Raw genomic sequence first — 144,179 nt, forward strand, 5'->3', positions numbered from 1 at the left:
ACATAATAAAGTTTTTCTAAAGTGTACCTGGTATAGTTCGGTAGGTAATGGACTTTTTTTTTTCCCCTCACATTTCTCCAGAAATGATAATACATTTTTCCTGGAGGACAATTACCATTAAATATGAAACAAGATGAGCAAAGGCATGGCAACCCACTCCAGTATTCTTGCCTGGAAAATCCCATGGACAGGTTACAAAGAGTTGGACATGACTGGAGCGACTTAGCACATAGTCCTACAAGGAAAACCAGGTCTCAACATGAAAGATGGATAACAACTACGTATCTTTAAGTACAGGTGAAAATTGGCTGAATAATACAGTCCTGTGTAAGCTCTTACCCACAAGAGGCTAATATTCTTATGCTATAATACAACATATTCATACTAGGAAGAAAACCATATTTTATTTTACCTATTTTCATAACATATCCTATCTGGCTTAAATGTGAGATTTTAAAGGTTTTACCTGTCTTCTGTTTAATGCAGATTTTCTACCTGTCAGGATACATTTATAGATTGAAAAGAAATGACTTTATCAATACTGCTTAAACTCAGTTTCATACCAGAATACTGCAGATCATTTTAAAAAATTCCACTGTCTGGCAGCAATTATTTATGACCTGTTTTTGATAAGCTGACATTATGACCTGTATATTGACTTAATAAATGGAAGAAATAGAACTTTAAAATATGTTAGGAGATTTTCGAGAGACTAATACAGAATGTATTGGAAGCACTATTGATTATAGTCATTTTTTTTAACACCACCTATTTTAGCCATTTAAATAAAAAACCTTGAAGAAGATGTCAATAGTTCAGATGAACTGACAAAAGATCCCTAGTAGACCTGGAGCTTTATTAGTTTCTATAGAGAACCACATGTATGCAGAGAAATACTTTCTTTTGAATCAGAAGAACAAGTGTCCTACATCCATTCTTTTTGTTATTGTTGTTTAGTCACTAAATCGTGTCTAATCCACCTGCGACCCCATGGACTGTAGCCCGCCAGGCTCCTCTGTCCATGGGATTCTCCAGGCAAGAATACTGGGGTGGGTTGCTGTGCCTTCCTCCAGGGCATCTTTCCGACCCACAGGTTGAACCATTGTCTTCTGCACTGGCAGATGGACTCTTTACCACTAAGCCACCATGGAAACCCCCAATTCTTTTTTAGGGTTTTAGAATTCCTTCTTATCATTCATTGTTATAGGGTGTACTGTTCAAAGGAAAACAATGACACTTTGATTGGGCTCAAAGGGCATTAATTCTGCCTTCTATCCTATAAGTAGTTTATATTTCAATGCTAACTTTGGAGAACTGTGATAAAGCTCCCTCTTTCTAGGACAGCACATTGAACTTGTCAAAGCTATCTGTTTATAAGCTTTCTCTTTCAAAATAATCATATCTTGAAATCTGGCCATGTGTGTGCAAAACCTTCCCTTGGAGAAGCTTAACTTTTCCCATATGCTGCTTTTTCTCACAAAGTAAAAAAATCATGGGTCCCCATCAGTGAGGTAGCATTACTCAGCAAGTGGTGGTTCATGACTCAAAAGGGAAAAGGCAGGTTGCCAAGCAAGCAAGTGGTGGATAGTTAACAGGACTTGTGCATGTCTGTGTGCAGAAAAATGAATGAAATCTTCAAGGGAAAAGTTGCAGCCATAACCTGGAAGAATTTAGGGGGTGGAGCAAAAAGCCTTAGCAGCTGCCTGACTCTCTCTTGGGGAGTGAAGAATGAAGAAAGGACCTGACTCATTGGAAAAGACCCTGATGCTGGGAAAGATCCAAAGCATGAGAAGGGGGCAGCAGAGGATGAGGTGGTTAGAGAGCATCACTGACTCAATGGACATGAATTTGAGTAAACTGTGAGATAGCGGAGGACAGAGGAGCCTGGTTTGCTACAGTCCATGGGTTTGCGGAGTTGAACACTACTGAGTGACTGAACAACAATGCTTCAGCCCCAGGCACAGCCCAGAAGGCAGGGGTACTCAGAGATCAAAGAGGCCCTTATTTCTGAGAATCTGATCCCAAAGACAGACATGCTGGCCAATAGGAGACTGGAGGAATTACCATGTGGACAAAAGGCTTGGGTGCCCCTCCTCTTTGCCCTCTGGCCTGGATACCCGCTTCCAATGCAAGGCCCACACACTGGTCTAGCAGTATTTCAGTGCCCCCATCCTTAGCTAAGTTACAAAAACCTGTGTCCTAGGAAAGCAAACTGGGGGTGGGGGTGGGGGTGGGGGGTTGTTAGACATATTTGAGTGGATGGATTTAGCAAAGACCAACTTTTCTTCTTCTTACCTTAAACTGCTGTTGAGAAATAGATTTCCCTTAAGAAAAATTTTAACGTTGCCACTGTTTCATTGAACGATTTTTTCCCCAAAAAAGTCACTTCCATAAATAATATTTTTGGATGCAAAAAATAATTACCATCCAATCTTTAATATGTCAACATTCTACTATCAACTTATACATCTTCGGCCGTTTTTAAATGGTCCTCCTTCACCCATAGATGACCTGTTCTCTTTGGCATCTATTCACCATCTACTAACTGCTCAAGTCTTCCTTGACTTCACTCCCATCCACTCAGCCCCCACCCCAACACACACATACACACATGCGCGCGCGCGCACACACACACACACACACACACACGCGCAAGCACACACCCTTCGCTGGCACAAGAACCGCATGCGGACCTGCTAACTATTTCCCACTTTGAACCTTTCCTTTTACGAGCAGAAACGTGGGCAGATACATACCAGTTTTCCGAGATACTTCTCCGGCTCTCCACCCATCGGCTCACCTTGGTTCATCTCTCCAGCTCACAGCTCCTTTCTCAGGCACGCCTTCTGATGGAGTTGGCCCTCGGCGGGCGCGCGGTCTCTCTGCCTCTGCGTTCTCTTATCTCTGCCTCCGGGTCTCTCTCTCTCTCCCTTCCCCCTTCCCTTTTCACCCAGTCTGGCGTTCACCTTCTATTGCTCTAGCTCTCCTTCCCACCCTGCCCCATCTACCCACTTTTCACTAAATGGACCGAAACACACACACACACACACACACACACACACACACACACACACACACACACACACACACACACACACACACACACACAGCCCTCTCTATGTCATCACTTTACCCCACCACGGTCGAGGACTTGCAGCTGCCCGGTATCAAAGAGCCAAAAGCTGGAAGGAAGGAGTCTTGGCGGTTGCTTCCGGGGCTGGGGGATCCTCTCGAGCCTCGGGGTCACCTCATTATCCCTCATCTCAGATTACTGGCAGGAAGACCTCCACCCTCTCGCCGCTGCTTTACTGGGAACCTGAGGGCAGGGCGGCTGCGAGCGTCCCGCGTCCCCCGCGCGCGCGCACGCCCGTGGGCGGCCCGGCGCTGCAGCAGCAGGTGCCAGGAGGGGGCGGCCCGGCCGCAGGTCCGCGCGCACGGCTCTTTCCTCTCTGCCTTTTAAGGTGACCTAGTCTCGGCGGCGCAGCGCCCCTCAGCTTTCTACCTCCTCGAATTCTTGCTACGCCTGCCTCCTCCCCGCCGTAATCCCCACCCCACCCCCGCCCAATTCCCAGTCCCAGCGGTGGAGTGGGGGGCTGCGGCTGGGCGCGCTGGGGTCTGGGGCCGCCGAGACGGGGACCGGGGGTCGACGGCGTCCGCGGGGCCCCGAGGTGCGGCCGGCGGCGGGTAGGCGCGGGCTGAGTGCGCAGAGCCCCGGGGGCGGGACGCAGCCTGGGGGTGGGGGGTTACCGCAGCGTCCAGGCAGGGACACCCCGCTCCACGCACTCCAGCTCTGCTCGGGCCACCTCGTGTTTACGGTTCTTCATATTCATTTATTCTCATTTTAGAAGCTGGATTTTTTTTTTTCTTTCGGGGTTGTTTCCCCAGCAACTCTTTTTTCCCTCCCCTCTCCGAGTTTAACGCGCTGCGCGAGAGTGCGTCTGTCCATTTTGGGGTAGGGTGGGAGGTGATCGGTGTTTGCCTTGGGGTTTTAAAAAATATCTTGGGGAGGGCGAAAGAAATGCGGTAGAAGCCCGTGCCTCTACCCGAGCGGTTTGTCTGGGGCGACCTCCGAGTCAGGCCAGGCGATAAAATGCGAAACTTTTAATGTTGCCTTCGCCTCCGGCGCGCCCCTGCCTGGTCTCCCAGCCTGAGCCCGGAGTATACGGCTAAGTCGTCACCCCTGAAGGGAGACGGGACCCGCTTCCTCTAGCCAGATGGACTGTGGGACGCGGGGGACAGCTCGATCGCAGTTTCTAGGCGTTTTTCAAAAGTGAACATGTGAACCCCGAGAGGGATTTTCACGTGCTGGCCCCTCCTCCTCCCTCGCCTTTTTAGCCGGCACGAGGCTCCAGCTCTGGATTTGCCCGGCGCCCTCTGGCCCCCTTTGCCCGGGCTGGCGGAGTGACGGCTCCCAGCCTGGCCCTCGCCCCTCTCCCCCTCGCCCCACCCCCAGGATCGGAGCGGGTGTGATGTCCTTGCAGCCGCCGCCGCCGCCCCTTTCGGCCTCGCACCAGCCCCGGGGGCGCCGGCCGAGAGGAGCTGCGCGGCTGCACGCGGGCCGCGGGCTTCCCGGAGGGTCACGCCGCCCCGGGCTATGACTCAGGCGCCCACTTGGTAACTCTGCCATCTTCCCGCTCCCTCCCCGCCCTGTTCCCGTCCCCGCCTCCCCCCCGCCCCCCGCCACCCCTGTCTCTCCGCCGCCACCCTGCAGCCCTCCTCCCAGACGCCCACCCACCCGCTCCTCTCTCCGCAAGATCGCAGAGGTGGCGCGGAGCCCGGCGAGCCGATGACGGACCCCTTCCTCCTCCTGTCTTCAATGCCTCAGCGGACGATCCCCAAGGGCTGGACGGAGGAGGGCTGCTCCGACCTGCTGCTCGTGGTGTATGAAACCGGGGACTGAGCGAGCCCCCCCCAGCCGCCGCCGCGCGCTCCGTCGCTGCCGTCGGTCCGGACCTGCCCCCGCCTCGCCGCGCCGCGCGGCCCCAGCCCCTGCCCGGCCCCGGCTGGAGCGCCCCAGGGCTCGCCCCGCGCCCGCCGCCGCCCGCGCGCCCTCCTGCCAGCCGCGGCAGCGGCGGCGGTGATGCAGAGGGGGCGGGAGCAGCCGCCGGCGGCGCGGATGGAGGCGCCCGGCGCCCGGGCGTGAGGCGAGCGTCACGGCCAGGATGCTGCCGGCTTCGCGGCGGTGAGAGGGCGAGCGGGTGCGAGCGCGAGCCCGGGGCGGAGGACGCGCGGACTCGGATCTTGCTGCTGTGTGGGCTCGGATCGCTGGCTTTCTCCCCGCCTCGCTCTCCCCCCGCTCTTCATCTGTTCCCGGTTTGCACCTCTCAACCCTCTCTCGACTCCGTCCTCTCCCTGACCACTGGAAGTCTTCCCGTCTCTAAATGGAATTAGTGGAGCCTGGAGCCTCTGGTGTAAGGAACAGACATGATCTATGGACGCAGTTTGTTTCACAGTGAGTACCTCTTCCCGCCACGCCGGGCCGCCTGGGGGACCCTCCTCCCCGCCTTCCTCCCCTCGGGGCCGAGCGCGCGGACAGCCTGGCCCCCGCCGCGCCCTCGCCGGACCCCGCAGTCCCCGCGAGTCTGGGGCAGATGTAAACTTTCTGTATTGCAGCATCCTCGACCCGGCGTGGGGGCGGCGCGCGGCGGTGGTCCCTGGAGCTGAGTGTCGGCCGAGGAAAACAGCCTCGCCGTGCGCCGGGGCGTCGGGCGGTGGAGGGTGCCGAGTGCCCGGTGGGGACGCGCACGTGCGGCAGAGGACGGGGAGCGGGTCCCAGGGAGGTCTCAGGTGGAAGGTGGGGAGAGAGCCGGTTCGACAGCTCCGGGGAGGAGAAGGAACCGTCCTTTCAGGGGCTTCTGGAGCCCAGCGGGCCCGTGTCGCCCCTCCGGTGGGTCGTGTGTGAGCCACCTGAACGCCACGCTCGAGGGTAGCGCGAGTGCCAGCCTCGACTCTTCCGGAGAGTGTAGCTAGACCTCGAGTGTCGCTTCACGAGTGTGCGGTTCGCGTGCGGTTGAGGGGAGGGCGGGGGACTGGAGGCAAATAGCGTCAGAAGTCATCGAGTAAAAGGCAGGCTAAGATCTGTGATGGGACTCTCACAGGAGAGAGGGAGGGTAAGGCTGCCAGCGCCGCCGGCGTTGCTGCTGTGTTCATCACAGGACACAGTCCACAGTGCGGTTCCATCCGAGTAGAAACCCCAAACCAGCAGCTTGGTATTGGTGGCTGTAAACGTGTGTGTGTGTGTAGACATGGTAAGTTAAGAGTAAGACTTTTTTTTTCTACCTGAACACAGACAATAACAACCTGTTTTAATCTAAAAGCAGAACAGGCTAGATAGAGTACGAGTGAAATAACTGACATCCTTTCTCAAACACTAATATCAGGGCTCACATATACTTTTCCTGGAACAGTCTTCATGGATGCATTTTTAAGATCCTGTCCTGAACTTTCGTTTAGGAAATCATTGTGGATTATACCTGCCCTTATCCAAAATCATTTTTAAGTGGACTTATAATTATAGACCTAATGAAACTGAGAGCTTTTAGATAATTGACAAGAAAATAAATGATAAAAGAGAAATACAGAAGGCAAAATCAGAAATTATGAAGACTAGATTACTTTAATACTTCTCTCAGTTTTAGACTTTGTGAAAATATTAAGTAAGTCAAGGATGTGGAAGTAAAACAGTAAGATGCGTTTTAATGGTCTTTGTAGATTTACTGTGAAGTTTTAGATCAGAGTCTTTTTCTGATACTGAAAATCTGCCTTAATAAAATGTTTATAGAAATAACCTTTCTTGAAATTATAAAATATTCCTGGATAATACAAAAGATTGCATCAAAGTTAAGATTAGGAGAGATTCATTTCCTAGCCTAAGCATGCTGAGGACTGGGGTTACTTGGTAGGTCAGTTTTGTAAAAGAAACATTTTTATTATGGTACTTAATGCCTTCAGTCCACATTAGGCTGTTCTTCCCTTGTTCCCCTCCCCCACCTGCCATAGGATTTGGTGAAATATTTGTTTCCTAAAATACAGTAACATTGTTGATGAAAACACGTTTCCTTTTCATCCTTTGCCCTGCTGACCCTCTGTCTTCTTTGCAAGAAGCTGGCAAAGTCATTTACAAAGGGCAGCCAGGCCACACTCCTGAAAGCCCACTGTGATGTGACATTAGTAGGTGACAGTGTTGACTCTTAGTCTCAAAGTCTGAATTTGCCTTAGGAGCTTGAGTCTCAATCATTCTTAACTGGCATTACTTCCTGAGGAGATTCCTAAATTGTCCTGATTTGTACATTTTGAATCAGTTTGTGCAAGTTCTTAGTTATCTGAGAAGGGTTGCCAATAATCTTTTATATCTTTTTATCTTTAAATCGTTATGTTGTTAATAGAATTTGGTCATTTCAGTGTACATTAATCTTCCCAATTTTTCTGTTCTGTTTCAGTTGTAGCAAGTTTAATCATCCTCCATTTGTCTGGAGCAGCCAAAAAAGGAACAGGTGTGTTTCTTTGGAAAAATTCAAGTGGGAGGCCTCTCCTCACTTGCATTTTCCTGTATTCTCCATATTCTTAATATTCCAGAATATCTGAGCATTTTATAGTGTGTATAATTGATTGGTTTTGACTAAGACAGCATTTAGAAGTTAATTTACTAATGGATATTGTAAGAATGTCCTATTTTTAGTTGTATAGAAAATTGGATAATGGGGCTTTAAAAATTTTTATTTTGCAGAAAAGCAAACCACCTCAGAAACACAGAAGTCTGTGCAGTGTGGAACTTGGACAAAACACGCAGAGGGAGGTATCTTCACTTCTCCGAACTATCCGAGCAAGTACCCCCCTGACCGGGAATGCATCTACATCATAGAAGGTGAGGGAGCCAAGTCCGGCCTGGCTGTCCCTGAGCTCGGAATGGGCAGTGTGCATATAGACATTGCAGAGATTGCTTCTGGAGACCGTACACGTAAATATCTCTGAGTGAAGCCGATAGCCATAAAATCTGGAATCGAGCTAATTATTGAAATGATTAGCAAAGTCTTTGTTGTTGTTGTTTAGTTGCTAAGTCGTGTCCAACTCTTTGCAACCCCATGGACTGCAGCCCACTAGGCCCCTCTGTCCATGGGATTTCCCAGGCAAGAATCCTGGGGTGGGTTGCCATTTCCTTCTCCAGGGGATCTTCCTTCGTCTCGGGATCTAACATGTGTCTCCTGCATTGGCAGGCAGGATTCTTTACCACTTAGCCACCGGGGAAGCCCAGTATACGTAGAGACATTACAAAAATTGATTCTGGACACCCTACACAAAAAATATCTCTGAGTGAATCCAGCAACTATAAAATGTGGGATCGAGCTAGTTATTGAAATGATTAGTGAGTGAATGTGGTTGCTCAGTCGTGTCCGACTCTTTGCGACCCCATGGGCTGTAGCCCACCAGGCTCCTCCATCCATGGAATTTTCTAGGCAAGAGTACTGGAGGGGGTTGCCATTTCCTTTTCCAGGAATCTCCCCCGAACCTGAGTCTCCCGCATTGAGGGCAGATGCTTAACCCTCTGAGCCACCAGGGAATCCCTGAGTGAAATGATTAGTAAAGACTTATAAACAGGTAAATTCTGGAAAGTAAAAAGAATTCAACAACTTAGTTTATTTTGCAGTTGATTTCACTGATATGAAATTCTTAATTCATGGAATGGATGTATGATTGGCATAATATTACCGAATGTGTAACAATTTTGGCAGCTCATCTTTTATTGGTTAAATAATTAGTAGAATAATCTATACTTTTGTTGTTTTCTCTCTTAAATAATATGAAGCACCCAAAACGTATTCATGTAGAAAGAAATGTAATCATGGAGGGTGGGAGGGAGGCTCAAGAAGGAGGAGATATATGTATACCTATGATCGATTTGCATTGTTGTAAGGCAGAACACAACATTGTAAAGCAATTATCCTCCAATTTAGTTTTTTTAATTCATAATCATATTTTCCAGATATCAATCTGAATATTATTCTGAGCCTCAGTCTGTGCTCAAAAGTGACATTTTCATCCTTTCAGGCCAAAGTCAGCATTCCAAATGATGATGTTTCTCCTCATCAGTTTTTTTCCCAGCCTGAAGGATAAAAAGTGCTGAAAAAGGGATTCGTTTCTCTTTGAACATTTTCCATTTCCATTACCCTTGTAGACACCTCTTTATTAAGGACAATTTTTTAAAATATATGAACATTACATCTAGTGGTAGAAGTTTTCAATATTATGTGTTAGCACCTAATGGCCCCAAACTTGCAACTTCCCAAACACCTGTGCTCCCCCTACCACACACACACACACACACACACACACACACACACACACACACACACACACACACACACACAGAGTTACCTTACCAGAGTTAACCATAAAAGGTATTTATGCTCACTATTTACTTACAAACAAGGCACATGTTAATTTGATAGGTCTTTCTTTCATGTCAAGGACAAAACTTAAATTTGGGAAATAAAGAGAACCTCCTATCACCGTGAACCCTTCTTGAAATACTTCATACTGGCCCCTTTGTCATTCATACATTTCACAAATATTTACTGAACCACTCTTGCTAGTACAGTTTAGAGAGTATTGAGCAAAACAGACATGGTACTTGCCTTATGGAACCTACAATGTGGCCTGGGTACTATGCTGTTTTTCAGTAAACAATCTAAAGTAGCTCTGAGATGAGCAGTGTTTGGAACAGGGAGAAAGACAAGGCTATAAGGAGAAAGAGATGCTTGCATTCGGTTTTAAAGACCATTCAGGACACTGCCATTCTCTGTGTAAAATAGCATGTGCAGAGGTTCAGAGATACAGTGTGGTTATTTAACCACATGTCGATTCAGAGGGCTTTTGCAGAGGGTAAGGAGAGGGACAAGTGAGGAGGCTGGAGTGCACATGGTCTTAGATAAGAGAGAATTTGGTATCCGTCTGTCACCCAGGCCAGTTTGGACTTGATATTGTAGACAGTGGGGTGCCACTGAAATAATCTCAGGAGAGAAATAGTAAGCTGAGATTTTGATGAAGTAACTGGAAGAAAAGAACCGAAGTGGAAACTATTGTGAAAGACCAGGTAAACCACAGGGAAACCCTGAACTACAGAAATGACATTGATGGGAAAACAATGAAGGGTATTTGTGAAATTGAACCTTGAGTGACTGGATGTAGGGAGGGGAGAGTAGGCCATCCTGGGACTGTTCTATAGGTTCTGGCTTGACGTGTTAGATGCGTTTGTTATGCCACCTAAGGAATAGGAGTGGAGAAAGGGGGGTTAAAGGGAAAGCCATGTGTTCAATTTCATGTTTATGGAGATGTCTCATGAAGAAATTGCATGTGTGGATCTTTAGTTCAGTGGATAGTCCTGGCATGAAAGTATATGTTTACAGGTGATAAATACAGAGATTGCTGTTGAGACTGTTAGTATGAGTACCATCATCCAAAGGGCATTTATAGCATTTTAACTCTTTTAAAAAAATACAGATGCCTGGGTCAGCCTCTAGATTTTCTCATTTAATTGGTCTTGGATGGAGCTGCAAATACTATTATATTATAATCTCCCTCCTTTGGGATGTCCATGGTGTCCAGTGCATTGGTCTGGAAAGAGAGGAGATAAATACATAGAATAGATTTTTGTAAACTAATACGTAAGGGAGGGCAGAATAAAGAGAAAGGCAATGTGGACTGTGAAGGAAAGGGCAGAGAGTTTCTGGGTTATAAAGTGAAGTCTCTAATTTTCTGGTGATTACATATCTCAATTCTATATACGTTTTGATACCCATGCATTCATTTTAAGTGCAAGCATATACCAAAGGCTTTAGTTTTAAAGCCACTCAAGTGTATGATATTCAATATATATTTAAGAACTGGTGTGGGGGGAACAGTAGCCATTCGGAATGATTGCTGATCACATGGGAAGCGGGCCCTCCTGTGCCGGGTCTTAACTTTCAAGTTTCTGGAGGGGTTGGTCTTGGAGAGGGTCAGGAGGTTGGAGAGCACTCAAAGGATTCGGGACAGCTGTTTGCTAACTAGGATAAAAGTGTGGATATCTCAACCGCTGTGATGGCTGTACTGGGGGTACCCTGACTGAGTAGCAGTCTAGAATGCCAGAATTTTGAGCTGTTGGCCATGACAAGGCAAGAATGGAAAGGCTTCAGCAAATGCCTCCATGTAGAGGTTTACAGAGCTGCACACCTAATCTCACTCTTCTGTGATGAGCTCTGTAAGCACACTTATAAAGATAAGCTCATTTACTGCAATTCACCCAACAGTGTGGTTGTGTGTGGTTTTTTTTTTTTTTTTGGACAAATCCTCAAGGACAAGTACTGTGCTTGAGTGCTGAAGGAAGAAGGTGGTTGGTGGTGGTTTAATCACTAAGTCGGGTCTGACTCTTGTGACCCCATGGTGTGTAGTCTGCCAGGCTCCTCTGCCCATGGGGATTCTCCAGGCAAGAATACTGGAGTGGGTTGCCATTTCCTTCTCCAGGGGATCCTACCGACCCAGGAATCAAACCTGGGTCTCCTGCACTGCCAACAGATTCTTTACCGACAGAGCTACGAGGGAAGCCGGAAGAAAGAAGGTAGACAGATACAGTTTGTGTATTTAGATTTAGAGAGGAGGTGTTTTCTTTGTGTGTGTGTGTGTATTGTTTTGTTGTTGTTGTCATGTGTTTGTTTTTTAAGCAAGATTTCCTCACGTAAACAGGAGTTGGTTTGGAAGTATACAGGTAGTCAAGGAAGTGGGAAAACACATGAAAACTTGAAAGGGTATACTGTCTTAGAAAACATGAAGGCCTGGAATGGCCTGAGCTTGGGCTGTTTGTGAGGTGGAAAGACCCTGCTGGGGCGAGCTGCAGGAGGTTTCAGAGAAACCGGTGTGTCCATTGTATTGATTGTTCCCTTATAGCTGATAGTTTCTGATTGAGTTTAAGCCTGAGAATGGCAGGATAAAACTTGTGTTCTGGAAGAGTTACTCTTCATATTCCTCCACACACATTTCACTCTAACCAAGACATCTGATTGGGACTACTTGAATGATTGTAGAACTCCATGCGAAGCAGATCTCAAGTGGTGTCTGACCTTAAAATTGGCTTCTCCTGAAGATACGGGAGAAGTAACAGAAAGGTTGGAAGAAGGCAATGGCACCCCACTCCAGTACTCTTGCCTGGAAAATCCATGGGTGGAGGAGCCTGGTAGGCTGCAGTCCATGGGGTCGCTAAGAAGGAAATGGCAACCCACTCCAGTGCTGTTGCCTGGAGAATCCCAGAGACGGGGGAGCCTGGTGGGCTGCCATCTATGGGGTCGCTAAGAGTCGGACACGACTAAGCGACTTCACTTTCACTTTTTATTTTTCATGCACTGGAGAAGGAAATGGCAACCCACTCCAGTGTTCTTGCCTGGAGAATCCCAGGGACGGGGGAGCCTGGTGGGCTGCCATCTATGGGGTCTCACAGAGTCGGACACGACTGAAGCAATACAGCAGCAGCAGCAGCAGCAGCAGCAACAGAAAGTTGCCTCTCCACTCTTTAAACCTGAGTTACAAGCCTCTCACAAAAATACCATGACTTGTTCACTGTGTCACACATTGAAATGGTCTTTTTATATCAGAATAATATTTTGGGCAACCTCATCAGTTTTAAGAATCATCCGTTAGACATTCTTACAGAAATATTATCCCTTAGAATACTAACTGAAACAAACTTCCTTAGTGTTTCTATGTATATCACAGTCAAAGTTGGATAGAAGTTATTATACAAGATGAAATCTTAAATAGAATCAGAAAAGTCAAACTACAAATTTAAAAAGGACCTTCTAGACATAATCTTTCTTTCTTTTTTTTTTTTTTTTTCTTTTTAGCTGCCCCAAGACAGTGCATTGAACTTTACTTTGATGAAAAGTACTCTATTGAACCATCTTGGGAGTGCAAATTTGATCATATTGAAGTTCGAGATGGACCTTTTGGATTTTCTCCAATAATTGGACGTTTTTGTGGACAACAAAATCCACCTGTAATAAAATCCAGTGGAAGATTTCTATGGATTAAATTTTTTGCTGATGGAGAGCTGGAATCTATGGGATTTTCAGCCCGGTACAATTTCACACCTGGTAAGTGGGGACTTGTTTTTTCCGTCTCTGTTTTCTTCCTTAGTTCTCTTTCTATCATAGTATAAGAACTTTTGTAAGACAACTTTATCATTTCCAAAGAGTTTCCCAGTTCTATTTGGAAGCAAATCTACAGTGCTCTCTCTTTTCATTTCGTAAATTCTGAAAGGGAAATTAGTTTTCCTTAAAATTTAGCCTACTTTAGAGGTAAAACGAAGTGACTCAGGGGTTTACATGGTCATCAGCAACACAGTTAATTAGTTGGACTTCCATTATGCTGAAACATGTAATTCAAGAGGCAGTCTGTAATAGAGAAACCAATTATACTTTGAATCCCAATAAACTTGAAAAGGCAGTTGCAATATTGCAAAATGTATCCATCAAAATGATCTTTGGAGAACTTGAATAAAATATTCATTTGTACTGAAAATTATCATTTTTAAAGCGAATGGATCTTAGGATAAAGCCGACTAATCTCTTTTTCAGAAATGCAAATCCCTAAGAGTTGTGATGAAAGGAAAAGTGAGCCCCCTAGCAGCCCAGTATTCATTTGCAAGGCCTGGCACACATTATCTGTTATTATATAATTATCCATTCTATGTCAATTTTCCTTTTAAACTGTAATATTAAAAAAGGCCTGTGATGTTGACTGGCTCACTTTATGATGAGCTATCATTTGTTATAATAAAAATTGTTATCACATTTTTAAACTTTGTGAACATCAGGCTGCAGCAATTTGAGATTTGATGAGGTCATTTTTTAAAATGGAAAGATGACTCAAATTACATAAAGCACATTATTTACTTATAATTACATATTTTTTTAAAGTTTGTGTGTATCATTTTACTCAGGTTGTAACAGGCAGTAGATTAAATTGAAGTGTACGTAAACTTTGTTCAAGTTTCCATCCCACATTGCAGAGGTAACATCAGAGCAGGGCTGTGATGCTCCATTCAAACACTAAAATATTTTAAATAATTAATATGAGATTAATGATGACTTTTATTATGATACTATAGACTAATAATATAATAATTAAAATAAGTGATATAAACTAGCATATGTGTTAGCCTTAAACATTACTAGATTGTGGTTTTTATTATGCTCTTCTAATATTGGGTTGTTAACAGAAGTCATGGATATTTTACATGTGGCAATCAAACTTGATGTGTTCTGAAAATGTATAAACATTGTGATTACTTAATTAGTGCTAGAGTTTTTAATGGAAATACGTATTTTCCTCTTGACCGCTAATTTAGAATATAGCCAGAACCTAAAGACAATGGCTTGTGTTATGATGTAGGCTTTCGTAAGTTCCATTTTCATCCTGAGATTAGTAATCATGGAAACAATGTGAGGATATAAAATTATAGTCTCGTTAGAGATGTAGCGTCAACTTCATCAACTTCAGCAATGTGATCCAGATTCTAGCTCTACTTGAGATGCATAAATGATGACGCTCAATCTGCTATCCTTGGGGTTCAAAATCTTCTTGGTTCTCAAACGCTGTTCTTTGCTCCTTGCTCCTTTAGAGCCATGCTAATTCATCTGTAGAAGGAGAAGATTTTATCACCCAGAGCTACTGAATCAGAAGGGAATGTAGGGAGGTGGTTCACGAAATGAAGACTACATTAAGGATAGACTTAAGCTTCTCCAGTCACTTGGACAAACTAAAGTGTACCAGGAAGCCTACACCTGGCATCTGAGGGAAATGTAGGACCATGAGAGATGTGTAAAAATCCCATGTCTGCGGAAGTTGACATTCCATGGCCCGAGGCCATTGTCTGAGTGGCACCATAATCCACAACTCATTCTGTAAAGAGACAATATTGAGGAGGCCACTTACTTGATGAAGGAGGCAGAGATTAGTGATAATTTGTCCGTGGACAGAGGAGCCTGGCGGGCTACAGTGCATGAGGTTGCAAAGAGTCAGCCATGACGGAGCGACCACGGAACACGTGGCATATAGAGAGCAGGGAGTCGCAGAGGCTTCACTTTAATTTGGGCTTTATTTTTATTTGGTAGTATGCTTCAAGTGGTGATTTGTGGAAGTTGAGCAGAGTTCTTCAAGTTCACTTTATCATTTAAGTTATAAAGCGGTGATGACATTCTGAGGGCCCCCAAGTGGGATGCCCACTGCAAGGGGATCTTCCCCACTGGGCTTCAGCATGGCCGTGAGGAACACTGGTTTTAGAAGCAGAGTAGGCTTCCAGTTCTGACTTTCTTATTCTTGCTTGCTATAAATTTTGGACATGATTCTTAACGTTTTATGCCTCAATATTTTAATTTGTAAAATAAAAATAGAAATAATACTGATTACCTCAAAAGATTTGTTGGAAGATTGTTTGATTACTGACCAATGCATATTTATGGATTTTTCACTTCCTATAAGATCTCAACTATTGATAGCTCTTATCTTATTAATTTGATCATGTGTTCTTTAGAAGTCAAGGGGGCTTGGCATACTTTATTGGGAGAGCAAGCATCCCACATTTTTTAAAAATTACAACTGCTGTTTCCCTGACTTTGAGGGGGTGGATGTGCAAAACTTAACCTTCCTGATGTCACTTTTCCTTATTAGGTTTGTTTAAGTGGGTCTAAGTCTCCACAGAAGGGTTATAGTTACTTCTGATAACAGTCATAAAATATGTTAGAGCAGACCAGGTGGTCTTCCATTATTTTTGAAAACTTATCACAATCTGGAATCTGGATCTTAATTTATAGTCTCGGAAGCTTGAGGTGGGCACGTGAGAATTTACCCACTCTTAGTAATGAGTTCCATTAACCAAGCTAAAAAGACTGAATATACACATATATGTGTAAACATCTATGCATATACATATATGCACACATATAAAAACATACATACATTTTCAGTTAAGTGTTCTTAGACTCACACAGCTCAGTGTTTCTTGTAAGCAACCATGCATAGACATCCAGATTATAATCAGAAGATTATACAGTGAGTGTGAAATCCAAATACTGAAGCTTAACTTTGTAACTTGCATCCAGCTGAGGTACATGATGATTCACCTCTATAACATGGATCATTTTTTCCCAGTGATGATTTAGTTTTAAGCTTTTTGTTGCTGTTTAGTCACTAAGTTGTGTCTAGCTTTTTGAGGCCCCATGGACTGTAGCACACCAGGCTCCTCTGTTTCTACCGTCTCCCAGAGTTTGCTCAGAATTGTGTCCATTGAGTTGATGATGCCATCCAACCATCTCATCCTCTGTTGCCCCCTTCTCCTCCTGCCCTAAATCTTTCCCAGCATCAGGGTTTTTCCAATGAATTGGCTCTCTGCATCAGGTGGCCAAAGTATTGGAGCTTTAGCTTCAGCATCAGTCTTTCCAATGAATATTCAGGGTTGATTTCCTTTAGGACTGACTGGTTTGATCTCCTTGCAGTCCAAGGGACTCTAAGAGTCTTCTCTAGCACCGCAATTTGAAAGCATCAGTTCTTTGGCACTCAGCCTCCTTTATTGTCCAACTCTCACATCTGCACATGACTATAGGTTTCAAACTTCCATGGGTCATTTCCTCTGTCCAGTCTTGAGCTGTGGTCCTGCCTGACCAGGACACTAATTTGTATCAACTCTTATCTCAAAATTTGTTTTTGTCTCTTAATATCTTCGACTTCTTTTCCTAATCACCTTTAAACATAGGCCTTTAATCCCTGGCTCCTGTGTTCCTGGGAACTACTTGTGATCTGGTGGTAGATAGTGGTGGATGGAGGTCACGTGTGGACTCGGAGGGTGAGAAGCAGAGCCAGAGAAGATGCCACCGACTCACTCTTACAGGGATTTCCCATCTTCTGACACATTCTGATGACTCTGCAGTTTTTATTTTATAGACTGTGACTATTTCTGGGTGCTTTAGCTTTACACAGTGCAATGATGAATCTCCTAGGATTACAGTCTAGCATGCACGAGAAGGATTGTGAGATTGAGCGACAGTCAGAGAAAACTCAGCCAGTCAGACTCTGAGGTCTGCAGAAATGAAGGACAGAGTGAGGTCTGAAAAAAAGGGCTGAGGACCCCAGAGCCCTGGGGGAGGTTCCGGGATGATCCCTCTTGGGAAAACCTCTCTGCTTCCGGTGTAAACACAGTTGTGTTGTGACGTACACTCTCCCGCTCCTGAGACAAGAGATGAATTCAGAGTTACTGAGAATGTTACAAGTTACATGATGGAAAATTTGATAACCCACAGATAACTGAAAAAGAAAACATATAAAAATTGCAATAGACTGACATTATTTTCTCATCTTAATAAGGTTTTCTCATCTTAATAACATTTATTGGGAAATATAAAATATTTTATAATAAAATTACTTTAATAATACTGGAATAATATTCACCAAACTCGTAACAATGATTACCTTAGATGATTTGGGGAGTAGGATGGTTGAGAAGGTATTGAAGAAACCAAGATAGACATATTGTGAAAATTTTCAGCATTATCAGTATTTTTTTTTTGAAAAGGATACTATATTATTTTTGATATCACTTATGTAAATAAAACTTGAGATGAATCAAAAAGAGAACATACCATAGTTGGTCATTTTAAGATGAACTTTATTCAAATTTAAAATTTATTTTTAAATAAAAATGAATTTTTAGAAGAGTGGATACCTCTTCTCCACAATCCACATTTTTTTTTACTTAAACAGAAAATGCCATTTAAGTAGAGAATGACTTCCCCCGCAGCCAGCTTCCCTAGGCCTCAATTTTCTTTGCCACTTGAAGATATAAACTAAAGAGAAAATATATAACCGTATGTGCTGTTCCACCAGTTCGGAGGCATTATCAGGGACTCTGTGTGATATTAGGAAAGAAGAACATACCAGATATTCTACTTGGGGAATGTAACCCTTTCAATCTCTTTAGGAACAAATATCTCTTCTTGTTGTTGTTTAGTCTCTAAATTGGCGTCCAAATCTTTTGCGACCTCATAGAATGTAACCAGCCGAGCTCTTCTGTTCATGGAATTCTCCAGGAAAGAATACTGGAATAGGAAGTCAATCCCTTCTCCAGGGGATCTTCCCATCCCAGAGATCAAACCCCAACTTCTGCATCAAAAGCGGATTATTTACCAGTTGAGCCACCAGGGAAGTCCAGTTAGCCTTGTGCTTTCTTTCCTAATGGGGAGACTTTCTCCTCTTTCAGTTCAGTTCAGTCACTCAGTCATGTCCGACTCTTTGCAGTCACATGGACTGCAGCACGCCAGGCTTCCCTGTCCATCACCAACTCCGGGAGCTTGGTCAGACTCATGTTTATCAAGTCATTGATGCCATCTGACCATCTCATCCTTTATCATCCCCTTCTCTCCCTGACTTCAGTCTTTTCCATCGTCAGGGTCTTTTCCAATGAGTCAGTTCTTCGCATCAAGTGGCCAAAATATTGGAGCTTCAGCTTCACCATCAGTCCTTCCAGTGAATATTTAGGACTGATTTCCTTTAGGATTGACTGGTTTGATCTTCTTGTTGTCCAAGGGACTCCCAAGAGGCTTCTCTAACACCACAATTCAGAAGCATCAATTCTTCACCATTTAGCCTTCTTTGTGGTTCAACTCTCACATCCATACACGGCTACTGGAAAAACCATAGCTTTGACTAGATGGACCTCTTGTTGGTAATGTCTCTGCTTTCTAATATGCTGTCTAGGTTGGTCATAGCTTTTCTTCCAAGGAGCAAGCATCTTAATTTCATGGCTGCAGTCACCACCTGCAGTGATTTTGGAGCCCAGGAACATAGTCTTTCACTGTTTCCACTGTTTCCCCATTTATTTGCCATGAAATGATGGGAACGGATGCCATGATCTTCTTGTTATGAATGTTGAGTTTTAAGCCAGCTTTTTAGTCTCATCTTTACAGACATAAAATATTATGTTTTTGAAATCTTCCTCTTTTGATGATATTTTCCTGAACTTGTTGTATATATCAAAGTTATAAACATCCTATTGGAGAAGTTTAGTTTAAGGATTATGCCTTGAAGTATCAAATAAGTCAGGTCGAGTTAGGTGTTGTCATGGGATGAGTGGCGTTGTCAACATTGAAATTATCAGGATACTTTGTACTTAAATAGCGCATTTCATCTGAGCAGTGCAAAGTGTTTCAGGAACATTCTGCACAATTCCTAGACTCCTTGGAAAACTCCATACTGATTCACTCCAAAGGTAATGGAAGGGATACACTGCAGTGCAGTGATTTAAATTGAATGTTTAAAAAAGATTTCTGTGTATATTAAATGATATATATTAATTAGGTAAAATACTGTCATAAACTCAATGTTACTTTAATTATCCATTGCAGTGCTTTTTCTATTTGAAATATGTGAATATTAAAACATGTTGAAAATTACTAATTTTCCTTGTCTAGATAATCAGAGTTTAGATATATGCTTTGGTGGTAAGAAAGAAAAGCTATATTTCATCTATCTGTACCAGTTTTTCAGTAACTAAACTTTAATTTGCATTTTATACCAAAAGATGAAAGAATAAAAGTTTATAGGTTAATGTTAAAACAAGGACAAGGACTTTATCTGATTATTTTTTTCACCTAGAAATAAAAGATTGAATAAGTTTTGGTCAGATAGCATTATGTTGTCTTTCTATTATCTTTACACTGTAGGCTCCCAGTATTCTAATTTCAACCCCAACAAATACTGTCAAATGGAAAATGTATGAAATGAAATTACATTTCTTCTTGAGGCTTTTATTTTTCAAGAAATGAAACTGAAAACTTGAGAGTCACAGTAGGGACATGTAATAATTACCAAAGATATTCATGTAAGGGCAGTTTCTCCATGCCTCAACTCTCATCCCCCCAGCCTGTGATTTGGTTGATCTGATGTGTATAGAAGAGGGCTCAAGGGGAAGGTTGAGGAATAAGTAAAGAGAGAGAGAGAGGGAGAGAGGCTGTTTGGTCTAGGTGGGTGTTCAGGAGAGAAGTTGAGAGTGGGAGAGAATTTCCAGGATTAGCTCCCATCTGTACAGAGAATATTGAAAGCTGTAGCAGAAGAGAAGAAGGATTTTTAACGAAGTTTCCTGTACAGACAGAATACCTTTCCTCATCTTACTTTTTCCTGGAAAGGTAGAGAAAAGTGTTTAGGTGTGTGTTTTGTCTGTTTGTTTAATGATTAATTGTTGGACTGCATGTTTTTGAATATGGTACGTTTGAGACCGGTCCATGTGGAGCCTCAGATATATTTACATTGTAGGCATGTGTTTTCTTTAGATCTGAAAGAGACCTTGAAGTTCATCTCATTCAGCCTTTTTATTTTAAAGATAAAGAAAGCAGTGATCTAGAGAAAAGGCGTTGCCCAGGTTCGTGAGCTCTGTGTAGAAGTTCAATGACTGCTTGTTTATCAGTTATACAACCACTGTGCTGATACACCTTTCACAAAGGTAGAGATCATGACTTTAATTACATCACATATTGTAAGTGCTTTCAGTTTAGTTATGTTAAGAAATTTAATTAAGGGACAAAACTGTATCACCCACATTTCACCATTACTGGTTATAGATTTTAAAATTCACCTTTCCCATATTGCCTGAAATGCCATTCAGTTGACAGTGATAAAAAAGGCAATGATTTATCTTCCTTCCCACTATCTCTGTTATAAACATCTGCCTTTTCAGCCCCGAGCCCCCAGCCAGAAGTGTGTGACTCCTTTCCTGTTCTTCTCAAATGTCTCCTGTTACTGACCTGGTCAGTTAGCTGTGTGTAAAGTGCTCTCATGACTTGGAACCTATGACTGATGTGCTAAATACTTAAGGAAAAACCTTGAATTTCTTTCTCCTGCAATGACTCCTTCTTCCTAACACATGTATCTCTGACTTTCTCCAGAGACCAGTTGCTTCCAATCCCCAACAGCTTCCCTCTCCCCAGGGCTGCTGTGTACAGCTGTGATGTTCAGGACACCAGGCTGAGGGAAGGAGAGCTGATTCTGCTCCCATTCAGGCGCCCCGAGCAGACCCATATCCGGAAATGGGTGCTGTTCACTAATTTCCCCAAAGGCGTCTTACGGACTACCTAGGATCATACGTTGCTCAATCACATCACCTCCGAAGCCATCACCTCCGGACCCATCACACCTTTGAATGTCCCAACATCCAAAGACCACCATCCACCCTCCACTAAAATTGTCCTAAAGAGAAATGGTATCATTTGAGTCAGAGAAGCATTCAAGAAATACAATAAAAGAACAACAACAACAACAACAACAAAAGCATCTGTTTTGTCTCCATTTTGCATTCTTATGTTTTTTTCTAAGTGTCCATAGTTACCAGGCTTTTTGGTAAAATCTCCTAGCAAACGCTAACATTTGACTTATAGCATATTCAAAAAGTATGCTTTTCAAATTATAACAATCTATATCTATATGTTTTGACAAGAAAACATTATAGTCTTAAGTTTTTTTATTTTCAAAACATTTTTACAACAATTTGCCCATAGTTGAATACTTCTTCTTATTTATTTATGTGCAGAATCAATCAAATAGTTATCAGGAAAACAGCCACACTATTATTTTGTTGACCAAAAATGTTTTTCTATTTTATAATTTGTCTTCCATTATAGCTATTTAAGTACAGCTCATGTAACTGTACTTAAAGTGAACTCACAGAATGACTTAATCTCCACTTGTATTTGCCACTTACGCTTATTCACAAATATTTATTGATTTACTGTGCTAATATTGTAAATATACACTGTGTAAAACATCCTGTCTTCCCTACGAGTCCATATTCTATGAGAAGAGTAAGATATTGTGTAGTAGAGTGATGCCCTTCACCCTTCAAAAAGATGATACTCTATATGTATGTATATATGTACCTATCTCTCTATATCATTTGATTTTATGTGAATGCCATCTTTATACATAAATATAAAATAGCAACTTGCAATCCTTTCCAGAGATGTGCATGGGATGGTGGCATTTTTGTTTGTGGCAATAATAGCTATTTGTAGAACCTGGCACTCTTTAAGCCTCTGCCTCTCCATGGCATATCTCCCTGATGCCTTTGCTTCAAAAGAGCTATGCTGTCTGTTGTTGCTTGCTCACTTGGCTAGCTTCCCACCATTCCACAGCTATGCTGACTTGCTTGAAATTCTGCTTCAGTACATCCTGATGGCATTTTCCCTCTCCAACTCATTTCAGACACCTCACTTCACCCAGACGACCACAAGGATTACAGAGTGATTATGATACAGAAGGACTATTCACAATCAGCAAGCCATGTGCCACAGAAGAGCTAAACTTGCCTTTTAAGCAGAAGGACATATTAGTCGTAGATACGTCACTTCTATTCTGTTGTCTATTGATCATAACCCAAATCAGAAAACTGTTCTATTCCCTTGGAATTTTCCTTCTGAAATTTGCACTTCAAAGCCCCAAGGAATTTCTCTAAGTGATTCAAAGAGAAATGAGATACAGAGATCCGTATTGCTACCTTAAAACATTCCCAGACTCTATTATGCTTGCTGGTGCAGTCTGAAAGTATATTACCTTTAGCAGATTTGGCGGGCAAACAAAGTCGAATTTGTAGACTGGTCAGTGGCGGTGCTGATGAGCTAGGAAAGCAGAGATGAGGGTTGTCATGGCAATGATAGGTGAAGTCTGACATAGAGAGTTCCCACAGCATGAAAATGAGTCAGATTTGAAGAGATCTGCTGTGGTAGATAATTGGTTAACTGGTGAGAAAATTATTCTTAGGTTTTTTGCATGGGCATATTACTTTCCTTTAATAAGTATTTTCAAATAATATTTACAATTTTGTTTTATTTAAATTTTCAAATAATACTTGGGATAAATAAGGTTTATCCCAAATTTAAATTCAAAGAAAATTATCATCAAAAAGTAATACAACCGTGCTTATGTTTTGTTGACCACTGTTTTTATCATTTGTATCATTTCTTCTGTCCATTCCATTCATTATCCCCTTGGTTCTTGCTCTTGCTTCTGCTTCTCCATTCCTTCTTTCATTTACCCTAGTAGTGGCCACATACCTCTTTCCTTGACAGCTATAGGCAGTGTGTCTTCCACTGGCTTCTATTAACTCCTTACCGCCTTCTACTCACACGTTGCTGGGTCCCTAGGCTCTTCATTATGCCTCCTCACTGTTCCAGCCCCATTGTTTGGTCTGAGCCCACATTTTCTAGAAGAAAATTCAGATATCGTGTCCCTCTTATTTATGAGCCCTGACACAGGAAAAACGTAATGATTCTATGAATAAATACGGTGTTTAGTTTCCTGTTCAAATGTCGTTGTTGGCATGCGTCTAGCTTGAGTTGTGTATCAGTTTTTCCTCCATTAACAATTTATATGTTCCATTCTAGATCATAAAGTAATCCACAGCAAAGCCCAGCTTTTTGTTAACTTAAGGCAAATTGCTTCTAAGGATGTGATTTGTTGTGCTTTCTCATTATCTATGGATGACATGTTCTTTGATGCCTAAGAGGTACCCTTGTTTTAGAAAAGTTCCTCAACAATTTCAAGTTATTTTCAGTGTAACGTCTCTGTCCTCATCAGGGAAAAATAAGTTGAGGCCGTAACTTATAGTACATCGTTAAGTTAAAAGAGCTGTTTAGGCATTTCCTTTGAAATGTGCAGGGGAACGCTCCGTTCCTCTCAGAGAATATCGGCGCTATGCTAGGTCTTTGTTGCAGTCTACTTGGATGAGTCTTCATTTTTTCATTTTGCATAAACCTATTTTTCTCAGTTTCACGGTTTTCCAATAATTTCATATTACATGTATGTGTACATATACATGTATACATATATATATAATATTTTGTTAAATGTGGTTAAATATGGGCCATAGTGCTAGACTGTTGGAGTTGTGACTTAGAAACTTTCTTATTATATGACTTTTGGCAACAGCAGTTTACTCAATCTCTAAAAGTTTCAGTTTCCTCATGAGACCAGTACTAGCCCCATTATCATTATAGATTTTGCTACTGACGATATAGCCAAAATATGAACATATTTTGTTGGATGTGACGTGATATTCCCTGAGATCACATCTAAACCTCCGATTATTTCTTAGAGTCATTCAGCAACACTAGAAGAGTTTTGACCCATAGTTGGTCCAAACTGCGCAGTAAATGCTGAGATGTGAACGTGACTAAGATGCAGGATCTCCTCTTGTGGAGCTGAGGGTGTGTTTGAGGACAGAATATTTATGCCTAATGTAGTGAGTGCCACGGCAAGTGCACAGAGCGATGGCCCCTAAAGGGTAAGTGGGGGCATCGCCTGATGGCAAGAGACACGTCGCTCAGTGACATTTCCCTGCACACCCCTCCCTGCAGCCTCAGGATGGACCCTGTGTCCTCCTGGGCTCCCCCAGCCACCTTCATCATGCCCTAGTGACGTGCATGACAAAAAACTTTCTTTCTCTCCATTGACACCAGACTTCTCGAAAGGAAGGAACATCGGTTTATATCTTTAAGTTTCTAGAGCCTCTTCAGTGTTTGGCATGAGCTGATAGTTACTGAAGTTTACATGAATGCACACCTACATGAGTTAAAAGAGAAATGAATGGAGTTAAGTACCCAAAGAAGGTAGAAAGAGTGAGATAGCAGCCATGGAAAAGTTGGTAAAATGTATAGCAGGAAGTCAAGACCATTTGGCATGTGGGAGCTTTAGTTGCCACATGTGGGATCTTTAGTTGCAGCATGTGGGATCTTGTTCCCTGACCAGGGATCGAACTTGAGGTCCCTGCTTCGGGAGCATGGAGTCTTAGTCATTGGGCCACCAAAGAAGTTCCAGTCAAGACCATTTGGAAAGCAGAGATTTGTGACTTTGAAAAAAGTTGAGATGAGACTGATTCTGATAAATAGTGTTTCAAAAGCTATGGTAGTGAAAGTCACTCAGTCGTGTCCAACTCTTGCGATCCCATGGACTGTAGCCCTCAAGGTACCTCTGTCCATAGGATTCTCCAGGCAAGAATACTGGAATGGGTTGCCATTTCCTTCTCTAAGCCATGGTTCAGTTCAGTTCAGTTCAGTTCAGTCATTCAGTCGTGTCTGACTCTGCAACCCCATGAATTGCAGCACTCCAGGCCTCCCTGTCCATCACCAACTCCCGGAGTTCACTCAAACTCACGTCCATCGAGTCAGTGATGCCATCCACCCATCTCATCCTCTGTCATCCCCTTTTCCTCTGCCCCCAATCCCTCCCAGCTTCTGAGCCTTTTCCAATGAGTCAACTCTTCGCATGAGGTGGCCAAAGTACTGGAGTTTCAGCTTTAGCATCATTCCTTCCAAAGAACTCCCAGGTCTGATCTCCTTTAGACTAAGCCATGATAATGATATATAATTTTAGGAGAAGTGGGAAATAGACTAGTATTTTAAATTGAATTGCAATATTTGAGACATTTATTGTAGTCCTGCCTGTGATTTATTAGAATGTGGAGGATGGATTGAGTAGAGAAAGAATAGAAATGCAGGAAACAAAGATAAACAATTAAAATCATGCAGGTAAAAAATTGTAAGAGCCAAAATGAGCATAGTGTGTGCAGCAATGTACTGAAAGAGCAAATTTGACATCAGTAAGATTTAGTGACACGTTAGGTGTACATGTCAAGAAAGAAGAGTAGAAACGACTGAAGTTTCCATCCTTAATGATTTGGTGATTATGTCATAACTTATGTTGGAGAATACAAGAATAGCAAGTGCTATGTTTGTTTTTAAAGATGTCCAAAGGGTGATAGCTTTTAAAGTGTGATAGCTCTGGGGGCACATTGCAAGCCTGTTAGCAGTTCAGAGCTGAAGCAGGAAGAGCAGCTAGGGAAGGTGAAGAAGTGAGCAAATTAGAGGGCTGAGCACAACTAATTATGACACCCACAAATTAGAATAGAATATTGTATGAGTTTGAGCCAATACTCTTCTAAGTAAATTAGAACACAAAATTGTATATTTCAGAATTTTACATTTTATTTGGTCTTGGCGTCTTCTTATTGAACAGTCTTAGTTGGTAAGAAATTGGCATCAGTTTTTCTTTGAGTGTAGGTGAACTTTAGGGGCTTTCCAGGTGGCTCAGTGGTAAAGAATCCACCTGCCAATGCTGGAGAGGCAGGAGACAAGGATTTGACATGGATTTGATCCCTGGGTCAGGAAGGTCCTCTGGAGGAGGAAATACCAACCCACTTCAGTATTTTTGCCTGAAAAATTCCATGAACAGAGGAGCCTGGCAGGGTATAGTCCATGGGGTTGCAGAGTCAGACACGACTGAGCTCACACACCAGGACATAGTCCCATGCTTGGAGGGTTCTAATGCTTACGGGCCTTTTCCTGAGTTATGGAGAGAACTACTTCCATGAAACAGGTTACAAAAGATGAGCTTCTCTGGGATGGTTTTGAAAGATTCAAGGGTAGACATGAGCACTACTGCATATTGAGTGACAGATCATTTAGTAATATTTTCATTTTCTTTCTGTATGGATTGCCATACTTCCTTTTAGTAATGATATCATTTATTTATGCTTGCTTTTAAATATATAGTATCTCAATTATCAGGATGATTTCAGGTGTCTTTGAAGATTTGAAGAAACACATTTGGTCTAATTTAATGAAGAAGTCAGGGGAGGGAGAAAAGAAGAGTTCCTTTTCTGTATTCATTATTTCCCTGTAATTCAGACAATATTTACTTTATTACTTTATCTGTTGCTTGATTGTCTCTATTGAATTTACACTGATGGCTGTTGCAAGTTGTAACACTATAAAAGAGCAATGGGTATTCACTGTTGGCTACAATTTAGATGGTAGGGATAAGAAAAGGGAAGTTAGTTTGGAAAATATTTTGATACACATATCCTACATATTTATAAAAAGCTGCTTTCTTATCAAAAGTATTTGGATTTGTTAGAGAAAATATCTCCTCCTCAAATTTCTCCATGTTATTGTCCAGCAGAACAATATGTGATAAATGTAGTCATTCAGAATTAATGTAGGCAGTGATTCTTGCCTTCCACTGTCTGATTATAAGATATTCATCTTAATAAAGCTAAAGAATTATTGAGTTCTTATTCTATGCCAGAGGTTGTTCTAAGCACGTTGCATACTCTATTTCATTTGATTTTTATAGCCCACCTGTGCGGTATTGTATCGTTGCCATTCTCATTTTAAATTCTTGAAAAAACAAATATTTAAAATTTTGCATATTGTGCTTAAGGTCATCTCCCTACCAAAGCTGAGATTTGAACATAAGAAATGTTTATATTTAGGTATTATGTCCTGCTGTTAACAGACATCTGTTTCCTTCAGGGCTAACCTTGACTTTTTTTCACCCTTTGTGATTTTTATTGTAGAGCATTGAGATGTTTTCATTCATCCTAGAGTTTATCCTTTCTGTATATTTTGCCATCTTTCAGATAACAGCAAGTTCTGTCTCTATGTCATAATTAAGCAAATAAATAAATTCCCCTGGATTTTTAAAACCTTAATTATAAGAAATTACTTTTATTATTGGATGAAGAATGATCCTAAAGCCAGTCTCTACTGATGAGAAATATTACCTGCTGTGGAATTTTATTCATCCCAGCCACGAAAATCTGCATTTTATTTTTTAAGTATTTTAAATTAATTATTCATTTATTTTTAAATGTTAATATTAATTTTTTGGCCGTGCTCGGTCGTAGTTGCGGTATGTGGGGTCTTTAGTTGAGGCATGAGGTATCTAGTTCTCTGACCAGGAATTGAACCCAGGCCCCCTGCACTGAAAGTGCAGAGTCATAGCTGCTGGACCACCAGGGCGGAAGTCCCCAGGGAGAATGCTTGGATGACCCGCAACTATTGGGTTTTGAGAAGCTGAAATATCAGAAAGTGAGTCTTAATGATCATAAGAAGAACTTTCTTAGAAATTAAAGAATCATAGAATCCGCTCAAGCTTTCATTCACTGACAGGGAAAGAAATTTCTATATCAGTCAAAGGCTATAGTTGGAAGTAAAATAAAGTAAGATTATTTCTCTTTGAACTCCATAGGAATAAACCTAGTAAATCCTAGTAAATAAGTCTATTAAGACTATTTTCCTTTATTAGAAAGAAAAAACGAAAACTTAGAAATGTTTAAAAACTTACCCAGCCTCACCCAGTTTACAAGTTAAACAGAAAAATTAAAATCCCTTGAAGTTTGACCCTAACTCTTGTTTTTAACTCCTATGCAGTACTTCCTAAGAAAGTTAAATTAATAAACTAACTGTGGTCCTAGATACCTTTACAGGTATCTTTACAGTAAGGAAGAACAATATTTTAACTCAATATTTTAACTCAATTTTTATTTTGCCGACCAATGCAGTGATTGTTTAATCTACAACCCACGCCATTGCTCTTCCTAAATTTATCTTGTTGTAGTTTCTCTGGAGTCAACTGGGGAGTCAGTTCTGCGGAAAGCTGCTTAATAGAGATCCCCTAGATGTCCACTGTTATATTTATGATGTTCAAGCTTGAGCTCATTAATTCTGCATGCCAAGTGAACACCACATGCTAAAAAATTCCCCCAGGCTTAAGTCTTCTCCTGTGTTCTATTTGTTGTTATTCAAGAGCACCATGGTTCATCCAGAAATTAAAATCCAAATAAGATGAACATATTTAATTAGAGAACCATATTTAATTTTCTCTCTCCTACTCCCTAAGTCCTCATCACTCACTGAGTTCTCCTGAATCTACATCCTGAAAGTTCTCCACTGCTTTTAATCTCCCCCATTCCTACTCACATTATGTTCATTCTGGCCCCCAGGATGCCTCATCTGGCCAAGTGTAATATCCTGTGTCCTTTTTTTCAGACACATTTTCCCATCTCTCTAACCCACTCCTACCAGAGTTATATGAGAGAAAAATCTAATTGTATTCACCCCCCTGGTTAAAACCATTCAGTGGCTGAGTATCCCATTTCTTAGGAGGACAGTCGTGGGCCTTAAGAATGTGACGTCGGTCTAGCCTTCCTCCACCATTCTACTTTTGACTCACGTCTTCCATTTATAAAAAGCTATTTGCAATTCCACTCTTCTCTGCTTCTGCACGTTTCTCCTGCCTAGAATGTCCTTCTACTCATTCATCTATGTAGGCTTTTTTTTTTAATTGGAGTGTAATTGCTTTACAATGTTGTGCTAGTTTCTGCTGTACAATGGAGAGGCTCAGCCATATGTATACACATGTCCCCCTCCTCCTCTCTCTCCTCCCACCCACCTAGGTCGCCCCAGAGCGCCGAGCTGAGCTTCTCACGCTATGCATCAGCTTCCCACTAGCTGTTTTACACGTGGTAGTGTGTCTACGTCAATCCCAGTCTCCCGGTTCATTCCGCCCTCTTTCCCCACCCGCCTCACCAGGCCCACGTGTCCATTCACTGTATCGGCATCTCTATTCCTGCATTTATTAATCAAGACTATATTGTGTACTTGTTCTGAGCATTGTGGGCATTGGGATCTACTGATGATCCTGACAAATATGTATCTTCGTCTTAAAGATCTTAAATATCTGGTTACAGATATTAAATAACATATTTTAAATGATTAATGAGTTACACTAAGTCCTGGAACCAATCCCTCATGGATCCTTAGGATGACTGTATTATATCCCTCTCTTATTGCTCTTCCGCATGGTGTTGTAATTAACTGTTTACATCATTTTCCTCCCACTAAACCATGAGATTCATAAGGAAGTAACTGTGAGTCATATTTGTGTTTCAAACATTAGCCATAGTATTAACATATAGAAGAATACGCTCCAAGTATTTCCTCCTTCTCATCTGTTTCTCAACCAACTCCTATTTTTACTTGCATGCCCACTTCAAATTCAAGAGTATCAATACTTCCTTCCCAGAAAATTATGTTTTCCTCCCATATTTCATGGTTTGAGTAGTGGCACCACCAAGTCCTTGGCCTTCAAACAAGCTGGGCATTATCCTTCACTCTTCCATCTCATTTAAACATCACGTTGTTCAGAAATGCTTTTTAATTATTTGTTGAATCTCTGCCGTACCTTCCTGCCTTGGCACTGATTTTGCGCCCTCCTTATTTCTTCACTGAGTTGCCAGAAAGGAGTTTTAATATATGTTCCTGCTTCAGGATTGTCCCTCCTGTAATACACAAACATCTACTGAAGTGATTTTCTAAAATTCACAGCAGGTCATGACACTGCCCTAATTGAATTCCTTTATTGGTGATTCTTTGCCCCAGGATAAGATCTAAAGTCTTCAGCAGGGCGCACAGGGCATTTTGTGATCTTCTTGCTTCTCCATTCTGATGCCTGGATGCTCCAGTGCTCAGAACTCTGATTTAAACGTCTTGAACCACACTCAGAGCACCCAAGGGATCACCGTTTGTGCCACTGGAAATGCTGTCCAGCTAGTTGCCTCTTCCACTTAGCAAATTCCAAGTTGCAGATTAATCTCAGATGAAGACCATTCTGCTCTGTGAGGTCCCTCTCCTGCATATGCCTACTGGCATTCATGGGATTCCTATTGCAATCTTAGCTGTGACGTAACCCTCTCCCACTAGAATACTGACCATTTTTCAGCTCAAATATTATGCCCTAGGACTTTAAAAATCACCAGTGACATATTCCTGGAAACTACTATATTTTTAACATATTTTAGCCCAAACAATGTTGTCAATAAAAACTCAAGATAGTAGTTTATTTCTCTAAACAGTGAGAGATTTGGAGATGACTTCAGGGCCAAAAATAAATGCATAAATGAATGAATAACAAAACATGAATTTTATTTGGCTCAGCTCATTATGCTTTGAAAAAAATATCATGAAGTTGACAACTAAATTATTTTCATTACTTCTGTTACTCAAAAAGAAATTAATATTGTTTAGAATATTTGATTAACTTTTAAAAATATCATGTAACTTAAAAGTGGAATTGGAGCTGGGGCACAGATAGTTTTTTCTGTGTTATATTGTCTGGTATAGACTCTATTTCTATGGAAATGGTTTGCATTAAATATCAGCAATCTAGCATAAAGTTACACATATTCAGATCCTTTTAACTGGTGTTCTAAAGATTTTGCTACAGCAAAATAGAACCTGTGGTTCAAAGGGAAGTAGCTCACTTTAAAGGAGTTCAGTTAAATCCTGCTCCATCTACTTTGCAGTCATGTGGCCTTTGATACCCTTCAAATCTCTCACCTAGAAAGTGGGAACAACAGCACCAAATTCATTGGGTTACTGAGACGTTTAAAATATAAGGCATGCAAAGGTTTTGGTACGTTGTATGGAATTATTGACTTAGAAAAATTCACAGCCTAAAAGTTGAGAGTTATGTTAGAACTTCAAGCCTGGGAGGCAGCATCTCAAGTAACCCAGAGAGAACTGCTCTCAGGAGGTTGGTAGGGGAGCCAGGTTATATGGAAGTCATGCAACAAAGGGCCGGTAGTCTGAACGTCAATTGATTATTGTTAAAGGGAAAGCAGGTACCTCGAGTTAAGGAATTTCGCGCTTTTCTATTAATATGTATGGAAAGATGCAAGAGTCTGGGCTCACTGAAATCCATCCTTTGATGTGCACCTCGGCCATCTGGGGCCAGCATCCTGTGTTTTCACTTCCCAAGTCCTCCCAGCCCCATGGGGGAGGGGCTGCAGTCTGGTGGCTGCCGGATGGCAGGTATTCTTTCCTTCCTGAGCCTCTCAAGGCTCATCAGCTCACCATTGGTGGTGCTGGCAGTCTCAGATGACTGTTACCTCCCTTGTTGATATGGCAGGAAATATTCCATTTCTCAGAATATATTGCTTAACAAGCATTTATTGCATTTATCACTTTTCTCTAGATTACACATACACGCTAGAATCTTCAGCGACTATTTGAGCAAGAAACATGGTTAAATCTGTCTCCAGGGTAGGAAAAAAATATTTCTAGTGGGTACTTTTAGTCATAAGCTAAATGCAACCTGTAGATTCTCTGTCTTGATTGTATGAGTTATTTAAGTAAATAGTTTTCATGCTTTTTTCCCCTCTTTTAATTTTTTTTAAAAATTTTTTATGTCAAAATCTACCTAATGTTGGTCAGAGTCATTGAAGAGACAAAACTAGGGAAGGGAAGTGATGATTGCCACTTTTTGTTTTCTCTGAAAAGTTGCTTACCACCTTTTGGTGTGCTCTTGTTAGATTCCTCACCACTAATTGTTTTAAGTAGAACTCTCTGGGCATTTTACCCTGTTGAGAAAAAAAATATTCTTCTTTCATAAAATGTTTTCCCCTTGAATATTCCTACCTTGGTGACTTTTCTTTGAATTCCTATAGCATGCCCTTTCTAGACTATATCCCCAGATTTGGCAGTAGTTATTTTTTACTGCTCTGTGTTATTCTGTAAGTTTCATGTTAATATGTTAAATTTTCCTAGGTAGGTTTTACTTTCCTTGGCCTGATTCTGTATATTACTCAGTATCTACTGAGGTTCTTTTAAAATCAGTATATAAGTAATGAGTACAGATTGATGACCAGAGAAAATAAAGTAGGATAAATACTTTTAAAATCTTTAAATTAATAAGACATTTCCATTGAACAGTGTTCAGACTACCCAAGAGTATTCCTAACTTTTGCTCATTATATTTTTCAAGTTATCCACATAACGAACCGCATATTGAAAAATTGAATAAGGTAGTATGAAAGAGTGTGTGTGGGGGGGGTGGGGGGTCGTCTAGCTGCTTGCCATTCAAAAGTCTATAAACAGGCCAGGTGGGTGAAAAGGAAAGTTTGCTTTATTTCAGATGCCTGCAACTAGAGGGGGGAGGGTGGCCAACATCTATTCAAAGGTCTACTCCCTTCACCCCTACTCCCCCTCCCCCTGATAAGCAGGGAGTGAGACCTTTTATAGACAGAGTGGGGCAGGGCAGGCTCCAGGCAGAAACAGCACAGTCAGCTCTGACAACCTTCAGATTGGTCATCAGTGGTCTGACCAGTGTCATCTTGATTGTTTTAGGTACAGTTGTTTCAGTTCCAGGGTCCATTGGTTCCCATTTCTTTGAGGCTGGTTCTCGGAATTGTGGCGGCTAATGTCCCGGGTACAGTCTGGTCATCATGTAGTTAACTTCTTCCACCTGGGTTTTCAGTATCTGTGAGACAGCTCACAGGATAAGGCTCAGAATATCATCTATAGTCCCTGAGAAGGAACTAAAAGTCCTTGACTGTGCTTAGTGACTACATTATTATTATTTGGTCTCCTTTGACTGTTTTCCTTTGTCTCAGCATTTCTTACTTCTCTGATTACACTTGTTCTTTGACTGAAATGTTCCCCCGACAGAAGGCAGGCTGAGGATGTGGAGGGGCAAGGACCATAGGGTCCTGCTCCATGTCAATATCACTTACTAATAAAAATAGATCATAATTATGAACAGCGTTTTATTACACTCCTATATAAGGAAAATGTACATATAAACACCAAAAACTGTAAAATTTTAAACAGAAAGCTGAATTATAATAAATGATACATTGGTCTGTTCATCCCTGTTAGTCTGTCTAAACATCAGGGCAGCCAGCAGAGTATATTAGGCTAGTCCAGTCACAGATCAGTCCCTTGGATCATCCTAATAAACCAGAAGATGTTGTAACAGGGATGATAAACATCAATTGCCCGATGCTACCTGTGAGCTCAGGAGACAGAATTATAAGCCTTGCAGTGTATGGGTTAATAAAAGCCTAAAGGAGATGACTTGGCTATTTCTTAATTCTTATGCAATATAATTCAGAAGTGGCTCTTCCTGAAGAGTAAATGTAACCAAATAAAACCTGAAGTGTTTATTTTTCCCTGAAAGAAATTTGATCTTTAAGAGAGTGATGCAAACTACCCAAATTTCAGATCTGAGACTTATCAACTCTTGCAAAAAATAATCATTGTCCGAAAACTATTTTGAGTCTTACTGAAATGTCTAGGGTGTTATGAAATATTTCTGCAAATAAAGTTCAGGGCCTACATTTTTGTATTATATTTTCTAAGAATTATAAAACATTTTACATTGCAGCAGAATTTAAGACTAAGCACATGGTAGACCTAACAGGAATTTTAAAGATTATCACCAAGTTTTCCTGTTAGTTATTTATTCATGTGATAAGAATTGGAGATGAATAAATAAAGCTTATATTGTTCATCTTCTACTTTAGGAGACAAAGGGTACAATATGTTACATGTCATAATAAAGGTAACATGTGATTTTAAGGAAGAAGATGCCTATAACTCACACAAGACTAAGCAACAGAAAAGCATTCTCAAGGGGTAAATCTAAATCTGACCTCAAAGTACTTAGAAGGAGGAAGGTATGAACAGACCTTGCACAACAATGCCCCAAAACAGAAATATTGCTATTGCTTTTCCATTTAAAAAAATATGCAGCAAGTGATTTGGCTTGGTTGGAATAAAGGCTATGCACAAAAATATAATAAATGATGTGTTTGGAAAAGGTATCTGAGATCAAAGTCAGTATTTATTATGCCGGTGTATTTGTTCAGTCTTTAAACAATGGAAACCACTACCAAAAGATTTCATGTATGGAGATGACCATTGTTGAAATAGAAATATCACTGGATTACAAGACAGAAAGTAATTTGGGAGAAGGTAGACTTGTTTATGAATTGGGAACCTGTACAATATGTCCAGGTGAATTAATATGAGTTCCAGTGGTAGCACTAGAGATGAACAGGAAGATGGTGATGTTAAAATTTATAGCATATGTTCTCTGATTATATGTGAGGGGAAAAGACAGTGAGTTACACTGAAACATGTTTGGTTTGAGGTGAAATACAGGAATAAAGCAACATAGTGTTTTTTATTATCTGAGGCGCCAGACTGTAATTCTGTGAAGTAGATCATTTTTAATTCATTGTTGTAGCTCCAGTTGTTGAATAGAATTTTAAATTATAGGAGAGATCTGATCAGTGAAATCAATTGTGTTAGTCATTGGCTTGGGGGTGGTAGTAGAAATCATGGGTGTAGATTGTATTGCTCAGCAAAGAAATACCAAGAAAGATAAAGACAACATTTGAGTAGGTGTATTAGCAAGAAAACAGAGAGGGTGCTGTTTGACACCTAAAATAAATGCTCTGATGGGTGGCTAACTAGTGTCAGAACTTCAAATGCTGGAGTGAGGATGTCAGAAACCAAGCGGAAGAAACTGTTTCAAGTAAGTTGGTTTCCAGTTTGTATAAGCTGAACTATAATTATCAATCTGACTTTTTTTATTTATCAAGTACAGTTTTCCTGAGTGGTTAAGGCAGAATTCAAACTGCAGATAAATAAGCAGTGAATAAATTTGGGCAACCAAGTAAGTAAAGAATAACCTTTCAAGGACCTAGTCAGTGAAAGAAATAATGGGATGGGAGGATGAAGAATGGGTTGGTGATTGAATCTGAGGGGCAATGCAGAGACAAGGGAGGGGGATGGTTAAAATCCATCTCTTGTCACTTCTTTATGCAAGACTTGGCTTCACTAAGAATTCGCTTTAACACAGGTTTTTCTTATGCCTTGCTTCTACCTGGTGAAATCCATCTCCTTCCTGCCTGTGCTATCCCCCAAATGAAGTCTGCTCTGCCAAATTCTGGCAAGCTTCTTCATTTACATCTGCTCAGTGAGGAATCACTAACCAAGTCACAGCGCCTAGACCTTTGTTATTTTTGCCATTTTTCTACTTCTTTCTTGGGGTCCTTGTTTAAATATTCCAGTCCCTTCCAGTGCCCAATATAAGTGATACGACAATGGTTTTCTGAAGACATATGTGGTGTTACCTACGTTGCTGAAGTTCACACTTCGATGCCAGCCTCAGTTTCCGGTGTCTGGATACTGTCCATGGTGCTGAACATGTGGATGCACATGCCACAGCTTTTGCCAATTCCAGCAGCACGGTTCCCACTCTCAAGCCCGAGCCAATACAGCACTGCTGTTCCTCTCTCATGTGGGGGCTGCTCCCTGCTTCCGTAATTCTGCAGATGACATATATGCCACACGATAGGATGACAAAGCAATAGATATTTTAGTACTTCCTCTTTGATTTCATCCACACGTGTAGCCCTGGGGACTGTACCGAGGCAAGCTCAGAGACATACACTATGAGTTCTTCCAAAGTGCCCTTCTTTATTTGCACAGCCAAGAGTTTCTCTTTTCTTGGGCTGAGTTTAATTCCACTCCCACCCCTGTGGATACACTCCCTATATATTCAGATGTGTCTTAACCTGCCTGGGTCAGTCCTGGGATACTGCATTTTATCCTCTAACTCTGCGGCAGTGCTCAGCCCTACACACGTGCATATTATCTTTATAGCTCCACTGATGTGGCAGAACTATACTGTCACTAGAAGTCCTAGCAGGACTAGCTTACGATCCTGACTAAAGAACAGTGGGTGTGCTGCATCGGTTTCAGAGAAGCTGGGCAAAGATTGTTTTGTTCCCAAGGGTTTCTATTCTGCTCTTATTATTCCATTTATTTTTTTCAATTTACTTTTTGGCAAAGGAGAAAATAATCTTCCTGGGTTCCAAAAAGTAAACATATGTTAGGGTAAAACAAACACAGATCTATTTTAACAGCTAAAGTAGATACTGGATGTTGAAATACACATTTAAATTTCTCAGGTTTGAATCATGTCAGGTGTGTCAGGAATGTGCTGAGACTAACTGTGAAAATTTAAAAATAATGACAATAAGTTGTATTATAATAAGATTTAATAACTAGTCATAGGGTCTTGAGTATTTCTGGATCTTTATTCTTCCATCAAAGAAGCGGAATCATCTTGTCATGACCAACTAAAGAAGACCACTGTTGGGGTTTTGGTTGGTCTGTAGATCAACTTGAGGAAAGCCAGCATTTTTAACATGTTGAGTCTTGTAAAACTTCATGATCACAGTGCACACTATAACCCTTGTCTTATTTAGGTCTTATCAAATCCCTTTCAGTGTCATTCAGCCCTGTGTCTTTCAAAATATCTTCTTTGACCCATTCTTTTGCTGCAGCAATTGTGGTTTTCAATTTCTGTATGAAGTTAATTTATTTTTGTTGCTAACTTCTAATTTAAGTTGTATTGTGATTAGAAAATGTAGGATGTTCCTTATCACCATTTTTTTCTTTATTTTCTGATCTTTCCTACATTTGAAACTGTTTGGAGATCATATTTCTTTGAGAATTACAGCCTCAGATTTTCCTTTAGAACCAGTCTCTTGGAGATAAAAATCTTCCCTTGTTTACTTACTGTCTAAATGTCTTTATTTCCCCTTCATCCTTGAAAGATCCTTTGGCTGGCTGACAATTTCTAGGTTGACAGGTATTTTCTCCCAGCTCTCAGTAGATATTATTTGACTGTCTCTAGGCTTGTGTTTTTGCTATTGAAATGTCTGCCATCACTCTGTCATTGCCCTTAATTGACATGGCCTTTCTTTCTGCTCCTTCAAGGTTTTATCTTCATCTTCTGTTTAGTGATTCTCCTGCCGCATGTCTACATGGATTTCCTTTTATTTATTTACTTTGTTGGAAGATACTGTACCCTCTAGATTGGTGGCTTCATATTTCCATCAGCTCTCCAAAATGTTTAGCTATTATATTTTAAAATATTGCCAATTTCAATTGTGTTCTTTAACAAATTTATATATGGAAATTCCATTTTCAGTCTTTTTTAAAAAATAATTTTTCTGTATACTTCTTTTTGCAAAGCCTCTTTCAAATCATTATATGTATATCTACAAAAAGTATATTCTGTATTTGATGATTTCACTCTCTAAAATCTACTGTATGTTATTTATGCTGGATGTCATGTGGAATGATGACCCTTCTCTTTTTGTGAACTTTTTATATTCTCTTTTAATCTATTGCCAAATGTGGACTAATCTGGGGAAACTTCCCTCTCAAGATGGCTTGTTCTGCTTCTGCTTTGTTTCTGCCCAACCAGTGCCACTTCAGCACCCTTGAAAGTGGTTTTCAAATTTCAAAACCCCCATAGAAATGTCCATATAGAAATCACATATCAGCAATACCCTCCTTTGCTGTCTTGTTGTTTAGTTGCTCAGTTGTGTCTGACTCTTTTAAGATGCCTTAGACTGTAGCCTGCCAGACTCCTCTGTCCATGGGGTTTCCCAGGCAAGAATACTGGAGTGGGTTGCCATTTCATCCTCCGGGGGATCTTCCCAACCCAGGGATCGAACTCACATGTGCTACACTGCAGGCAGATTCCTTACCACCGAGCCACTACTGGAGAAGCTCAATACCCTCCTTGATGTATGTTCAAACATCCAGACCAATTTGTGTTTGCATTTCTTTTCCCCACATTTTCTCCTCCTCTGGACCAGATCACTCAAGCCCAGCCTCTGTTGGTGCAGGAAGAGCTCAGTTCAGACTTGTAAGACTGTTTGAGTCTGAGAGTCATTTTGTGGTTGGTGAACCAGTGAGGTATCTATGAGTGTGCTTGTCATGGGACTGTCCTTGAGGAAGAGTGTGTACATGTGTGTGCATGTGTATGTGTGTGTGTTTAAGTGTAGTGCTTCTTAGAAGTTCTAATCAATTAATATGACAAGAAATCGAAGTCCTCAGAGTCATTTCCAAACAATTTGCTATGAATATATTAAACATCTATGTTAAAAAATAGACTAAATATAAAATTCTGCAAACCCAATTCTGAGCCTTTAAAATATTGGAAGGTTACCATATTAAACAAATAACTTACAAATTTGAGAAAAACTACTACGTGTATAGAAATACTGTCTAACTGCCTGTGTCTGTAGTTTCCAAGCCACCAAAGAGTTAGAAGGGAATTCAGAAAGCTTATAAATCAAATAGAAGGCAGAAAGACAGGAAAAAGGAAATGTGAAGAAAAAAGAGGTTTAAGAAAATTCAAAATTGGGTGGCAAAAACATCTTTGATTATATTTAATACTGCTGCTGCTGCTGCTGCTAAGTCGCTTCAGTTGTGTCCGACTCTGTGCAACCTCATAGATGGCAGCCCACCAGGCTCCGCCGTCCCTGGGATTCTCCAGGCAAGAACACTGGAGTGGGTTGCTATTTCCTTCTCCAATGCAGGAAAGTGAAAAGTGAAAGGGAAGTCGTTCAGTCTTGTCCAACTCTTTGCGACCCCATGGACTGCAGCCCACCAGGCTCCTCCGTCCATGGGATTCTCCAGGCAGGAGTACTGGAGTGGGTTGCCATTGCCTTCTCCTATTTTACACTGATCAATATAAAATATAAACAAAGTAAATTTACCAATTTAAAAAAAACCTGAGAAGTGGATTAGATTAAGGAAAAGAATCAGCTATATAATACTCACAAGAAACACATCTGAAATTAATTAAAGTATACATATACACATATAGGAATATAGAAAATTAAGGAATATAAAAAGATAGAGAGATATTAATTGAAAGAAAACCACCATTTCTTATCTCTTTCCATGTTTAGTATGGTTACCTGAACCATCCATGACTGGACATTTCTTATTGTATTAGAACTTTCACAAGAATATGTGACAACCCTTCTTGTTCTATCATTCTAAAAGCAATATGTAATTTTATATTTGGTCCAAATCTCTTTTATTGTAATTTAAGTAACTTTTCTAGTCTTGAGAAATGAATATTTGGAAACTGTTCTCATCCGATCATGTTCTCAGTAGTTAATGAATACTTCCCAGACCTTTTCTATTGTCCAAAGAAGACTCTTAATTCATCTATACCAAGTATTCAGAGTCAGATAACTGTAACTTCAATTTGATATCATAACTCTAAAACTGAGGCTCACAAAAACTTTATGAGAAGAGAAACATACGCATGGTAGAATGCCATGGAAATATAATTAGAAACAAAGTTCCCTTCAGGCAAGTCCTGTATGTGACTTGAGTCACAATATGACCGAGTCCCATTACTTCTTCAACAGTTATTTCATGAGTAGCCACTAAGTGTTAGAAATTTTGAGAACTGTGTTTACTGAGATGAAAACAAACCAAAAACCTCTGCCCACTCTCTAAAGTACTTGTCTGCTCCATTAAAAGTTTTGGATGAGTAAACATTATTGCCATAGAACAAAATGGTATAATACAGACATAAAATTGTATAATAAAGTCAAGTTCTATTCCCAACAGAATATTTTCCACATGGCAGTCAAAGTGTTCTTTTAAAAATACAGCCACAAAATCATCCCTCTATGCCACCGCCTACTATTTTTCTTTTCCATCCAGCTCCTTCCATTGCCAAGATCGCCTTCAGGAAAGGACCAGAAAGTAAATATTTTGGGGCCACACAACCTCTGTGAAATTCACTCAGTTCTGCCATTGTGGGGGGGAGAGCAGTCCCAGACAATGCATAAAAGAGTGGGCGTGGATGTGTTCCAATAAATCTTGTGGGTGAACAATAAGAATTTTTGAGTATCTTTTTTTAGAGGGAAGGAGGTTGGAGAATTTATCGCAGTAGCTTCTTTTGTTCTTGTGTTCCCAGAAGTTGGATTGTATATGCAGGTTTAATAATTTACTTTTTTTAAAAAGCTTAGAGAACAATGTCTGCCAAGAGTTAAGTCTTCAGCTTTTATCCCTATGACAACTCATGCTGTTTTGATAATAGTAGCACAATTATTATCTATTCTGTAGTTATAAGATGCATGAAACTCGGGCTTAGAAAAGTGTCACTCTGTTTCATCACCAAAATTATGTTCTTGACTCTGAGCTCGCAGATTTGCTTGGCAGTAAACAACTTCATCTTATGCAGTTTTTTCTTTTTCTTTTTAGTCATAGTCAAAATTCCCCTCAATTCTTTTGACGCCTCCTCTGCAAATGGCTCTATTCTCTGCTCTACTTCCCAAGTCCTGCCATGGGACACAAGAGCAGGGCAGCATTCCTCACTATCTTTCGTTGGTGGTGTCAGGAAACGGTAGCTACTACATTTGCAGTCTGATCTGTGGCTTGGGCTGTGCCCAGTGCCCACTGTCCATGGGGCCATTGGTCCGTCAGTAGCTTCCTGGCATCCTGAGCCCATGTGAGCTGACTCTCTTGAATGGTCCACTTGCCTGTTTGACAATCAGTTGTCTCTCTGGAGCCACCTCTCCCCACCTCCTCCAGCCTCAGGAGACTGGAATCCCAGTCAAGCTCCCACATGACTTCTAACATCCTCTCTGTACCTATGAATCACACACAGATCCCCCTCTATCTGTGAGGAGTCAGAGATACTACAAGACTTCTGCTGTTCTCCTCACAGGCTCTTTCCCGCTGAATCTGGTATTAGGAAAACTGTGGTCACAGACAGGTTCGATCCCTGGGTCAGGAAGATCACCTGGAAGAGGAAATAGCAACTCACTCTTGCCTGGAAATTCCAAGGACAGAGGAGCCTAGTGGGCTACAGTCCACACAGTTGCAAAGAGTTAGACATGACTGAGCACACACATGGGCACAGAGGTGTCTAGGGAACACCCTTCACTCATCAGAGCCCGGGAGGTCTTCAGATTCTCTCCTCTTCTGTTGAGAGGACACTGGGACAACCTAGAAGACGAACAGGAAACCAGCAGGTGAAGGTCAGCAGGTAACCTGGGTGACCGTGAGCACAATGTGTCATGGCAGCCTCACACCTTTCCCCTTGCAGCTCCTTTACATCATAGAATGACACTTTGGTCACGTAGCAGGTAAGAGTATGGGCTCTTGAGCAAGATTACCTGCCTTTAAATTCCACGTTTTCCACTTATTTGAAGCACGATCTTCACCATTTTTCTCAGTCACCTGAAGTCGTACTTCCTTCAGTTTTAAAAATTGGGATGATAACCATCTTGAGAGATAGATGTTACTGTGAGAATTCATTCAGGTCAGTTCAGTCACTCAGGTGTGTACGACTCTTTGTGACCCCGTGGACTGTAGCACGCCAGGCTTCCCTGTCCATCACCAAGTCCCGGAGCTTGCTCAAACTCATGTTCATAGAGACGGTGATGCCATCCAACCATCTCATCCTCTGTCATCCCCTTCTCCTGCCTTCAGTCTTTCCCGGCATCAGAATATTTTTCAATGAGTCAGTTCTTCACATCAGGTGGGCAGAGTATTGAAGATTCATCTTCAGCATCAGTCCCTCCAATGAATATTCAAAGGACTGATTTCCTTTAGGACTGACTTGTTTGATCTCCTTGCACTCCAAGGGACTCTCAAGAATCTTCTCCAACACCACAGTTGAAAAGTATCAATTTTTCTGCACTCAACGTTCTTTATAGTACAAATATCACATCCATACATGACTGCTGGAAAAACCATAGCTTTCACTAGATGGCATAGTTTTACTAGACAGCAAACCATAGTTTGACTAGATTTGTCAGCAAAGTAATGTCTCTGCTTTTTAATATGCTGCTTAGGTTGATCATAAGTTTTCTTCCATACATGACTGCTGGAAAAACCATAGCTTTCACTAGATGGCATAGTTTTACTAGACAGCAAACCATAGTTTGACTAGATTTGTCAGCAAAGTAATGTCTCTGCTTTTTAATATGCTGCTTAGGTTGATCATAAGTTTTCTTCCAAGGAGCAAGCATCTTTTGATTTCATGGCTGCAGTCACCATCTGCAGTGATTTTGGAGCCCCCCCCCCCACAATAAAGTTTCTCACTGTTTACATTGTTTCCCCATCTATTTGCCACGAGGTGATAGGATTGGATGCTGTGATCTTTGTTTTTTGAATGTTGAGTATTAAGCCAGCTTTTTCACTCTCCTCTTTCACTTTCATCAAGAGGCTATTTAGTTCTTCACTTTCTGTCATAAGGGTGGTGTCATCTGCATATCTGAGGTTATTGATATTTTTCCCGGCAATTTTGATTCCAGCTTGTGCTTTATCCAGCCTGACATTTCACATGATGTACTCTGCATAGACATTAAATAAGCAGGGTGACAATATACAGCCTTGATGTACTCCTTTCCTGATTTAGAACCAGTCTGTTGTTCCATGTCTGGTTCTAACTGTTGCTTCTTGACGTGCATACAGATTTCTCAGGAGGCAGGTAAGGTGGTCTGGTATTCTCATCGCTTTAAGAATTTTCCAGTTTTTTGTTATCCACATAGTCAAAGTCTTTGGCATAGTCTTTAAGCAGAAGTAGATGCTTTTCTGGAATTCTCTTGCTTTTTCAATGATCCAACGGATGTTGGCAACTTGATCTCTGGTTCTTCTGCCTTTTAAAAATACATCTTGAACATCTGTAAGTTCATGGTTCACATACTGTTAAAGCCTGGCTTGGAGAATTTTGAGCTTTACTCTGTTAGTGTGTGAGTTGAGAGCAATTGTGCATTAGTTCTTTGGCATTGCCTTTGTTTGGGTTTGGAATAAAGCTGCAGAGCATCAGTGTCTTTTCCAATCCTGTAGCCACTTTTCCAGTCCTGTGACCACTGCTGAGTTTTCCAAATATGCTGGCATATTGAGTACAGCACTTTCACAGCATCATCTTTTAGGATTTGAAATAGCTCAACTGGAATTTTGTCATCTCCACTAGCTTTGTTCGTAGGGGTGCTTCCTAAGTCCCACTTGACTTCACATTCCATGATGTCTGGCTCTAGGTGAGTTATCACACCATCCTGGTTATCTGGGTCATGAAGACCTTTTTTGTATAGTTCTTCTGTGCATTCTTGCCACCTCTTCTTAATATCTTCTGCTTCTTTTAGATCCATACCAATTCTGTTCTTTATTGTGCCCATCTTTGTGTGAAATGTTCCCTTGATATCTCTAATTTTCTTGAAGAGATCTCTAGTCTTTCCCATTCTATTGTTTTCCTCTATTTCTTTGCTTTGAACCCTGAGGAAGGCTTTTTTATCTCACCTTGCTATTCCTTGGAACTCTGCATTCAGATGGTATATCTTTTCTCCTTTGCCTTTAGCTTCTCTTCTTTTCTGAGCTTTTGTAAGGCATCCTCAGACAACCATTTTGCCTTTTTGCATTTCTTTTTCTTGGGGATGGTCTTGATCACTGTCCCCTGTACAATTAACTTTGAGGATTAATGAAGTCACCAGCGTTAAAGTGGCTGCAAATTGTGAGGGTTTGCTAAATGTTTCACGATTCTTATGACATATTCCCATAATTTTATTTATTTATATAAAGTGGAGTTCAGAAAGGGCAAGAAAGCTCAGCTCCAAGAATCAAAATATAGGCACTAAGACATTGATAATAAGTAGGGTGCTAGCCAGTTTTAGGGATGTTTCTAGGCAAGAGATGGGCAGGAGAGAAATGGGGGCCTGTGTGTCATCTGTATTGGTCAGGCTTCTTCAGAGAAATGGAATCGACTATGTAGGGAATCAATTATATCAATCATAAATATGAAATTTATTAAGTGGAATTGGCTCCATGATTATGAAGGCTTAGAAATACAAACATCAATAGGTGGGGACCAAAGAAAGCAGATGGTTTACTTCCAGTTAAAATCCAAAAGTCTGAGAACTAGGACGGCCAATACTGTTTAACTTATATTCAGGGGACATCATGAGAAATGCTGGGCTAGAAGAAGCACAAGCTGGAATCAAGATTGCTGGGAGAAATATTAGTAACCTCAGATATGCAGATGACACCACCCTTATGGCAGAAAGTGAAGAAGAACTAAAGAGGCTCTTGATGAAAGTGAAAAGAGAGAAAAAGTTGGCTTAAAGCTCAACATTCAGAAAACGAAGATCATGGCATCCAGTCCCATCACTTCATGGCAAATAGATGGAGAAACAGTGGCTGACTTTATTTTGGGGGGCTCCAAAATCACTGTAGATGGTGACTGCAGACATGAAATTAAAAGACGCTTACTCCTTGGAAGGAAAGTTATGACCAACCTAGACGGCATATTAAAAAGCAGAGACATTACTTTGCCAACAAAGGTCCATCTAGTCAAGACTATGGTTTTTCCAGTGGTCATGTATGGATGTGAGAGTTGGACTATAAAGAAAACTGAGAACCGAAGAATTGATGCTTTTGAACTGTGGTGTTGGGGATGACTCTTGAGAGTCCCTTGGACTGCAAGGAGATCCAACCCTTGTGGCTCAGACGGTAAAGCGTCTGTCTACAATGTGGGAGACCCGGGCTCGATCCCTGGGTCGGGAAGATCCTCTGGAGAAGGAAATGGCAACGCACTCCAGTACTCTTGCCTGGAAAATCCCACATATGGAGGAGCCTGGTAGGCTACAGTCCATGGGGTTGCAAAGAGTCGGACACGACTGAGCAACTTCACTTCACTTCATCCTAAAGGAGATTAGTTCTGAGTGTTCATTGGAAGAACTGATGTTAAAGCTGAAACTCCAATATTTTGGCCACCTGATGCAAAGAGCTAACTCACTGGAACAAAACCTGATGCTGTGAAAGATTGAAGACAGGAGGAGAAGGGCACGACGGAGGATGGGATGGTCAGATGGCATCACCGACTCAATGGACATGAGTTTGGGTAAAGTCCGGAAGTTGGTGATGAACAGGGAGGCCTGGTGTGCTGCGGTTCATGGTGTCGCAAAGAGTCAGACCCGACTGAGCGACTGAACTGAACTGAACAGTATCAGTGGAAAAGCTCCAGATCCAGATTTTAGTTTGAGTCCCAAGGCAGAAAAAACGGATGTCTTATTCAAGCGGGCAGGCAGGAGGTCTTTCCTCTTACTCCAGCTCCATTGTTGTTCTATCCCAGTCTTCAACTATTCCATGGATGAGGTCCATCCACATTAAGGAGGGGGCTTCCAGGCTGGCTCAGCGGCAGACTGCCTGCCAACTCAGGAGACACAGAAGACATGGGTGTGATCCCTAGGTGGGGAAGATCCCCTAGAGAAGGGAATGACAACCCATTCCAGGATTCTTGCCTGGAAAATCCTATGGACAGAGGAGCCTAGCAGGCTATATGGTCCATAGAGTCACAAAGAACTGGACATGAATAGGCTCTCATTGCCTACCTTATGCTAAGGAGGGCAACCTTCTTTACTCTCTACCAATTAAAAGGTTAATCTCATTCAGAAACACCCATACAGACACACAAGAACAATGTTTGGCCAAATGTCTGGCACCCCAGGGCCCAGTCAAGTTGACACTTAATTGTTGCATCATCCTGTGTGTTTCCCAAGGAGAGCAGATGTCTGCTGAACAAATGGTACCACCAATACAAGCAAGTGGGCTGCTGGGAAGAGGGACAGAGTTCTATTGCCTGGTTAGGTAAAGATGGCAAAGGATACTGAAACCAGCATAATCTGCCCTTGATTCTGCCCTCCAGTCTGGATGGTTCCAACACATTAATCTTGATGTTTAACTGCTCTACATGGAGGTGAATTGTGACGAGTTGAAACTTTAGAAATAGGAGCTTATAAAATCTATTTCTCACACATTTTTTGTCAGTCTTTCCTGAAACATAAAAAGTAAAAAATCATTTATCCGTCTCTCATTGTCTATATATAGACTAAATGAACGTCAAGGGACTGTCCATATATCAAAGACTTTTCTGAATTTTTTAGAGTAGTTTAGAAATTTGAATTTTCTCACTTATGTAGCTGTAATGTGAAACATATTCTTCACTTTCTTCTAGTACAAAAGCAGAAACAGAACCATTTTATTTTTTCTCATGCCAGAATAATGCTGTCTATATGTTTTAGTTTTTATAGTATGTATCTCATGCCAATAAGTACATTTTGAAATAGATTCTGGAAATGGTTTTGTTAAATATAATTAGCTGAAAAAATTAAGTCCTGATATATTAATAATATATAAATTTAATATCCTGAAATGACAGTCTTTTCATATCAAGTATAATTCAAAATTAATTTTATGTTTTTAAAGAAAAAGTAGGGGGGCAAGATAGGGGTATAAGATTAAGAGATAAAATAAATTAGCAACAAAGATATATTGTTCAGTACAGGGGAATATAGCCATTATCTTGTAATAACTTTAAATAGAGTATAATCTATAAAAATGTCAAATCATTACATTGTACAAATACACCAATTAAAAAATAAACTTTTTTATTTCTAAGATTTTATTTTGAAATTTCTCTACATTTAACATTGTTTTTTATGCTTAATATCATTATTATTTGTTTCCTTGTGAGGAAAGTTTCATGATAGTTGACAATAAGAAATTTCAATATTTGAGAAAATAAATTTTAAGGTAGACAAATTAAGAAGTGAAACTAAAGTTATATCAAATGTTTTAATGTTTTTAATATTTAAAGTCTTTTAAAATTCAGATTTATATATTTTAGTGTTGGCAGACTTAAGATTAATTAAAGGCTTTATTGTCAGAACAGAACTTAGGAATGTTATGAAAATATCTCATTTTGAAATAAACCCTATATTCATGTTAAATATGTTTGTAATCATAGCATTACTTAATTGTGAAGTGTTAATCAATTCTCAAAATTTCAGCAATTATACAGTTTTTTAGAAGTTTATAATTTTCTGTAAAGAAAACAGTATCAAATATATCAATAAGCTAAGATTTCTTAGAAGAATATATACACTGTTGGAATGAAAAGTGTCACAATTTTCCCAGCATCATTTGTTGAAAAGAAGGTCCTTTTGCCATTGAATGTTTTGGAACCCTTTTCAAAAATCATTTGACCGCATATGGGAGGACAACTTTTGCTTTTTATGTCTATTCAGCTAAAACATTATATACAAAGTACTAAAGAAAAGGGGGACCAAGGCAAAGAGATGGGTTAGAATTCTGATGCCCTAAGGTGAGAAGGTGGGACTAAGATCTTAGCAGACTGGAAAAGGAGGTTGGTAGTGAGAGGTTTTACAAAAATAATTGAAAGCTTTTGGTATCTTGCTGATGAAAGAACCGTGCAAAGTTAATTTTGTTTTTGAAGTTTTCAGCTCAGGGAGTCACGAGAAGGCTAATGATTGATAAAATGAAAAGTCTAAGGGAATAAAATTAATGGGATCTCATCAATCTTACTCTCTGACTAAACAGGAGGGACCTCATTTTCTCCTTCCAACCTAAAATTTATGATGTTGATTTATACTGCTATAGACAATTACTTTGGGGAAACTATGGATTATTTTTACACCTCTCAATGAAATAACCTGAAGTGCAGTTATATTTGAAAGACAGAAAAATAAGCAACGGGAATGCAGATTTAACAAATGTCTCAATAAATAACTGGGTCTTAAACTAGTGTTGTCTAAGGGCAAATGAACAATTTCAGAGTTTTTGTAATGCATTAGTGTTTTCAGAGTTACACAATTATTTTTTACATACCAGTGGAAAGAAATGTCAGTTATAGTGCTATTTAAAATTCTAAGACATATTCCAATGAACATTTCAAATTGTTTTTGATGTAGGTTGAAAATGAGCTTGATTCTTTAAATCTTTAGGAAATGATAGATTTGGAGGTCAAATGGATCATTCTCCCCAAGATGGAGGTTCCACTTTTGAGAGTTAACTCTTTTTCAGAGTTGGATGGGTTTTGGGAGCTTTAGTCTGATATGGCTAATATGTGGTTCAAAACTAGGTTCCCGATTTCGATCACTTGTATTCTCAAGTGAAACACTCATGAAAAATACTGTTTTATACACTCATTCAAACCTGCAGAATCACTGTGATCTGGGGGACCTGAGGAGAGGGGGATGGAAATCGCTGTGAAGTGTGTAAATGGAAAGGTGATAATTTTTTTTTGTAATTATTTAATTCCCCTAGTTTTAAAATGGATCAAGATTACTTGCTAGTGGAGAATACAAAAAAGTGATGATCTTTTCAGTTTTCAGATAGTTTCGTAACCTAGGAGAAGACCTCTAAAATTGCCAACTGCGATGTTAGACACAGTGCTTTCTTACATGGCTTCATACATATTTAGATTAGCTCTGTTTTACTCTAAAATTTGGATATAATTTTTGAGCTAAATGACATAAAAGGTCCTTTTGTACCTAGTCTATGTTGTTAAACACTAAGGGAAAAACGGATATCTGGAAATTTACCAGGTTTCTAGCTTACATTTGGATATTTATAAACATTCAGTAAGAATTATGTTATGACTTTTATGCAGGAATTCTCCAACTCATCTCAGGCATTTGAGGAAGTGAGATGCACTTCCCCAAACTGAAGGCTTTCTAATAGAAATAATTGCAGTGTGAAGAAGATAATGAGGCTACAGCAGTTGTGTTTAACTTGTCATTTTAAAACCACAAATAATATTTTAGGTATGTAAAATAATATTTCAGGTATTTTTCATCCATTTTTCACCCAAGAGTGAAAATTCTAAATTTTACATGGATATAATTTGTTTTTAGGTGTCGCTTTATACATCAGGAAATATGTATCCTATCTATGATCTATCAGTAGTTGATATTGGCAAGTCTTCTGCTTTGTACCAAGCCCAGCTGATATTTTTATCCTAATCTTTTAGAAAGAAGCCTTATTGTTGTTACATAATACAAGTTCAACATCATTAAAGCTTTCTGGTGGATTCTTCTTGATGAAATTAATTTTAATTCACTTTTTAATGATATATTTTGGCTTTTCTTTCAGGTCCATTTTGTTTAATAGAATACATTGCCATTTTTTCATTTATCATTGTTATTAACACTATTTAACTGGCATATCATTTTGCCTTTCTAATCTCAATCCTTCCGCATCTCCATGCATTGCTTGTGGCTGTGATAAAGGGCTGCTCATGGCCAAGTCTGGGGATTTGCAGAGCAGAAGACTAGCTAGAACTCAAAGATTCTGTTTTTGGTGAAAGGAGGTAGAAATTGTGACTTAAAAGTAAGATCACATTTACATATATAGACAGAACAAAGTCTTGTCTAGCCTGGGAAGCCACTCCATGGACTTCAGAGGATTTTTCAGCCAGAGCATCCCGCGTGCTTCCACAGAAATCAATTGCTAGTGCCAGAGCTTGGCTTGTTGAATTTGCTCTTTTATCTGGTCCCGTTGTGGCTGTTTTTGCCCATGTGCACTGCTAGTGCCTGGCATACACATTCTAGTATCCTAGCCAAGGGTACCAACAGAGAACATTCCCCATGTTTCCAATTAGAGGCTGTTCCAGTTCTATTTAGAAGGGGCTAAGCTCATCAAATTGACAGGAAGTTCAAAAAAATCTTGCCTTAAAAAAAATAATCTTGCACTGAAGCTAAATTTGCTTGGCTTGTACAACTTTGCTATTATTGTTGTTGTTCAGTCACTAAGCCGTGTCTGACTCTTTGTGACCCCACAGACTGCAGCACACCAGACTTCCCTGTCCTTCACTATCTCCCGGAGTTTGCTGAAACTCATGTGCATTGAGCTGATGATGCCATCCAACCATCTCATCCTCTGTCACCCCCTTCACCTCCTGTCCTCAATCATCAGGGTCTTTTCCAATGAATCAGCTTTGCGCATCAGCTATAACTTATAAGGCTTCTTCAGGATACTTGCATTTATATTTTTAAGTGAAATGAAAAACATAGCCTTTTAGTAAAATATGTCATTTTCTTAGTTGTCAGTGATGTGATTTATTTAGCGTGAAGTGACCTAAATGGGATGAAAGATGCTGATGTGAGGATGAGCCATTCCTCACCACCCCCCCATACACATACCTTGTGGAGCCACCCCTGCTTTCGGATCCTGCCATGTTCAGAGCCAGGAGGATTCTATTCCTCAGCAGCCATGTGCACACGTGCTGGGCAGATTCCAAAGCAATTAGTTCTTCCCCGACTCTCACTTGATCTCAAGAAGTCATTTCCTGTTCTGACTCGTCTAGGCATAAAACCTCAGATCCAGTCTCTACTACTTGCCATGGTCTATGCACTGGCTGTAAAAGAATTTCCAGACATGAGGCTGAATGAGAGCAGTATAGAGTTTATTAGAATCAGAGATGACATTAGAACAGTGGGTTGGCTCAAGAGAGAGTCAAGCCCTTTTGTGGACTAGTAGCCAATGGTTCTGGGCTTCGCTGGTGGCCCAGCTGGTAAGAATCCGCCTGCAATGCAGGAGACCTCCGTTCCATTCCTGCGTCAGAAAGATCCCCTGGAGAAGGGATAAGCTACCCACTCCAGTATTCTTGGGCTTACCTGGTGACTCAGATGGTAAAGAATCTGCCTGCAATGCGGAAGACCTGGGTTCAATCCCTGGGTTGGGAAGATTCCCCTGGAGGAGGGCATGGCAACCCACTCCATTATTCTTGCCTGGAGAATCCCATGGACAGAGGAGCCTGGCAGGCTACAGTCCACAGGGTCACAAAGAGTCAGACACGACTGACCGACTAAGCACAGCCAATATTTATAGCCTGAAGACAGAAAATCCCTACTGGAAGGGTGGCTTTAGGTGACTGGATAGAGTGCTATAGAGCGGGTAATAAAATGAGTATTTTACCAAATATGGGGCCTGGGAACTGGCTGGTTAGGATCAGGAGACTCATGGCAACAATTGCTATGTGTGTGTGCTAAGTCGCTTCAGTTATGTCTAACTCTGTGCGACCCCTTGGACTGTAGCCCACCAGGCTCCTCTGTGCATGGGATTCTCCAGGCAAGGACACTGGGGCAAGTTGCCATGCCCTTCTCCAGGGGATCTTTCTAGCCCAGGGATTGAACCTTTGTCTCTTAGTCTCCCGCATTGGCAGGTGGGTTCTTTACCACTGGCACCACCTGGGAAGCCTTTTGGGCTTGGTTAATCCTGGAAATTTTTACCCTCTGACCTTGGTACAAGGTTCTACACCAGGGACCTTGAAATAGGCCTCCACACTACCTGCCAAAATATTTACTCTAAACTCTCCTGTGGTCAACCTTCCAATCTTCCTCCTGATATCTAAACAATACTCGCAGTGTATGTCAAAAGACATGAATAGGTATTGGGAAGGGAGTGATGAGAAGTAATGGATCAAGAGAGGAGGGCATTAGAGGAATTGTAATCACTGACAGTGCTGACACCACAGTTGTGCCAGCAAGAAATGTCCTACTAAACCAGTTCTAGTGGAAAAAGATGGTTCGGAAGATGGATTCAGTTATTTGTGGTTTCATGTGATTTGGGACCTACTTAAGAAGCCAAATCCAGCCTCTGTGCCCCGACACTGAATTAATTCTAGGAGGCAGAGTTCTGGATCACATAGAAAAGATTAAAGCTAATCTTTGTTGCTTTGCTGGGCGAAGGGGGCTGCAGTGGGCTGATGTCCTCAAAACTGTGTGTCCCAACCTGGAGGTGGTAGTGAGTTGTTTTGTATTAGTGGTCCAAAGAGGGCTTGATCAGCTCGTGGACATTCTCCTGATTGGTTGGTGGTGAACTAATCTGGAGTCAGTCATCGGCCTTGTGGTTCCAATGGGTCTGGGGTCTGTGTGTTTGTGGGCAGCATACTCTTAACCTCTCCACCTGGTGGGGGTTTCAGCGTCTGCAAAACAGTTCAAAGATACTGTGCTGTATGGGCTTCCCCGGTGGCTTAGCAGGAAGGAATCTACCTGCAGGAGACTCAGGTTCGACCCCTGGGTCAGGAAGATCCCCTGGAGAAGGAAATGGCAGCCCACTTCAGTATTCTTGCTGGAGAATCCTATGGACAGAGGGGCCTGGTGGGCTACAGTCCATGGGATGGCAAAGAGCTATTGACTGACTAACAGCACCATGATGTGTATCCCTTGAGGGGAAACCAGGACTCTGGGCCAGGCCTGCACTGTTGTTTCTTGACTGCTCCTCTTTATCTCTGCATCTCCCCCGTTCCCTGCTTAGCCGTTATTTGGACCTGGTTGTTACAACTCAGGGAGGGTCCTGGAGGCTGAATGAAGACTGTTTCCGGTAATCCAGAAATGGGGGACACAGGAAGCTTTCTGTGCCAAGGAGCCCCACAAGGTCTGGCTTGACACCGTGATCATCCACTTACTGGATGAGTGAATGAGGGAATTCTGAGAGAAACTTGACAGGGGAGTGGTTTGCCAATAATCAATCAAGAGTTTTCCTGGTTTCCCTTGGATAGAAAATTTAATACGTTCTATAATATCTGATTCCAATACCAAACTTTGGTTTTGGACAATCTAGTTTTTCTTTTTAATTGTCTTTGTTATTCTTTTAATCTTCTGATGATTTCTTCTTCTCTTCTTTCCTCAAGGTTTGTCTCTATTCTACAGAGAAATGAATATTTTCTGCTGGGAATATTACTATTGCCTTTTGACTATCAAAAACAAACATTGCAAAAGCCTACTTCATGTGAACACAAGCAAAATCCAGCATCTGTGCATTCATTTTATATGAAAGAATATATTCTCTCAGTATATTTAAAATTAAGAATATGAGCATCATGAGGACACAGAATATATTAGAGCTAAATAAATAAGGAAGCAATACATTTATAAAAACCATGCAAATATCAATATTTTACAGGACTTGCAAACTTCCTTCCAAAAACTCTTATATGTTTTTATTACTAAAATTCATATATGCATAAATTTTATGTTAATCTAGAAAGAAGAAATCATGATATGTAAACTCTGCACTGTGGGCTACAATCCATGGAGTCACAAATAGTGGGACACAACTGAGTGACTAACACTTTGACATTCATATTCACATTTCCTTTATGAAGGAGAAAACATATTGAAGCCACTGTTGTCATTCAGTTCAGTTCAGTTCAGTTTAGTGGCTCAGTCATGTCTGACTCTTTGCGACCCCATGAATCTGAGCCACAGTCAGCTCCCAGTCTTGTTTTTGCTGACTGTATAGAGGTTCTCCATCTTTAGTTGCAAAGAATATAATCAATCTGATTTCAGTGTTGACTATCTGGTGATGTCCATGTGTAGTCTTCTCTTGTGTTTTTGGAAGAGGGTGTTTGCTATGACCAGTGCGTTTTCTTGTAAAACTCTGTTAGTCTTTGCCCTGCTTCATTCCGTATTCCAAGGCCAAATTTGCTTGTTACTCCAGGTGTTTCTTGACATCCTACTTTTGCATTCCAGTCCCCTATAATGAAAAGGACATCTTTTTATGGGTTTTAGTTCTAAAAGGTCTTAGATAACAGTAAACCTTTAGAAGAGGCTTAAATGCATATTACACTGTGCGTTTTACACTGGAGTGATGGTGCTTCTGCAGAAGAGATAAATCAGATTATTAGAATACCATGGTGAGGCAAGCTATCTTAGTACTGTGCTGTCAAGTGGTTTTGCAGTCAGTTTTTAAAATGGCATCCTACGTTCAGTTAGCCGATTTCAAAAACCACAAACAGTACTTTTCAATCTTGAGTAGGAAACAAGGCTGAACGCTGATGGGCTTCAGGCAGGTGAAAAGACAGGAGAGTGCTTATTGACGTGGGCAGTTAGTTTCAAGGCAAAGGCTGATTTAATAAAGATACAAACATTAGAGATTTTCAAAAGTAAATGTAGATGAGAAGTGGAAACATTATGGAGCTCATGACATAATTCAGGCTGTGTGAGATGGTGAAAATTTGACAAAAATACCAATTAGTTTTCTCTGGTTGAGCTGTGCACTGCAAACATATGACAGTATCAAAGTTGATTTCTATAATCAGGGGGTTTTACAAGGCCATGTCAAGCAATTACATTTTCCCATAAATGTTCTTCTAGAAACACTGCTGTGCTCTGCGGTATAATGGCTCACTTGTACATTAAAAGCCTAAACCAACAACATCTTGATGTTAGTTAAGAAAAATATGCTTCCAAACTATTCAGTGATTTGTGCAAAGTTTTAAGTTTAGCCTTTGGGTCAGAACTAGTTTATTTTTCTAAAGGTGTCAAAGCTCTATTTTTTTCATTTGTAAAATGAAGATGCTTCTGATTTTGATTTAGGCATAATTTAGTCAGATAAACAATAATTTACTGAAAGTCCATCTACAAGCTGGGGCTTCCCTGGTGGCTCAGATGGTAAAGAATCTCTAACAACAATGTGGTAATGTTGCTAACATTGTGGAAATTTGCTTGGAATGTAAAATAAATGAATTGCACAGTCCTGAATTTAATAACTTGCCATAAGAAGTTTTGTTTGGATTAGACATTTCCCCATAATTCAAAGATGGAGTTGGTTAAGGCAGAAGTTCTGAAATATTTTGGTCTCAAAGCCTTATCTTCTCTTAACAAATACTGAAGACCTTAAAGTGCTTCAGCTTATAAGCTATATCATGCAGTAGTCGTCATATTAGACATTTAAACTCATAAAATTTTAAATAACTATTAATTCATAGAAAAATCACACTGGAAACCAATTATGTGGTAACATAAAAGCATATTTTAAAACATTGATTAATGTTAACATATCCATTAATGAATATTAAAATAATAATACTTAGGGGGATTACATTGTTTCACAATTTTGTCAATCTAATGTCTGGCTTAATAGGACATAGCTAGATGCTCAGATCTGCTTCTGTATTACAAAATTCTAATGTGCTCTTATGATGGAAGTCTATGAAGAAAATTCAGCCTTACAGAGAAATATAGAGGGAAAAGGGAAAAATGTTTCATAGCCTTCGCACCTGAATACTAGCCCAAACTTCATAAAGTGATAGTTTCTCAAAGCTTAGTTGCAATGGGGAATGTGAAACTGTGTCAGTGTTCATATTCTGTTACATTAACATGTGTTAATGTATTTTCCTCTTCAAATGCCTCTTTTACCCATGCGTAATTATTCAACACCAAAATCACTAGATAACAGTATTGGATCACTGTTGAGCAGATATTCCAAATATGAACATATTTCATTACTCAATATCAAAAATCATACTTGTTCACATAAACAACAGTCACATTGAAAAATTACTTCGGTATTGAGGATCTGTCAAATACACACTGATGGATACGTTTCAGTTCGCTTGAATTTCTTCTTTGGCAGCAAGTGTTTTCAGTTTGTTTTCCTTGAAAAGTCAGCAGATTTACTCTGTTTCTGCAGAAAAGATATGTAATCAAAAGTTTACATTTTTTAAAATTAGTAATTTTGAATGCCTCATCAAGGAGATTCTAAAGTAAAAGGCTTTTCTACCGTCAAGAATGCACGGGGGTGAATTATGTAACAGAACCTAACAGCTAAGGTTTGGTGCCATGGTCCTGATTCAGCAGTTTTATTCACTTATTACTTTTGCACCATCAATGCAACTGCCAACACAGATGTTTCAGTGTAAGTCCTAAGATTTAAAAGTTATCCAACAATTTGAATATTTCAATACTTCTTGTGTTTGTTGCCAAGCGTTCGTATAAACGAAGATCTGTGATGACTTTGAGAAAAATAAGCAAGCTCAGCCATGTCTGTACATCTGTCTATCTGTTAAAAAAAAGTAAGGTTCCGTAGACAAAATGTTAACTGTCTTCTTGTTTAAAGCTAAAATTTTACATCTGCAAGTTACTATATAGTTAGAAAGCGGCAGTGTCTTGGGTTTTGTTGCTTTTTAAAAAAATACTTTTCAGCCAGTAGACATTTAACAGTGTCAACTGACGAAAGCATTGCTTGATTAGTTTTTCTGGTCTTGTGTTTGCTTCTCTAGTCAACACAATAACTTGCTTTGTAAGATATTTCTGTGACTGTTATTTTTAGTTTCAAAAGTGAAATATGAATTTTGCAGTATTATTTTTTGTTTATTCAAAATTTTCTCAAATAAAAAGTAATATGTAATAACTATGCAATTATATAACATTATCTCATATACTTATACAATTATTAACAAGCATTATTTCACCATAAAATTAAAATATGTGTATTTTACTATATTTAAAGCGGCATTGTAGACTTTTGTAAAATTAGACAACTTGCTTTCTTAACCTAAGTGCATGTTTTAACACCTAACGATGCTGAAAAAGAAACTGAAATAACAGAGTTCTCTGACTCATGGAAGTGAAAGATCTCCTTCAAAGAAAATGAACTAAACTCTAAATAAGAAATGAAAGTATAATGAAATCTGTACTTCCCCAGGCTTCATAGATGTTAAAATTTAACTGATTGGGTGTTATGCAACAGGACATTCTTGAATGGTATTACTGCATTAGTTCAGTTGTGGCATAATTTTGAGGTCAATCATTGAAGAAAAAGAACTGAATTTCTCTACTGTAAATGTGATGAACTCTTTAAAATTGAAAAATTAGCTGTTACAGCTTTCAAACTAGAAAAGCAAAAGACAGCAAAGCATCTTAAAAGGTAAGTTCTCACACTGGTTGGAAAAGCACATACAATACTCTCTCTAAAAGAGAAATTTAGCTTTTAAAGAGCGTATTATGTTCATGTTTAAAATATTCAAGACTTCCCAGACTATTAACTGTCTCAAAATAATGCTGCAAACTGTCACAATAAAACTACTATAAAATATATTTCTTCCTAAATCACAATAGGGCAAATTATTAACATCAATAAAGCTGAAGGAAAAATAGTATTTTTCCCCATCTTTTCATTTCTTATGTAAAGCTTTTTCATTTTATTTGGAGTACATTTCTCCTTTCCATAAATAAGAAACCTCTTTGAAATATGAGTTTCATTCTTTTCTCAAACTTTAGATACAGACATTGTAATGGTGATGGAGAAAGTGAGCTTTAGTCTCCTCCATCTCTAACAAAATGTCCATCCTTCACAGTAAGAAAAATATATTATAAATACATTTATTTCATTTCAGAGGAAATACTCTTAAATTTCATAATGCTTATACTTTATCTATCACTCCATATCTGTCTATCTATATATGTATGTGTGTGTGTGTGTTTGTGTGTATGTACTTATAAAATAAGACAGGAAAAACATACTAATTCTAGCTGTGCTGCCATGTGGACTCAAGACAAAGTTCAAGATTTCTAAATTAGAATGTATTGGACAAGAATGGAGTTACAGAGATTATAGCAGGGGAAATTAAAGATAACAGGTCAGTGCCCTATTAAATCATTGAGAATAAAGTGGGCTCATCTCTGAAACTGTATGTCATCTCCACCCTAAACTTGCTGCCTGAGACTGCTCTTGAAAACATAAGCGAATCCTCCTTTAACCACACTTGTGATGTCATCACGTGTCATGTAGGATCTGAAAAACTCTGCCCTACATTCCTGAGAAATGAGGATAGCAAAAGACAACATTTTAGTAGGATTGTGAGACAGGTTAGCCATTGGCTATCATGAAAGTGTCTCCTGCGCCCTAGAGGCCCCTGGCCATAACTTGAACAGTGTTGGGTTAGGAGAATAACTTATGATAAAAACAACAAAATCCTAAAACCTCAGTAACTTCGGGTAATTGAAATTTACTTCTTGCTCATGTAGCCTCATCAGGAAAAGGCTGTGCTCCACTTCCATTTCAGAATTGGAGCTGGAGTTCTACATCTTCAAGGTTCTGCCTCCTGATGTTGACCCCAGGAGAGAGAAAGGGAGTGGATGATTTTTTCAAGAAATACTTGTGAGCTCAACCTTCAAGTGAACATTACTGTTTTGCCCACATTTCACTGGACACGGTACCCAGAGTTGCAAAGAAGCTTGGAAACATAGTCAGTTGTGTGCCCAAGAAGAAAAAAGATGTGGTTCAGTAAATAGGAAGTTGGTCTTAAATACAACACCTAAGTACATTTAAATACAACATTAATGATTTCCTGTAAGTGCCTCTGGATTGGAAAAGTGTTGATATAAAGCATTGCAAATCAGTCAACAATACAAGATAATCAAGTTATATCAGTTCATATAACTCATACAAGTTATACATATAACTTGATTATCTTGTACTGTTGACTGATTTGCAATTATTTTTATATGCAAAGACAAGACATATGTTATATTCAGTAACATTTATTGTGCACCTATTATGTCCAAGCAGTGTCTAGGGTCATGGATAAAGGGAGGAAGAACAGATACAAAGGCCCTTGTGAACTTCTTTATAGTCTAGTGGGAGTAGGTGGTCAATAAAAAGATAATAAATATTGAATAATAATGAGTTTTTATATTTAAAAAAATGAACAAAAGAAAGTGGGAGTCAATGCTGCCTTAGAGTGGGTCATTCAGAAAGGTCTTTCCTCAAAGATATTTGAGCCAAGAACTGAAGAATAAGAAAGATTCATGGGTGCAAAGCCCTGGGGGAGAGAGACGGCAGACCTAGAAAAGAGCAAGTTCAAAGTGCTGAGCATGAGAACAGCCTAGGGTGCTGGAGAAACGGAAGGCATCCGTGTGTTTTGAGAGGAGAGAGTGAGGTTAGCAGCCTGGGGTGTGCTGGGCAGGTGGTCTGGGAAATGAACACCCAGGATGTTGTGTTCCATTACAGAGAGTTGTGGCTTTAACCTCAGGGCAATGGGAAGCCAGGTGTGTATCATGATTTGATTTCTTTCTAAAAGTTGATTCAGATTGTTTAGTGGAGCATAGACTTAGGGAGCTCTAAGTCCAAGGTCACTGTGCTTCTGCATAATAATTTATGTCATTGCCCTGGACAACCTGAAGCAATAAATCAATCTCAATATCCTTAAATTCAGTGTTGGCTGTTTTTACAAATCACTGTGTTATTTTTTGTTTGTTTCTGCAGCTCACAGGGGCCATGTATTAATGTGCTCGTCATATTACTGGTGTCTAATTCACAAATGATTATTTTCCCCAAAGAATTTTTTTAAGCAATCAGTGCTTCACCATTAATACAATGACAAAAATACATTTTTTCAATTCTCAGAACTGGAATTTCTCTCAACATTGTCTGGCATGAGTTATAAAAATGACAAATGTTAGCCTTCAAACTAGAGAATAGAATACCAACTACATTCTCACAGGAATCACAGGAACAGCGCTGCAAGGTTGAAACATTCTCATCAAAAAGAAGACAGTGAGTAGCACTAATGACCATTGTTAAGTATTATGCAAAATAGTAAAAAAGAATGTAATGAATAATAAATATTCCAGCTAACTGAGGATGAGATGGTTAGAGTGCATCACCGACTCAACGGACATGAGTTTGAATGGACATGAGTTTGAGCAAGCTGTGGGAGATAGTGAAGGACAGGGGAACCTGGCGCGCTGCAGTCCATGGCATCCCAAAGAATCAGACACAACTGAACAACAAAAATAACTGAAGTAGGCAAGCTTAATGGCTGGATCTTTTCAATACCAATAAAACTGCTAAATGATGACAGGCAGTTTGCATAATTCTCTACAAAATAATTCTTTTCTTGTATACAGTAGGTATTAACATACACATTTCTTGAAAAAATGATCAAATACCCGTTGACTTAGATGAAGGGGAAAAAGTCTCTGCTAGGAGGAGACCGATCCAAATAAACTCTTTGTCTTCATTTCTGTTTCTTTAATGGAAATTCCATGCAGGTATTTCTGTTTTTCTTTTCCAAAAAGGCAAAAGAACTGTTTTCAAAATACTTATGCAAAAGGATTTCTTTGTTGATTTTAAATGCATGGTTATTCTAACAGCGTCCTGCAAGAAAGTGAGTCTAAGAAGAAGACAGAGGACACATCTAAATTGTAGGAGGAACAATCCCACAATCCTTTCGGCTTCAACAGATCAGTGCAATTTACTAGTTAAAAAACCCACAGGAAATTAAATATTTCCTTTACTTTGTAGAACTAGTGACACCAGTTTGCACTTATGGGCTTGTGCATTCACATACAGAGGTGCACTGAGAAGCATCCTCAGATACACACGGACACACGCACACACGTGGTATTAATATCCAGACCTAATTCTATCCAGAAAGAGTGCTAGCCTTCAATATTTCAACCCCAGACCATTATCAAGTGGTGTCTTACAAAACATTTCTAACTTTGTACGACTTTTGTCACTAATACCATAGTAGCAAAGACAAATTAAATTTCACAATCATCTTTTAAATTGAATACCGTGTGTCTCCAAGATAAATCATAGCCTTTGATGCCTTTGCCCATAAATAAGAGAAAATCAATTCAAAGTAACTGAGACTATAGGGACGTGTATTGTTTCAAAAAGCAAGAAGCTCAGAGAGTTGCAAATCCAGACAAGGTGAATACAATGCCCAGTGATATCCTTAAGGACTCACAGTTCTCCATGATTCCATTCTGCTCATCATTTGTTGTGGTTGTTTAGTCACTAAGTCGTTTCCGACTCTTTTGTGACCCCGTAGACTATAGCCTGCCACACTCCTCTGTCCATGGAATTCTCCAGTCAATAATACTGGAGTGGGTTGCTGTTTCCTTCTCCAGAGGATCTTCCTGACCCAGGGATCCAACCCTCATCTCTCGCACTGCAGGCAGATTATTTTTTTACCACTAAGACACCTGGGAAGTCTCTGCTCATCATAAGAGTCAGCATTTTCTTTCTTTAGCCTCTGCCAACATCATAAGTTGCCCATCACACATGATCCCAAAGGGGCCAACACCAACATGCCGACAACCTGAGCTGGAAAAACTATACGCCTTGTCTCTATATATTATCAAGTGAAACATTCCCAGAAGCCCTCCAATAGGTTCAGTGATATGTTATCCTGGCTGCCTAGTCACTTCAGAATCAATTCCAGGAAATGGAAACGAGACTACCACTTTTGGTTTATAACAATTAAGATGGTTGATAACAATTAAGATGCTGCAGAGGCTCATGACAAATCAGGCTTCCCTGAAAGCACATGTGGGGCAGGTGGTAAAAAATCCACCTGCCAAGGTAGGAGACTCAAGTTCAATACCTGGGTCAGGATAATCCCCTGGAGAAGGCAATGGTAACCCACTTCAGTATTCTTACCTGGAGAATCCCATGGAAAAAGGAGCCTGGTGGGCTGCAGTCCATGGGGTCACAAAGAGTCAAATACAACTGGGTGACTGAGCAGGAAAACACCTAAGTGATCAGAGAAGGACAGACCCCTGGCCTGGAGGAGACTGAGAAGACTGGGAGGAGACTGGTTGTTGAGTAGACAGAATCCTGAGGAGCACTTTGAAAACTAGCATGGGATGAAGAGTTGGGAAGAAGATTTGAGGAAAACAGGATTGGGAATTCCCTGGTGGTCCAGAGGTTAGGACTCCTCACTTTTACTTCCAAGGGTCTGGGTTCAGTCCCCGGTCAGAGAAGTAAGATCCCACAGGGTGCACAGCCCAGCCAATACACCACCACCAAAGGAGCAATGTAGTACAGTTGGCCAGAGGAGAGGGACTTTATGGCTTATGGTGTTCCACTTTCAATTCTGTTCCAATTTAAAGACTCTTTGAAATCACACAAAATAATTGTATCTAGAATAGGTGAACGTTTATCCAAACCTTGACTTACCTATAGATTTTGTTGTTGGTTAGTCGCTCAGCGGTGGCAGACTCTTTTGTGACCCCCATGGACTGTAGCCCGCCAGGCTCCTCTGTCCATGGGGATTCTCCAGGCAAGAATACTGGAGCGGGTTTTCATTTCCTCCTCCAGGGCATCATCCCACCTTAGGGCTCGAACCCATGTCTCCTGCATCTCCTGCACTGGCAGGCGGATTCTTTACCACTGCACCACCTGGGAAGCCCTAACTATGGGTTCATTTTACAAAATACATGTATATATATATAGTCTGTTACAAAGACAATGAATAAGATTTTTACTTGATTATTAGATGAAGGAATGACATTGGAAGGTTTTTTAAAGTGGCTCTTTGATAAAAAATCCTGTAGTAATAATATTATATAAATTAACATTACAGTCTTAACATTATCATACAGTTTTTATTTAACCATTTAATTTCCCTTAATAGGTTTATAAGGGAGATTCCTGAGTGATTCAATGATATCTTACTCAGTATCATTTTAAGTCATAAATACAGAATAAGACTAATTGTCTTTTTCTCAATTTTTAAGATCCTGACTTTAAGGACCTTGGAGTTTTGAAACCATTACCAGGTTGGTAAAACAGATATTTAATACTGTTCAGAGACCTTTGTTTTCTGCTGTGATATATACTTTGGTTTATTACTCAAGTTCCATTTTTGTATGTTTGTCTGGCATCTCGTTATTTAGTGTGTGAGTTTGAGATGGGCGGCCCTGAAGGCATTGTGGAGTCTATACAAATTATGAAGGAAGGCAAAGCTTCTGCTAGCGAGGCTGTTGATTGCAAGTGGTACATCCGAGCACCCCCACGATCCAAGGTCAGTCTCAAGGTGAAACGCAGGTTTGACAACTTGAAAAGTGTCTCCAGCATTGCATTGCTTTGAACCAACCAGACATGCTCAGTATATTTCAGAGTGCAATCATAAGCGATCATTTTATTTTTGTTTTGAAATGTAGCATGTCTTCCTCTGTTTAATGTGACATTCAAGGTCACAATATTATGGAAAGAATGCTGAAGAGATCCTTGGATAATCTGGACAAGAGACTCTAGGGTAAATCTACCTCTAAAAAATGTATTGAGATGTTGTAAGCAAGCTATGGTTTAACTAACTTATGCCCTTATTGTCAGTATCTGCAGTTTGCTTGCTTTTTAACTTAAAATCTGTAAAAGAAATTGTCCAGGGCTCACAAAGTCATGCATTTCTGGTGTGTAACATTATGGTCCAGATTCAGACTCAAATCTCTGTTTTGGAAACACTTGTTTAGAACAACTCTATTCATGCTGTTATGGATGTGTCTTAAGAAATACGGGGATGAGAATTTTGTACCAGTAGCAATCACTGGTTTAGTGTGTTGATTATTTGCTTATTCTCCCTTTATTTTCATCCTTTAGAAGTAGAATATAGTTACAATAAAGCTTTATTGATTTGTGTTAGATTTAGAATTGCCAGTTTATTGAGGTTGAACAGTTTGTTATTTAATTAATAGGCCTAGTGTGTCTATAAACTCTCAAGCACTATGGTGAACAAATGAAAACTTATGCTATTATATTTAATTTTTTGACAACTATGTATCAAAATAATCCATGAAATAAAACAAGACCATTACGGTATTTATAAGGTGTAGTAGAGTGAAGAAGATCACTTGCCCCTGGTGAGGGGACTCAAAGGTAGGATCAAGTTGCATTGCAAGGCATCTTCTGAGTTTTGATGAGAAATGATGCTCTCAGGTAGACAGGGTGGGACTTGCCTTGATAGGTGGAGTAAATAGCTTCCCTACGGTCATGGGATCATAAGAGATCCCTCCTCTCGGGGATTAATTGCGTGTGACCACATGAAAGCAGAATTCCAGAGGTGAATTGTTAAGCGGAAGGATTCTGTTAGTGCCCTTCAAGAGCCCAGATTCATCCTGAGTGCGTTAGTGATGCATGTGCGTGTGTGTGTGCTGAGTCCCTTCAGTCGTGTCCAACTCTGAGACCTCATGGACCGTAGCCCGCCAGGCTCCTCCATCCACGGGATTCTCCAGGCAGTAATACTGGAGTGGCTTGCCATGCCCTCCTCTTAGTGATACATACAAGACTGTGAAAGAGCAAAGTGATATGGTCCGAGGTATATGTTCAAAGAAACAGATTTTCCATGTCTAGAAAGGACAGAGTTGTCACCCGAGGCTAGATATGAAAGAATTTGGTGGCTGGATATTCCAAATGAGGGAAAAATAAGACTCATCTCCATGTGAGTTGGTATTTCAGGAAATACTTTTATCTTTCTTCTCTTGATTTCCTATGCATATGTCTTTGGGATTTGCATATAATCTGGAAGTGTGGCATATTTTTCCCAAACTTCTGGTGATGGACATTCAGACCATGGTCCACTTTCCAGCTTTACCACTACAGGTCTCTCTGCATCAAAACAAATCTTTTAAAAGGTTAATTAACTTTGTTAAAATTATGATTTATGATCAAAGACATAGTAATACTTCCATTAAAAAAATCCAAGGCTACTAGGGACATAAAACCCAACCTACTACAAGGATTATGTGAGAGTTCAATTGCAGTTTATTATGTTCTTACATATTTTGTGGATTCACATGTGCTATTCATTTTCCTTCAACTCTATGAGTGAACGCTATTTTAGATTTTTTTTTTCAACAGGAAGTATCTGAGCCCCACCTCATGGTCATAACTGGCATCTTTGTCACCACAGTGTCAAAGAGCGGGTGTCAATGAAAGGGTGAACACACACCGTTTCCTTCCAGCTGGTAGATAGACCATCTTTTGTACAATCCCAGAACAGTGCCAGGTGTACCTGCCTGTTACAGAATCTGGCATTCTGTGACCCAAAGGGGAAGCCGCCTGCAGAGCTGAACAAAGATGGCTCTATTGTGACAGACCTTCTCTGTTAAATTAAAGGTTAGGGGATAGGAAGTGGCTTTGAATAACTGTTGAAAAAAGCAATGGAGATGACACTTTACTTGGGGTTTCTATTTATATGGAGGTCCTAGCAGCCTAGGAGAACAGACTATCAAAGCCCAATAAGCTTGAAATGGCTCCTGTGAATATGTGAATGATAACTGGTGATTGCAACGTATTACACAATGAAAGTGCTAAATAGCTTACTGGGGTTCCATTAAAATTTACATCAAGTGTATGTCACTTCTCAGCCCTTTCATAAACAGAAAATACACTATCTGATACCGCCTTTGTTTGAGAATTGTAATACAGATGATTGCCTTTAATTAGAATGTGATTAACCCAGATTTCTTAGAAATTGGAATACCAGAGCCAGAAAGAAAGTTGGAAATCCATTACTGATAAGTGCGTTTAGCAGATGAATAAGCAGAGTCAGGATAGCGAAGTTGGTTAACAATGAGATGTTGAAACATGTCTCTGTAAGCAACTCTTTCAGAGAAGGCAATGGCAGGCCACACCGGTACTCTTGCCTGGAAAATCCCATGGGTGGAGGAGCCTGGTAGGCTGCAGTCCATGCGGTTACTACGAGTCTGACACGACTGAGTGACTTCACTTTCACTTTTCACTTTCACGCATTGGAGAAGGAAATGGCAACCCCCTCCAGTGTTCTTGCCTGAAGAATCCCAGGGACGGGGGAGCCTGGTGGGCTGCCATCTATGGGGTCGCACAGAGTCGGACACGACTGAAGCGACTTAGCAGCAGGAGCAGCAAGCAACTCTTTGGCTTTCATATAGATTCTAGAGCAAGTGAGATGGGAGCATATTAATTGTGTCTAGTTCTGGATCAGGGTCAGTAAAGAACCACTAGAGAAGGATATTAGATGAGCCAATGATGGTAACAATGTTAATTTTGTGAAGGTTGGAGCTAATTTCTCTCTAGGTGCGTGCGTGTGTGTGTGTGTCAAGTCACTTCAGTCGTGTCCAACTCTGCAACCCTATGGACTGCAGCCTACCAGGCTTCTCTGTCCATGGGATTCTCCAGGCAAGAATACTGGAGGAGGTTACTGTGCCCTCCTCCAGGGCATCTTTCTGCCCCAGGGATGGAACCTGTGTCTCTTAGGTCTACCTGCATTAGCAGGTGGGTTCTTGACCACTAGTGCCATCTGGGAAGGCCCTTCTCTGTAAGTACCCAGTGCCAGGAAAAATCTGTCATTCAGTTAACACTCATAGAAAAAGTAAACTGATGTATATATATAACTGGACATAGTGACAATCTATTTACATCTGAAGAACTGTCAGGAAATAGAATTAAGAAGATAAGACTTAATTTGCATATTTTTAAAGTACTGGAATTTATTTGAATCCTTGGATCTAGAGGAACATTCAATATAAAGAAGGTTTTTGTTTTTTTATTTTAATAATGGAGATGTCCAAAGATCAAATGAGAATTCATGGAAGGAATCCAATAAAATTTGGCTGGGATTTTGTATAATAATTAAAAAGTCAAGTCATTTTTTGGCATAGATAATACTAAACTCCTTTTAAGACCAAAACCTGATGAATCTATGATAAGTAACTGCTCAAATATTTGATTAGTTAGTAGAAGGATTGAAGCAAGTCTCTCTCTTGACCCCCAGTCCAGTGTGATGTCACAAATAAGTCAAAAGGCTTATCAAAGTATATAAATTTAAGATTATTTATTTAATAATTAAGGTTTGGGGAGAATAAAACTATAAATTTTATTAACTATCCATCATTTAAAGCTTCAAAATAATTTTTAAAATGTTACTTAATTCAAAATGTTGTGAATAATATTAAGACAAAAAAGAACAAACTTACAAATACAATAAATTAATATTTTATAGTAAAGTTGAATTTTCAGACTCATGTGACCTTAGCAAAGACCACAGTGCAGCTCACCAATACTTCTGACCTACAGAACTTAAAGATAATACATGCACGTTATTTAAAGCAGAATTCCAGGGCAGGGGGGGGTGGGGTGGGTAGTGGTAAAGAATCCACCAGCCAGTGCAGGAATTGCAAGACACGTGGGTTTGATTCCTGGGTTGAGAAGATCCCCTGGAGGAGGAAATGGTAACCCACTCCAGTATTCTTGCCTGGAGAATCCTACGGACAGAGGAGCCTGGCAGGTTATAATCCCTGGGGTCACAAAGAGTCGGACAAGACTGAACGACTGAGCACAACTACACAACAACATTGTTTAAAGCTGCTCAGTTTGCGGTGGTTTGTTATGGGAGCAAGGAGAAAATGCATCAGCAAAGGGCAGCAGCAAAAACTGATGACATGATAAGATTAGGGGCTCTAAAGACTGAGCCTGCCCTTATTATCTCAATTGGATGAACAACATGAAAATCTTAACTGACTAGAGAACTACCTACGACAGTGTTATGCTTCAACTTTGTTTTTAAATGAAATTTCAGTTTGTAGCATCAGATTTTGAAAAGTTACTGAGATGCTTGTCTGTGCAGGCCAGAAAATCACGTTAATGTTGTTTTATCTGGGTTTGTTGTGTGGAGTGTGTGTTTTTTCAACACTTCAGAACACAGTATGATGTTCTGGTTTTCTCCTCTGAATAAAGTGTGTGCTGCTCTCCTCCAAATTCATGGGATTATACTACTTAAAATTAGAAGGCCCTGCAAGTCCAGCCACAAACAAACAGCAACCACAGTAGTCCTGGGCAACACGCTTTTTAGAATGTAGCTTTATCTATCAAAATGTAAAGTAATATTGAAACTGTGGTCAGTGTTTCTCAGACTGTGGTGTATTTAATTTATATTTATCATGGAGAAAACTGTTCTGGCAAGTCTTAAAAAATGACCCCCAAACAGTGTTTGTTTTTCGCACATCATTGGGAGACAGACGATGGAAGCAGGTTGAATGGTTAATATTAAATGTTTGCAAGTGTATTAACTTAGTAAATTGTTAGCCAGATATCCTTGGTTTAAATATGCAAAAGGGATTCTACTCTCCTATTAGTGTGACTTGGAAGACAGACATTACTAGAAATTGCTTATATGTTCTGAAGCCTTCCACGTCCTATTCCATAAATCATTTTGTCAGCTCAAACTCTTTGTGACTGATTAGAAAGAAGAATGCATCAAATTGATGCACTGAGACGAGATTGTAATCTGACTATTTTACTGAAGTTATATATGATTCTGTTTATCACTTTCTCTTTACTTCAGCAGACACACTAAAAAGCTTTCTATTGTTTTCGACCTTAAGTAAAAACACTGTCACATGGCATTTTACCCCTTAGTGATATTATGGCATGAGCTTTAAGCTGACAAAATATCATTTAAATCCTAATGTGGGACGGTTTTTAAATATGGTATATACTATAGCTACAGTGGGAAAACTTGATCACTAGTCTGGTTAATGGATTTGGTTTGTGCAGTAACAACTCTGTACTCAGTAAAGTTATCACTGGAATATTTTATTTATTTTTAAAAATTATTTTTAAAAGTTTTAAAATGATTGAATGGTTCAGAAGTGAATATATAATATCCAGTGACTGTAATTGTTCAACTCCTCTACGGATAGTATTCTAATAAGTTTAGTTCAGTTGCTCAGTCCTGTCTGACTCTTTGAACACCATGGATTGCAGCACACCAGGCTTCTTTGCCCATGACCAACTCCCAGAGTTTACTCAAACTCACGTCCATTGAGTAGATCATGCCATCCAACAATCTCATCCTCTGTCGCCCACTTCTCTTCCTGCCTTCAATCTTTCCCAGCATTAGGGTCTTTTCCAATGAGTCAGTTCTTCACATCAGGTGGCCAAAGTACTGGGGTTTCAGCTTCAGCGTCAGTCGCTACAATGAATATTCAGGACTGGTTTCATCTCCTTGCTGTCCAAGGGACTCTCAAGAGTCTTCTCCAACACCACAGTTCAAAACCATCAATTCCTTGGCACTCAGCTTTCCTTATAGTCCAACTCTCACATCCATACATAACTACTGGAAAAACCAAAGCTTTGACTAGACAGACTTTGTTGGCAAAGTAATGTCTGCATTTTAATATGTTGTCTAGGTTGGTCATAACGTTTCATCCAAGGAGCAAATGTCTTTTAATTTCATGGCTGCAGTCACCATCTGCAGTGATTTTGGAGCCCAAAAATATAAAGTTTCTCACTGTTTCCATTGTTTCTGCATCTATTTGCCATGAAGTGATGGAACCAGATGCCATGATCTTAGTTTTCCGAATGTTGAGTTTTAAGCCAACTTTTTCACTCTCCTCTTCGACTTTCATCAAGAGACTCTTTAGTTCTTTGCTTTCTGCCATAAGTTCAGTTCAGTTCAGTCGCTCAGTCGTGTCTGACTCTTTGTGACCCCATGAATCACAGCACGCCAGGCCTCCCTGTCCATCACCAACTCCCGGAGTTCACTCAGACTCGCGTCCATCGAGTCAGTGATGCCATCCAGCCATCCCATCCTCGGTCGTCCCCTGCTTCTACTGCCCCTAATCCCTCCCAGCATCAAAGTCTTTTCCAATGAGTCAACCCTTTGCATGAGGTGGCCAAAGTACTGGAGTTTCAGCTTTAGCATGAGTCCTTCCAAAGAAATCCCAGGGTTGATCTCCTTCAGAATGGACTGGTTGGATCTTCTTGTAGTCCAAGGGACTCTCAAGAGTCTTCTCCAACACCACAGTTCAAAAGCATCAATTCTTCGGTGCTCAGCCTTCTTCCCAGTTCAACTCTCACATCCATACATGACCACTGGAAAAACCATAGCCTTGACTAGATGGACTTTAGTTGACAAAGTAATGTGTCTGCTTTTGAATATACTATCTAGGTTGGTCATAACTTTTCTTCCAAGGAGTAAGTGTCTTTTAATTTCATGGCTGCAATCACCATCTGCAGTGATTTTGGAGCCCCCCAAAATAAAGTCTGATACTGTTTCCACTCTTTCTCCATCTTTTTCCAATGAAGTGATGGGACCGGACGCCATGATCTTCGTTTTCTGAATGTTGAGCTTTAAGCCAACTTTTTCACTCTCCTCTTTCACTTTCATCAAGAGGCTTTTTAGTTCCTCTTCACTTTCTGCCATAAGAGTGGTGTCATCTGCATATCTGAGGTTATTGATATTTCTCCTAGCAATCTTGATTCCAGCTTGTGTTTCTTCCAGCCCAGCTTTTCTCATGATGTACTCTGCATATAAGTTAAATAAGCAGGGTGACAATATGCAGCCTTGACGTACTCCTTTTCCTATTTAGAACCAATCTGTTGTTCCATGTCCAGTTCTAACTGTTGCTTCCTGACCTGCATACAGATTTCTCAGGAGGCAGGTTAGGTGGTCTGATATTCCCATCTCTTTCAGAATTTTCCATAAGGGTGGTATCATCTGCATGTCTGAGGTTATTGGTATTTCTCCCAGCAATCTTGATTCCAACTTGTGTTTCATCCAGCCTGGCATTTCGCATGAGGTGGCAATGGCACCCCACTCTGGTACTCTTGCCTGGAAAATCCCATGGATGGAGGAGCCTGGTAGGCTGCAGTCCAATGGGGTCGCTAACATTCAGACATGACTGAGTGACTTCACTTTCACTTTTCACTTTTATGCATTGGAGAAGGAAATGGCAACCCACTCCAGTGTTCTTGCCTGGAGAATCCCAAGGACGGGGGGGCCTGGTGGGCTGCCATCTATGGGGTCGCACAGAGTCGGAAACGACTGAAGCGACTTAGCAGCAGCAACTCTGCATATAAGTTAAATGAGCAGGGTGACAATATTCAGCCTTGACGTACTTCTTTCCCAATTTGGAACCAGTCTGTTGTTCCATGTCCAGTTCTAATTGTTGCTTCTTGACCTGAATACAGATTTTTCAGAAGGCAGGTCAGGTTGCTGGTATTCCCATCTCTTGAAGAGTTTTCCACAGTTTACTGTGATCCACAGAGTCAAAGGCTTTGGCATAGTCAATAAAGCAGAAGTAGATGTTTTTCTGGAACTCTCTTACTCTCTTCCTTTTCGATGATCCAGTGGATGTTGGCAATTTGATCTCTGGTTCCTCTGCCTTTTCAAAATCGAGCTTGAACATCTGGAAGTTCATGGTTCACATACTGTTGAAGCCTAGCTTGGAGAATTTTGAGCATTATTTTACTAGCGTGTGAGATGAGTGCAATTGTGCGGTAGTCTGAGCATTCTTTGGCATTGCCTTTCTTTGGGGTTGGAATAAAAACTGACCTTTTCCAGTTCTGTGGCCACAGCTGAGTTTTTCAAGGTTGCTGGCATGTTGAGTGCAGCATTTTCACAGTATCATCTTTTAGGATTTGAAATAGCTCTAATAAGAATGGTCTTTAAATATAGAAGGTTCTTCCACTTCAGCCATGCAGGTTCTTGTAAGAGTGCACACCATTCACCTCCCATGGAAAATGTCAAATGAGAAAACAAAGGTCAACTATGCAAATCACCTTTTTCCCTATATCAGTGTTCTTCTATAAGATAATCTTATTTTTAAAGAAAATATAAACAGCCATTTATTTCAGAGGGACACATTTGTTTTCTGTGAATTTCGTTCATATGTCAATCATCAGTATGTTTCTTAGTCCCTTTAGAAAAATAGAAATGGTTTGTTTTGCTTACTTACTTGTCAATTTTGTTTTAGTTTGTTTTCATTTAGGACTATAACTTTCTTTCTGGACTATCCATCTGAAAATTTTCAAAAAAGTTTATCTGAGTCTGCAAAGTCTGATACCAAGGAGAAAAGTGTCAAGAAGAACTGAGTTGAATACTGATCTATTACTTAAGGTCCTGTGTTGCTTTAAAAGCATCACTTTGCTTTTTTAAACGTCATATTATTTTAAAATAGTTGTGATAATAGTGTGCATTGCTGTCGGAGAGATTTGAGTGAGATAATGCCTTTGCACAGTGTCTTGAGTTATTGTCAATGTACGATGCAAGTAGTTAGCATTTTAAGTCGACTTTATTCAGAGTCGAAAAGAAACCTGAAATAATTGTCCAGACATATTCACCCCTGAATCAACCTGAAAATGTGACACAATCAAAAATCTTTCTTTCTTGAATTAGTTGAACAATCGCCTTAATTATTTTTCTTTCTGTGGGCATCGTGTTTGTTTCTTGTAACTTCGTAAGAACACTGGAGGGAGGGATTTTCAGTCACTCTGCTCAGCGTCTTCTCCTATTACGAACTATGTGTGTTTACAATTCTAATTGCATATTACTTTGAGGGCTAATTATATGTTGGAATCATTGTGTACTATTTGAGAATATAAATATATATTTGATTTTTGTTGCATTTAAGTTCTTCTACCTTCCAAGAATACTTAGACTTTATAGTTATTTATATTTTTATACAGTTTTCATTTTGTTTACTTTTAATCAGGATGGGCCAAATAAAAAGGTCTTTAAAATAAGAGTTCAGGATTTTAATCCAGTTTAAGGCTTTCATATTGATTTATTTTCCTTAAGTAAGCTATTTGGTCTCCTTTGCTTCCTGGCAAAGATGTCATGTGAATGACAGATACAATTCCCTTGTACAAATCCATGTGAAAATTTGAAAAACAAACTAGTTAGTATAAACTTGTTTGATATTTTCAGATATACCTTCCTAAGATGGACAGTAAAATTTTCTGGATAATTTTCTGAAATGCAATATTCGGTTGGGAAGAGTAGATCTAAGATAGGCTACATGAGTAATACTTGAACTTTTGAAAGAATAAAATAAAGCAATAACCTGGGAATGATAAACAGGAGGTTTTCTTAGACTATAGGTTTTATAAGGCTGTAGTAATGGCGGCTCACTGAGAATAAATCCCCCAGCCAATGCAGGAGACCCGGACTCAATCCCTAGGTCAGGAAGATCTCCTGGAGAAGGGAATGACTCCAGTATTCTTGCCTGGGAAATCCCAAAGACAGAGGAGCCTGGTGGGCTACAGTTCATGGGCTTGCAGAAAACTGGACATGACTGAGCAACTAAACAACAGCAACAACAACGTCAGTTAATTTAAAATCAGTATCAAAGTATTTGGGAGTTTTGGTATAGCTTCCAACTGAGATTTTACAGATCACATATACATGAAAACCTTCTCACCATACAAAGCATAATAAAACTATGGTGTTTGTCATTACTTCTCAATTTTGTCTGTTTCTCCCTATTTTCTGTCTTGTTCTTACTCCTGAGAACTATATGAAGATTTCCTGACTTAAGATCCACATTTTACTCAGTCAGTTCCTTATAAGTCTGCATCATACTATATATATGCTTTTATGTCATAATTTAGAGTTATATTATAAATAACTTGTCTTGAGAATTATTGCATACCATTTCCTCTGCAAATAATAAATTGTCATTTATTTTATATATATATATATATATATATAATTATCATGATTTATAGCACTCAAAGTCTGGTGTGTAGGTGCCCAATAGATATGTGGTGGATGCTGAAAAAAATGAAGTCAATAAAGAAAACAAAATTATAGTCAGTCATTAAATGTACATCCATTAAATTTTATGGTGAGTGCTTAACATACATAACACATGGCCAAACACTGAAAATAAAATAAGTACAGCAGTGTCCCAGCTTTTTAGGAGCACACAGTTCAACAAAAGTTACATATGACCTGTAACTAAAGCTCAAAAAATGTCCAAAGTAATATTGTCGTACAAAGGGAGAATAATGCCACTGTGGTTGGAGAATGGAAGTCATTTTTTAATATTACTGTTACATGAGGTACAGGCATACGGCACTATAATTCGCCACCTACGTGCTCTGCAAGGCCGTCACCACCTCAAGACCAGTTACCATCCATCAGCATAAGGTTGACCCCGTTTACCTATTTTGCCCACCCTCAACTCACTTCCCCTTTGGCAACAACTGTTCTGGTTTTGTTTTGTTGTTTTCTATCTAACAGATTGATTTTTTAAAACGGTGTTTGGTTTGGTTTTTAGATGCCACATATGTGTGAAATGACGTTTGTCTTTCTCCACCTAACTTCATACAGCATGGTACCTTTGGGGTCCATCCATGTTGCTTCAAATGGCAGGATTTCATTCTTTTTTGTGGCTGAGTAGTAGTCCATTATATATGTTTAGCATTGGTTGAATTAATTGCTTTCAGTTTTTAATGCAAATTCATAGAGAGTCAAATAACGTCTGTTGCTCTTAAAACAGTATGTCTGAAGCAGTGTAATATGGTGAAAGGACTACAGACTGGCTTGAGGGACCTTGTGTCTAATTTGTAATTTATATCATCCAAGTCTGCATTTCCTGAGTATAATAATAAATGCACCACTTTATAGAGTTTGGGGGAGTATTTAACAATAATCTCTAAAGTAGCTTGTACAGCCCATTTTACCTATTAAGTGTCAATCTAATTTTTATTTACATGGACTTAACTAAATGGTTTGATTGTATGTTATGGTTAGAATGACCACAGATTTAGCTGTATTTTAAAATATATATACTCTATCTTTAAAATGAAGCAGTGTAGTTATGTGAAATAATTTAAGCAAAGTAAAAGCAGAGACTATCTTTTGATGCCATTTCTGGCTTTGTTTGATATTAGTACAAAGGTTGCATTTCCACACATTTTTGGAAATAAATTGAAGTCATGGAACTCTAACAAGAATATATCAGCAATATTTAAAACACATTTGTGCTGATTAAAATAAAATAGTTAGTATGAAAACTAATAACTGATTCCAGAAAAGAGAAGACATAAGAATTATCTGGGTAAAAATACCTAAAAGAAGGGATAATAACATTTGAAAAAAGTATTAAGCAGAAGTTGATCTGAGTGATACACGTCTTTACTTTCTACCACCCACAGGGACAAAATAATAAGATTGATTGCAATCAAGCTTGTCTTGTGAGACTGAGAAAGAGAAAGGAAGCGCTGGTGCTTACTGAACTGTTTCCCTCTTTGCAGGGAAATTATCGCATCTTCGTTGTTTTACAGATCTACTTACGGTTCTTGGACTATGAGATGCAGAATTCCAACGAATGCAAGAGGAACTTCGTGGCGGTGTATGACGGAAGCAGCTCGGTGGAGGACCTGAAAGCCAAGTTCTGCAGCACGGTGGCCAACGACGTGATGCTCCGCACGGGGCTCGGGGTCATCCGCATGTGGGCCGACGAGGGCAGCCGCAACAGCCGCTTCCAGATGCTCTTCACGTCCTTCCAAGAACGTAAGCGTCTCCGCTCTTCGCTGCTCTGCCTTCCAGTGGGTCGGAGGGTGCAGATCTCATGCACTGTGAATGGTGTTTCCTTCATGCAGTTTGAGCCTTAATAAGTTGTTCAAACCGCTTAGATTCCCTTTCCTTCTCTTTGATCCAGAAACAGGAGAGTTACATATGACCTTTTGATTACTTACATCAGCAAATGCAGGGCTTCCCTGGCGGCTCAGACGGTAAAGACTCTGCTTGCAATGCAGGAAACCCGGGTTGGATCCCTGGGTTGGGTAGATCCCCTGGAGTAGGAAATGGCAACCCACTCCAGTATTCTTGCCTGGAGTATCCCATGGACAAAGGAGCCTGGTGGGCTAAAATCCATGGGGTCGCAGAGTCAGACAGGACTTAGGGACTAACAGAGCAACGCAGTATCAACATATGCACTGTAGCCATACTTAAGACATTTCGCACTACTAAACTGGGGCATGATGAATTCCGTTTGTCTTTGGGTTAGATCTTAGGAAGCAGCAGTTTCCGATGATGTTTGAGTTTAAATCTTAAAAACTGTCATAAAAATATTTGGTAGGTTCTCTTTAGTAAGCTTCTCTTGCAGTCCCATTGATTTTAAATAGGTCCTTGACTGCAGAGTTCCAGGTAAACTAGACAAAGAGGAAGAATTGATTGGGAAGAGAGTAAACAGAAAAAGTTCCAGAAAATAGTTTAAATGGCACAATGGATGATACCCAGAGTTATGGGCAAAAGCACAGCAATTTTAGAAAATCATGTTCTTACACATAATGAGTCAGATGAATAGACATATATTTGGAATGTTCTTCAGAAACCCTGAGTAATTTATGCTTGATAAATTTATGCAAATGAAAAATAACCCAAGAAATTCAGCTTTAAGGAATCAGTACCTTGTCATTTGAAACTGTACGTTAAAAAAAGAAAAAGACAAAATGGTTTTGAAATGTCAAGGATTTCTCAAAGTTAGCTGCAGCAGCCACCATCTTTTTTTTTTTAATCCAAAAATGTTAAATGTCCTAGATGATTATTTTGCACCATGAATGAATGCTTTTGGCTTTAAATTGCTCTCTACTTACCCAGTTGGAGAATTCTATGGCACCAGAAGTAGGGAATGTCCCTCAATCTTTTGAATCTTGATACCATCACAGAGTATGTTAAGTCTCCCATCCTGGATTATTGCAGATTTAAGCAGCAAGTTGTTATCTTGGTCTTCCTTTCAGGAATTGATCAAAATGTTAGAGCTAGTGCATCTTTATTTCAGCAAGGTATCTGGAGGAAAAAACCTCGTCATTTTTTTACTTAGAATTTAAATCAGTTCAGGCTAGAAGATAGCACATGTGGTGTTTTCATCAATGAGTACTCTTCTAAATCTAATCAATTGTGCCTTTGGTGAGGGTCAGATTATACCTTATTCAATATTTTTATCAGCCTTGGATAATCATAGACTAAGAACTTCTTTCTAGTTTAACATAAATGGGAGGTCTAGTTAATGCATTAAGTAATAAAGTTACTAAAATATTACAAAATGTGCAATTTTTATCAAAACTGCACCATAATTCAGTAAGGATAAATTACAAAATGTCTTCTTACGTTTCATATGTCAAGCAAAGGAACCTAGACTCCAGGATTTCTTAAGATTTTATTTCATTTAAACTCAATAGAAGCCAATACTTTTAAGAAATAATTGACAGCAATATCGAATGCAGTCTTAGCTTGTGTTAACAAATGTGCAATAAGCAGCTCAGAGGAGATACTCTCACAGGAAGCTGCAGTGGTCAAAATGCAAATTGCACAGCCTGTTCTTTTCTGAGTGTTATTCATGAGAGCAGAGTAATTAGCTAGGAGTGGCTGATCCGGATGCAGAAGTATTTAGAGTCAGGGGAAAAGGCTAAAGTAGAAGGTATCCCTACCCTAGAGATTCTTTTGTCCAAAATGTGACAATTACCATAAACTTGGGGGAGCGGTGGTATGGATTAATGTCTGAGAAGTAAGATTAATGTTAAATTAATAATATGAAGCGATTTGACTGTGATTCAGGGAAAAGTGTCTAGCTCATAGAAAGTGTGATATTACAACATTGGATGAACTTCCACGGAGAATATATGAGAAATGGGTTCTCATCAAGTGTGAATGGTATAGGGCAAGTCTCTAGGCTGGACAGCGGGGAGGGAAGACGAAGCGCCTTTCAATTCAAAGGTGGAGATCCGTGAGTCTTTAAAGTTCTTCTTATTTAAAGAATGATGGGATTGTATCATACTGTGTATGTATCGTGCTTCCCAGATGGTACTAGAGGTAAACAATCCACCTGCCAATGCTGGAGATGTAAGAGACGTGGGTTCAATCCCTGGGTCAGGAAGATCCCCTGGAGAAGGAAATGGCAACCCACTCCAGTATTCTTGCCTGGAGAATCCTATGGACAGAGGAGCCTGGGGGGCTATAGTCCACAGGGCCGCAAAGAATAGGACACGAGTGAGCACAGCACACACATATGCAATAAAGATTAGAGATGTGAATCGGTGGCCAGCCCTTTCATGCTCTAATAGTGAGAAAGCACCTTGATATTTTTCTTAGTTCCCACATTTCTTAGATGGTATTCCCAGTTCAGTGTTGAGAGGTGCTTTAAGGCATATTCAATAATATTCTTATGTCTGTCAAAATATCTTCTATTAGGGCCATAAGATATTTTAGAGGTTAGATACGAGCTTAGAAGTCATGTATTTCAATCCCAAACACTTTATGAATTCAAACGGAAAAAGAAAAGACCCAGGGAAGGTTAACTGACTTCCCCTGAATACCCTCAACCCCATGCTCAATGATTTGTTAACAGTACTGAGGCAAGAATGTAAGACCTGAACCCTGATATTGGCAGGTCTCCATGGATACCTTTGTCATCTTTAAGGAATGAGCAGAGCTTCCACTTTCTAAAGATGATGATGATGTTAAAAGCAGATCACACTTATGCATCACTTGTGAAACATTTGTCAGCATAGTTTTACATGCTTTACAAACTGAATTTTCATTCTTCTGTCTTACCTAATGCATCTTACATTTATGTTTCATGGTTACATTCTGTAATCATACATTGTATAGCATCGTACATTACCATAAACATCAGACTAATGTAGAATCATGACAAGGGGCTTCTGTTCTCAAAATATGAACCCAGGAATTAATGGATGCCAGTGGGAATATATTTTCAAATCATTTTTATTTTTGCATTTGAATCTGTTGTTGTTTGTTGTTTTTGTTCAGTTGCTAAATTGTGTCCAACTCTTTGCAACCCCATGGACTGCAGCACACTGGGCTTCCCTGTCCTTCACTATCTCTCAGGGTGTACTCAAACTCATGTCCATTGTGTGCGAATAAATCACAGAAAAGACAAAGGATGAGTGTGTAAGAGAGGTACAGAAATTCTTACTGTGGGTCATCAGACGTTGAGGTTTCCCATGCACATTAGAGGCATTTTAAAAGTCTGGGTTAAATGCCAGCATTTGTAGCAACAACAAATACCGTTTAGTATAATGGGGGGACTATAAGATCACTGATTGGAGAAGTATTTACCTTCAACTGTGTCATGAGGAATAATGTGATGTCTTCACTGGATCGCTCCCATAAATAGCATACTCCTGCCCGCACTGTCTTGCTGACTGTTCAACTCAGCCTTTTCTCAGCTCTACCTGAGACGGCTGCCTTGATTAATAGTATCACACTGCTGCTGGCTGCTGCTCAAAGACATTGGCTTCAGAGGAATAGTATCCAGACTGTACCCCACAGAGCAACTTTGAAACCTAGCAACTAGAGAAAAAAAAAAAAAAAAAAAAACAGTGTTATCACCAAAGAGGCACTGTCTTACTTGATTATAGTCTTTTTAATACTGGCATTTTGTACTCAGATTACTCACAATCTCAGTCCACTCAAACAGTCCATCTAATGGAGATGAAAACACATATAGGTACCCAAAAAAGATCTCAAATTTTAATATATTATTAATAACCTTGGATAGTGTTCTCTAAGAAAGATGACTTATTTAAACTTTAAATGTATTCTGAAATGAAGAAGAAAATATATTAACCATTGTGACTAATTTGCTTTCTTGGGTCAAAAATCAACAAATAGGAGGAAAAAATCAGAGTAGAAACACAAGTGAGGATAAAGAAGAACGAATCCAACTTGACATAAACGTAGAACACTTTGAATAATTCTTACAGTGATATTGAAAGTGTGTTATATTTTATTTTGGTAGCTCAATTTCAGATTGCCTGTAAGAATAGAGTTTTACACATTTGCGTCACTTTATATAAAGACATTGTCTTGCTCTGAATAATCATTCAGATTTTTAAAAAACTGATTAGAATTGGTGTAATTTCAACTTTGAACATACTTCTATATGAAAATATGTGATCAATTACGATAGAACTCTGTGGTTAAGTATTTGATATGCATAATGGAGACATTGGTGAAGTGTACCTCTTCACAGTGAGTCACAAGTCAGACTTTCTGAGCGGGTCTTTTTCTGTGTTCCAAGAATTTGCAGCAACTGGAATGAAAGAATACCCTGAGTACTATCTCATGGTGACTTCTAAGCTCCACCTTCAATTGCTCTTCTACTCTTATTTAGGCCACAATAAAATCTCAATCACTTAATGCTTGATTAATGTGCAGCATATTTCTGATAAAAGCAGACATGCAACAAAAAAAGATGAAAAGAAAATTGTTCACTTTAAGGATATGGGAATAATGGTTACAATACTTTGCTAAAATGAGATTATATATTTAGTTTCATATCATTTTATGGCAAAAGACGATAGAATCTAAACTACAGGTTTATTTACAGCAAAGAGTTGACTCATTGGAAAAGACTGATGCTGGGAGGGATTGGGGGCAGGAGGAGAAGGGGATGACAGAGGATGAGATGGCTGGATGGCATCACTGACTCGATGGACGTGAGTCTGAATGAACTCCGGGAGATGGTGATGGACAGGGAGGCCTGGCGTGTTGCGATTCATGGGGTTGCAAAGAGTCAGACACGACTGAGCGACTGAACTGAACTGACTAATATATATATATAATATATATATAGTAATATATATATATATATATATAGTAACTTTTAATTTCAACGAGGCATTGAGTTGAAAGGTTCTGTGGAAGGCAGAATTCTGAGATGATCCAAAAGATTTCCACCTCTCAGTATTTGTTGTTGGAAGGAAATGGCAACCCATTCCATTGTTCTTGTCTGGAGAATCCCAGGGACGGGGGAGCCTGGTGGGCTGCCGTCTATGGGGTCACACAGAGTCAAACACGACTGAAGTGACTTAGCAGCAGCAGCAGTCACTAAGTTGTGTCTGACTCTTTGCGACCTCATGGACTGCAGCACACCAGACTTCCCTGTCCTTAGCCATTTCATGGAGTTTGCTCAAATTCATGTCCATTGAGTCAGTGATGCCATCCAACTGTCTCATCTTCTGTCATCCTCTTCTCCTCCTGCCTTCAGCCTTTCCCAGCATCAGGGTCTTTTCCAATGAGTTGACTCTTTGCATCAGGTAGCCAAAGTATTGGAGTCTTACAACCTTTCTCCTCTTGAGATAGGCAGAACCTGAGTAGCTTGAGATACGATTTTCTAATACATTATATGGTAGAAGTTATTTTGGAGACATAAATAAGATCCTTAGTCAGTTGATTTTGATCATCAAAAGGGAGACGTCTTCACCAATGTGTTAAGTACATGTCTTTTATCTCCTTGGTTAAATTCATTCCTAGGTTATCTTCTTCATTTTGATGTAGTTGTAGATAAGATTGTTTTCTTAATGTCCCTTTTAGATAGTTTGTTATTGATATATAGAAGTGCACTGGATATCCTGGTTGGTCTAAGTATACACCACAAATATCGATAATAATCTTTACTCCCTTTTGAAAGAAGTTTGAAAGTTCTAGTCCTTGACAAGGGTCCGGTTTTCTACTTCTTTGTGATCCTCCATTCATTCTGTTGTTCCTTCAGTAAACACAGAAGCACCAGGCACTGGTGGCACAAAGATGAATAAGAGGGTTGCTTCTCTCAAGGTGCAGCCTCACTCATTCAAATTGAATTCAAATGTGTGACTCATTTCAGCAAGCATTCCCTTGTATCTGGAACTCTGTTCCTCCCACCACACACTTCCTCATATACTTCAGTATATCATCCACTTAAACCCTGCATTCTAAGAAACCAAATTCTCTTCTTGTATAGTTTTTTTTTTTTTTTTCCCCTTCAGCTTTTGTTTATACTAGTAGGATCCATACTCTTCTGTCACGGTAATTGGTGATTATTTCACTGTTCAGTTTTATTACCCTATCCTGTCTTGTCCGGAACATGGTTTGGCCTGCCAGCTGCTTCTTGTACCCAGTCTGCATTCTGTCCTAGGTAGTACAAATTCTCCATTTTATAATGCACAAGTAAATTACCATATCACCTCAATAAGCTAAATTTAATGGATCCTAAAATTAAAAAAAAAGTGTGTAGATTGTAATTTGAATATTACTATAAAAGTGCACAGAGCTCAGTAACACTCTGGAAAAATACACCAAAAAATTTTGATAGCAATCAAATCAAAACTGTAATATTTAATTTTCCCTCTAGGAAAGTCTAGGCCAAACACATTTACAAGTTTGGGTCATGTGCTGAGATCAAAAATCATTATCAGTTCAGTTCCGTACAGTCATTCAGTCATGTCTGACTCTTTGCGACCCCATGGACTACATACAGCACACCAGGCTTCCCTGTCCATCACCAAATCCCAGGGCTTGTTCAAACTCATGTTCATAGAGTCAGTGATGCCATGCAACCATCTCATCCTCTGTTGTCCCCTTCTCTTGCTGCCTTCAATCTTTCCCAGCATCAGGATCTTTTCCAATGAGTCAGTTCTTCGTATCAGATGGTCAAAGTATTGGAGTTTCAGCTTAAGCATCAGTCCTTCCAATGAATATTCAGGACTGGTTTCCTTTAGGATGGACTGGTTTGAGGGGGACTCTCAATAGTCTTCTCCAACAGCACAATTCAAAAACATCATTTCTTTGGCACTCAGCTTTCTTTATGGTTCAACTCTCACATCCATACATGACTACTGGAAAAACCATAGCTTTGACTAGACAGACCTTTGTCGGCATTATAGTCTATATGTATTTCATCAAGGAAAGAAAATTATAAGTGCTAGAGGGAGCAAATGACCAATTAGAAGGTAGGCTAAAGTGTAAATTGACGTTGTCCTGATACAGATCTTCATTCATCACTTTGGTGAGTTTGTGTATTTTTAAAAGATTAAGACACGTAACCCAGTAATTCGTTGGTCTTTGAATTAACAGAATTGCAAGCCTGAGGCTATGGTCTCCATTGATGCTTGGCTTTAATTCTTATTTACTCCAAGTTCTGGCCTTCCCTAGATGCTCAGTGGTAAAAACCTGCTTGCCAGTGTAGGAGACACAGGAGACTTGGGTTCTATCCCTGAGTCAGGAAGATCTCCTGGAGAAGGAAATGGCAACCTTCTCCAATTCTTGCCTGGGAAATCCCATGGACAGGGGAGCCTGGCAGGCTACCGTCCAAAGATTGGCAAAGAGTTGGTTGTGACTGAGTGACTAAACAACAATACTGAAAGTCCTCCTTTGGGGAGTTGGTATGTTCAATAATGAAAACAAATATGCATTAATGTCTTTTGTTGTAGACATGTGTTCATCACCTATGAAAACAAGCCCTGGTCCCTACGCCCAAGTCCTAATAATAATCCGAGTGCAGACCCCAGAGAAATATAATATCCTAGTTATTGTAACTAGAGTGATATCTAATTGCACACAATGCATAAATCATCAGGTACTTGACCCAATACAGACATAATCGCAGTATAAAACTATGTAATGATTTCTTGGCATCAAATGGAATGGATAAATCATGAAGTGGTCAGTGCCCTCTGTGAGGAAGGAAGTGGTCTCTATCCATGCATTATAATATTCTCATGAAGATGCTTCTCTTTTTGTAATAGCATATGCAATTTTAGAGGAAACATTTGGGGATCTAATAAATGTGAGTGGTATTAGATTGTGGATAGAACTTCTTGTATTAGAAAAGAAAAGATTAAGCTATAGCTTAATAAAAATACTGGATATCTTGACTGATAACTAAGTCACATTGGAACATAGAGTTTTGGAAGCAGATATTGATTTTTCAAAAAAAATATGAAGATGATAAAAGAGATGGAGAGAAGATGCACAAATCTATTTCTGGCCTCAAATCTAGTCTGTATTTTTCAAGTAAAATGGCATTTCCTCTAATGGCATAGCCCAAGATACATTTCATGTTTAAAGTATGGTGGCAGGGAAATTATTCCATTCATTTTGGGCAAAACAAAATGTTTGTTTTAGGGGGCAATTCTAATGGCTATATATATATATATATGTATATGTATATATGCTTGCATTCCTGTTCTTTTTCTATAATTCTGATCTCACCATTAAAAATCATACTTAGCAGCAAGTTACACATTTTTTAGTATAGTTTTTGAGTCCTGAATGCTGACTCAGATGCTTACTCATAATTGGGATCTCTGATGTTTTAGACATTTTCTTCCATCAAATGCATAAGAAAAATTTAGCTATTCCTTAGAAATTAAAAGCATTGGTAGAATTTAATGAGAAGACGGAACTTCATATCCATTTTACTACTTAAAGGAGTTTTGCTCTGATATCTAGTTAGCAAGTATTTAAGGACCTACAATATAGAACCTGTTGTTCTGAGCCCCAGTGATAAGGCAGTGAGGAGAACAAGTCCCTTGCTTCTCATTCTTATAAAAGGAAGCTAATGATGTGGAGTGAGTTAATTTTAAAAGATAAACCCTGTTAAGAATTGTGGAAAAACACAATATGAGGTAACGTGCTGGTGAATGATGTGGACATGAGTGCCCTGGGTGGTTCGGGCAACCCTGGAGCTTAGGAAGAAGCTGGGTAAGACCTGGGGTAAGGAAAAGGAGTTTCCCAGGTGGCTCAGTAGGAAAGAATCTGCCGGCAATGCAGGAGACACAAGTTCAGTCCATCAGTTGGGAAGATCCCCTAGAGGAGCAAGTGTCAACCCACTCCAGTATTCTTGCCTAGAAATCCTATGGACAGAGGAGCCTGGCGGGCTACCATCCATGGGGTACCAAAGAGTCAGAGACAGTTTAGAGACTAAGCACACATCCGTGTGCTGGAAGAAACCCCAAAACACACAGTCGGTGCTAAGGAGTTTGGGATTTTATCTCACTTTACTGGGAAGGTTTTGGAGTGTTTTAAAAGGGAGTGATGCTTCCTAAGGCCCACTTGACTTCACATTCCAGAATGTCTGGCTCTAGGTGAGTGATCACACCGTCGTGATTATCTGGGTCATGAAGATCATTTTTGTATAGTTCTGTATATTCTTGCCCCCTCTTCTTAATATCTTCTGCTTCTGTTAGGTCCAAAACATTTCTGTCCTTTATTGTGCCCATCTTTGCAAGAAATGTTCCCTTGGTATCTCTAATTTTCTTGAAGAGATCTCTAGTCTTTTGCATTCTATTGTTTTCCTCCATTTCTTTGCATTGAACCCTGAGGAAGGCTTTCTTATCCTCCTTGCTAGTCTTTGAAACTCTGCATTCAAAGGGGTATATCTTTCCTTTTCTCCTTTGCCTTTAGCTTCTCTTCTTTACTCAGCTGTTTGTAAGGTCTTGTCAGACAACACTTTGCCTTTTTGCATTTCTTTTCTTGGGAATGGTCTTGATCACTGCCTTCTGTACAGTGTCATGAACCTCTGTCCATAGTTCTTCAGGCACTCTGTCAGATCTAGGCCCTTAAATCTATTTCTCACTTCCACTGTATCATCATAAGGGATTTGATTTACATCATACCTGAATGGTCTAGTGGTTTTCCTTACTTTCTTCAATTTAAGTCTGAATTTGGAAATCAGGAGTTCATGATCTGAGCCACAGTCAGCTCTGGTCTTGTTTTTGTTGACTGTATAGAGGTTCTCCATCTTTGGCTGCAAAGAATATAATCAGTCTGATTTCGGTATTGACCATCTGGTGATGTCCATGTGTAGAGTCTTCTCTTGTGTTGTTGGAAGAGGGTGTTTGCTCTGACCAGTGTGTTCTCTTGGCAATACTCTGTTAGCCTTTGCCCTGCTTCATTCTGTATTCCAAGGCCAAATTTGCCTGTTACTCCAGGGAGCTCTTGACTTCCTACTTTTGCATTCCAGTCCCCTATGATGAGAAGGTAATCTTTTGAGGTGTTAGTTCTAGAAGGTCTTGTAGGTTTTCATAAAACCATTCAACTTCAGCTTCTTCAGCATTACTGGTCGGGGCATAGACTTAGATTACTGTGATATCAAATGGTTAGCTTTGGAAACGAACAGAGATCATACTGTCATTTTTGAGATTGCATCCAAGTACTACATTTTGGACTTTTGTTTACTATGATGGCTACACCATTTCTTCTAAGGGATTCTTGCCCACAGTAGTAGATATAATGGTCATCTGAGTTAAATGCACCCATTCCAGTCCGTTTTAGTTCACTGATTTCTGAAATGTCATTGTCCATTCTTGCCATCTCCTGTTTGACCACCTCCAATTTGCCCTGATTCATGGACATAACATTCTAGGTTCCTATGCAATATTGCTCTTTATAGCATCAGACTTTACTTCTATCACACATCACATCCATAACTGGGTGTTGTTTTGCTTTGGCTCCATCTCTTCATTCTTTCTGGAGTTATTTCTCCACTGATCTCCAGTATCATATTGGGCATCTACTGAACTGGGGAGTTCATCTTTCAGTGTCAACCTTTGTGCTTTTTCATGCTGTGGCTAGTGGAGGTGATAGAATTCGAGTTGAGATATTTCAAATCCTAAAAAATGATGCTGTGAACATGCTGCACTCAATATGCCAGCAAATCTGGAAAACTCAGCAGTGGCCACAGGACTGGAGAAGGTCAGTTTTCATTCCAATCCCAAAGAAAGGTATTGCCAAAGAATGCCCAAACTACCACACAATTGCACTCATCTCACATGCTAGCCAAGTAATGCTGAAAATTCTCCAAGCCAGGCTTCAACAGTATGTGAACCATGAACTTCCAGATGTTCAAGCTGGATTTAGAAAAGGAAGAGGAACCAGAAATCAAATTCCCAATATCCGCTGGATCATCAGAAAAGCAAGAGAGTTCCAGAAAAACATCTACATCTGCTTTATTGATTATGCCAAATCCTTTGACTGTGTGGATCACAATGAACTGTGGAAAATTCTGAAAGAGATGGGAATACCAGGCCACCTGACCTGCCTCCTGAGAAATTTGTTTGCCGGTCAGGAAGCAACAGTTAGAACTGGACATGGAACAACAGACTGGTTCCAAATTGGGAAAGGAGTACATCAAGGCTGTATATTTTCACCCTGCTTATTTAACTTATATGCAGAGTACATCATGAGAAATGCCAGGCTGGATGAAGCACAAACTGGAATCAAGATTGCCAGGAGAAATATCAATAACCTCAGATATGCAGATGACTCCACCCTTATGGCAGAAAGTGAAGAACTAAAGAGCCTCTTGATGAACATGAAAGAGGAGAGTGAACAAGTTGGCTTAAAACTCAACATTCACAAAACAAAGATCATGGCATCTGGTCCCATCACTTCATGGCAAATAGATGGGAAAACAATGGAAACAGACTTCATTGTTTTGGGTTCCAAAATCACTGGAGATGGTGACTGCAGCCATGAAATTAAAAGACACTTGCTCCTTGGAAGAAAAACTATAACCTACCTAGACAGCATATTCAAAACCAGAGACATTACTTTGCCAACAAAGGTCTGTCTAGTCAAAGCTATGGTTTTTCCAGTAGTCATGTATGGATGTGAGAGTTGGACTGTGAAGAAGGCTGAGCACCGAAGAATTGATGCTTTTGAACTGTGGTGTTGGAGAAGACTCTTGAGAGTTCCTTGGACTGCAAAGAGATTAATCCAGTTCATCCGAGGAGCCTGGTGGGCTATAGTTCATGGGATCGCAAAGAGTCAGACACGACTGAGTGACTAACACACGCCCAAACCCAGATACTCATTTAAGTCTTGGAGACAGAGAGCTTTGGGTGAAGTAGGTGAGCAGTTTTACTGCTTTGCCAGGCAAGGGGGCCGCAGCAGGCTAATGCCTTCCAAATGTGTCCTGACCTGGAGGGGGAAATGAGTTTGATTCAAAAAGGGTGTGATCAGCTCATGAACATTGTTCTAATGGGCCGGTGAGGAGTTAAGTGAATATCAGCATCATCCACCTTCAGTTCCAATCAGTCTGGAGTAGACATGCTGGTAGGCATCGGGGCATCCTGCTGTTAACTTCTCCCACCTGGTGGGGGTTTTAGTATCTGGGAAACAGCTCAGAGATACTGTTAAGTATATCCCCGGAGGGGGAACCTGGGCTCTGCCCCTAGGTTGCCCCATTGTTTCTTCTGACTGTTCCTCTCTTCCCTAATTAGCATCTGTTTAAACCTGCTCCTGGGAACTCAGGGAAGGTCCTGGAGGTTGAATAGAGCCTGTTTCCTATAATCCAAAAATGGGGGACTGTAAACCCCAATCAGTTTTTAGATGATAAAATGATTTTTTTGAGATAGTTTTTTTTTTTTTAAGTTATTTATTTATTTTTGGCTATGGCGGGATCTTTGTTACCTCTGTGGCTTTTCTCTAGTTGTGGCTGGTTGTTCAGTCGCAAGTCGTGTCCAACTCTTTGTGACCCAAAAGACCCTCTAGGATCCTCTGTCCATGAGGTTCTCCTGGCAAGAATACTGGAGTGGGTTCTCTGCATCCTCTAAGGACACAATTTGCATTCTCATAGTTATTTACATTACCAGCGGCATTTCATGACTTAGCTCAGAGACACTGAAATGAAACGTGGAGGTTGTAGCAAAGGGCACACTGAATAGGAAATTTTTTTTGGTGGGGGGAGGCGACTTCAGTTTTTCCCACCAGGAAAAAGGGGAAGAGGTATTCCCACTAGAGGAAATCCACCCCACCAAAAAAAAAAACCCATTGGTCTGCACGCTTCTCATTGCGGTGACTTCTCTTTCTGCAAGCTCAGGCCTAACAGCACAGGCTCGATAATTGTGGCGTGTGGGTTTAATTGCTCCTTGCATGTGGGATCTTCCTGGATCAGGGACTGAACCCATGCCTCCTGCACTGGCAGGTGGATTCTTTACCACTGAGCCACCGGGGAAGCCCCAGATGATAAAAATAATTTTTAAAGAAAAATAGGATCAAGCATCACTTATATTTCCAAATTTTCTTGATGAAATACAATGTAATTTTGATTTTGAACTGATCTACCAAATGATAGTTTTATTAACCAGAAAGCACAGGTATTTGAAATATCAATGTTTCAGAGAGATATCTGACAGTTTTTATTTCCATTTTGTTTTAATATTTTCTGAGTCATATTTAGTGGATTTCTGAGCTTGAAAAGAAATGTAGTGGGTGAAGAAAGAAATAACCTGAATAGATTGAACTTTAGTGTTGGTGCATTAACCAGCAGTTATGAATTAAATATCTTCAGGTTGTGCTAGTGGTAAAAAATCTGCCTGCCAATGCAGGGGGCATAAAAGATGTGGGCTCAGTCCCTGCATCTGGGAAGATGCCCTGGAGAAGCAAATGGCAACCCACTCCAGTGTTCTTGCCTGGAGAATCTCATGGACAGAGGAGTCTGGTGGGCTACAGTCCATGGGGTCTCAAAGAATTGGAAACAACTGAAGCGACTTAGCATGCACCTAAGTACAGAATTGGAACAGTACTCAAAGCATGTGACATGATACTGAAAAATGATGATAGATCTATGATTAACACTATAAAATATATGTTTTGTGATTATCATATTTTTAAATAAGTTTAATTTGGGGTGTTTGACTACCCTTCTTCCTCTTGTCCTCTTTTACCTAATTCAAATATGCCAAAAAATTCATTTTGTTGTCTCCTGATCAAGTTTTTATTCCTTAACAATCAGCCATGTATATAGATGTAAAGGTTATTTGTCTCAGATGCATTCATAATATAAGCATCTGGAAGGATTGAATCACTATTTCACCCAAAAATGGTGAATGCTTGCCACCTAATGGTAAGAATGGGAACATGAGAGGATTTTAAAATATCAAAAAATAATTTCCAAAAGAAAGAAATGAATTCAGTGAAATATGTAGTTCATTATCTTTGAATATAATAAAATATTAATGATATTTGAAAGCTACTCTTTTACTTCTTAAAATTTGAAAGATAAAATAGACTTGTTTGGATTAACATTTGACTTTTTTTCATGAAAAATCATCAGATTTTCCCAATCATAAAAGTAATTATTTGTGTGTATATGTATATATGAAAAAGTTTCCCAGCAAAATCCAAATATAATTTATAAATATCCTAGAGGTAGTCATTGCTAGCATTTTAGCTTAATATTTCCAGTAAAGGTTTTCATATATATATATTTGCATGTGAGACTATAATTTAAAACAGTTTGTATCCTTATTTTCCACCCAACTTTATACCTCAGTAGTTTCCCTGCTACTCCATAACACCTTAAGAATTAATAATCCTACCACTATAATGATTTTTGAACATTGGAGCAACACTTGCCAAACTTTTGTTTTTGAGTTTGTGTGTGTGTGTGTGTGTGTTGTCTCTTAAGAGGTATACAAATAAAATTGGAGATAGTTGGTTGGATTAAACACGGTTAAACATAAACTTTTTCAGCAGGGTAACGCTAGGAGGTCATCTTGGCATATGGGGCTGTGGTGGATCCTAAAACCAGCCAAACCAGGGTCTCACATGCAGCCACCACCAGCAGCTAGCAGCAGCTAGCATGCAGCTGGCCGTAAGTCAGTCACATAGCTTCATTTGCCTTGAACGTCAAGACGGAGCATGTTGTCTGCAGGTAACAGAATATATGGGGCTTCCTTGGTGGCTCAGTGGTAGAAAATCCTCCTGCCAATGCAGGAGACTGCTGTTTGACCCCTGGATCAAGAAGATCCCCTGGAGAAGGAAATGGCACCCCACTCCAGTATTCTTGCCTGGGAAATCTCATGGACAGAGGAGCCTGGCAGGCTACAGTCCATGAGATCGCAAAAGAGTCAGACAGAATTTAGCGACTAAACAACAACAACCTGCCTCCCTGTTCTGTAGATGTGGTAACTGAGTGAGTATTGTTGAAAAAAGTGATCTCTCCTTAGGGATTATCACTCCTTAAGTCTGAGTTGCTGCCCTACCCTCTGTAGTGTTTGCTGCTGCTGCTAAGTCGCTTCAGTCGTGTCCGACTCTGTGCGACCCCATAGACGGCAGCCCACCAGGCTGCCCCGTCCCTGGGATTCTCTAGGCAAGAACACCGGAGTGGGTTGCCATTTCCTTCTCCAATGCATGAAAGGGAAAAGGGAAAGTGAAGTTGCTCAGTCGTGTCCAACTCGTGGTGACCCCATGGACTGCAGCCTACCAGGCTCCTCCATCCATGGGATTTTCCAGGCAAGAGTACTGGAGTGGGGTGCCATTGCCTTCTCCTCTGTAGTGTTTAGTACTCTACAATCCCAGGACCAAGTGCCCGAAGAAGCACTCTCTAAGCTTCAAGTTCATGGACAATTAACCTGGTCCGCAAAGGGTGCTTTACACAAACGTCTTTATCTGTCCATGCAGGAGAGAAGAGAAAACAGTTTGGAAAGACTCAGGGTTAAAATATCCACTTTCTATATCTAGAAATATTATTCTATCAATGATTAAATCCAGAGCACTGCTGTGCTTACACATAAGGCATCTTTTGGCTCATGGAATATTTCAGTATATTCAGTTTCTGGTTTTTCTCAAAAGAAATACTTAGGGTTAGATTGGATGATAAAATGGTGATGTTGATAAACCCTTCTGATGAAGCACAATCACTACACTCATTATGTCTAAATATGCTTTTAAATAATTCAGACACCAAATGCAATGCAAATTCTTTCTTCTATGTACTTGGGTTTTAACACCAATATGAGGCTATGTTTGCTATTCTGAAAGCAACAGAAGACCTAGTCCCAGAAATAAGTATATTTCTGATCATAGGAACTGCCTTTGTGAAATACTTTGAATTTTGAGGGTTACTTTATTAGCTGCATTATTATGTGTCGAGGGAGTGCGTGATCTCCTCGATTCTGTCTCGCTGCAGCAAAAATTTGAAGCAACAGGTGAATTGGTGTTACAGCTCAGTTTTATTTAGAAAGCAAAGGAAAATACATCCTCGGGCCATGAGGGCAGGCCGACCCAAAAGATGCGAAGAAAAGCCCCTGCTCAATTTTGGCTCCTCTTTTTCTCCTCCCTCTGAGCCTGACCTGTATAAACTGGGCTAGCCAAGAGGGCTGTTTGTTCTACCTGAGGTCCTCACTCTGGACCTCAGGCCTTCCTTTGTTCTATTTTTGCGGGCTTTTCCCTAATTTGTGTTCCATTTTGTACTCCTTTTTCCTATTCTAACTACTTAACATTCCCCCCTCAAGAGATAGGAGGCCCAATTCTTTGGGAATAGGTGCATCAAGGACTCTCTGGCTACTTCCTGCTGAACTGGATGGCAAACATCATTGGACCTCTCCCTCTTGCTAGTCTCAATCCTCAGAGTCCTTATAGTGGTGTCCATCTAAGGGTGAGTGAGATTTTCTGTGGTCAGCTGTAGTTTTATATGTCCTTGTTAAACTGGTGCTGCGCGTTGTAGCCTTTTGGCCTGGACAGAGACAAACTGGGTTAGCCGATTGATAAATATGGAGCGATCATAAGCAGCATCAATATGGTGACAACGAGGATTAGTAGGGGCATTAACCCACTCCAAATTCCCTCCACGCCAGGAGAAGGATCCCAAAAAAAGAGACTGTGGCCACCCCCAAGAACTCTCCAGCTTGTTCTCTGAGGTCCTGTAGGATCTAGAATGTTTTTCTTGAGGACTGTGAGACTTTCTTTAACTTAGCTGGAGGTATTTACCCAGAAACAACACATCTCATTCAAGATGGCTCAAGTCCCTCCTTCTTCAGGGATCAGGAGATCTGTCTCCTGTCTATTATGGAGTACAACCCCTGCCAAGCTGTGTTGGCTCTTTAGAGCTGTCCTGAGAAATCTTACCCCCAGAAGCTTAATTTTGGGGGTGTTCATTAGAATGGCACTCACTTGTTCTGAATAGGTATCTGAGATCTCCCAGTGGCTCACAGGTAAACTGAGAGCTCTCTTCCGTTTTTCTCCATGGCTTGACTCATGAGTAGTGAATCCAGGAGTTGTGTCCTGGAACCTTGACTGCTGTGAGGGTAGAAAGTATTATAGGGTAGGGGCCCTTCCATGTGGGCTGGAGTGGAGCCTTTGGGGACCCATCTTTCCAGATTTTAATTAGGACTTGAGTCCCTGGAGCATATAATGGTGGCTCTTTAGAATCTTTAGGGTGCTGGTTGACACCCCACAAGAATATAAATTGTTGGAATTGTCCAACAGCCATGGTATAAGACCAGAGGATCTGAGCCTCTGGTTCTAAGAAGAAGTCATTGGCATAAAAAAAGGTCTCCCATGTAGCATCTCATAAGGACTAAGATCAACCTGTTCCTTAGGGGCAGTCCAGGTGTGGAGGAAAGCTATCAGTAAAGCCTCCTTCCATCCCAGGGAGGTCTCCCCAGTTATCTTTTTTATCCCTTATTTTAAGAACTGGTTGGCTCTTTCTACTTTTCCTGAATACTGAGGCTTCCAGGCAAAAGGGAAATAATAAGTAATGCCCAATGCTTTAGAGTGGAGAAAGCAATGGCACCCCACTCCAGTACTCTTGCCTGGAAAATCCTATGGACGGAGGAGCCTGGAAGGCTGCAGTCCATGGGGTCGCTGAGGGTCGGACACGACTGAGCAACTTCACTTTCACTTTTCACTTTCATGCATTGGAGAAGGAAATGGCAACCCATTCCAGTGCTCTTGCCTGGAGAACCCTAGGGACGAGGGAGCCTGGTGGGCTGCTGTCTATGGGGTCGCACAGAGTTGGACACGACTGAAGCGACTTAGCAGCAGTAGCAGTACCAATGCTTTACAGACCCCTTGGGTGATCTTAGAACTAAATGATGTCCCATTGTCACTTTGTAATGACCCAGGCAGACCAAATCTTGTAATGATTTCATGGAGCATTTTTTTTCTTTTTACCACCTCCTCAGGCTTCTCAGTCCAGGTGGGAAAGCCTTCAATCCATCCTGTGAATGTATCTATCATGACTAATAGGTATTTATACCCTTAAGAAACTGGCATCTGGGTGAAGTCCATCAGCCAGTCCTCTCCTAGGTAGGCCTCACATCATTGGATGGGCTGGGCTAGCTGGGGTTTTTGAGCTCCTCAGGGGTTGTTTAATTGGCAAGTGGGACAAGAAGAAACCACTTGCCTTATAGTTGTTTGGAGGCCTGTTCCTCTGAAGGACCTTTGTGGTAATCTTTGGAGTGCCTTCTCCCCTAAATGAGTGGTGGCATGTAAGGAGTTAGCCAACTTCTATTGGAGGTTCCCAGGCAGAAAAAGGAGTCCCTCCTTTTGGAACCACCCCACATGATCCTCTTGAAGGCCCTCACTCTTAGCTTTAAGAGTCTCACCTTCAGTACATGATGGAGTTTCTGGTAAATTTGTTCTGTAATACTGCTCTCCTAGCTGCCTGATCAGCTGCTTGGTTCCCTCGTGCCACTTCCATGCTCCCTTTTTGGTGTCCTTTACAGTGGGAGACTGAAACCTCAGTGGGCCGATGGACTGCCTCTAAGAGCCTGAGGATTTGATCACCATATTTGATTAGGGACAATTGGGTGGTCAAGTGGCCTCTTTCTTTCCAAATAGCTTCATGTGCATGTAGCACCAGAAAGGCATACGTGGAGTCAGTATAAACGGCTACTCTTTCTCCTTTTCCCAGCTCTAAAGCTCAAGTCAGGGCCATGAGCTCAGCTAATTGGGCTGAAGTACCTGGTGCAAAGGTTTAGCCTCTGTGGTCTCAAAATTAGAGACTACTGCATACCCGGCTCTTCTTTTTCCATCTAAGACAAAGCTGCTTCCATCAGTGTACCAGATTTCCTCATGATTGGTCAGAGGATCTTCGGACATTCCCTCATACAGTGACCCAAGGTTTCTAGGCAACAGTGAAAGGGGAGAGAGCCCTCAGGGGTAGGCAGGATGGTGGCTGGGTAAAAAACCTCACAAGTAGATATAGTGAGACCTGGATTTTCCATCAGCTGTACTTGATATCTGAGGCTCCTTTGATCAGACATCCATAAATGGCCTCTGCCATTCAGGAGTTGTTTCACTTGGTGGCTGGTAAAAATAGTTAGTTTGCCCCCAGAAGAGAATTTTACAGTATCTTCTATCAGGACTGCAATCGCTGCAAGATTTCAAAGGCAAGGAAATATCTTTTCCCAATAAGGGAGTAAGACACTCAGGGACCAAGAAACTGATGGGAAAATAGTTGTCCATCCCAGCAACAAAGAAGTGCTCAGGTAAATCTTTTTTGTAATTGTTTTTTTCCTGTAGCACTCAAAATGGTACAGGTTTGCACTGAGAAGGCTGTGAAGATGGAGGTCAGGACAGAGTAGGTAGCCCCTGTGTCAACCAAGAAATTCTTGGATCTACCTGCCACATCCAGTTGCACTTTTGGTTCCAGCCCTGTTGCTGATTATCTGTGACAGGCGGGCTGGCTGGAACGGGCTGCTTCAGTCCTCTTGAACCATCATGAGGGAAGGTTTGGCATTTGACCTTGAGAGTCTTAAGTCCTGAGGCCAGAGTGCTACCCAGTGTCCCAATTAATGGCATTTGTAGCAAGCCGTTTTATGAGACTTGTCATGGTTTTGACACTCTTTGGCCCAATGTCTCACCTGTCTACAGATTAGGCGTTTGCCCTGTGCCTTGTCCTTCAAGGACTCGGGGTTTGCCATAGGGCTTCCCTGGAGGGTGGCCAGCATCTAGGCATGCCTTGTCTCTTTCCTTCTCTCTCTCTTCTGGGGCTTGGCCTCTCTCTCCTGTTCTCTGTTATAAAAAGTATTGGTGGCTATCTGGACCATCTCATCTGAAGAGGCAGCAGGGTCCTGCTACTGGAGCTGGGACAGGAATGTGTCCTTTAAAATCACCTGTCCCTTGTAAGGGTCTAAGTCCAGATGGATAAACTTTTGGAGGGCCTCTTTTAGACTTTCCAGAAAAGCAATGGGGTTCTCTTTGGACTCCTCAGTTATTGCTGATACCAGGCACAGTCCCAACTAATAGGCCTTCTTCTATTTCTGTAGGTGGACTTCCTTAGCGGTGAGTCTTTCTGAAGCTTATCTGCCAGGGTCCAGCCCCGGTGGATCCAGGGTAATTTGAAGGGTGAACAGCGTAGGCAAGGAAAAACTTATTTATATATTTAATTAGAAATATAAGATTAGATTAGGAAGAAATAATGTAGTAGGAAAATTAAGTGGAGAAAAGAGGCTGAATAACTTGGTTTACGTGGAAAGCCAATAAAACTTCGAGACAAGAAGTTTGCACCATCTACGTTAGGCCACCAGCGTCCGTTTGAATATCGGAGTGTGCCCCGCCTTGGGCTCCTTCTCTTACGGATCTTAGAAGCCAGGGCAAGTAAGTAGACATGGTGAGCCTCCACGCCCCAGATGGGAACTCAGCCAGAAATTAGAGTAAAGAGAATACACGGGGGAAACCAGTCCAGCGACTGGCACGGCCTCTGTTGTCTTTTAGGCCTTTTATACCTTTTTGATTGTACATAGAGATCAATGGGTAATACAAAATTATGCAGCATCAGCAGCCCTGACTCTTATCAAAACCAGGCTTTCTTTCTGTATACCTAGTTGTATACACAAGTCTTAGGTGATTTACATCATCTTCTGGCCAGAGGGCCAACTAACATTTTACGGCCCTTTTCTGATAAGGAATTGTCAACCAGAAGAATTTCTTATGTTTTTCTTCCCAAAGTCTGGTGCCACTCTCAGAAAGCACTAAATAAAGTTACATTCTTACATAGCAAGGACACAAGAGGAGTGCAGTGATATATAACAAAGAAAAGTAATTAACTCAAAAGTCTAGTGTTGCTAATATCAAAACTATTATATTCCTATTTCTATACCCCAATTACATTGATTAATATCTTTCAGGTGCCTAAAAGATAAAGAATATGGAGGCCTGGCAGCAGTCATTGAGTCAACAGTGAAAACCTGTCACCAATATGATTTTTAGCTCTTTAGAAAAGGCTCTGTATCTTTAAGATGCTTTAAGCTTTGTGCCTCTCGCGGTTGGGGGGCTGTATGCAATTCACAAATTGTAAAAAGTCCGGGGAAACCTGTTAGGCAAGTTAGAGAGCCATCAAGGGGTTTGAGCTGATGCAGGAGACTGAAGCCCTGAATTAACTTTTTGCCAGAGACTAGTGGTGGTGTGCAGGCAGACTCTGGTTTTTTGGGGGTAGATGTTCAGGAAAACTCAGGGGAACCCCTGAAGCTAGATTACACCTTTGCATTTTGTCTGGCTTCCTTCCTCATGACCATTGCCACGGGCGGGATTCCTCACGCTGGCTCCCGGCACTTATCCTACCCAGTATTGCTGCAGCCTGAGAGCCGGGCATCCTGAGTCAAGGTGCAGATCCCCAAGCAGGTTGAGCCATGTCAGCCTCCAGAGAATTGATTCCCTGGGCAGGTTGAGGCATGTTGATCTTCTGGGGCCCCAGGCTGGTGCATCCCCAAGCAGGCTGAGGCATGTCAACCTCCCAGGGGTCAGATCCCTAGGCAGGTCGAGGCAGGTTGACCTCCTGGGATCCCCAGGCTAGAGTTGGGCATCTCGAAGGTTTCTAGTATGACCAGTGCTGGGAAGGATTAAGGGGTTGTAATCTTAACTCTATGCTGGTTTGTCCACTGTGGATGGGAATAGATACCATGATGTAAAGCAATCCAAGCCTGTGCCGAGACTGGGAACCTGGTAAAACAGCCATAATAAGCCTTATCCTCTTATTGCTCTGAGGAAATGTAAGTCACTGATTTCTTCCCCTAGTCCTCCATAAGAGCAGTTTAGGGTGTTTCCAATGGTAAACATTTTATTGCCATAGATCCACTTTAGGTACTAACAGAAATAATGACAAAGGAGTGGGTTATCTGGTCCTGTTAGGGGCCTTAAGAGTATTTTAATAATAGGCTGAATGGAGCAGTGTTGCCTACAAGGGGGCAGAGTCCTGGTTGTAGGAGTTAGGAAGTGGCTTAAGAACAAACTGATAAGAGGCAACAAACTAGATGTTCCATAAAAGTAGAGTGGAGATTTGATCCAGGGGTGTGTCTCCTATGTAACTTTAGGAGAATTGTGGTAAGGAATTGGGTCCAAACAACCTGCAGGGCTAACTCCCCAAATGGCAAACGTTATCCCTATAAGCCCAGTTGCCCTTGAAGAGATACCACCAATAGATGGACTTTTAGCAGGCATTGTGTGCCTGTCATCCGCCCTAGTGGGTTCACTGAGAAATGCTGTTGATGCACATGTTGTAAGAAGCATGGAAGACGAAGGTCTGAATATCTAGAAAGATGGGATATTATATGGTATTTCTCTCCCAAGGGCCAGCTATTTTCTGGTTGTCCCTGCAGAAAGGGACAGGAAAGGCAACATTGTGAGCCCAGAAGGGGCTCAGGTAAAGAGCATGACACAGGAGGGAAGGGGGCAGGGCCCAACTTTTGAAAAAATGACAAAGCCCAAGGGCATAACATAAACTGATTAAAATCAGGGTCCAAGATGACTAGTCAAATTCAACTAAACCTAGATCCTCAATCTGCAAGCTAAATGACACGCCCAGAGGCGCCAGCACAGTTACAAGGCACTGTCAAAAGACTGAGGAGTGGGTGGTTCCCCAATTGTTGGAATGATCCTCCCACTCATTAGCATATGAAATCACCCCGCCCACAAAAACTAACCACATCACATTCCACAGCCGCTCCCCTCTGTGATGGCCCACACTCTGAATGTGCTTCTCTCTGAATCCAAACAAATCCACATCTTACCTATCACTGTGTCTCTCACTGAGTTTTTTTCAATAAGCCATCAAGGGCCTGAGCTTCATTAGGTCCTGAAGCCAGGCACCATGGATTTTTGGCCAGTCTGAAGTCCCAGTCAGACATGACTAAGTGACTAAGCATAGCACAGAGTCCCTGCCACGAGGGTTTGAGTCCCAATCTTAGCTAAATGATTTCAGGCACAACTTTCAGAAATGGAAAGATGATGACCTGCCCAATACTTTGTAAGCAGTGGCATAGGTGGAGAGAGGAGCTGAAGGAGGAGAAAGTAGTGGGGAAAAACGTGCCAAGGAATCCTCTTCATAACCTGACAGAAAATCTGCTAAATACCTGACCTGTGCTCACAGTTTTCATTGGCTTGATCCTTGGAATTAAGTAAATTTCTGACCGTAGACACTACCTGTGTGAAATACTTTGAATTTTGAGGGTTATTTTATTAGCTGCCACTTTCTTATGTGTCGGGGGAGTGTGTAATTTCCTTGGTTCTGTTTCGCTGCAGCAAAAATTTGAAGCAATGGATGGATCAGTGTTACAGCTCAGTTTTATTTAGAAAGCAACGGAAAATACATCCTCAGGCCTTGAGGGTGGGCCGACCCAAAAGATACGAGGAGAAGCCCCTGGCTCAATTTTGGCTCCTCTTTTTTAATATTTTTTCTCCTCCCCCTGAGCCTGCTGTGTGTAAACTGGGCTAGCCAGGAGGGCTGTTTGTTTCACTCGAGGTCCTCACTCGGGTCCATGGCCCTTCCTTCGTTCTATTGTCGCGGGCTTTTCCCTCCTTTGTATTTTAGCCACCACCATTTTGGACCCCCTTTTCCTATTCTAACTGCCTAACATAAGTAAACCTTGATTTCTTCAAGATAATTTTAGGAAATAAGGGGGTTGGTTTTTTAAGAGACAATCGCTTTTGACAATGTGTATTGAATTTCCAAGTAGAATAAGTCTTCTAAAAATTGATAGAATATGTGCTTTTTCAGCAGTAGTCAGAGAACCAAATGAATGAATGAGATTTAGTTGCTAAGAATATCACAATTTCTATTGCATTTGAAGAGTTGACCTGGAGGGTTAATTCTCCACCAATAAACACACTTGCAAGAATCATCTCTCTCTGGGATATTCAGAGCAAAATTGGCCAGCTAAACTTTCAAAAGTTTAGCTGATATTAAATTAATTAAAATATCTGTTGACTCTTTACTACAACCCTAGAAATATTAACCCACTAAGAAATTAAAAATACTTTTTTTTGTTAAAAAAAAAAAAAGCATGTTCATAGCCTTAAAGAACTCATGGGGAAAGATGAAAAACTTATACTAAGTGTTAAACTCTTTTAAAAATTAAAAGTAGAATAGGATTTAAGGCAAAGATAACTTCCTGATAGATTGGAATGATATTTCAAGACTCTATAGATAATTTCATTCTGATAGGATTTGGATAGCAGAGTAGAGATGGAGTTTTTCTAGGACATAGAGAAAGGGAGGGAACAGTGTGGCCAATGAACCAAAGGTCTCAGGAGCGTGTGGGGAGCAATGGGAAGCGCTTATGGGCCGAATGTGTGTATGTCCTCAGACATCCTTGAAGGAACAGTGAGAACATACCTTGATTTGGGAGGCAGGAAGCTGCCATTTAGTTTTTTTTAGCAGAAGGTAAAAATTAGAATCTTTAATGAACTCCTGTGGATTCACATTTTAGATGAGAGAAATGTTCAGATGTACAATATAAAGACAGTTCAGAATCCGATCCTATTTTGTTTTTGGTGTCTATGAGACAAACTTTAGTTTTGTTCAAGGAGTAGAAGCTATGATAATTTGTTTCTTAGCCACTGCACAGTGTGCTTATTTGTTTGTGTTTGTTGTTTGCCTGGCAGTTCTATAAATGTTAGCGAAGGTGAGGAAGGAAAAATGAAACAGGAGTGGAATAGTAATCTTTTTGCAAGTGAGGATGGTTTCAATTAACTGGCATATTTGCATAATTACTTCATGTAATGTGTCAGGAATATGATTTATTGACAGTCCTGGATGCCCTGTTCCGTTCCCAGTCAAACCACCAATATTTAATGATAACTCACTGACACATTGGTGTTTTGTAAGACATTTTTGAGACTTATTAAGTAGCAGAAACAGAAACAAAATCACTTTTGGAGAATTTGGAATCCAAATCTTTGGTGCCTTTACTAAGCTACTGTTCTACCTCACTGGTACAGAATGTGATGCCATTTTACCTATAGATTTAAAGTTTTAAAAGCAAACCCATCCTATTTAATAGTAATTCTAATAATTTTTCCTCCTCTTTCAAAGCATATTTATGATCTTTTAAAGGTATTCTTTACTTGATGGATTAGTTGTACTTTCAAAACCACTGCAGTTTATCAGGTAGTAAGTGTTTTTTCCATTTTGCAGCTGTTCTAATCTATTTGCAGAAAACTCCTTTTTTGTTCTGTGTACACATTTTGACAACATTCATTATCTGCTAAACAGACCATATTGGTTCTGCAAAATGGTTGACTACAGAAATTCAAAGTTAGTTCCATACTGAAAAGCAGACTTTTGCAGTAATAGATTACATCATTACATTTTGCATTATAAAAGCTTTACACCATGTTGAAAGCAGAAGTCAAATAAAATGTTAAGCCTGATACTTTTCAAAATGACTACTGCATCTGTGTCTTTTCTACTCTTTAATACCATTCTTCGAAATGACAATTACATCTTTTTTATTATTTAACAAGGGATTTAGAGGCAAACCAAGCAGAAGGAAGAAGAAACTCTCCTGGGGTCTGGGATGAGGGGGACAGCAGGGAGAAGGGCTTGGAGAGTCAGAGGAATGCCTGGTTCAAGTTATGTTGCTTTTGATTTTCAAGACTTGATCATTTAAAGAAAGTATTCCTCTGGGAACATTAAAATATTTTAACTTACCTTATGTAAAGCATTTTCCTAACAATTGTAATTAATATAGAACATACATTTAAAGAAGATAACTTTCCTTAAAGAAAAAACACCCCACAATATGTGGTTTTGAAGGTGAAAATTATAACATGACTGCACTGTTTAGATAATACTGATCACTGATAAAAACTTTACTGATGAACCACTGTAAATTTTGTGCTTGGTATCTAATGGGTTTTTCTGGGGATACCTGTCCTGAAAATGGTTATGGAACTATTATTGACAAAAATAAACACTAAAATTATATTTTATGAGATGTGGATGATTAAAAAGGCAAAAACAAAAATTACTTTAAAGCCCTGTCTGTAGTTCATAGTGTAGTATTACTCTAGAGACTTGTTATAAATAACCAATTATTCTATAATGAAAAATGTATTTTTTGTAATATTGAAGTCATATCTAACATTAGAATTTAATTAGACGCATCACTAGTTCTTGTATTTTTATAACCAAGTTACATAATTCTTAGAGTTCTTACCTTATCCAACATGAATTATAATATAGAGATCATTGGCCATCGTACCTAAAGTTAGTAGACTGTGTGAAATATAGGCCAAGTAGGGAGAAGACTCTTGAGAGTCCCTTGGACTGCAAGGAGATCAGCCCTGAGGTTTCTTTGGAAGGACTGATGCTAAAACTGAAACTCCAGTACTTTGGCCACCTCATGCGAAGAGTTGACTCATTGGAAAAGACTCTGATGCTGGGAGGGATTGGGGGCAGGAGGAGAAGGGGACGACAGAGGATGAGTTGGCTGGATGGCATCACTGACTCGATGAACCTGAATCTGAGTGAACTCCTGGAGATGGTGATGGACAGGGAGACCTGGCGTGCTGCGATTCATGGGGTCGCAAAGAATCGGACACGACTGAGCGACTGAACTGAACTGAACTGAGGCTAATTTCATTACCATATTACATGCTAAATGTCAATAAGAATGATATGTATTTTTCTTATGTTGTTCAAGATTAATTTTCCCTTGTTCTGAATTTCCATGATATTCTTTGCTTCTTTCGTATGCTTAAATAATATCATAGGGTTTGGTTTAGTATATAGTTTCTTCATTAGTATTTTGTAAGCATACACTTTCCAAAGTATTTCAATAGTTCCATTAAACTAAAAATTTTTTGAACAGGACAGTTAAATTTATACATACAGAATTTCAGTGTAAAGCCTAATGTTATGCATGTGGTCATCAGTGAAGTTTCACTAAATGAATGCACAAAGTTAAAAAAAAAAGAACTCGCATTGATAAAGTGCTTCATTTTTATGATGGAAAACCTCCTGTGCCAGTTTTATAAGCTGAACACATCTAGAAGAATGCCAGCTCTGTTAGTAGCACAAGAAATAATTACTGCTATGGCAACACTTCTGCGAATGGAATGTTGGGCTTATCATTTATCTCAACCTGACCGCGAATTATCATACTAATCTTTTTTGTTTCTAGGTTTGTGATGTGAGTGATTTACAACTGAGCATCAGTTAAAACTGTTTCCTTCATTTTTTTCTTCTCTTTTAGCTCCCTGTGAAGGCAATACTTTCTTCTGCCACAGTAACATGTGTATTAACAATACGTTGGTATGCAATGGACTCCAGAACTGTGTGTACCCTTGGGATGAAAATCATTGTAAAGGTAATCATGAGTCCCTGGACTTGGCAAACTCTCTATCTGTAGTGTGGGAAGAAGCTTATCCAATGTTTTTATGCATCAGACGATCTTAAATATAGATTGTATATTGGCTTTACCAACTTCCTGTATGTTTTAGAATTGATTTTTGGCCTTTTTCTTGGCTTTTATTCTTGTTGTTTTTGCATTCCTTAACACGCAATGAACTGCCTTTTACACTTGAATGGGCTTCCCTGGTGGCACAGATGATAAAGAATCTGCCTTCAATGCGGGAGACCCAGGTTCGATCCCTGGGAAGGGAAGATCCCCTGGAGAAGGAAATGGCTGCCCTCTCCAGTATTCTTGCCTGGAGACTTCCATGGACAGAGATGCTTATTGGCTAATCTCCCTTCTGGAGCTGCAGCACCATGGACTGGCCACTGGAGCTTCTCAAGCCAAGTTGGGTTTCCTATCAGAAGCTCCCTCATCAGTGGCTGCACCTCTCCATCAACCCCAGTCTGTCTTCATGGGACATTGTGCACATACTCTAGAGGTGAAATTGTATCCAAGGAACCTTAGGGCCCTCAGGTACCTAAAGCTGCTTACCTCGACTTCAGTTTTCCTACTGAAATGCTTTGTTTCCTTTCCAATGAGAATATCTTCCTTTGATCCAGCCTCCTTCTCTGGCCTGTACACCACCTGATGTGAGGAGCTGACTCACTGGAAAAGACCCTGATACTGGGAAAAACTGAGGGCAGGAGAAGAAGGGGGTGACAGAGGATGAGATGGTTGGATGGCATCACTGACTCAATAGCCATGAATTTGAGCAAACTCCGGGAGATGGTGAAGGACAGGGAAGTCTGGGATGGTGCAGTCCATGGAGTCTTGGAGTCAGACACAACTTAGCAACTGAATAACAAAACTCTTCACTTGATTATGAATGATGCAGGTTTTGGTTAAGTTCAAAGTACCACATACCCTCTTCTGTTCAGATCTTATATTCACCAATTTGCAAAGGAAAAAAAAAAAAAAAACGGGCTAATAACTGTCCATACTTAAAGTCCAGTGTGTGTGTGTGCATGCTAAGTTGTGGCTGACTCTTTTTCAACCCCAGGGACTGTAGCCCACCAAGCTCCTCTGTCCCTGGCATTTCCCAGGCAAGAATACTGGAGCACGTTGCCATTTCCTCCACAAGGGATTTTCCCAACCCAGGGATCGAACCTGCATCTCTTGCGTCTTCTGCAATGGGAGGCAGATTCTTTACTACTATGCCGCCAGGGCAGCCCTAAAGTCCAGTATCTTCTATTAAAATATTGAAGCAGAGAGGCATTACCACAGTGCCTATTGCTCACAGAATCAACAAGAAAAGCAGAGCTGGCAACAGTTATTTAGAGAATGTGAGCAGTGATCCGTGCTGTGTCCAAGGAACCGCTTTGGAATGGAAGGGGAATTAAATGTTTTGTGAAGAACCTCATACAGCACTGTTAGAGATTGGCTTTACTTAGTTAAAGCGGCTTTGTGGCCATGGTTCTTGTGGCCCACCTCTCTCCATGGGCACCACCACTCTCTGTGCGCCGATGGGGGAAGTGGGATGGAGGCAGGGACAGCGGCCCACTTCTCTGGGAGGAACACTCCCGCTTTATGAACCAGGCCCTGGCTGAGGATGAGGACCTCTGGTCTTCTCAGCTTACCCCTTCAGATAGGTTCGCGCTATGAGTGAGCTGGGACACATGTGATTGGAGCCCAGTGTGCTCAACCTGCTGTCCAGGTATCCTACCAGTGGGGCCTGGAGGGAGCAGAGGAGGGCCCAGCATTGGCCCCCATCTCCTCCCTGGAATGGAGAATCTGCAGGATGGATCTGAGGGGTGGAAAGAGAGTAGAGAAATGCTGGCGGCTTGCCCTTGCTGGTAGGGTGGGGGGTGCTGTACCTCCAATCTGGGGCCAATAGGGAGAGAAACCATCAGGACGAACTGAGGGTGGAACAGCTCAAAGGCCACAAGCTATCCCTGTTCTTAAAGAAATTTAGTAGATTTTCTTGAGTGTATGTACCTCTGCTGTATGCCACTCAATTTCCAGAAACTTTAAATGTTACTTTTAAAATTTTTGCCAAAACTGTTTCATTGGGAAAAAGACTCACAGAAATCCTCATGCCAGCATTCCAGAAGTGTCTGTCTTAAAGTGTAATCGTAATCTTTTGATATCAGAAAACTGTCAGTTCAGTTATCCACATCAAGAATAAATACAAAACAATATAGGTATGTTCCTGTTCCCATTGCTGGCATGTGTGAGTTTTCTTACACCAATGAGAAGAAGAAGGTACGATTTTTAACATGACCAGCTGATTTCCAGATGTCATCCTAAAGGTTTTATGAGACCTTCTCCAAAACATATATTACATTTAAGTGAGTGATGCTGTGCAATGGCGGGGTTGGTGGTGGTGGCTGTTTCTGAGGCTAGCAGATAGGGCTCTTGTGAAATTCTTTGTGTCTTTTAAAGACTCGTTTTACATTTAAGACAGTGAAAATTTTTATGCTCAGCCTACTTCATCTTGAAGTTCTCGATGTATGCTTTGACTGCCGTATTAATGCGTGGTGGGTTGTTTCTTGTTTGTTTGTTTGTTGTTTTCGCTCCCTGGACCTGTAGAAAAGAGGAAGGCCGGGCTGCTGGACCAGCTGACCAACACCAGCGGGACGGTCATTGGCGTGACTTCCTGCATTGTGATCATCCTTATTATCATTTCTGTCATTGTGCAGATCAAACAGCCTCGTAAAAAATATGTCCAAAGGAAATCGGACTTTGACCAGACAGTTTTCCAGGAGGTGTTTGAGCCTCCTCACTATGAGCTGTGTACCCTCAGAGGGACAGGAGCCACAGCTGACTTTGCCGATGTGGCCGACGACTTTGAAAACTACCATAAACTGAGGAGGTCCTCTTCCAAATGCATTCACGACCATCACTGTGGTTCACAACTGTCCAGTGCGAAAGGCAGCCGCAGCAACCTCAGCACGAGAGATGCTTCTGTCTTGACCGAGATGCCCCCACAGCCCGTCAAACCCCTCATCCCGCCCATGAACAGAAGGAACATCCTCGTCATGAAACACAACTACTCCCAGGAGGCTGCCGACGCCTGTGACATCGACGAGATCGAGGAGGTGCCCACCACGAGTCACAGGCTGTCCCGCCACGAGAAAGCCGTCCAGCGGTCAGTATCTATAGATTTTTTGATGACAAGTATAACCTGAAGACCGAGATGCTTCCAGCATACCCTGTTCTAGTTTGTCTTCCCATTTCAGTCTCTCTTTCGTTAATGACAAACCGTAGTATTTCAGAGTTTGCCTCTTCTTTTCCTTGTTGCCCTGCTCTCTATATTTTTCCTAAATCCCATTTAGGTACATATAGGTGTGCTTACACAGACCAAAGAGATTTTGTTTATTTCTATACATATATAATATTTATTTCTATAAAAGATCTGATGTTAACTTATATTGCAGATTTATATAGCTAATTTTCTTCCACGTGGTGATAAAGTTTGCTCTCATCAATATTTCTATATTTTAAGATGTGAGATGATATTTGGAATTAATTGCCTTACCAAGGTGGTTAACCCATCTTGCTGAACAATTTTAATGTAAAATAACATATTTTGCAATATAATGCATTCTATTTTTGGTATGAACATTAAAATACTTTTTCCCACATACCACATAATACTTATATTATAAATTGTGTTTGATAGCGTGGTATGCTAAAACCTTAAACATTTATATTTAATTGTGGCAAGAATTAGTAAAAACATTTTCCTTTTGATATGAAGACAATATTATCTATATTGTATTATGAGCCTCCAAATTAATAAAAGTCTTGAGGAAAGAAAATTTAAACTTAGAAAAAAAGAAGTGATTTTAAATCCCCAAATCCAATCTAATTTTGTTTTGCTTTGCATGTTTACTAGCATTTAGTTTGTTTTATAAAAGTTCATACTTCCTCAATTCATTATATAACCTCAGAAACCTATTTTTAGTTGATTAGCTATTTTTGCATGCTGATGGAAAAAAAAAAGCTATTTCCACACTTTTATGAATTTTTAGGAATGCTTTTAAGTAAATATTTGTGTGCATATTTGTTTTTTTGTGAAAATATTACTTTGTTGAATGAAATAGCCATAACATTCCAGGTTCTGCCTCATTGGGTCTCTAAGCAAACATGAATCTGAATACAACACAACTAGGGTCTAAAAAGAAAATTCAAGGTAAGCAAGTGCCCTCGGTTCCTTCTCCCACTTTGTTGTATTCTGTTTTGTTTTGTTGCAATCGTCTTGCAGTTTTTTAAGGGAATGTGCTATCTACTCATTATTTCCAGAGATATGTGTTTCATAACATTTCATGATTAGAAACATACTGGATTCAATGCTGATGGATGGATGATTCTTAGATGTAACTTTACATGTTAATATTCTTACCATCAAGCATTATAATACAATGTAATTTAAAAGGATGTTAAGTTAATAAATTAAACTTTATATGCTTTAAGGTAAAGATACAAAAATTGGTGAACTCTTGAATACCAAAAGAAATCCAAGGTTCTCATAGTTAAAGAATTGAATACTGTCTCAATATAACTGAAGTCAACATATAAAACTGGCGACAATTGTATTAATTTGGCAATATCTACTCAAAACGCATACACTATTTGGTGGTACTGATACAATTTGCACACTCTTATTTTTGCATGAATATGTAGCTTACTTCATCCAAATTAAATGCAGCATGTTATGTCAAATTTTATAATATAAAATTTGAATGCTTGATAATGTAAAACTTTCCATGAATATCAGTTGTCTATGTGTACATCTATTTTTGTTATCAGGTAACATAATGGCTTTATTTTTAGCACTTAAGAGTCTATGTCTCCATTAGACTAATTTGTCTCCAATTACATTTACTTGATAGTTAATCTGTTCAAAGCTCTTCAAACCTATCAACTGTTCTTGAATTAGGTGAATGCTTTCCTATGCTCTATGTTACCTTGATAAATTGGTGGATTTGTGTGCATATTTCATTGGGAGAAAATGTTTTAACTGTGTTTTATTTTCAGAGAAGAACTATTTATACAAACATGGGGACTGTGAAAAGGAAATTCTATAGTGAATTATGAAAAGTGGACATATTTCTAAATTCATTCCACTGCCTTTATCCAAACTTAAGAATTACAGACATTTGTTATTACTTCGGCAAGACCTCCCCGCTGCACAATGATATGTTCATTTCATAATTTGGTTGCGGGCCACCAAGTGCTCCTTAGTTTTTAAATACATTTTCAGATTTACTGGAAACTTGAAGAAGAAATTAGTTCCTGATTGAGACTATCCCAACTTTATTTTTCCTGTCGGTTTCACTTTGTTTCTATGTTGCTTTATGTCTTTGTTAGATAATTGTACATTGTGTGATATGTGAAAAAAAAAAAAAGCCCACAATTTTGGATGAACTTTGTGTTACATGTACATTGTTTTCATTATATAGACTGCTTGAGAATAGTGCGTTCCTGAGTGATTTTGAACATGCTACAGTGAAAAGTGAAAATATGGACCATGGAAACACCAGCTAGGGGTTTTATGGACTATAAACATTTGTTGTTGTAATATCATTAAATGCAGCCAAAAGTACTAAGTAAAATTACTAGATTGCAATAAGAAAAATCTCAATTTTTTTTTTGTCTTTCCTATATACTCCCGTTTCCTTTTTTTTTAATGAAAGGAAGATTCCAAGTTTCAGAAATAGTTTTGAAGTCAGGTATTTTACCATTCATACCCTTTAATAGAAATGATTTTTGATTAAGCATTTAGCAATATGATTGATTGGCAGTTTAAGAAAATACCCTGCATGTCAGTACTGGATATTTGAGTTGGAAAAATGTTCTTTTTATTAGACACACTGTAAAAAGCATGCATTCTCTAATACTACTGTTACTCTTCCCATTTCCTGTGTCACATGCTTGCTCTTGTAACTTTTTATATAAAGATATATAAAAATGTATAATAATTTCCTAACTTGAGTTAAGAGAAATGCTTTCTTCTATTAGAGTGATAAAAACTGACTTATGTAAGTACACACTTTATATCAATTCTTCCCACCTTTTAGACTACAGGAAGTCCTTAAGAATTAAGGCGTACTTCTTCCAAATTTGACTTTGAAAACTTTATGGAATATGGTCCCCTTTTAGAAAAGAAACTTTTTTTTTTCCTTAATACTTTAAAATCACAAGCCCTGTATGACCCAAATTACACAATTCTAAGTTGTCCTTATACTCAGGCACATATATAAATCCTGAAAGCTTACTAATTATGATGTTTAATATAAATTAAAATAATATTATAATATATTTAATTGCTTTTGAATTATATACACATTCTATAAAGTTTGATTTAGTGAGTGGGTAATTTTAAATATTGAATGTGTATTCTTAGAAAATAATTTATAAAAACCAGATTGCTATAAATCTGCTTAATAGCATTTCCAAAACTGCTGAATTCTATAGAATTTTGTCGTTCAGATGGCAAAGCTGTCTAATCTATCACAATTCCAACCTGGTAACACAAGCAAGCTCTACAAACTCAGTAGATGAATTTACTCACATACATCCCTGTTGGGAATTCTGTGTTACAGAAACAAATAAATGGGAAAGAAAAAATTATGAAAAGAAAGTTGATTATGATAGCAATTCTGAGTAGTCTGTATTTAAAAAAATATCAGTCCACAGAAATAATCACTTCATGAATTTGATAAACTGGTGAATAGAAAAGCTGTGTAGAACATTATAAAGAAAGATTATTTTTATTGTTTTGCTACAGATTTTATCCACATTATGTTAAAAGTTAGTCTTTTTTAATTTGATTTGACTAATTCTTTTATTATCATGCTTATTTTCATGACCTTTTTATTTCAAAGTGAATGCATCCAGAGATCTGTTTTTAAGTGATTGGCTATATTTTATATTTTTCCCTCTGTTGCTGTTCAGTCGCTAAGTCACGTCTGACTTCTTTGCGACCCCATGGACCGCAGCATGCTAGGCCTCCCTGTCCTTCACCATCTCCTGGAGTTTGCTTAAACTCATGCCCATTGAGTCTATTTAAAAATCTCTATTTGGAAATTGTCATAAGATCCTATACACGTTGAATGAATAATCTCAAAAAGGATGATATACATGTGAACCGCTTACTTTTCACTGTCCCTTGAAATATCCACTGGACTTTTCTCCCTAGTTCTTCCCAAAGAAGCAGGATGCTTCCAATCTGCTGGTTCACTGATGAAAGGAGATTTACACCATAAATCAAGAACTTAAAAAACAAATCCAACTGCATTAGGTACAATGATGAAGATAGATGGCTTACGTATATTTAACACACAACAGCTCTATGGAGAACAAAAATATTTCAGATGAAGATCGGCCTCTCCAGTGGTAACACTAAAAATGTCTAAGTATGGGCATTGCCTGATCATTCGAGAAGGTAGTGATGAGTCTGAGGAAGGGACCTGGAGGCATCTGTTGTCCCTGCTGTAAATCTAGATGCTGGATCCTGAGAGTGCGGCGGCTCCACGATGCCTGAGAGTCCCCTGTGGGAAGATCTTTAAAAGTCAGCATTAAAATTTACCAGCATATGTATAGGCTATATCAGACCATGTCATCTGAAGATCAACCTTTGATTTAAATTCAAATGGGGAGACATATGTAGATAAGGAAAGGGATATTTTGAGACTTTCAAGATGTTTCAAATCAAGTTATTTTAATAAAGATACATTTTTGATAAAGTGAATTCAAATATTACTTGTATGACTGCTTTATTAATCCCATAAGATGTTTTCTGACAGCATAGTTACATACCAAATTCACTCATTTGAAAATAGCTGTTTTGGGTTCAATTCTGTATGTTTGAATTTACTTTCAAAATCTGGGAGGCATATCATGGTTATGTGCAACACCTCTGAAACCCTTGGAGAAGGCAATGGCAACCCACTCCAGTACTCTTGCCTGGAAAATCCCATGGACGGAGGAGCCTGGTAGGCTGAAGTCCATGGGGTCACGAAGAGTCGAACAAGACTGAGCGACTTCACTTTCACTTTCTGAAACCCTGAATGAAGGTTTTTTTACTTTCGTCCAAATGCATTTTACTTGTCTAATTCAAGTCTAGTGTGCTGATTTGGAAATATAAGTTTTTGCACTTGATTTTATACATATGCCATTTTTACATATCATATTAGAGAATAATCATATGTAATGTTTGATTTGTCATGATTAAATTCCATTTGATTAGAGAATTAAAGTGTGGCTATAAACCTAATTAGAGCAGTAAGAATAATAAACTCAACCTGCTTCAGACTTCAAACTTATGAGAGCTGGTTCCCAGAAGGTTCTTATTACTGCACCAGCGTGATTGTTAAGTTAAACCATTTATTTTTATCCACAGTTGTGCAGCCAAGTGTTCTTGTTTATCCCCAGCTTCTACCACCTCCCCATACTCTAAAGCATTGTCATTTTACATTGGCTCATTCTTTGGAAAAATAAAAAAAATTTTGCCGTCCTCTTAATAGACACAGATCAAGACACAAAATGTAAAAGTGGCCAGAAAACACAACATATAAATTACTTAAAATAAAAATTTCCTTATTGTATCACATTATAAAATTTGTGCTTTCCATTCATTTTCTCATGGGCTAAGTTTAACATAGCCAGTGTTTTTTGAACCTGTCTAAACTGTGTGCCAGGACTCTTCCTAAGTGCTTTGGGGATGACATAAAAGGTGGCGAGCTGACAAGGAACATAATTATGGAGGCTTATAGAGGAAAGTGTTTTTAGAGGAGGTCAGTAAGGAAAATGAAATTCAAAATTATTTGCTAAGCTTTCCATTAGAAAAGCTAATTAGTTACTTCCTGCTAATCTGGCATGGAAGATGAAATATATTCAACTGTCAGGAGTATACAATATAAAGAGTGTTTTATAATAAAGACATTATTAGCACAGATGTGGAGGTAGGATATATTCTCAAGGAGAGAAGAGAGGTTTAATGAATAGTTGCTTTTCTAAGCAGATCTTGAAGATTGAGGACTGTGGCCAAGCAGTATATCAGGGAGATTTCCACCTAGAGAAATCAGAGAAGAGAACAGTCTCCCCACGTCATGGATTTGAGTTGGCTGGAACAGAGGATTAGACTAAAGGAATAATAGTCAATAGAGTTGGAAGGGCAAAATCGCATTTACATCTTGATTTCTGAGTGCAGCTAATGCCACCCAAGGGATTTCATATTTCATTCTCAGGATTTCAATATCAGCAAAGTTTGGCTGAAAAATTGTACTTGAAGTAGAATCCTCTGACAGCACTGTGTTACCTAAACTGAATGAAACTGAAATAAATAGAGGAAATCAGAAGAGTACAGAAACAAGATATTAAAAAGAACAACTGGTGGATTGTTAGATACCTAGAACTCCCTGTCTTACTTTCTGTTTGTTTTCTACCATTTTTTATTATTTCAAGATTATGGTTGGGTAACTAGTCAAGATACTGAGTGTTACATGCTAAGCCCCATTCTGAAAGTTTTCCATGTGTTTATCCCTTTAGTCGTTTTAGCAATTCTATGATTACTATTAACAATACTTGTTATGGTTGTTCTTGTTGTTGTCATAAATTCCATTGTACATAGGAAGAAACTGCAGAGAGTTTTGGTGGCTTTTCTAGGATTATACAATAAGGAATGAAATATCCAGGTCTGAACTCAAGCTGATTAACCCCAGAATCAGCCATCAGTCCTCACTGATGTGAATACAACCCTTTAATATTCAATCTAGTATGTTTCACTGAAATTAGTTGATGCTTAATCACAAAATCCCATGCTTTTGTGTTTTCTCAGCTGTAAAAATATGTATTATAGTAACTTTTCTCCATCCTATTGCTCTTGAGGACCAAATGACAATGCATTGGAAAATACTTTTTATACCCTATAATACATTATAAATAAATCACTTTTCCTAAATTATGTGTAAACTTCATTTCCTAGCCATGGAACAAATGCATCATCTATATGGAGCAGGTATGAAAAATAACTCCCAGCCTCCTCTTGTCCACAGTGAAATGTATGACTTCTGGAACCCACCAATTTTCATTTCACCCAAATGAGATTTTCTCCAGTGTTTATATTATTGCATCATCTTACTGAACAACATTGAGCTCCAGAGCTTAACAAGTACAATCAGAAACACCAACACTTGACAGAAAACTCTGGTTTTCAGTCCCAGACAATAGTTTGGTATACATTTGCCTGATAGCTTGAGAGCAGAATAAGCAAGCATATAGCTAACTAGATAGGCAACTGCGGTCTCATAATCATTATTGTTGTTGTTCAATCACTAAGTCATGTCCGGCTCTTTGCAGCTCCACGAACTGCAGCACAGCAGGCTTCCCTGTCCTTCACCATCTCCCAGGGTTTGCTCAAACTCATGTCCATTGAGTCAGTGATGCCATCCAATTAACTCATCCTCTGTCACCCCCTTCTCCTCTTGCCTTCAATCTTTCCCAGCACCAGGGTCTTTTCCACTGAGTTGGCTTATTGCATCAGGTGGCCAAATTATGGTATAAAAATGTGGTATGATGCAATGAAAATAGCTTTTCAACAGAATGAATTCAAATTCAAATATTAGCTTCACTTCGTATTTTTCATGCGCTCTTATGTTGTTGGAATTCTCTGAGCTTCGCTTTCTTTTCTGTAAAATACAAAGTCTGTACCTAATGAAGAAATTTGCTACAAAAATTAGAGATGACACTGTCTATAAATAAACGATGTGAAAATGGTGGTACCAGTATGGGAGCTCTAGTTTTCACATGTGTGTCTAACCAGTTTGTCCCACAGAGTGGGGAAAATGTCAACTCTGTGGCCCATGTTTATCCACCTGTGAACCAGGCATTGCTGACAAAGAAGGAGCTCTCCAGCACTGTGATCAACCTGGGATTTAGACAACTCAGGAGTAGACCTCACCTTTCATCAGTTTGGGAGGGCTTCTTAGGACAGGACCAAACGGAAGGACTGTAGGGGTGAGTAGCTGGGGGAGAAGAAGGTCAGCCTTTAACTCTTAGCTGTTAATTTGCCACCATCTGTCATAACTGAGGTTGGTACTAGATAGCACAGGTGTGCTCCTAATGATGTGTAATTGAGAATTGTTATTTCTAGAACATAAGGATTTGAATGTAGGTATCGGAAATGGGCAATTTGGGTATCCCTCAAAATAGCTGTTAAGTGCACAGTCAGTATGACTCTGTTTGAATAAGCAGATGAGTACCAAAGTTACATTTAAACTAATCATCTCTTTACTTGGCACAGAAGCACTGTCCTGACTTGTCACTTGGCTTCTATTTATTAGCCCTTCCTTCTAGAAACTCTGGTCCTTCCCTGGTGGCTCAGATGGTAAAGAATCTGCCTGGAATACGGGAGACCTGGTTTTGATTCCTGGGTTGGAAAGATCCCCTGAAGAAGGGAATGGCTACCCACTCCAGAATTCTTGCCTGGAGACCCATGAACAGAGGAGCCTGGTGGGCTACAGTCCATGGGGTCACAAAGAGTCAGACACAACTGAGCGATAACACTTTCACTTTTCTAAACACTATAGAATTAAGCCAGATTCAAAGTAAGCCTGACGGAGTACTACTTATTAGCTTTTAATAAAAATCTCTGTAGAGTTTTATATTCTTACATATGCTAACTTTATGAATAAAAGTATCTTTTTAAAAAACCACTCTTTGAAAGGCAGCTCTTCCTAGTAGATCATTATTGTTAAGGATGTATACTGCTACAAAACAGTTTCATATAATACACTTGCCCAACTGTCTGAAAGGACATTCTTTATGTGTCAAAAGAAAAGATGAACAAACTCTTATTAATTGATAATGTTAAAGAATTATGATTTTATAAATATTCATGCACTTGTGAGAACACACACCCTCCTTACCCTTTTTCTAAGGCCAAGTTTCTTCTCTCAGTTTTCTTGAAATTTTTCTATGATATACAGATATTTTCTGGCCCTATGTTGTCCTTCAGCCATCTGTAAGCAGGCATCATTTTTTGAAGGACTGTTCTTGTTGGTAAGGTGTTATGTATCACCTTCCAATCGGCTCTGCTCTAGACGAGTAGGGCTGACACGCTGCAAATGAACCATCTCCTTTGCCAGCTGATCCCTGCTCAGACCTCCTCACAGAGGTGAGGAGAGGAAGGTGGAGTGGCACATGAGGCCCCAGAGGACGTCTAGGTTTTGTTCTGTTTCTGTCGGCCTTCGAGGGATTGAATTCCGTCTGGCATTCACTTGGACTCAGCACAGCCCCCAGCCTCCTTCAGCACCTGGGGACCAAGGCTCGCCGCTCCCTCAGAGACAGATGAACCAGCCTACGTGTCTCCCTCAAAGCGCTCAGCCCTGCCTCTGAAGGACTCCTGGATTCTATATTCTGGAAACCTCGGTTCATTTCCTTGTTTCCTCAGTCCCAGAGCTGGCCAGGCTTCGTGTGGCTTAATACCTGTGACCCCCCACCCCCTTTTCATTTTTCCTGCCTTCCAACCTGAGTAACAGAATTTCCTTGAGCACAGTCTCTCTGTTGATGTATCTACTATGTTTTCTGTTTTCCTGACCCAAAGATGTTGATGGATTTTAACTGAAATGTTTTCCCTTGCTAAGGGCATTTTCGAAATCCTTCCCTGAGATTGTTTTGCTTAACTTATGACAACGTTGCCTAATTAAATTTCACACAAGAATGAACTATTTGACTCAATTGTTTCTGAGCTATTAGTTCTTTAATCATGAGACATTAAATTAGATATGAGAACAATGCATGTTTCTAATGAGCGGGTGTTCCCATTGGTGGTGGTGTTTTGTTTGGTGCCTCAGGCATGTCCGACTCTTTGCCACCCCATGGAATGTAGCCCCCCAGGCTCCTCTGTCCATGGGATTCTCCAGGCAAGAATACTGGATGGGTTCCCATTTCCTTCTCCAGAGGATCTTCCCAGCCCAGGGATTGAACTGGTGTCTCCTGTATTGCAGGCAGATTCTTTACCACTGAGCCACCAGAGAAGCCCTCCCTTTCATGGGTATCTCTCACTTCTCATGGGGATTTAAAAAGGAGACTATCGTCTATATTACAATGGCATTGAAATGAAAAAGCATCACGTGCTCTCTTTCTGATTTATATTCCTGACCTAAACAGCTCTGGGGCTTCCAAGGTGGTGCTAGTGGTAAAGAATCTGCCTGCCAATGCAGGAGATGCAGGTTTGATGGGAAGATCCCCTGGAGGAGGAAATGGCAACCCGCTCCAGTATTTTTGCCTGGTTAATATCATGGACAAATAAGCCTAGTGGACTGCAGTCCATGGGGTCGCAAAAGACATGGGCATGACTGAAGTGACTGAGCATGCACACAGACAGCTCTAGTGAACTCTCCTTCATTCATTCATGTGGACCAGAATCAGTTCTTAGGATCTCTAAATTTTTCCTTTATTCTCAGGGAATAAACTCCCTTTTTAAAAATGGTTGGTCAATGTCTTCAGGAGAGCATGGAGTTCTATTAGACATTTTAGAGCATTTCCGAGGAGGGTTAATAACTTAAATTCTAACTAATCAGCCACGGAACATAGAAAGTTAAAATTTTATAACTTCAATTTTTCACAAGGAATGACTTCAAATCTAATCACCCGGTGATAAGAATTTTAATCTTTCTAAAGTCAACCACCATCAAACTTTTATCTCAAGGGAACAGGGAGACAACGAAATGTGACTGATAGGTGCACTGAGTAATTTGACTCAGTCTGGGGTCTATTCAATTGTGATTCCCTGTAGTTTGTGATTTTCCTGGCTTAATTGGATGAAACTATAGATTGTTATGATAAATTCATTTCACCCCAAAAATATTCTTGATAGTACTTAAATTTGAATTTTTACCAGAACACCCACCTGTACGTATTCCTGTTTTCCTAGTAAGTGTAGCCCACTTAGCCACTTCTGAAGGTACAAAAAGGAGTTTTATCTCAAAAGTGTGATGACTCCCTAAACAATAGCTCTGCATTAAAGTATTCAGAAACCATGATTGAAGGTTCAACTTTTGTGAATCACTGTTCTAAATATTTTACAGGTATTTCCCAGTCAATCCTCATAACAACCTTAGAAGGTAGTTATTGTTAGCGTTATTTTACAGACTTGAAAATGCAGTTCAAAGAAGTTCCATAACATACCCAACCTCTTGTAACTAAGACATTGTATGGCCTGGACTTAATTTTGGAAGTCTAGGTATAGAATCTATGGTCTTAGCCATGCACAATTTTGCTGCTTTTTGATAACCCATTTCTTAATTAAAAAAAAAAATGGGGAAGAAAATGTTAGCCATTAACTTAAAACCACTCTTTCTGATCTAATGAGTGCCAATAGAGACAAGGAACAAAAGACAGAAATAACAGTCAATTCTCCTTGAAAGAATGCTTTAGGAATTCCTGATGGGAATCACTGGAGCAAGATAGTAGAGAATCTTCATCTGTGGATTCGTTATAGCCTGATGCATTGGCCTGTCTAAACTGCTTGTGATAAATGAAATTACAATTCATGGATTTATGGCACAAAATCTGCTAAAAACTGTCCAAATCAGCATGCAACTATCTAAGTAATAAATGACAATATTTCATCATTGAAATGTCTCTCTCAGTAAGGGAAGTCATACACAATCCACTTAGAGGGATCCTATGCTGAAATTGTGTCTGGTGGTCCCACGGCAGCTATAAAGGACTGGGAGTGTTGAGTTTGCACCACTGTACTTCACATGCTTCACCTTAGATTCACGGTGACCTGTATCCTTTAACATATTGGTGAATTTTGATCCTGGGTAACACGTGATTCTTGTGTGTCTAAATTGAGAGTCTGACTCTTCTTTCTATATCCATGAGTTTCCTACAATTAGACATTTTGACATTCCAAGAAGTTCAATGCCTCAAATGTATGCTCCTTTGGCTTGTTGTGGTAGTTATCAGGGCCATTGCCAATTTATTCAACAAATATAACACAAGCAATAGCAATTCATCAGTAAATATTTATTGCAAGCAATTGGTGAAGAACCTGCCTGCCTATGCAGGAAACTAGGGTTTGATCCCTGTGTCAGGAAGATCCCCTGGAGAAGGAAATGGCAACCCACTCCAGTATTCTTGCCTGGAAAATCCCATGAACAGAGGAGCCTGGTGGGCTACAGTCCATAGGGTCGCAAAGAGTCGGACTCAACTGAGCCACCAAATAGCAAAGGTACACAGACTGTTTCAGTCATAAAACAGATGAAAATATTCCCTCTTTTGTGTCATGCAATCTAGTTAAAGGAAACATACAAAAGAGAACAAACAGCAGCAATAACAATCACATGTCATCTTATGAATGCATCTTGACCAAACAATTAGGCATACTGGAGGAATAGAGAGAGTGGAGATGCAGAATTGTTGCAGAAAAGACAAGAGCACTTCTGATAGCGTCATGCTTGACCACAGTCTTGGTCAAGTAAAATAGGGAGATGTGAATATCTGCGGGAAGAGATTACCTAGAGTTTGGAATGAGAAGACAGTGTGGGAGGGATGGGGAGGGAGTGAGCATCAAGAGATAAAGGGAGGAGCAGCTGGGGATGGCATCAGATAAGGATGATCAAGCCATGCTGTAAAAATCAGATTGTATTCTGACTGAGCTGGGAAGCCATTGCAGAGTTTTAGCAGAGCAGTGGCTGAATGTGGTTCAGCTCTCCCCAGTGCTTTCTGTTGCTGTCTGGAGAAGAGCCCATGCAAGAGCAAGGACCCAGGTCCCTGAGAACCACTGGGAACCACTGGGGCATCAACAGTGCAGGTGAAAGAGGATAGAAGTTCCTGACATGGAGCCACCAGGAAAATCAAAACCGCCTGAGATAGTCAAGGCATGGGAGACACATCTAGGAAGAAAGGGCTTTTAAGTAAGTTTTGGGAAAGCCTGAAGGAGCAGGGTTCAGAGACGTTGCACCAAAGGTCTCAGCTGAAAGCACCAAAGGAGCTCCGATGCCTACAGGGTTCTGTCATTCTCGAGATTCTCGGGACAACCGCGCACAACTGTTGGAGTCCACAGAATGGAGTGAGGCGGCGAGCTCTCAAGAACATGCCTGCACGTCGGGGAGCCGCGTGCATGCCCACAGCCTCCAGCTATGTGTGCCTTGCCCTGGAGGAGTCTCTTCCATGCCGCAGATCTTGCATGATCGCTGATCGCTGACAAAGCCTCTCCTTAATTGATACTTTCTAAATTCTTCAGACAGGAATTATTCCCTGCTTGTCATCTTGTTTTGGTGTCATCATCTTCTCCTGTGTCATTCACTATTCAGTGGGTTGGTAGAGAGGGAAGACCAATATTCGGTCTCTGGGAGGAGAAGTTGATGCCCAGCATATTTCGTTAAATAAATAATTAAATTGCTTATGTTTGTATCTTTTCTTCCCACCAGGGTGCCAGCTTTCTGCGGGAAAGAAGAAATCCTTTTCGTTTGTTTTTGTTTGTTTTTGTAACCCCAGAAGATATGCTGGACACACAACAAACACTTTCTGGTTGAATGAAAAACTTTTCATAATAAGAGGAATAATCACAGGGCAAGCTAATGCCAGTAGGGTAAGAGAAACAAGATGAGCAAGAAGAGGGTGTATATTAGGGTGATCTATGCCGAGAGAAGTATCTACATGAAATTAGACTCAAATTTTTAAAGACTTTTCTGCTATGTACTATTTTTAAAGTCTGTATTGAATTTGCTACAATGTCGCTTCTGTTTTATGTTTTGGGTTTTTTGGCCACAAGGCATGTGTAATCTTACCTCCTCAACCAGGGATCGAACCTGCATCCCTTGCCCTGGAAGGCCAAATCTTAACCACCAGGGAAGTCCCTCTGATTTGAATTTGAGTGAGTGTGTGAAGAACGTATTGGGCCAAAAGAGCATAGTGTGAAGAGCAGAAAAATACATAAGTAAAATTTTTCAAAAAATGTGTGCTGGGCATAAGCCAGGCTAAGCAGAACTGCAAACATTTTACAATTTTTTTTTTCTATTAGCTTTTTTTTAATCACAAAAATCTTTTGACTATTCATGATGGACTTGATTAAAAAAAAAAAAAAAGATTAGAGGTTTACATTCTCCTCAAGGTTTACCAAGAATGATTACTTTGATATGCTTACATATTTTTTTCAGATACCATTACATTTCTTGGTGCAATTCTTTGTAAATTGACAGCTTAATCCTGTCAAGCTCTGAAAGGATATATCTAAAGACTATCCAAGAAATTATTTTGGAAATTGTGTTTGTCAAAAAGCAAAAATGCAATCACACACCAAAAAAACCCTATTTTGTAATCAGACTCAATTCATTGCTTTCCCTAGAGTATTCTCGATTTACCTGATGGTCACGCACAAGTCAGATTATGGCAGAAGCTAGAGGTTGGTCTCAGCAAAGACAAACAACTTATGCATCTATTAGTAGGGTTCGGCTTCTCAGCAGTAGATATGAGTTTTCTCCTGTCAGCATGAACATTTGTACTGAAAATGACAAGTTACTGGGAAACCATTAAAGGTTAATTATAAAGTGATTCTTGAACATACATTATTTTGTTTAATTGCATCCTGCCTTTAATTCTGAAGGAAGATATTATTATGTTCTCCATTTTACAGGTGAGTAAGATGAGTCTTAAAGATGTCAACTGATTTATCCAGTTCACAGAGCCAATAAATACAGGGACTCCCAGAGATTAATCTAGGTTTCTCATTGGTGAACGTATTCTAAATGATGACTGCATTTATCAGGCTCCTGAAATGTGCTGTTGTTTGATATGCACTATCTAACTCAATCCTCAGGAACTCATTATAAGATGGGTGTAAGTAGCCCCATGCTTTTCCTTGGGGAATTGATGCTCAGTGACATTATATGACTAACACCAAAGAAAGGATTTAAAACTATTTGTCTGGTTAGAAAGAAAAACAAAACAAAAAATAACAATATGCATGCATCTTCATCTCTATGAAAACTAATTTTCCCATCAATGGTGAGTTGTTTGTTTGGTTTCTCTTTACAGGAATTCAGTTGGATTGTCTGTTTTTCATGACGCACCACCAACACTATGTAGTAGGATGGGAAACTAGGCTCCACGGTATTCCCTCCCTCTCTGACTCAGGGGTAGTGTTGGTGAGAGAGGCCCTCACACAGCTCTTGGAAGGGGGGGACGGGGTGGACGCCGTTTTCAGGAAGTCACGGGGGGCAGACGCAGCACCTCCGGGGCCACGTCTCCAAGCTTCCGGTTCCCCACTGTGGCGACCAGAAATGGCGGCTCTGGCGGCTCCGGAGCTCTGTCTTCTCTGTCCCCTGTGCTTCGCTCATAAGTCTTCACGGAACGTGTCCGCAGTTCTCAGCCCTGCGTTACCCTTCTCCTCTTACATCCGTGGAATCCCCAGTTCTCGTATTAAACTCCTTATTCTTATGGTGTGTGTGACGGTGATGGTCACTCAGTCCTGTCCGACTCTGCGACTGCATGGACTGTAGCCCGCCAGGCTCCTCTGTCCATGGGGTTCTCCAGGCAAAAATACTGGAGCGGGGTGCCATTCTCTTCTCCAGGGGATCTTCCTGACCCAGGGATCGAACCCAGGTCTCCTGCATTGCAGGCAGACTCTTTATTGTCTGAGCCTTATAATACCATGGAAATTCTACTTTCCTGACCTGACCTAGACTAATTACAGGTGGAAGATTTGTCCTACGGCTTAATTCAAATGGTGGTACTGCCAATAGTAGGGGTGCAGTGATTCTTTTCTGAATGGAAAAAAAAATGGTCATTGGGAAGAACACACTTGAAATTTTTCGAATTATATGTATATATATTTCACTGTGCATCTGTGCTAAGTTGCTTCAGCCATGTCCAATTCTGTGCAACCCTATGGACTGTAGCCCATCAGGCTCTTCTGTCCATGGGATTCTCCAGACAAGAATGCTGGAATGGGTTGGGGTTGCCATGCCCTCCTCCAGGGGATCTTCCTGATCCAGGGATTGATCAGGAAGATCTCTTCCCTCTCCTACATTTTCAGGTAGGATCTTTACCACTAGCGCCACCTGGAAAGCCCCATATATTCCAACCAGTTTGCTTTATTCAAACCAGTTAACTCTGCGGGAACAAAATAGAAAGCATCATAGAAGTAGTCAGCATATACAAAGAAACCTGTGTATCTAAAATAGACAATTTCCCTAATTGCTTTTTGTGATCAGCTACTGGTTCTGACTTTGGCAGGAGATTATTTTGGAAATTGCAAAAGGATTTTACAAAAAGGATTTTTTGTAAGAGAAGTAGTAACAGAAGTAGTAATAGAAGTAGTAACAATATTCTTATCGACATCTAGGAATGAGGACAAAGGTTTAAGTATGCTAACAAGATATTGGCATATTACATATTGACTATGTTTTTAAAGTTTATTCTCTAGAGAATGTATTTCATTTTTTATTATTAATATGGTTATCATTATTTTGGTCACCTGATTCAAACAGCCTACTCATTGGAAAAGACCCTGATGCTGGAAAAGAGTGAGGGTAGAAGGAGAAGAGGGCATCAGGGAATGTGATGGCTGAATGGCATCACTGATGCCATGGACATGACCTTGGGCAAACTCCAGGAGATGGTGACAGACAGGGGGGCCTGGAGTGGTGCAGTCCATGAGGTCGCAAAGAGTTGGTCATGACTGGGCAACTGAACAACAATGGCTACCATTTATAGAGAATATACAATATTTGAACCCCTTGAGTTTATAAGAAATTTCATGTATTTTTAAATAGGTAATGTAGTGCCATAAAATGAAAATAACACTTCCAGGTAAGTATATCTTTAAAAAGCCTGGATTTTTTAAAATCATAAATGGTAAAGATGAGGTTGCTATATATCAAGTGGCAGCATATTGAATTATACATGATGCCAAAAAAAAAAAAAAAAAAAACCTTTTGTGCAGAGTCTACAAACCTAAACATACAAAATGATAGGACTGTCACCAATGCTGTCATAAAGATTCATGCAGAGGAAGGCCTTCGAAAACAAAACCTGCTATTAAATGTTCAATGCAATTACCATCAAGAGATTCAGGCCCATCTATCAGGACCCACTAAATAAAGATTAACAGCCTTCTCTATTTTACAGGTGTTACTTATTCCTATTCTATCTCTGTCTCTGAGGAATAAAGTAATCTTTATCCATAATACTGCTGCAAATTTATTATTGAATGGAGTTACTATCAATGTATACACAAATATGTAATTTGACTGAATAATCTAATCAAACAGTTACATACCTTGCTGCTTACCTGTGACTGAAACAGATTATAGACAATGTTTTGAAGACATGAGTGAACACTGATTTGTGTTCAAAATGCAACATAATTGAGTATAGTATTTCCAAAGACAGCATGAAGAAGAACTGGGTCTATAATATGACAAATATGGTGTTATGGAGAATGTATCTATGGCACATTTACAATTAAGAATATCCCTTAAGATGATAGCAAAAACACCTAGCTTCTGCCTCTTTTACTTGAAATGCTGAATCTTTTGCAATCATCACCATGACTGTGATGAACTACATGAATGTCCAAGAGGAAACCTACATGGCGGTGTTTGCAACTTCTATAAGATCCATACTTCCTGTTTACCCTTGTTTTTTAACCTGAATTTCGGCTAAAACGTTGTTACTTGTCTTTGGTCCTCAGTATCCACATTCTTTGTGTTTCTGTTGGGTGGTGCTCACCCCATGTCCCTAGATCCACTTCTCTACTGAGATAATGTTACTCCAATATGCCAACAGTTAGAAAACAGTCATCCCTGTAGACTGAAAATTCCACTGAGGGCAAGCACTATTTATTGTGTGTTTTGTTACCTCTCTGTATACATATAGTATCTAACATTGCCTCAGGGACACAGCAGGCTATCAATGTGTGTGTGTGTGTGTGTGTGTGTGTATATATATTCATTATATTATTCAATTATATATATATTATATATATATAATTATTCAATATATACATAAAATATATATATACTGAATTATATTATTCAATATATATATTATATTATTCATCAAATGATACAGAAAAATATAGATATAAATAAAGTGTTGGACCAAAAAAATGGCTGAACATCAAAGAATTGATGCTTTCAAATTATAGTGCTGGAGAAGACTCTTGAGAGTCCCTTGGACTGCAAGGAGATCCAACCAGCTAGTCCTAAAGGAAATCAATTCTGAATATTCATTGGAAGGACATGCGCTGAAGCTGAAACTCCAATATTTTGATCACCTGATGTGAAGAGTTGACTCATTGAAAAAGACCCTGGTGCTGTGAAATATTGAAGACAAAAGGGGAAGGGGATGACAAAGGGTGAGATGGTTAGGTAGCATCATCGACTCAGTGGATGTGAATTTGAGCAAACTCTGGGAGATAGTGGAGGACACAGGAGCCTGTTGGGCTGCAGTCCACGGGCTGGCAAAGAGTTGGACATGATTTTGTCACTGAACAACAACAAGCAGTTTCATTGCTTTGCTCAGTAACTTTGGTTTCCTGAAATCTATCTTCTCTTAACATTTTTAATATCTCACCTACTTCTCACCAACTACCTTTGGCATTGAAAGCTGGAGGTTTGTTCTCCACTTCTGGTCCTGGGGTTTCAGTTGATTTTCATATCTTCCCGCTGGCAGCATATTCTTTCAACCTACACTATTTGATATAAATCAAGAAGTGACTTTGCTTTTTCTGTTTTAGCTCTAGAGATCCGATGGGTCACTGTCATTCCTTCAGTCTTTTCCGGGACCTTTCTTCTTAAGAAAGGTATTTAGAAACATATGAGACCATAGTTACTGGCAGCAAGAAAATCAACTTTCCAATTTCATTCTTGAAGAAAAATCTCTCGCCCACATTCTTTCAAAACGTTGCAGAATAAAGTGACTGTTTGTACTGTCTGCCAACCTGAAATAATTTGACAGATTGCTTCTAAAGTGAATCTAAACTTAAACAAAATATAAAACTTTAGTTAACAAATTGAAGTAATGCCATACTCATAGATTTCATAGTTTCATGACAGTTTGACTCAGCTATACTGCTTCTCACATTCTTGGTAAAAAGAAAGTGTTTATTAGTTTGACTTCTGACTAGCAGCAACAAAAAATAAAGACAATAAATATTTGAAGTATTATAGGGTATGTGCAATTATATATGCACATATTATACATGCATAGTAAAGCTTATAAAATTATAGTGTATGTACAATTATATATATACATATTATACATATATAATAAAGCAATAAAGTAATTTGATTGTGCTTATGTGAGTTTTACTATTTTTACATTTCAAAAAATATTTGCATGTTCACTTAATATTTTAATCATGGCTTCATACATTAAATTAATTTTTGTGAGGTACATACCTCTGTGCCAGATACCTATTTGTGACCTAGAAATTTAAACATGAACATCCATGTTCTCGTGGAGATGGTAAGTAAATAGATAATTGCAGTGCCATAGACTTCGCTATGTAGAGATAAAAGGTATATTTATCTTTGTATAATATGAATGGAGATTGGGTATCTCAAAAACAGGTAATGCCCTGAAAAAATTAGAAAGATATTTCCTACATCTCTGATATTGGTCTGGTTGTTATATTGCCTTCTTACAAACTCACAGAGACAACCTTGTCCTCCAGCCAAGGCAAGGACCAAATGCAGTTTTTCTGGCCATGAAGCCACTCAAATAACTCTTAAGCTGGGCATCAAAGGAAAATTGGGAGTTTTCCAGGGGAGGAGGCTTGTCAAGGGTTTTTCAAGAAGGAGGGCTGCTGTTGGTGGCTGAAAAATGGAAGTGTTTCAGATGCTGTGCCCAAGAGCCGTGACCAGTCAGTGACTAGAGGTCAGGTTGTCTATTTCCCACATTGCTTCTTGCTCAGTTTGAAAAAAGTGATATTCGCTCAGTTGTGTCCAACTCTTTGTGATCCATGGACTATAGCCCAGCAGGCTCCTCTGTCTGTGGAAGAATGGACAGGTGTGGGTAGCCATTCCCTTCTCCAGGGGATCTTCCTGACCCAGGGATCGAACCCAGGTCTCCAGCATTGCAGGCAGAATTTTTACCATCTGAACTATTAGTTTACCTTCTTGTAAATCCCAGATGGTGCAGTGTAAATAATCCGCCTGCCAACGCAAGAGACCAAAGAGACGCAGGTTCAATCCCAAGGTTGGGAAGATCTCATGAAGAAGAGAATGGCTACCCACTCCAGAGTTCTTGTCTTGAGAATCCCATGGACGGAGAAGCCTGGCAAAGGGTTGCGAAGAGTCAGACATGACTGAGCCCTTATCAGTTCAGTTCAGTCGCTCAGTCATGTTTGACTCTTTGCGAACCCATGAATCATGGCACGCCAGGCCTCCCTGTCCATCACCAACTCCCGGAGTTCACTCAGACTCGCATCCAGTGAGTCAGTGATGCCATTCAGCCATCTCATCCTCTGTCATCCCCTTCTTCTCCTGCCCCCAATCCCTCCCAGCATCAGAGTCTTTTCCAATGAGTCAACTCTTTGCATGAGGTGGCCAAAGTACTGGAGTTTCAGCTTCAGCATCATTCCTTCCAAAAAAATCCAAGGGCTGATCTCCTTCAGAATGGACTGGTTGCATCTCCTTGCAGTCCAAGGGACTCTCAAGAGTCTTCTCCAACACCACAGTTCAAAAGCATCAATTGTTCAGCACTCAGCCTTCTTCACAGTTCAACTCTCACATCCATACATGACTACTGGAAAAACCATAGCCTTGACTAGACGGACCTTAGTCGGCAAAGTAATGTCTCTGCTTTTGAATATACTATCGAGGTTGGTCATAACTTTTCTTCCAAGGAGTAAGAGTCTTTTAATTTCATGGCTGCACGCACATCTGCAGTGATTTTGGAGCTCAGAAAAATAAAGCCTGACACTGTTTCCACTGTTTCCCCATCTATTTCCCATGAAGTGATGAGACCGGATGCCATGATCTTCATTTTCTGGATGTTGAGCTTTCAGCCAACTTTTTCGCTCTCCTCTTTCACCTTCATCTAGAGGCTTTTTAGTTCTTCTTCACTTTCTGCCATAAGGGTGGTGTCATCTGCATATCTGAGGTTATTGATATTTTTCCCAGTAATGTTGATTCCAGCTTGTGTTTCTTCCAGTCCAGTGTTTCTCATGATGTACCCTGTATATAAGTTAAATAAGCAGGGTGACAATATACAGCCTTGACATACTCCTTTTCCTATTTGGAACCATTCTGTTGTTCCATGTCCAGTTCTAACCATTGCTTCCTGGCCTGCATACAGATTTCTCAGGAGGCAGGTCACGTGGTCTGGTATTCCCATCTCTTTCAGAATTTTCCATAGTTTATTGTGATCCACACAGTCAAAGGCTTTGGCATAGTCAATAAAGCAGAAATGGATGTTTTTCTGGAACTCTCTTTCTTTTTTGATGATCCAGCGGATGTTTGCAATTTGATCTCTGGTTCCTCTGCCTTTTCTAAAACCAGCTTGAACATCAGGAAGTTTACGGTTCACGTATTGCTGAAGCCTGGCTTGGAGAATTTTGAGCATTACTTTACTAGCATGTGAGATGAGTGCAACTGTGTGGTAGTTTGAGCATTCTTTGGCATTGCCTTTCTTTGGGATTGGAATGAAAGCTGACCTTTTCCAGTCCTGTGGCCACTGCTGAGTTTTCCAAATTTGTTGGCATATTGAGTGCAGCACTTTCACAATATCATCTTTCAGGATTTGAAATAACTCTACTGGAATTCCATCACCTCCACTAGCTTTGTTCATAGTGATGCTTTCTAAGGCCCACTTGACTTCACATTTCAGGATGTCTGGCTCTAGATTAGTGATCACACCATCGTGATTATCTGGGTCATGAAGATCTTTTTTGTACAGTTCTTCTGTGTATTCTTGCCACCTCTTCTTAATATCTTCTGCTTCTGTTAGGTCCAGAACATTTCTGTCCTTAATCAAGCCCATCTTTGCATGAAATGTTCCCTTGGTATCTCTCATTTTCTTGAAGAGATCTCTAGTCTTTCCCATTCTGTTGTTTTCCTCTATTTCTTTGCATTGATCGCTGAAGAAGGCTTTCGTATCTCTTCTTGCTATTCTTTGGAACTCTGCAATCAGATGCTTATATCTTTCCTTTTCTCCTTTGCTTTTTGCCTCTCTTCTTTTCACAGCTATTTGTAAGGCCTCCCCAGACAGCCATTTTGCTTTTTTGCATTTCTTTTCCATGGGGATGGTCTGGATCCCTGTCTCCTGTACAATGTCACAAACCTCATTCCATAGTTCATCTGGCACTCTATCTGTCAGATCTAGGCCCTTAAATCTGTTTCTCACTTCCACTGTATAATCATAAGGAATTTGATTTAGGTCATACCTGAATGGTCTAGCGGTTTCCCTACTTTCTTCAATTTCAGTCTGAATTTGGTAATAAGGAGTTCATGATTTGAACCACAGTCAGCTCCTGGTCTTGTTTTTGTTGACTGTATAGAGCTTCTCCATCTTTTGCTGCAGAGAATATAATCAATCTGATTTCGGTGTTGACCATCTGGTGATGTCCATGTGTAGATTCTTCTCTTGTGTTGTTGGAAGAGGGTGTTTGCTATGACCAGTGCATTTTCTTGGCAAAACCCTATTAGTCTTTGCCCTGGTTCATTCCCCATTCCAAGGCCAAATTTGCCTGTTATTCCAGGTGTTTCTTGACTTCCTACTTTTGCACACACACAAATTAATATAACCAATCACCATTCACTCTTGGTGTTCAAGTTTTGCTGAGCTCCATGCCAGAACTCAAGAGAGACGGTGATGAACAAAAAGAGTGATTCTCCAACTCTTAAAGACTTAGTCACTAGCAGAGGAGAAGAAAGCCATTGAGTGTTCACATTAGCCACTGCAAGATTGTGGGGAGATCAGAATCAGATACTTGGAATCTGGTGTGAGAGAAACGCCCATGTGAGCAGAAAGCGGAAGCCTAGTTAGTCTGAGTCAGTCAAATATCTTGGCTTCTGAATCAGGAAATTACCTAAATTTCTGTCACTTTTGTCTGCAGAGTGGCTTTCTGGATCCATTTTTAAGTTGCGCATATGCTGTTCATGTTAAAGTTAAAGCTCATCTCTTGTTGTTGATACCTTTTAGGGTTTTCTGATGTTTCTTTTGGCTTCCATAAGTTCAGACTGCTGTTGTTCGACTTTCACCAAAATAAGCTCTGCTTTAAGTATCTTTGACATTTCTCTGGTCTTTTCTCTTTCAGTCACCTCATATATTACTTCTCATCAATCACCCTTAGACATCCAGACACCTAAATTTTCTAATCTGACATCCTAGATGAAGTCACCTTCCTTTTGATGAAGAAATTCTGTTCTGAGTGGCTTCCCTTGTGGCTCAACTGGTAAAAAATCCACCTGCAAAGAAGAAGACTTGGGTTTGATCCCTGGGTTGGGAAGATCCCTGCAGAAGGTAAAGGCTACCCACTCCAGTATTCTGGCCTGGAGAATTCCATGAGTCAGGCACAACTGAGCAACTTTCACTTTCACTGGTCTGAGTATTTCTTTGGTGCCAAATTGGCATTTTGGAGAACCAGTCTGCATTACAATAACTTCTGTTTTCACCTGAGGGCTTCAGCATCATCTTATCTCTTTTCCTTCCAGATTGCCTCTTGGCAACCCTGTAAGAGATTCAGTGTCTTTCTTGTATTCCAGGACACACCTGACTTTCTCAGTCTGGCGTGGTGGCCCCTCTAGTCCTTGCTCCCATAGACTTGAATTCAGATGCAATAGTCTATTCTTGCAATGATGGATTTTCTTGGTTATTTCTCCTCATTGTATTTGAATTTGAGACAAGGGATTTCAGGGGCTTCCCTGGTGGCGCAGGTGGTAAAGAGTCTGCATGCGGGAGACCTGGATTCAATCCCTGGGTCAGGAAGAGCCCTGGAGAAGGGAATGGCTACCTCCTCCAGTATTCTTGCCTGGAGAATCTCATGGACAGCCTGGTGGGCTACAGTCCATTGGGTTGCAAAGAATGGACATGACTGAGCAACTAGCACACATGGTCCTATTCACATTTTTATCACTCTACGTGTGTGTGTGCTCAGTTGTGTCTGACTCTTTGCAGCCCTATGGACTGTAGCCCACCAGGCTCCTCTGTCCATGGACTTATCCAGGCAAGAATACTAGAGTGGGTTGCCATGCCCTCCTCTCGGGGATCTTCCTGACACAGGGGTTGAACCCCTGTCTCCTTCATCTCCTACATTGCAGGGTGATTCTTTACCGCTGAATGATGGGGGAAGCCCACACTTTTACTATAATCCAGCAAAACATCTGATATAGAAAATGTCCAACAAGTGTCTATAGAATTTATGAGCAAATGATTACTTGTTAAGAGGGAGAAATCTTGCTTCACTTTAGTCCTAAAAAACATTTTATTAAGTATTCTAGTCATGATTCCCTATATTATTCTTCAAACATTACTCTGCATTTATTAATAATTAGTGTGCATCATGTATGAATAGACTTTAAAGAGTCAATTAACCCACCTGAACTGCACTACCGTGTGGGAGGGGGTCGTCAGGAGTATTTGTTTTTCAGTCTTAAGAGTTAATTCCCCAACAGTGAGGTAGATGGTGTGGGATTTTAATCCCTTTTGGAATTTGGGGTTTGAAGCTGTACCGTTCAGAAGGAATAGCAGAATGAAAATGTTACATGAAAATGTTTCCCTAAATAACTAAATTGTTAACAAATATTAATTATAGTGACTATGAAAGTGAAAGTGAAAGCGAAGTCGCTCAGTCGTGTCGGACTGTTTGCGACCCGTGGACTGTAGCCCACGAAGCTCCTCTGTCCATGGGATTCTCCAGGCAAGAATACTGGAGCGGGTTGCCATTTCCTTCCCTAGGGGCTCTTCCCCACCCAGGGATGGAACCTAGGTCTCCCACATTGCAGGCAGACGCTTTGACATAGTAGGTATATTCTCACTAACTTCTCAGTCTTCTTTAAAAATGATGAGGATAGAAAATGATGGGGAAGCAGTGTTTTGCCTCTAAGTAAAGGAAACCATATCGAATGATCTACCTACCGCACATGTGAGCTTTTTAAAAGATGCATGGAAGAATGGATCATCAAGGTCTCACCTTGTGGAGGGAGGAGAGAAGAGAGTGCAAGCTGAAAGGTTTCAGACTCATCTAGGGTGAACCACTGGCTCCATAGTTGACAAACTGAGGAACAGAGAGGTTGAGTGACTTCCCTGAGGTCTCCCAACAGATCTGAGAATAGGGTCTTGCTCTTCTCTTTGCCAGTTGAGTGCTGCCAACATAACGCCCACACCTTCTAGGAGGAGAACCATGTCAGGAGGAAACAAGCTAGATCCCAACATATCTGAAAGTAGACTCCAATTTCCAAGACCATCGTCTATTCGATACTAACAAAATCTCAAAGGGGAAAATGCTGTCTCTTTAAACAAGGAAAATGACCTATTAGGTCTCTGTAGTCACCACATTATGGAATTCAGTGATTGCTTGACACAGGCTGGGGAAGGGGGCACTGGGGAGACCCGCCAAAAATGGACCCTGCAGCCAGGCCCGGTGCCTGTCCTGATTATCAGATGGGACGACACGGAGCCTTAGGTGTTGCTTTTGTCACAGCAGATGAAACACATCCTTTTGGCTTGTGGAGGGTTTGGAGTCCATTCATGAAACCAGATGGGTTCTAATTAATGCAGGAGCTGTATACAAGCCTACTTCCTTTTATTCCTAACTGGCAGCCTGAGATCCATTTGGGATTTACCTAATGAGTCTATTCCAGGAAACTACCATTTGCATTAATTAACTCTATGATAGGAATGGGGGTGCATTTAGAGGGCTGTTAAAATTGCAAGGAGAGTGACAGATTCACAGTTCTATGACTCTTTTGGCTCCTGAAGAATTGGTTTTTAAGAGAAGAATGTTGTCCCCAAATCATCTAGAGTTCCTCAGCCTTTGAACTGTGGCCCGTTTCACCCAGTGATGTGCCCAGCTTCACCTCCACCTTCCTGGCCAGACATGGCCCCGTGAACAAGTTCAAGGTGGTGATGTGTCAATAGAAGTCTTTGCATGGCAATTCTGCAAATGGATTGTTTCTGACCCTAAAGAATAGAACTCAGGTGACCCATAACGTTTACCTTCTCTTCCCACTTGGATTCTATACATGGTGCATGTATTTGGTTTCATAAGGGCAAAGTGAAAGTGATGGCTGTTCAGTCATGTCTGACTATTTGCGACCCTGTGGATTCTAGCTGGCCAGGCTCCTCTGTCCATGGAATTCTCCAGGCAAGAATACTGGAGTGGGTAGCCATGCCCTTCTCCAAGGGATCTTCCTGACTCAGGGATCGACCCCAGGTCTCTCGTATTGCAGGCAGATTCTTTACTGTCTGAGCCACCACGGAAGCCCCTTCATAAGAACAAAGTTCCTATGAAAAGAGTTCAGTTCAGTTCAGTCGCTCAGTCACTCAGTCGACTCTTTGCTACCCCATGAATCGCAGCACGCCAGGCCTCCCTGTCCATCAACATTTCCCAGAGTTTACTCAAACTCATATCCATCAAGTCAGTGATGCCATCCAGCCATCTCATCCTCTATCGACCCCTTCTCCTCCTGCTTCCAATCCCTCCCAGCATTAGGGTCTTTTAGCAGAGCAGAAAAGTGGACAGAGTCCAAGGCAGGTGGCCTCTTGCATCCAGGCTCCTCTCTGGGCTGCAACTGTGACTAAAGACCAGATCCCCGTTTGGCAAATTAGCTACTCGTCCATACCCTGAACCCCATGGTGCCCAAGATCTCCCTAGAATATTCTTGTGAATTAAATAGAAAGAAGTTTTATATTTTATGGATCACTTTTCCTTGCATGTGATCATGAGTTTGCACATTGTCATGAAAATACAGATGAAAAAATCAGCCTCTCACCTTTCTCTTAGCACAGTAGAATATAATATTGTGTATAATACAATACTTTGTGTTCAATCATGTTTGATTTTTTGTGATCCTCATGAACTATGGCCTGCCAGGCTCTTCTGTCCATGGAATTTTCCTGGCAAGAATATTGGAGTGGGTTACCATTTCCTCCCAGCTGCAGCCCCTGGCCTCGGGCTCTGGGTGGCTCCTCAGGGTCACCACCCCTGGCTTCGGGTAAGAGGTGGCTTCTCCCAAGCCACCCACACCCGAGGTGAGGGTAGGCGGCCGGGAGGAACAACCCAAGGAGCAGTGGCTGCGCAGGCACAGGAGGGCCTAGAGGAGCTATCCTACGTTGAAGGTCAGGAATTGTAGCAGTAAGGAGATACCCCTCGTCCAAGGTAAGGAGCAGCGGCTATGCTTTGCTGGAACAGCCAGGAAGAGATGCCCCACACCCAAGGTAAGAGAAACCTAAGTAAGATGGTAGGTGTTGCAAGAGGGCATCAGAGGGCAGACACACTGAAACCATACTCATAGAAAACTAGTCAATCTAATCACACTAGGACCACAGCCTTGTCTAACTCAATGAAACCAAGCCATGCTTGCGGGGCAACCCAAGACGGGCAGGTCATGGTGGAGAAGTCTGACAGAATGTGGTCCACTGGAGAAGGGAATGGCAAGCCACTTCAGTATTCTTGCCTTGAGAACCCCATGAACAGTATGAAAAGGCAAAGATAGGATATCAAAAGAGGAACTCCCCAAGTCATTAGCTGTCCAATATGCTACTGGAGATCAGTGGAGAAATAACTCCAGAAAGAATGAAGGGATGGAGCCAAAGCAAAAACAATACCCAGTTATGGATATGACTGGTGATAGAAGCAAGATCCGATGCTGTAAAGGGCAATATTGCATAGGAACCTGGAATGTCAGGTCCATGAATCAAGGCAAATTGGAAGTGGTCAAACAAGAGATGGCAAGGGTGAACGTCGACATTCTAGAAATCAGCAAACTAAAATGGACTGGAATGGGTGAATTTAACTCAGATGACCATTACATCTACTACTGTGGGCAGGAATCCCTTAGAAGAAATGGAGTAGCCATCATGGTCAACAAAAGAGTCCAAAATGCAGTACTTGGATGCAATCTCAAAAACAACAAAATGATCTCTGTTCGTCTCCAAGGCAAACCATTCAATATCACAGTTATCCAAGTCTATGCCCCAACCAGTAATGCTGAAGAAGCTGAAGTTGAATGGTGTTATGAAGACCTACAAGGCCTTTTAGAACTAACACCCAAAAAAGATGTCCTTTTCATTGTAGGGGACTGGAATGCAAAAGGAGGAAGTCAAGAAACACCTGGAGTAACAGGCAAATTTGGCCTTAGAATGCAGAATGAAGCAGGGCAAAGACTAATAGAGTTTTGCCAAGAAAATGCACTGGTCATAGCAAACACCCTCTTCCAACAACACAAGAGAAGAATCTACACATGGACATCACCAGATAGTCAACAGCGAAATCAGCTTGATTATATTCTTTGCAGCCAAAGATGGAGAAGCTCTATACAGTCAACAAAAACAAGACCAGGAGCTGACTGTGGTTCAGATCATGAACTCCTTATTGCCAAATACAGATTTAATTGAAGAAAGTAGGGAAAACCACTAGACCATTCATGTATGATCTAAATCAAATCCCTTATGATTATACAGTGGAAGTGAGACAGATATAAGGGCCTAGATCTGATAGATAGAGTGCCAGATGAACTATGGAATGATGTTCGTGACATTGTACAGGAGACAGGGATCCAGACCATCCCCATGGAAAAGAAATGCAAAAAAGCAAAATGGCTGTCTGGGGAGGCCTTACAAATAGCTGTGAAAAGAAGAGAGGCAAAAAGCAAAGGAGAAAAGGAAAGATATAAGCATCTGATTGCAGAGTTCCAGAGAATAGCAAGAAGAGATAAGAAAGCCTTTTTCAGCAATCAATGCAAAGAAATAGAGGAAAACAACAGAATGGGAAAGACTAGAGATCTCTTCAAGAAAATTAGAGATACCAAGGGAACATTTCATGCAAAGATGGGCTTGATTAAGGACAGAAATGTTCTGGACCTAACAGAAGGAAAAGATATTAAGAAGAGGTGGCAAGAATACACAGAAGAACTGTACAAAAAAGATCTTCATGACCCAGATAATCATGATGATGTGATCACTAATCTAGAGCCAGACATCCTGGAATGTGAAGTCAAGTGGGCCTTAGAAAGCATCACTATGAACAAAGCTAGTGGAGGTGATGGAATTCCAGTTGAGCTGTTTCAAATCCTGAAAGATGATATTGTGAAAGTGCTGCACTCAATATGCCAACAAATTTGGAAAACTCAGCAGTGGCCACAGGACTGGAAAAGGTCAGTTTTCATTCCAGTCCCAAAGAAAGGAAATGCCAAAGAATGCTTAAACTACCTCACAATTGCACTCACCTCACATGCTAGTAAAGTAATGCTCAAAATTCTCCAAGCCAGGCTTCAGCAATACGTGAACCATGAACTTCCTGATGTTCAAGCTGGTTTTAGAAAAGGCAGAGGAACCAGAGATCAAATTGCCAACATTCGCTGGATCATCGAAAAAGCAAGAGAGTTCCAGAAAAACATCTATTTCTGCTTTATTGACTATGCCAAAGCCTTTGACTGTGTGGATCACAATAAACTGGAAAATTCTGAAAGAGATAGCAATACCAGACCACCTAACCTGCCTCTTGAGAAATCTGTATGCAGGTCAGGAAGCAACAGTTAGAACTGGACATAGAAAAACAGACTGGTTCCAAATAGGAAAAGGAGTATGTCAAGGCTGTATATTGTCGCCCTGCTTATTTAACTTCCTTGCAGAGTACATCGTGAGAAACGCTGGACTGGAAGAAACACAAGCTCGAATCAAGATTGCCAGGAGAAGTATCAATAACCTCAGATATGCAGATGGCACCACCCTTATGGCAGAAAGTGAAGAGGAGCTAAAAAGCCTCTTGATGAAAGTGAAAGAGGAGAGCGAAAAAGTTGGCTTAAAGCTCTACATTCAGAAAACGAAGATCATGGCATCTGGTCCCATCACTTCATGGGAAATAGATGGGGAAACAGTAGAAACAGTGTCAGACTTTATTTTTGGGGGCTCCAAAATCACTGCAGATGTGCGTGCAGCCATGAAATTAGAAGACGCTTACTCCTTGGAAGAAAAGTTATGACCAACCTAGATAGTATATTCAAAAGCAGAGACATTACTTTGCCGACTAAGGTCCGTCTAGTCAAGGCTATGGTTTTTCCAGTGGTCATGTATGGATGTGAGAGTTGGACTGTGAAGAAGGCTGAGCACCGAAGAACTGATGCTTTTGAACTGTGGTGTTGGAGAATACTCTTGAGAGTCCCTTGGACTGCAAGGAGATCCAACCAGTCCATTCTGAAGGAGATCAGCCCTCGAATTTCTTTGGAAGCAATGATGCTAAAGCTGAAACTCCAGTACTTTGGCCACCTCATGCGAAGAGTTGACTCATTGGAAAAGACTCTGATGCTGGGAAGGATTGGGGGCAGGAGAAGAAGGGGACGACCGAGGATGAGATAGCTGGATGGCATCACGGACCCGATGGACATGAGTCTGAGTGAATTCCCGGAGTTGGTGATGGACAGGGAGGCCTGAAATGCTGCGATTCATGGGGTCGCAAAAAGTTGGACACGACTGAGCGACTGTACGGAACTGAACTGAACCATTTCCTTCTCCAGGGACCTTCCCAATCCAGGGGTTGAACTTGCATCTCTTGTACCTCCTGCCTTGGCAGGCAGATTCTTTACCATTGAGCCACCTGAGAAGCCCATCCAAGATCAACTCACACAACGCAATTGTGAGTAAGGAAGAATTTACTAAATAATCAAGTACATTTCAATTAAAGATCCCAGGAAGTGTTTCAAATTGTTGAACCTCAATACACATTCAAAAATTCATAGCAGCGGTTTTGTCTTTTGGGATCCCACAAAATGGAGATTTTCTTGAGAATGACCAGGGTCCTCTTTTCCCCGGGATCTTCTCTTCATCCCTGCTTTCACTTTGATGTTTCTATATAACTATCTTTTCTTTGAAAGACTGAAAGCAAATCCTGCTCTTTACCTCATGAGCAATACTTTGACTTCTTTTTTGAAGTCATTATACCAACAGAAAGCCTGGCTTTCTACTGAAACTGTCTTAAAATATTACTTGCTTACATTTCTTAGAAAAAAATCTCATTCTTTTGCTAAGTAGAATATCAATATCTGTTGTGAAAACATAAGGATTGTTTCACAAGTAAAGGAGCAGTTTATGTATACACATTAGTAGGGATTTATGTCTAGTTTTATCTTTCTAAAAATGTCAATTTGTGTTGACCTTAGTAGTTACATTTCTACTTCCAAGGGCAGACATAGTCTTTATAAATGGCTCCTAAAATATCTACAGGATCACAGAAGACTGTGAAAAAGCAGCAAGTGGGACCTCAGACCACGCTTGCTTGCTCTTAGTTCTGAAACTGTTGACGTCTTTGCATCTCTCTGACATTTTATGTGTTAAACACAAATAGTAACACTGCACTCATTCTATAGATTCCATCATAGCCTGCCTGAGACCACAAGGAAATGTTGTAAAAGGCTAGAGTTGATTTTCCTTATTTGTTTCCTCTGTTTTGGCTTCGCTGCATGGCATGAGGGATCATAGATCCCCAGAGATCGAACCCACGACCCTCCAGTGGAAGCAAAATGTCCCAACCCCTGCACTAGCAGGGAAATCCTACGGTTTCTTCTGAGAAAGATGATGAATCTTAGTTTTTAGGTCAAGTCCATATGTTTTTTAAACCCAAATGAGTTCTGAATCTTGATGATTGTGGTTTGCCTTAAAATTTCACCTCTCAGTATATATTCTATTGAGAATTAATTCAGGAGATGAGCTTGTTATCCCAGGTAATGATCATTTCACCTTTCAGTAGCATGTTTCTATAAAATGATTACAGCTAAACTATAAAGCAAAAAGTAAGACAGACTCTCAAACAGACTCAAATAGAATTTTCTTATGTGGGAAACCCCTCAACTAATTCATGGCCACTAACACCCTGACTAGAGCATGGCTTCAGGGTGACTCATTTTAAAACACGCCCTTTGCCTTATTTTTTGTCAAATGAAATTATCTGTAGATAAAGTGAGAGAAGGGCTTCCCTGATGGCTCAGCAGTAAAAGAATCCACCTGCAAACCAGGAGATCTGGGTTTGATCCCTGGGCCAGGAAGATCCCCTGGAAAAGGGAATGGCTACCAACTCCAGTATTCTTGCCTGGAAAATTCTATGGGTAGAGGAGCCTGCTTGGCTACAGTCCATGGGGTCACAAAGAGTCAGACACAACTGAGTGACTAACACATACACACATAAGTGTTTCTCATGACTTCTAATTTTTGCAAAAAAGGAAATGCCAAATTCATCCTGAAATTCTTATATTTTCTTCTGATTAGGTAAGTTCCCTTTTTTCATTTACTACCTGATTATTTTGGCTTGAAATACAGAATTACCTTTATTTGAAGGGTGTATATCTTTTAGGAAACCATTTTGAATTTAAAATAACCTTCAGTTCAGTTCAGTTCAGTGGTTCAGTCGTGTCCAACTCTTTGCGACCCCATGAATCGCAGCATGCCAGGCCTCCCTGTCTATCACCAACTCCCAGAGTTCACTCAGATTCATGTCCATCGAGTCAGTGATGCCATCCAGCCTTCCCATCCGCTGTCATCCCCTTCTCCTCCTGCCCCCAATCCCTCCCAGCATCAGAGTCTTTTCCAATGAGTCAACTCTTCGCATGAGGTGGCCAAAGTACTGGAGTTTCAGCTTTAGCATCATTCCTTCCAAAGAATTCCCAGGGCTGATCTCATTCAGAATGGACTGGTTGGATTTCCTTACTGTCCAAGAGACTCTCAAGAGTCTTCTCCAACACCACAGTTCAAAATAACCTTACATAAATATTAATAACACATATTTCTGTGGTTATATCAGTGTTCTCTCACTAGGCAGAATGTCTTTTTCTCCTCCTGGTGAAAAGTGCTGAAACGACATACAGAAAAAAAAATTGCTTAAAATGTTTAAACCATTTACTATTTCATCAGATTTCTTAAAAGCATATTTTATGGTTGAACATTAGATGGAAGCAAATAATTCAACATTGTGCAGATATAATCGACAACTTTTGGAACCAGGAATTCCTCTTGAAAGAAGTTTCACTAAAAATACTTTCAGTGTGTATAAAAATGACACTATATATTTTTTACCATAAAAAATACACTGAATGATTTTATTGATGTTTTTAAAAGATTAAATGTGAGACCTTTATAGATCTTAGAATTTTAAATAAGTTTGAAATTGAGTCTAATACATTTAATAAAATGTATTAAATTTTACAGTATTAGATTTTATTTCATTGCAATCTAATTATTACCTAATAATTTCTAATCTATTATAAATCTAATAATTTTATTAGATTTTAATGCATTTTACTAAATATTAATAAAACATATTACATTTAATAAATGTGATACTTATATGTACAAAATAATATAATTATTTAAATATTTTTCCAATAGCTATTATTTATTAACTGCTTACTATGTGCCAGGAATTGTGCTTAATAATTTATAGGCATTATCTTCTCTAACACCCACAGCAACCCAATGAAATAAGTATTATTACTTTGCCCATTTTAAAAATAAGAGCCCCTAAACCTAGCAAGATGAAGACTCTTGCCACAGGTTGCTAGGCTGGGATTAGAGTCACAGCTGTTTATCTGTGAATAACAGCTCAGATTCTTAACAATATGGCTGCTCTCAGGCAATACCCTGCCAGGGTTTTATTTCCTTATTTCTTTTGTCACAGAAGACTTTTATCTAAGTGCTTCTGGCTAATACTCTTCTTTATGATGTTTAAAACAGGTGCAGAAATTTATATGATAGGAGCATGACATTTGAAAATACTTCTCCTTGATTCCAATAATGTAATCCCAATAGAGGCACCTCACTGACTTTGTGTTCAAAGTGACATGTTTTGTAGAAATGCCACCACAGCCTTTGTGAGGTGACGAGGCTGACCTTTCTGCTTTAAAACCAGGTGTGTCTGGTTGAATAGAAAAGTCTCAGGAGAGAGGTCCTGGTAGTAACTCTCTTCCATGGACTTAGAAGCTGTGAAGTGCTGTTGTGTGAAAGAAGCCATGTGGGTTTCATATTTATTCCAAGTAATTATTTGGGATTTTCCAGTCTAATAATACATCACAAAATTAGTGAGCCAAAAATTTAAACTAGGCTTGAAAATAACTTTCTCAGGAGACTTCTGCTTCATTACCAACTCCAGTTCTCCATCCTGAAAACAGAAATTATAACATAGACATACATAGGTATGTAATGTAGACATACCGTAGTGGGAGGTCGTGAATGATTAACCATATGCGTTTAGCTTATTGAAGTCATAGATTGTTACTGAGGATCCCTTTAACCTCTGCTCTGCTCTGCCAGAGGGACGGAGGGCATGAGCTAATGGGTCTGTTTGCTTCCATTCTAAGTACATGATTTTTACGGAATTTGAACACCTGCACTAGCCCATCAAGCAGAATGAAACATAGTACCCAGAGAAAATGGGCTAATTGGTTCAAAACAGACCATTTACTCTTGAATATTGTTTGTATGTGTTTTGCCATCATTATTACTAATTCCTACTCAATCTTTCTCCAGATTCCTAACAATCTATCTTGGAATAAGCCGCCAGCTATTATTCATCTGACGAAACACTTTTGTCCTTCCTAATCACCTCTTCCTTGTTACAGCCGCGTGGTTAGCTCACAGACTTCAGGTCTCTGCTCAGTTGTCACCTGAGAGCTGACGTCCACCATCTCTCTATCTAGAAGAGCTGCACTCCATCCTCTTCTGCCCACACGGGTGCTCTTTATCTCTTTGTCCTGCTGTATTTCTCCTGAGTGATCAGGATCCCTCAGCACATTGTGTTTGCTTGTGTGTTATCTATCATCCACTCTGTAAAGGAAAACTGTGAGATCAGAGAATGTATACATGGGGGCTCATTGTAATCTTCTCAGCACCAAAAGCGGGCTTGGAACAATTTGGACATTCACTGAATATATGCTGACTAAATGTGGTATTTCTGCTGGATACATCCATTTTCTTACGTGGCTGTTTCCAGTAATCACTGCTGTGGTCTGTGTTAGATTTTTAACATTAATAAGCAGCATAAAGGGCTTACTAGATGGAGAAGTGGTAAAAAAATCCACCTGCCAATGCAGGAGACACAACAGATGTGGGTTTGATCCCTGGCTCAGGAAGATCCCCTGGAGTAGGAAATGGCAACATGCTCCTGTATTGTTGCCTGGAAAATTCCATTAACAGAGGAACCTGGTGGCCTACAGTCCACGGGGTGGAAAGGAGTTGAACAGGACTGAGCAGCTGAGCACCCATGCATGCACATAAGGTACAGAAAGGTCCTGTCCTTCAGAAAGTCTTGCAAAACAACTGTAACTCACGAAAATAAAATGTTAATTTGCTGTGTAAACATCTGAAGAGAAGGTAACGGAAACACTTGTCTTGGTCTAATATCAGTTTTCTCATGTATAGATATAAATCAATTTATTTTAAAATCTCCTTGGCATACATGATCTAGTGTAGATCTGAGGTTCATATGCACCTGAGTTCCAGTCTGAATAAACCATTTCCCAACCAAGTATTGCTTGAACTATAAATTATGGAATAATAATACCTATTTATATTTTTTTCTCATGAGAGTTTATTAAATAAGACCATTTTAAGATCAGATCATCTAGGACATTAATGACTGATGTACATCAGGTATCCAATGTGTGTTCCTTTCTATCAAAGCAAACATATACATTTTAATCCAAAAAAACAGAAAACTGTGTCAAATCTCTATTTTTACTCCTTTCAAAGACTAGTCACCACTAAATGCTTTGTGGGTACATCTGCTACATCTGCTGTTGATCAAGCCCTGAAAGACTGTTTCTTCCACCTACCTTCTCATTCCTGTGGCTCTCTCTGAACCTTTGCAATTATTATGTTTTTATTTGCTCCGGAATTGCCTGTCATCTGACAATCTCATCCATACGAGTGTCTCTAAGGATTCTGCTCCTGTCCCGTCACTCTCCTCATCCCATAATTTTTCCCCAAGTGGTTTCACTCATTCTCTTCATTTTATTACCATCTATATGCTAATGGCTTACAGGCCAGCTCTATTTTCTAAGATCAGCCCCCCATAATCACCCTGTACCATGATGGCTCCAATTCGGGGCCTCTAATAGAACTGAACAGGAGACGATCATGTCCCCCAAATGAAACTGTTCTTGCTGTATTTAAATGTTTGATGATTGGATGGCAAGAAGCAGAAGGGAGAAGACAAAACCGGTGATTGGTTTCTAGGTAACATGGTAGCAACAATCGAGAAAAAGAATAGGGCTACAGTGACGGTCTCATTCTCAAGTGTGATGTTGGTGAAACGGATGTGTAACTTTCCAGAAAAGTCTGGCAGGTGCTATTTTAATTAGGGAATCAAAGTCAACATCAGAGAAACGAGTCACATCAAACTTGATAGGATGCAATGAAAAGAACACGTTGTCACTTTCATGATATTTGCTTCAAAGATGTGTAACCTGAATCAAATCCTATAAAAGCCTAAATGAAAGCACATTCTAGAAAACATTTGGCTTGTAATCTTCAAAAGTGTTAAAGTTATGAAGCCAAGGAAAGGTTGAGAAGACATAACCAATTTTAAAGCATGGTTTTGATCTGGGTCATTTTGTTATACAAAATGCTGTTGGGAAAACTGACAGAACTTGAATGGTATCTGAGGATGATACTGTGGAAATGTAGCCATTTTTATTTCTTATGTTTGTTGGTCTTATTGCAATTATGTCGGAGAAAAAAAAAGTGAATATTGATAGTTGCTCAGTCGTGTCCGACTCTTTGTGACCCCGAGTAATGTAGCCTGTCAGGCTCCTCTGTCCATGGAATTCTCCAGTCAAGAATATCCGAGTGAGTTGCCATTCCCTTTTCCAAGGTATCTTCCTGAACCAGGGATCAAATCCAGGTCTCCTGAATTGCAAGTAGATTCTTTACCATCAGAGCCTCCAAGGAAGCCCAACATAGGAGAAGGTCTCTATATATAGGAAATATACATTCTAATATTGAGTATGATGGACAACATATTGACAATTTCTCTGAAATGCATTGTAGGAAAGAAACTCCTTTATATGGTATTTATAGTTTTATTTTCTTTCTGACAGCTTCAGATTGTTTCAAAATAAAAACAATTACTTAAAAAAAAGACTAGAATTTTTCTCATTGCTACACAACTGTGGGGAGATACGAGCTGTATGGCAACACAATCAGACTTATGTCTCTGAAAGGCCACTCTGGCTGCTCCAGGAAGCATATTTGTTTTGCTTTGTTTTTCTGACCACACAGTACAGCCTGTGGCATCTCAGTTCCCTGACCAAGGATTGAACCTGTGCCTTCTTGCAGTGTCAGTGTGGAGTTTTAACCACTGGACCACCAAGGGATTCCTGGAAGAATATTTGCTAAGCGGGAAAGTGGAGGGATTGTAGCACACAGGGCTTCCCCTATGGCCCATTGGATATAGAATTCACCTGCAATGTGGGAGACAGAAGAGATATGGGTTTGATCCCTGGGTCAGGAAGATCCCCTGGAGAAGGAAATGGCAGCAGTATTCTTATCTGGGAAATCCATGAACAGAGACAGGACTTAGTGACTAAACAACAACAAAATTATTTACATTTAAATGCATGATTATAGCCCACGCGTCTCCTCTGTCCATGGGAACCTCCCTGGTGGTCCAGTGGTTAAGAATCCACCTTCCAATGCACTGGGGCACAGGTGCAATCCATGATCTGGGAAGATCCCACATGCCAAGGAGCAAATAAGCCCCTTCACAACTACTAAATCCAGCATGCCTAGAGCCCATGCTTTGCAACAAGAGAGGCCACCACAATGAGAAGCCATCACACCACAACTAGAGAATAGCCCTCCCTCGATGTAACTAGAGAAAGCCCACAAGCAGCAAGGATGACCCAGCACAGCCAAAAATAAATAAATTTAAAAAATATTAAAAAGCAGACATTACTTTGCTGACAAAGGTCCATCTAGTATGGATGTTAGAGTTGGACCATAAAGAAAGCTGAGAACCAAAGAAATGATGCTTTTGAACTGTGGTATTAGAGAAGACTTGAGAGTCCCTTGGACTGCAAGGAGATCCAACCAGTCCATCCTAAAGGAAATCAGTCCTGAATGTTCATTGGAAGGACTGATGTTGAAGCTGAAACGCCAATACTCTGGCCACCTGATGCGAAGAGCTGACTCATTGGAAAAGAC

General features: G+C 40.2%; 1 protein-coding gene across 1 annotated transcript; it reads left to right on the forward strand.

Moving 5' to 3' along the window:
- Positions 1-5,424: 5,424 nt before the first annotated feature.
- On the forward strand, positions 5,425-106,987 carry NETO1 (neuropilin and tolloid like 1). The gene is made up of 10 exons (XM_068993844.1): positions 5,425-5,452; positions 7,440-7,493; positions 7,727-7,864; positions 12,870-13,118; positions 62,645-62,686; positions 62,804-62,931; positions 74,958-75,186; positions 102,666-102,779; positions 105,396-105,954; positions 106,927-106,987. The coding sequence occupies exons 1-10, from the start codon at positions 5,425-5,427 to the stop codon at positions 106,985-106,987; spliced, it is 1,602 nt and encodes a 533-aa protein (XP_068849945.1).
- The last annotated feature ends 37,192 nt before the right edge of the window (positions 106,988-144,179 follow it).

The sequence above is a fragment of the Capricornis sumatraensis genome, chromosome 21 (genome assembly GCF_032405125.1).
Source record: "Capricornis sumatraensis isolate serow.1 chromosome 21, serow.2, whole genome shotgun sequence".
Taxonomy (NCBI): Eukaryota; Metazoa; Chordata; class Mammalia; order Artiodactyla; family Bovidae; genus Capricornis; species Capricornis sumatraensis.

Coding starts and splice junctions, on each gene's coding strand:
- NETO1 (XM_068993844.1), top strand. CDS start 5,425: ATGATCTATGGACGCAGTTTGTTTCACA. Junction 7,865..12,869: donor ATGCATCTACATCATAGAAG/GTGAGGGAGCCA, acceptor TTTTCTTTTTAG/CTGCCCCAAGACAGTGCATT. Junction 62,932..74,957: donor GAGCACCCCCACGATCCAAG/GTCAGTCTCAAG, acceptor GTTGTTTTACAG/ATCTACTTACGGTTCTTGGA.